We start from the raw sequence: 142861 nt of genomic DNA on the forward strand, positions 1-142861 counted from the left end.
TGGAAGTCAGTGGTGAAGCTGTGCGACGTTTCATGCAGGAGCCGTCGCTTGCGGCTGAGTTGGGTCAGTTGGGAAGCATTGGGTGGTGAGGCTGTTCTGAGCACAACCATCCTGCCCAGCCAAGGTGTCCTTTGCTTTGACTGTGCATCCTCACTGCGTGACTCAGCTGCAGTGCTCTAGGAAGGCTGTTCTGTCAGAACTGATTGAGGAAATGTCAGATAGACGTCAGTGCATCTGCGGGCAGTCTGTTAAAAAAATAAAATAAAATAAGTAAATAAATTTTACCTTTTAAAAACAAGTGACAGCTCATTTTTTACACAGAAAAAAAACACATTTAATAAACATCACCAGGTCTTTGCATGCTTCACGTTTCAGTGCATGTATCATTGGTGATCTTTATAATAAAATGCTTTTTTCTTTAGGAAATGGTGGATCAACACTTCATGTTCTTCAGTGCCTGGAAAATCTCTACGGTGATAAATGGACTTCTTTTATTGTGCTACTAATTCATTCTGGTAAGTTCTGTTTTACATTCCACGCTTTACAATGTCACCTTTGAAAAACAAACAAACAAAAAGCTGATGTTGATAGATAAAGAATTAGAAATACAGTTCTCTTAGAAGAGTAACCTCAAGTGTAGCTGAAGTGGTCATTTGAATTTCCACTGGAACTTCTGGAGTTGTTACTGTCACTTCAGCATTTCAGCACTTTGGTTCTTTGGTCAGTCAGAACATCAGAATTAAGCTGCTGCCTTGAAATGCCCACTTAAGCAGTCTCTTCCTCCCTGCAGGCTGCATAGGGACCTAGAGGTCTTGTAAATGCAGAACAAATGTTTGCTGCCTTACCCGATTTGTCAAAAGCCTTTCAAGATGTGTTAGGTGGAAAACTGTATCCACTTAGCAGAGAAGAAAGAAACCAGGTCAAAGAATCCTAGAATGTCTTAGGTTGGAAGAGACCTTACAGATCATCAGTTCCACTCTGCTGTGGGCAGGGTTGCCATCCACTAAATAAGAGGCCACCTTACCAAAGTGTTGCTTGTTTGACTCCTCTCTCACTTAAAATTGTTTTGGGATGTTTTTTCTTTCTCCTTTAGTTTTCAAGCGAACAGCTGGAGTAATTTACTTTCTGTATTTATAGACGAGTTGTTTGTACTCCAGCCCTGAATCAAAACTAAAGGTAATGAAATCAACCACAGATTTAATAAAAGCTGTTTGAGGCACACTGGATTTTGGACATTAGGTCAGATCTGTCTCAGGAAATATTTGAAGGCACATGATAACTTTTTAAAATCTGACTTTTTTGAGGAATGCTTGGCATAGGACCAACTGCACAGCCTGTGGTCTCCAAGGAAGTGTCCTCTGTCTTTTTCTTCAGGTGGTTACAGCCAGCGTTTACCGAATGCGAGTGCACTGGGCAAGATTTTCACAGCCTTGCCTTTCGGCGATCCTGTCTACCAAATGCTGGAGCTGAAGCTTGCCATGTACATCGATTTCCCTCGTCACATGAAACCAGGAATTCTCATTACTTGTTCAGATGACATAGAGCTTTACAGCACCGGCCCTACAGAAACGATCGCGTTTGATAAGCCTGGATTTACTGCTTTAGCTCACCCTTCAGATTTGGCAGTTGGGACCACTCATGGAGTGTTTGTTTTAGATCCATCCAGTCTCTCAGGAGAAGGAGGACTTGAATACACATCTTGCCATCGTTTCCTGCACAAACCAGATGTGGAGACCATGCGCCGGTGCGGCGCAGTCTGTGTAAGGAGGAATTCTTCTCAGCTGGATTCCTTTGCAGACCACAGTGACTCGGAAGTGGACTCGGAGTGCGTGTATACAGACAGTATATTTTACATTGATCACGGCACTGCAAAACAATTACTGGCATTCTATAAGCAAATTGATACTCTGTGCTGTGAAATAGATGCGTATGGTGACTTCCTGCAGGCCCTGGGACGTGGAACAACTCAAGATCACACGAAAAATACAAGTAAAGCCACAAAAGAGGAATCACAGTTAGCGGAAGTACGGCAGAAGCTCTGTTCTCTTCTGAAAGGAACTTCACTTAATGTCATAGTCTTAAACAACTCTAAGTTCTATCACATTGGAACTACTCAAGAGTATTTGTTTCATTTTACATCTGATAGCAAACTGAAATTTGAGCTTAACTTACTGCCTGAGGCTTTTAGCATCTCTTCTGACAAAGCTGAGACCTTGGGTGGATCAGCAAGTATCATTCAAAGCATACTTGAGCCTGGGTGTTTTGTAGGACCTGGATCCATTATTGAATACTCCAGGATTGGACCTGGAGTGTTGGTAGGGAAGAACTGCATTGTTAGTGGATCCTGCATCAATTTGGAAGTAGACATACCTTCCAACTGTTTTCTGAGTTCGTTAAGCGTGAAAATTGATGATCAGGTGAAGTATGTAAGTATGGTGTTTAGTGTAGAAGATGACCTGAAAAAGAATGTGGAATTGCTGTCGGATACAAACTCACTACGGTTTTTTGGAGTCAGCCTACGAGAATGCTTGGAGCTCTGGGGTGTGCAGGTTTCAGAGCAGCTCTTCTCTGGTGAGAACTCACGGTTTGGGTTGTGGACTGCCAGGATTTTTCCTGTTTGTTCTAGTTTAAGTGAGTCGGTTAGGATGTCACTGAACATGTTAAATTCTGTGCAGCGTGTGTCAGCTTTTACACTGAATGGCTTTAAGCTCCTGTCTGTTCAAGAAATGCTTGCCTACAAAGATGTAGAAGACATGCTGAAATTTAGAAATGAAATTCGTGATGAAATTTGTCTAAAAAGGCAAAAAGATAAATCTGATTTGTAGAAGGACTGGTGCTTGAACAAATGTCCTGTCTTTAATTTGTCTGCAATTTGTGGATGATTTACTTGCCAGTTTGTAGTGATTGTAAGCAAAATGTACAACGGATCTTCTCAGTGTTCCTTCTAAGCAAAAGCATAAAAAGGAGTGGAGCCCTGGTCAAAGTCTTAGACTGCCATGTCTGGCACGTGGGTCAGCAGGCCAGTGCTCCAACCAGCACGCAAGGAAGTGAAAATGTATTAGTGTATTTCTCTCTCAGAATTCCTTCTGTGGAGTGATGCTGTCCTGCTCAGGTGTGCTGGACCAACTGCAGGCTGGACAGGTAAGAGGTGGCTGCTTCTGCTCACACTCCTGCACCAAGTGTGCCTCTGACATGTGCTCACCATTATTCTCATAACGGAGGGGGTGTAAGTTTGATTTACTGGGTAAGAAACATTAAACTGCTGTAAGTTTTTATGCTACTCCATGTTTCCTTTCTACAATAAATATTCTTGTCTGGAATTCTAGAAATCGGGTTTTGATCAATGTTAGCCATCAGCAATGTCAGCAGTCTGAATGAATTTATTCCACAGATATCAAAATACCTGGATTTGTGTTGTCTGTCATTTTTAAAATCAGGGTTCATGCAGCATGTGTGGAAAACCTTAAAAACAACATTTTGATACAGAGCCCTGTCAACAAATTTATATGTTTTTATATGTGTCCATGTTCACATACATGTTCTGTAATTTCAGTCTTGGATTCTGCACTTATTCATAAGCACTTCTATGTGTAAGCTTCCACTCGTCTTCAGTGAGCCACAGAAACTGCGTGTGTTCCCATTAATTGTCTGATTACCCATAACCTTTTCTTACTACCAATAAAACAGTGGTAATTTGCAGACAGTAGTGGAAATGTTCTAACAAATAGAGAAAGTAGACTGTGCCATGAGAATGGCAGTGCGGGATAGGGCTCTCCTGACATACCCTGACAGTAAGAGGCAGAGCTCTGCATTCACCAGTCAGACCTTCTGCAGGCCAATTCTGCAGCTTGTTGATTTTGTTGGGCACTGGCTGAGCAGCTCAGCAGGCAGAGAAAGCATGGGAGCTGCAGAACACAAAAGGGTGTTCAGCCTACCAAGGATGTGATGTCATTTTTGAGTTAATCAGTATTCGTGTTGAGAGGAGATAACAGACAAGCCAGTGTTTCTGTCAATCCTTCATGACACATCTGAAAAATTATCTAGTGCATTTCTTTAGGCAGGAGATAATTGTTTGCTTTATGTGTTAGAGCTGCTTAACGAGCGTGCGTTTCTAGCTGTAACAAATTCTTGTCCTTAGGAAGGGCTGTCTTATAATGTAATGACATCTTATTAAAGGAATTCAATCAGTTTCAGGCACTAATAGTCAAAGTTGATGTACAGACTATTTTACTTAGATGGCATTTTACAAAGTTCAGCTTCTTTCTCACAGTTTAACTGCTAAAGCAAGTGAACTGTGTTCACTCTGTAGCATCTAAAGCATTCCTCCCATTCAACCAGCTGGAATTGTCCCAAGCAATTGAGAGACTTATCCAAGGCCACATAGTAACATTTAACAGTAAGGTAATTGCAGTTTTGGTGTTTGTGGCTTCCACTATTGGATTCTGAGAACAAGACGACCGTGGCACTTTGCTTGTGATCATCCTGTGGTCTGAGCAATGAAGGTGCAGTGCAGAAAGTGTCAGATAGGACTTCCTCAGAGCAGGAGGCATCTGTTGAAACTTGGAGCTTGATTTTGATTTGGACTCACTGAGTTCCCAGGCGGATGCAGAGTCTGTGTGGGCCTTTGGATCCTGCCTATCTCCATCCATCCTGAAGCTCAACTGGGACAGATGTGGTCTCGAGAAAAATGAGTGTTGAATGATTTTATTCATGTTGGCTTTCGTTATTTAATTAGTTTTGCTCTGTTGTAATACTGGGGCTCATAATGAACATGATCTTAATGGTTTCACAGGCTGCCTTGAGAGCATGTAATAATGGACAGAGATTTAGCCATACTGTATGTATTGCATTATGGAATTTGGGAGAAGAGAATTAGTTCAGTAACGTTTTGGGCAGGAAATTGAAATGTGAGCAATTGGGCACTTAGAAAAGAACACAGGGTGAGGCAGCTGAAATTAGTTTAAGGGAAAGAAGGAAAAAAAAAAAAAAAGGAGGAGGAGCTAAGAGATACCCGTGCCAGAAGGATTTGGGGAACCAAGGTAAGAAAGTTCCATCTTTTGCATCGCCTTGGCTTGGATGAGGAGTTTGTTCTGCTCAGCATTTCCACCTCATGTTCCTAAATCTGATGCGACAGATTCCTTTTTTCCCCTCTGTGCATGTGGAAGGTTAATCCCTGTGCAAATGCCACCACGGTGCTGCCGTCACCAAAATAGCAGCGCTGTGCTTCTGCACAGCCCTCCAATTCGCTGCCCCCCGGGAGGTGTGAGCGCCTGCTTTGTTACGTGGGCTATCGGCTCCCTCCTGCTTTAACGATGTATTTGAACGCCCTGCTCACGTGACGTACCTGAGCGTTACCAAAAATTGCACAGCTTAGTATTACATCTGCAATTACATCTGGATACTCACTGAGAAAACATTGCTCTTGACATTTCACTGCCGCTTGGACGTGTGTTAATTAGAAATAGGCTAACCCTGATGTCGGTGTAGTTCTCCCTCTGGTGTTTGTTTGTAAGCAGGCTCAGCTGTTATTAATTATTCCCCTGGATTCAGGTGTCCTCACACAGCCCCGGGCCAGCCTCCAAGCTCTTCCAGAGCTGTTCTGAGAGCACAGGTGATAAAGAACAGGCAGATCTGCCTTTTTTTAACAGCCAAAGGGGAAAACCCGAAGGGACGGATCACAGAATGCTCAGAAAGCTCCGTGTGTCACCAAGTTCCTAGCCCAGGCAGTGGTGGGAGGCACCTGGCCGAGCATCCTGCAGGCTCGTGGGCTGGGGGGTGGCCAGAAGTTTGTTCCTGGGCTGCACAGCCACGGCTGCCCTCAGGAGAGGGAAGAAAAGCTGCACTAAGGTAACAGAAGCAGTGGCAGAGCAGGTAACCATAGGGTGCTGTTTTTACAGCCCTCCTCGTTGCTTGGCAACTGGATGTGGAGGATCAGTTCAGAGGCTGGTGCGCTTTGCAAATATTTGGTCGCGTATCACAGGGCATCTTGTCTTCCAAAATACGTCCTTGGTTTTATGTGTAAATCAGTGCAAATACAAGGATGAGCTCACGGTGTGCCAGGAGCTATCATGGGAGTTCGAGTTTGTTTGTGGTGGGATGCAGCTTGCTAGAGATTTGATGTGTGTGTACTATATTTACATATCCTCTTGCCTGAAATCCTCAACTGAGAAGACTAAACAGAACAACTGTCAAGGTCAATCAGCAGGCTTTAAATATATTTGTGTGTGTGTGTGTATGTATCAGGATACAAACATAAAGTAAATTTTAAAAAGCAATCAAAGAAGAAGGAGATACAGAAAAGAGCAGAAATCGCAAAATGGGATGAGAAAATGAGTTTGAAGTCTTCCTGTTTGAAGGGAAATGGACATGAAAGGTGCAGACAGTAGATGAGCAGATCTGTGCTAACCAGATTAAAGGAGGTTTGGATCATGTGAGTGGATAGCAGCACTATTTTGCTGTTGACCAACTTTCTTGCATGGCTCTTAAGCAGAAGCCCTTAGAGGAATCATCTGTGCACACAGCATCAGTTCATTATGACATGGTTTCTTTGCTTGTATATGTAAGCACGAAGCCCAGTCTACCTGGACCATGGATTTTTTTAATGCATTTCTATGATGCTGGGTGCTGACTAAAATGCTAACAAGGAGGTCAGCATGATACATATCCATACAGGTCCTGGCCCTTTGCTGATTAGTGCACAGTCTGCTTGGAATGCGAGCAAAGCAGCTCAAACATCCTCTGTTCTGGGGAAAACTCCAGCGGGAGCAGGGCCAGAGCACAGCAAAGAGCCTCCCTCAGCAGTCAGTCTGCATGGCTGGTAGGCCTGCTTTCTCCAGGTCGTGTCCTTCGTTTGCAGCCTGACAGACATGCTGGCCTGTGGAGCTGCAGCTGTGTGGCTGTGAAGGGGCAGCTTTGCGGTGGTTCTCTGCCTAAGGACAGAAAAATGCAAAGTCAGTGTACTGAATTCCTGACAGCGAACTCAGCTCCTGTTTTACTTGGAGGGATGTCCTCAAAATGTAGCAACGTGTGCAGATGTTACCAAAGGGGAAGAAGTCAGTGTTCCCTGGTATGATACAACGTATACGTTACAATTAAAATACTCAGGTTCTCCAAAGCCATCCTGCGTGCAGCTGCTGTTAACGTTACCAGTTGAGATCTTCTCTGTTGTCTTCAAACCAAGGACCCTCAGCGCTCCTAGGGGATCCCAAAAGACTGTTTGGGATTCAACCTCATTAACGCCTTTCTCTGTACCACATTGGTAACCAGCTGCCAAATTGCCTCCTCTCCTCTGGTTTTATGTGTGCAACAGACGAGAGCAAACATTTCTACCGAAACGGGCAGTGGATTTTTAAAGAGGCTGATGAGGTACCTGCGCTATTTTGTCACACTTGGCAGCACGTGCTGCTGTGCTCTGTGCCATTGTTGCAGGACATTCCATTGGCACAGGGTTTATTTTTAGCCAGAGACCATCAGGGTGTTTTTCAGCAGGACCGCCGCTGCTCTTGAGCGAGGAATCGTATTACTGCAAGAACTCTGCTGAAACAAAGAAGATACATTGAACAAATGGGAAATTACAAATCCAGACCAACCCAAACTTGCACTGGTAATTAACACTGCTGTGATTTTGTTAAGCTGTAGTGTGCCTTACCTCCATCTGCAAATGGTGGAATATCATCGCAAATTTACCCTTGAGTTCAAGGGTAAGGTATTGTATTGTTCTTAGCTGACAGGAATAGCAGCTTAGTCCGTATCTGTCTGTTAAAGACAAAACAAAGTAAACTAAATCTGCTGCACTGTCGTGTAAGGTCGTATTAGTTCACATTATTGTGTTAGCTCATACTTCATTAGAAAAGCCTTAAAACTTTAATCTGTCTGTGCTGTGGATGTATGCTAAGATTTAGGAAATAAGAACTAACAAATGAAACCTGTGGTTGAAGTTTTGTCTTGTTCAGATTAAAAATACTCCTGACAAGGATTCGGATGTAGTAGCAATCTACGAAATCAGTCCATATGTGTCTGTGTTGGCTGCAGCAAGAATGGATTAATGGCTGTAACGTTTTAATTAAGCTTTCAAGCTTCGGTAGAGCAGCACAGGAATGGCGTGTAACTGTGTTTAGAAGTGCAGTGCTCTGTTGGTGGGACACTGCAGTCTGAGTCCCTGCCTTCTGTATGTTTTGAAGTGTTTCTCTTTCGTTGCTGACAGATGAATGGAAGAAGAAAGTCAGTGAATCGTATGCTATAATCATAGAGCGATTAGAAGATGACCTGCAAATCAAAGACAAGGAGCTGGCAGAACTGAAGCACGTTTTTAGGTAAAATACTCAGGAAATCTGCTCATGAATGCCTACTGAAGGAGTATTTGCTATTGAGCAGCATTTTCAGTTTCAATTGTTTTCTTACAAAAGGAATTTCACACCTACGGAATGCCTGTTCTGTAATGTCTATTTTTGGGGATATGTGGGTGAGAGTCACACAGTACCAACATTAGTGGCTATTAATTACTAATGCCAATATTTTAGAGCAAACAACTATATTCTTTAGCAAACAAATTTTCTTTAAAGGTACATCTGAGTTTATAACATGCTTAAGTTCTGCTGTGTGCTGCTTTAGACAGGAATTTTTCTGAAGTAATACGGTTTGAAAGAACACAAACGGTCATCTTTGAAAGTGAAACTCAAATCCCTGCCTGCAGCCGCCTTCTGGGACAGCAGGAACACTGACGCACTGACAGCCGTGCTCCTCAGCAGAGTGGTTCTCTCACATCATCACCATCCGAAAAGCTCATAGAGTCATAGCATTGCTCAGGTTGGAAAAGACCTTAAAGATCATCAAGTCCAACCACAGCCCAAGCGTACTGACCTAACTCTAGGGAAATGAGCAGTTAAATAATGTCAGGCATCAAGGCCACTTAAAAAAAAAGAAAGAAAAGAAAAGAAAAGAGTGCTTCTCAAAATAAACCATGAATTCACAACCTGAAATGACAATACATTCAATGCTAAACTGTCAAAGGCAACATACAGTCCTTAAGAAAGTTACAGCTACACATGTAAGGCTTAAAAAGGCAGCGACCAGCAGTGTTTGTGCTTGTCGGGTTCCCATGTCCGTGCACCAACGTAATGATTTTGTTGTGTTTCTTTGCATGTTTTCAGGAACACAGACGTTCTTTCTGAAGGCCTCCCAGGTGTTCTTTCGACTTACCTTAATTACCACCAGTTCTGTGCTTATGTCCTGTTCATCAGTGTAGAGTGAATACTTCTTTGTATTTTTTAATCTTTATTTTTAAATCAATGAACAAACTGTCCTCTTTTTTTCATTAATTATAAAAAAGAGTCTTATCTATAAGGAGAGCTTTCTGCCCTTTCTTTTCCTCTATTTTATCAGGGTTTAGAAGGAATGCACTGATTAGCAGGATGGTACTGGTAGCAGGGTGTTCAGGGAGCAATTCAAGTTAGGCTCAGGTTTGATTTGCTGAAAGATAAATCTGGATCCCCACTTGTTGTCATTAAAGCATTTCTAAGTTTACAGAGTGCAAAGGGAATCTAAATTTAGCCCTGTGTCTGCAAAAGCTTCAACTGAGATTTCTCTTTTAAACGTTTTCCAAATGAAATAAATTCTACCAAAGGATGAAAACAGTAATCCTCTGAAAAATCTTTCTTCAGCTCTGATGAAGCCTTCTGCAAAGTCAATTTAAATTACCGCACAGATAATGGGCTCTCTCTTCTTCACTTATGCTGCATATGTGAGGGTAGGTATTTTAAGCATCTTATTTACACGGTTGGTATTTGTCTCTAATGACTGTCACAAGGATTATTATATTTTCAATTTCTTGGGTTTGTCCTCACTGGCACTTGGATAATTACCTGTAAGCATTACCTTCAACCCTGTTTGCCAACAAGACCGAAGCAACTAATGCTGAACCACATTACGACTGATCCATTGGTCCAAGAGAAGTTGTGGATGATAATTTGTCGTCTCTTTATTACAAATGTTCAATTAATTCATCTTAATTGTTATACGCATTGGTTCATTACTCTTTACTCATTGTGTAGTACTTTTATACAATTATGTATTGTGTACTTGCTATAGATTTCAGGATATGGAGCTAGTTTGAATGTGTTTGCCATCCACAAAGCCTGCATTTTTCTAGTACAGTGGAAACACCTGCATTGTATATCACAGTAGTTAGAAGAGTAATTCAAGTGCTCTAGTCAGAAAATAGGGGTTGATAGGACTTTTGCAGACAACGAATCATAGTATGCAAGAAGAGAATGCAGGGTGACTTCTGGAATGTTCATAAAAACACACAAGTGGTGCAGTTTTCCACTCTGATCCACGCTGCTGCTTGGCCAGTCGTTAGTTCATACACACATGTGGCATCTGTTCCACTTGCTAAGAGAGACAAAGAGAATTTTGCCATAAGGTTTCAGCCCCACAAAGTACGCAACAACAATATTAGATCAAGGAGGACCTGATCTTGCGTTGCTGAACAGAAAAAGAATCTTTAAACTTGATTTCAGAGCGTGCAGGTTCATCTTGAAGACAACATCAGCATTTGGTAACATAACAGCAATCGATGGAGTTAGTGACAGGAAGTTAAAGAAAATACACAATATTGATTAATTAGGTGCAATATGTGAACACCTCAGGGTTGAAGAGAAGTTATTAGACTCAGCACTGCCCTCAAACATTGCCATGATTATTCAGAAGGAGGTATGTTTTTGAGACCATCACTACATCAGAAAGATAGGAATGAAGTTAGTTGCCCATGCTGATGGCCACCAGCATCCCTCAAAGCTGCTATCCTGCAGTAATTCATAGACAGAGGGAGAGCAGGGCTGCGTTTCTGAAAGGACAGAAGAACTCTGTGGCTGAGAAGCCAGTGCTCCAGGAAGCATTTGTTAATTTATGCAGTTCTTTGCAGCGTAGTCTGGATGCTAAAAGAGAATTCTGCTTCTTTAGAAGTTGGACCCTCCTTAACCAACCCTTGTTGAATTATGAACAGTAAAGCTGCGTGTGGCCAGGTCTGCTGCTGTCAGTGGGCAAGGAAATGGCACCTAATTTGATTCTGAGGGTGCAATATTTCATGAACCCGTTTCTCTCTGTTGTCAAACTCACGCTGACATTTATTCCTACGCGTGGCTTTTTGTTGTGGTGTGTGCGTAAATGACTCCGCTTTCCAACTTTCCTTTTAAAGGTAACAAATCACATATAAGAACTCTTATGCTAAAAGGACTGCGCCCATCCAGATTAACAAGAAATGGATTTACTGCTCTGCACTTGGCAGCTTATAAGGTAAATTATTTTGCATGAAGTGATGACAGGGAATCAGGAGGGATTAGCTTTAGTTTTCTGCCCTCTTCAGCTGAACTCTCCAGGTGCTACTTCTAGAGCAAATATCAATTTTACATTTACAGAGTGCAGGAAAGTTACCTACAGAGAGCACATGCATGGGAAATCAGCATATGCTTTTGCATTGTCATCATGAGGATATCATGTTGCTTTAGAAATGTTGATTAAATTCTGCACTGCATCTTAGGATAGAGGAGCATTCTTTCTTATTGCTATTGCTGTTATTGGTGCAAAGAAGGCTCTGAATTCCCAATGCAGCAATGTCTTACATATTGCCAAGAGCTTTAGGAATGGAAAGAAAGATGTGAGCAGCAGCATTTGGAATTCTGTCTGAATGTAGGAGGAAAGACAGTCTCGTATTTATTTTCAATATATGGAAGGGCCAGCTTTGTTTGCTACTGCAGAAATAAGATGCTTTATGTGCACACTCCATAGGACAACACAGAACTCATAACAGCACTGCTGCATGGCGGAGCTGACGTTCAGCAGGTTGGATATGGAGCTCTGACAGCCCTTCACATTGCCACCATAGCTGGGCATCACCAGGTGAGTTCCCCCTTTTCTCTGTGGGAAATGATCTGTGAGTGCAGCATCTCTGACTACCTGTAGCAGAAGCAACCCTGGGGGAGATCATTATGTTTCAAGAGGTCACTACCTGAATCTTTCCTTACGTGTTTCATCAGTGGCCTGCTTAACTGAATGGACCAGCTAAGGAAGATACAAAAGCTTATTGTGGTCTCACATCTGTCCTCATGCCTTGCACAATAGTGCGTATGTATTGGCAGTCACAAGGGAAGAAATGTATTTCGATTTAAACTGTGTAAAGAAATAATCCCTCAACGCTAATGTTGCTTAGTAACAGGCTCTAGCTGCCTGAGTTCTGGTGAATGACATGGATTTAACTGACTGGTTGAATTGCTGCAGGTATGAAATGAATCAATAGCCTTAAGTTAGACAGCAGTTGAGAGAACTGTGCATCATCATAGCTGGGATTAATTGGCGTCATCAGGGGAAATCTCAGTGGGAGGTACGGAGTGCAGAGCACAGCACCAAGATGGCTGTTTCCCCTTCTCTGTGACTTCTACAGATTGCCAGGAACTGCTTCCCTGCAGGTGACTCACAGCCCAAAGCTTTTCATCATCATTAGAAAACTTCAGGAAGTTTCATCAGAATGAAGTGCAGAACTGCCCACGTAACCCAGTTGCCAGCACTGAGCGTGCATGGGCTCCTTTGTGCTTCAAAGAAACAAAAAAAGATTGGCAGTTCTGCAGGCTTCAGAAAATAATCCAAAGCAGCTTCATTCAGGCTTGCATTCTGCAAGTTATTCAGATAGCCCATGTTTGGTGATTACTGGCTGTTAATGACAGCAATGGCCTCCTGGAAGTCCAAAACCAACTGCTGATTGGAAAGAAACACTTAGCTTTATTTATCGATGCCACAGGCCTATCAACTCCTAGAAGACATTTGTACACAATGAGGATTGGCCTAATTTAAAAGGATTTTGTATTTTGTTTTATTTACTTCTGAAAACTCTGATGAGTTTATGGCTCCTCGTTCAGGATGATTAAAAGAAAATAAAAGGACGGACTCATTTCTACGCCTCCTATTTTGTAAAACAGGCTTTTTACTTGCAAACACGTCTTCAGCCTGATTTGTAAAGCATCACTGACATTCAGTGCTCAGTTAATTTAAGTTTGTCACTCTTACATGTTGCACTCAGCTCTTCCCCTGTGTGGGCTTAGGGCTTTTTGTTTCTTTTAAACTGGCGATATCTCGAAATCCTGTTTTACTGCCTGACTCCATTTGTGTGCTGCTTCTAATAGGAATTTCTCTTTGTATTCTTCTAGGCTGTCGATATTCTTTTGCAGCATGGAGCTTATGTGAACGTTCAGGATGCAGTTTTCTTCACCCCATTGCACATTGCTGCTTATTATGGCCATGAACAGGTAACATGGGGCAGGGGGGAGATTTCAGTAAGATAGAAGGTGGAGCAGTCCAGGCAACTGGAGGTCTATTCTTACACATTTGCATTGCAATTCAGGGGGATCACTGTGAAAAGCTTTCATACACTTAAGTCAGTCTCTGGTTGCCCATGAGTCTGAATTTTAACAGGAAATATCTGCACTCAATCCTCTATGCTGGACCCTAGAACGAATTGGTGTCTTCCCTTCTAGGCCTCTTGAAACAAGTAATTTTCTAGCCAGAACTGATTATTTGCAAACAGGCTACCACTAAGAGATTTACTTCGTCTGTTGCTTTTTTTATCCCATATTCCAGAGACTGCACTGAGAGTAAACTGCCTTAAGGCTCTGCAAAGAGGTGCACATCACATGCCAGTAATAATTAAATGTAATTTCTGCCGTTTTCATTGGAATTCACAAATTAAGTTGTGGCCACTTGTATGTTCACAGAAAAAAATATGATTTGGAGAGCAGGATTTTCCTTGAGATGCTGTGCATACAACAAGTCCAGGTGCATTTGTTTCATTCACACAGGTCACAAATTCACTGAAACATAATCTCAAACCCTGACCCAAGCAGGCATTGAATCTTCTAATTCTTTTTTTTTTTTTTTTTTTTTTTTTTTTTTAATAGAAAAATCATGCATATAGTTAATTAGCAATCCTTTCAGTTGCCCTGAACAGTCCTTTTTTGTAGAATATAATAGTGGGTCTGTTCTGGCTTACGTAAGTATTTCTCTACACCTCTCTTTAGCTAAAATAATGTATTCTGGCCAGTTTTCATGTATCAAAGGATGAACTCTGGATAGAAAGTATTTTTCAGTTCAGTGTCATGTTTCTTGGAGCGCATTGGGACTTGGAGGAAAAGCTTTCAAAAGAACAGAGTTCAGATAGAGAGATGATGGAAAGGACTGCACTCCTGTGATCAAGTGACAGCAAGGCTGCGAACCAAAGAAGTGCTCCTGAGATCCTTCTTTCATATACAAGCACCTCACCACCCAGGCACATTAGGAAGCACCTTGTATGTTGGACCGAGAGATTAGTTTCCTTATCTGCCATAAAGCACTCAGAACGAGCCATTGCTGTCCTGTGAGGTGATGTGAGGAGAGCATCTGGTGCTTTTGTGGTCATAAAAGAAGCTTGAGAACAGTTCTGACCCGGGTGTGGACTTCAAGGGCTTTTACTTTAATATCTGGGTGGTCATTTAAACAAATGCAGGCCTGGTGTCCAGCTGTTCACCACACATCCCATCTTAGATAAGAAATATTTTTGTGAGCGTTTTAGTATTTCCGTAGACGTGTAACTCAAACGTAAGTTTTCTATTGGACCTCCTCTCCCCATTCCAACTTTAAAGAGGTGTGCACATAAAGTATTACCCAGTGCGTTGTTCTGATTGTGCCAAAAGACTGATTTTCATGTAATATTCTAATCAACGCTGATGAACTGCTTAGGTAACTCATCTCCTGCTGAAGTTTGGAGCTGATGTGAATGCAAGTGGGGAAGTTGGAGACAGGCCTCTTCATTTAGCTTCTGCCAAAGGCTTTCTCAATATCACAAAGCTCCTGATGGAGGAAGGAAGCAAAGCTGATGGTAAGAAAAATCGTTTTAAAAAATCAACTTTATCACTGTATTCTAATAGACAGAGCCAGGTCTTCAATATTGAGTTTTTCTTCCTAACAGTCTGTGTGTATTTGTTCTTCTGTTGTCTCTGGACAACTGAAACAAAAGAAAGAAAAAAAAAAAAGCAATTGAGGAGCTTTTCTTCACTTATTATGTGTGCTTGGTTTGAGCTGCCATCTCATTGCATTCTGTTTCCATGAATAACTCATAGGTGACAAACAACAGCAGAAAACAAAATTAAGATTTACATACAAGGCAACATTGCTGAGACAGTACTTCAGGGAAGACTTGGCTGTGTAATATATATCTCCAATCAAGTAACTTAAATGTAGTAAACTTCCAGTGAATGGGATACAGATGAAGGATTTTAAATCAATTCTTCAGAGCAGTTGACTTAAAATAATTCAGATAAGACACTGCAAATGGTTCACAAACAAAATAGGAACAGAGACTGAATCTTTTCAGCTCACCTTTCATTGTGCTACACAAGCTTCATATCCTTCATTGTGGAATTCTTACTTACAATAAGAGAAAGTGTGTGAGAGATGCACAGTGGGCTGAACTGTGACAGAAGTCCTCCTGTTTATTTATGTGTTCTATGAACGTTAGGTAGCAATTAAAACAAAATCCATCACCCGACGTTGAAGGTGTTTTCTTCACCTCTTGTAGGATATATAATTACAAGAACCTGACACCATTTCTAACTGCAAAGTGAAGGAGAAGATGCACAGTTCCTTCCTCTGCCCCCCTTACACCTTGTTGTGCTGTAGAAGCTCGTGACCCTGACACCCCTCGTGTCCTTCAGGCCATTCTCTGGGTACACGCTGTAAAGCACTGACATTTATTATTACAAAGCTTTGACATTTATTTCCTTCTTATTTATTGCACTTCAGAATGAATCTGTCTGGCACCACATCACAATAAAAAAAGAAAGCCTAACATGTCACATCAATCCATAAAGTGAAAAATAATCTTAGGATAGCAAAATAACACAATTTCCTTTTTTCACTCCCTTGTACATAAGGCTGCTAGAAAGGTTGGTGAAGGCAGTTAATGAAATTTGCAGACCATGAGCTTGGTAGGTTTTTTTGTTTGTTTATGTGGTCAATTTTTTTTAGTCTGGAGCATAATTCATCTTTGGAATTCTCTGTCAGAAGACGTTGGGAAGTCGTAAGTTCAGTTCAGCTTAAAGGACTGCCTGTTTCTGTGAGCATCCAGCGTTACTTCAGAAAAGTTTATGACAGCCTTTTATTCTAAGATTCATTTTTCCTTTTCATCACAGAAAATCATGGCAAGAAAGAACCTCAGAACGCATGCAGTGTGCCCTTTGTCCAGGGAAAGTCAGCTATAGGAAATATTTGTACCTAGCAGTTGTTAAAAACCTGCATATTGGAAGTCTGGACTCTCCTAATGGGCATATTGCTCCTCAGTAGTCTATTAATATCAAAGGTTTTTGAATTGAGAGCAAAATGTCAGACAAAGTGGACTGGATTTGTCAGCTCTTTCAATCATGACATCAATCAGTTATGCTGTTCTTTACCTAAATATAGGGAAAAAAGTACTAACAATCGCAGAAAATACATTCAACAAATAGGGATAAGTACAGCTCTGCTAACTGTAATATTCTATGTCTCTAATTTTGCCCATTCTAACATATAATTCCATGCTGTTTAAAAGAACACTCCCATCCTCTGAAATACGCCGTGAGGAATGTTAAGCACACGTATAATCATCCTCAGAGGGGAAAATAAATGTTGAACAGAATGGAAACTCTGGAATTCCAGAAATTTCAATAAATTCTCCCTTTCCTCTTTTACTTTTTATGTTTTATGCATTTATATTTTAATAGCATCCATGAAAAATACATTCTACTGTGTCTCCTGCCTTTGTTTAAATGCATTTTCTCACTGCGTAGCTGATTTTATTCAGCTGTTGATATTCTAAGAAGATAATATAGTGCTTAAAAACAATTACATTCGTACACGTATCCTGAGTTTGCTTAGCATTGTACCACACTGGCAGCTTTCTAAAGGGGACAGTAAGTCTTGTTCCACTCCTGAAAGTCTGCATGAAAACATTCCCTCCTGGAATAAAGCAGTTATGTACTCTAAGCCCAGAAAATTGTCTGGATGATGCACTGCAGCTGACCCTAAATAGTGCCATTCTGATGTGTAGCAGCTCGCAGAAATTTCAGTTTTAAAGAAAAAGAACCATTACTTTGAGAGGTTTCATAATATAGCTGCAACATACATAAAGCTTTATTAAATACTCAAAACAGCTTATGCTAAATACAAAATACTTCTTTGCTCTCTTTCCGGGTGCAATGACAGTGAATGCTCAGGACAACGAGGACCACGTTCCTCTGCACTTCTGCTGTCGATTTGGGCACCACGAGATTGTCAAGTTCTTACTGCATAGCAGCTTTGAAGTTCAGCCCCACGTGGTTAACATCTATGGGGACACACCGTTACACCTGTGAGTCGCGTGGGGAGCTCCGTTCTCACTGATAGGGCCTAACTGAAAAGTTGGCACCGTCAACAACCCTTTATCTCCAGTGCTTGTTACAGTGGGAAGTTTGACGTGGTCAAGGAAATGATTCAACTCTCAGGAACAGAAAGTCTCACTAAGGAGAACATCTTCAGTGAAACGGCTTTCCACAGGTGAGGGGCTTAAAACAGCCATTAGCAGCAGAATGACGTGAAGGTGCATGCAATGCAATGACCGAGAATCACAGAATGGCCTGGGTTGCAAAGGAGCACAACGCTCATCAGTTCCAACCCCCTGCTGTGTGCAGGTCGCCAACCAGCAGCCCAGGCTGCCCAGAGCCACATCCAGCCTGGCCTTCAATGCCTGCAGGGATGGGGCATCCACAGCCTCCTTGGGCAGCCTGTTCCAGTGCCTCACCACCCTCTGGCTGAAAAACTTCCTCCTCATATCCAACCTAAACCTCCCCTGTCTCACTTTAAAACCATCCCCCTTGTCCCATCACCATCCACCCTCACAAACAGCCGTTCCCCTCCTGTTTATATGCTCCCTTCAAGCACTGGAAGGCCACAGTGAGGTTTTCCTGGAGCCTTCTCTTTTCCAAGCTAAACAAGTCCAGATCCATCAACCTTTCTTCACAGAACCAAATGTTCAAGAACCAAATGTCTTTGCAACAACCAGATGAGTGAGGGATAAAGCAAGGAGCTCAGCATGGATAGGAAGTTCACAACTTGATATATGGGAGAGGACGAGAGTGAGGAGAGAGAGAAAGAAATGCAGGAAGGGCATCAGGTTCATCAGCACCTCTTTGGGTAATGGCTTCTCCTGCTGCCTGCTTTTGAACCTGGTGTTGGAGTTCTGCCCAGAAACCTCCTGGATTCCAGACATTCTGAGCTGGAAATGAGGTGGCGGAACAGTTTGATCACAGCACTGTGAGGCTGCAAAGTGCTGGTTAAGGCACATGCTGTAAGGCAGTGTATTAATTTTGTATACTGTGCAAAATTAATTTATACAAGAATAATTAGAATGCTTATGAGGCAAGAGAAATGAACATATTTGCTTTTGTGGATTAATCATGCATTTACACATCTCTAAAAGTCCTCTACTGCAATCTCTCTGTCACTCTCCTGAAGTCTTTGGCTACACAAAGTACTTACATCCCTGTGCTGCAACGTTCATTTTTCCTTCCATTTTTTGCAGTGCTTGCACCTATGGAAAGAACATAGAACTTGTAAAATTCCTTCTCGACCAGAATGTCATAAGCATCAATCACCAGGGAAGAGATGGACATACAGGTAACATCATCACCCTTATTGTGTGAATCATACACCAGCACCACAAAAATTGGAACCTATACACAGTCAGGATTTTCAAGGTAATTAACACAGTAAGTCAGTGATCAGCATCCAGTTACCACTCAAAGAGATCTCAATTTCTTTTTTTTTTCCAGTTGATTTAGCTAAAAGGCGCAGAAAAATACTAACAGCTCAGTGAGAACGAGTGGAGCTCATTAGCCTGTATACGAATGGTAAAACCTGATGTAAAGTGTTGCCCTGCAGCTGGGCTTCTAAGCAGCCTCAAGAATTGGTCCTCAGTGTTATTCTGCTAGGGAATGTGGGGTGCTGTGTCTGAAGGGCTGCCCCCCTCACACCCAGACAGCAGACGAAGATAAAAAGAGTGGTTTCTTTGTTTCTACTAGGTCTCCTTGCATACAGAGCTGTTCAGTGTGATTTGCAGGTGGGAGAGTAAACGCTGTCACGTTGTGCAGCAGGCAATGGATCGGTTCTTGCAGCGCAAACTTGTTTTCAGCTGTTGCCTCGGGTGTTTGTTTGATAATATATTCCTTTATCAGGTAAATCGGTCTGTGCTCCATCCGTGTTGACACAAGTTCTAAGGTCTGTTCTGACAGCTGTGCTTCCCACACGTCTCTGATGTTCTAGGACTGCACTGTGCTTGCTACCATGGCCATATTCGTCTGGTGCAGTTTTTGCTGGATAATGGAGCTGATATGAATCTGGTCGCTTGTGATCCCAGCAGGTCCAGTGGAGAAAAGGATGAGCAGACCTGCTTGATGTGGGCTTATGAGAAAGGTATTTCTGTTTTCTATGGAACTCTACAGAGGAACAGTACGGGCAGGGGATAGGAGTACAGAATTACCCCTCAGGCCCCATTGGCTGAGCGCTCAGCAACTGTTTTCCGCTTCCTGGCATGAAGGGTTGTAACAACAAGCCCTTGTGTTTATCTTCTCATATATCAGTTGTACATCAGTTTAATTCAACACAAACTCAAGGACAGCGGTATTTATGTGCTGCTAAAACAGCAATCATAGAGCCTGTTCAGAAAAGGCCTGTGGGATGTGCTTGAAGAGTTTTAATATTATTGCTGAAGGAGGCATTACAAGGGACAATGCATCAGGGCCAGCAATCTTCTTGTAAGGTCAGAGCAGGGAATCTCCCCTTGCTGTTAAGCTGTGCCACACGTTAGCTGCACATTGGGTTCTGGCAGCAGGACCATCTGCAGGAGGGGAGTCTGTGATAAGAGCCCAGGACTTGAAGGGGAATGGTTTTAAACTGAGGCAGGGGAGGTTTAGGTTGGATATGAGGAGGAAGTTTTTCAGCCAGAGGGTGGTGAGGCACTGGCACAGGTTGCCCAAGGAGGCTGTGGATGCCCCTGCAGGCATTGAAGGCCAGGCTGGATGTGGCTCTGGGCAGCCTGGGCTGCTGGTTGGCGACCTGCACACAGCAGTGGGTTGGAACTGATGAGCGTTGTGCTCCTTTGCAACCCAGGCCATTCTGTGATTCTATGACCTGCCCATGTTGAAGCAGAGCCAGTTCCTGTTGCTCCTGAAGGAACCCATTGCTATGGAGCTGAGCTGTGAGCAATGCTGGGTGCACCTCTGGAGGAGCAGAATGAGGGAAGAGGAAAAACCTGCACAGCAGCAGTGGGAAAAAGTGCAAGTTCAATTTCGACCTTCCAAAGCACTGCGATTCTGTCATAAGAATGACTGTAATTAGTAAAACAGACTTCAGGGCCCTTTTAAAAACATCACGTTGGTGAAATATTCTGCTCAAAACATACTGAGGGAAAATTCAGCTTTGAAATGTTTAGAAGAAACTTTTGAGCATTACCAAGCAGAACCTGGCACATCAGGCATTCAGAAGATGGAGGATCGTGCTCACACAGCTCTGCTCCTCCCCAGGCATCATAAGCACAGCAACTGTCTGCAGCAGTACAGGGTGCACGTCCTGTGCAGTTTGGGACGTAACACTGGAATGCTTTCAGGCACTGGTTTCCCTTGCATGGCTTATTGAAAGCTGTGATCCACCCCCATTTAAGGATTTCTGAAGCAGGTGGTTTTTCTATTGCCACATGTCATGTCACTGTTAGGCAGACTTATGAAAATAACTTTTTTACTTTTATTGGCTGATATTTTCCTGTATTTCTGTAATTAAGAACTATGTTAGGTTGTAGATGAGCACTGTTTTATCTTCATTTACATGTTTTAGATACACATAGTTCTGTTTTTATATGTAAAATCCATGGATTTTGTACAAATGTTTGAGTATTTTAGTGACAATTAGGCTTACCTGCAAGTCCTCGTACCTCCTTTCCCAGGTCACGATGCCATTGTGACCCTTCTGAAGCACTACAAAAGGCCTCAGGATGAATCACCCTGTAACGAATACTCCCAGCCTGGAGGAGGTATGGTCTGAGAGGTGGCTTTAATCCCAACTGAGTGCTCCCATCCAAAGATGAATCCCTGGGGTGTTCCGCTGATGTCAGGGAGCTTTGGATCGGTTCTATCTGGCACAAATCAAATCAGTGTCATGCAAATCACCATTTCCCATCTTACACATTGTCTATTTCTGCCCAAATTCTCCCTTTACCCTTAAATAAAATTATCACTTTGTATTGCTCAGTAGAAAGAGAAGCTAGAAGCTGACAGGTGGTAATTCCCCAGCAACTACTTACACCTTTCTACATCCCTAATACTTTGTTTAGCCTCTGATAGTTTTTTCATTGCCAGTACTACTGGATCTCCATACTTGGTCCCCTTCATATTTTTATATATTTGAATATCTAAGTCTCCCTTGGGAAGAATTTATTACCCTGCTTGCTACAAAGTTACTCATTTTTATTGGCTTTTAAGTGCCAATAACACAAGTAGGTAAACAAAACATTTTACAGTGAATTGAGAATGCTGTCTGCAGAGAAGATAAATATGTTACACACTGTGTGTTATCCAGGTCATTGCTTCTTCCTACCATGGAAATGGGAAAAGCCCTACAGCCAACAGCAGGCTCTGTCTCCTTCCTACATGTCCAGCTCTGCAGAGCTGTATCACCTCTTCCAGGTTTAGGTTTAGGGTACCTGGAATGCATGTAAGTCCACAGGAAACTGAATTTATGCATGCATTGGAAATCCATTTGGGTGTTAGCACAGCTGAATTTTTAATGCTGATTGTTAGAAATAATTCAGCTTCCATGTAAGTAGAAGAACAAGAAGTGATGGGTTTGGTACACAGACAAATCTGAGGTCTTCTGAAAAATCAAGTCAGGGAACTGAGCAGAGCCATTTGCTGGCAGCCCAATTATCAGAATTCCTTATCTGATCTGAGTGCCTTTACAAAGCCTGGCTGATGCAAAAGACCACAATTTTTGTGTTAGGTCTTCTTTACATTAGCAAAAGGTGGTATTGTTCAATGTTCAGTAAAGCTACAGACAAATTGCTTTCAAGAATTCAGCAGTGTAACAAGTCACAGTCCTACGTGTGTGTGTTTATATATGTTCCCATCTGGTGTTTTTGCTGTGGCTTTTCTCTAAGCAGTCACCTGCTTGTGGATCTATCAGTGTATTTGTCAGTATGCTTTGAATTCCACACAACTAATGCTGTTCTTTTATTTCAGATGGTTCCTATGTGTCAGTTCCGTCCCCCCTGGGAAAGATTAAAAGCATGACCAAAGGTATTCTCAATGACCAATGGGCAAAACTCAGAGCTTTGTATTCTTTTACCCAAGGTGCTGTTCAGCCTAAACATGCCAGGCCAGGCTCACAATTCCTGGGTTTCTTTTTCTTCACAAATGTGACACTGCGTGGCAGCAGCTGCATTTCCCTGGGACAGCTTTAGGAAACCGTTCAGATGTTTTCTTCTCATTGTCTGACGAGGTTTTCCACAGCACAATTCCTGTGTTTATCTCGTTTTAGCTTAATAAATACATGTTACCTTTTTAGTTGGTTCATTTATTTTGTTTTGGAGGAAAGGATGCTGCTGAAATCCCCTGTAAAATGCCTGGTTGATCTTTACAAGAAAAGTTACTTACAAAATATATTGTGTTATTCTGAAACAAATCAAGTTAAAATGTTCAGATGAATATTCATACTTCAAAATATATCACTTTCTATGGTCCTTCCAATTTTTCAAATATTCACTCTGTATCTAATCAAAACCTTATATCCTTTACATAGCAGCATTTACATGCTCCACTGAGAAATATTCTGATGAATTATGTAGCAATAAAGCAAATTGCCTTAACAGAGATGTTTGTTAACATTGCAAAATTCAGATTCCAAACGTCACTAAGAAGTAGATGTGGAATAACATACACTGCATTGGTGATGAGCATTAAGTATGGAGGGAGAGGAAATTGCTCTCCATGTAAAGGATTTTATGCAATCTTTATCCAGCATGGGCAGAATATGCTCATGGGACAGTGCTCATTGGTGGTAAGATTTAAACACAAGGAACAAGACAGCCATAAAGTTGCAGTCATTTCTTTGTTACTGGGGTTTACTGTGGTTACTGGAAGAAAAGGGGACAGGATTACCTGCCAACCAATTTGCAGGAGGAAGGGCAGCATTTACTGTGCAACGGCTTTGTGAAGTTAAATGCTGATATTCTGCACTGTAACCCTGCATTTTACCAATAGGCCGAGTGCTTTCTTTTGCAGAAAAGGCAGATGTGCTCCTCCTCCGTGCTGGTTTGCCATCACACTTCCATCTTCAGCTCTCTGAAATAGAGTTCCATGAGATCATTGGCTCAGGTACCAGGAATAAGAAAGCCTCCATTCTGAATGTTTCATGTTCAGAAGGAGCATCTTTACTCTCATTTATCTTAAAACATTTCAGGGTCCTTTGGAAAAGTATACAAGGGGCGATGCAGAAATAAAATCGTAGCAATTAAACGGTAAGCTTACCAGACTTCCTTTCTGTTTGGCTAATTATATTGTCTGAAATATTAAAAAATAATAATAATAATAAGGCTTTATGATATTCTTGTCTTACCGACTTCCTTCATGTCAATTCTAAGCTACCGAGCCAACACCTACTGCTCCAAGTCTGACGTGGACATGTTTTGCCGTGAAGTTTCCATTCTCTGTCGGCTGAATCATCCATGTGTCATCCAGTTTGTTGGGGCGTGTTTGGATGACCCGAGCCAGTTTGCCATTGTCACTCAGTACATTTCTGGAGGATCGCTCTTCTCCCTGCTGCATGAACAAAAGAGGTATTCCACCTGTTCTTTGCAGGGACTTGTACGGAATTTGGAAGACAAATACATGTGAACTGACATTAATCCTTTTCATTTTGGATGAAAGTAATAGTAAAAGGAACACAACTGGAAAAAAAAAATGGCTCTGATTCAGAGTATTGGGTGAACAAGGGAAATTAATAAGTCATCAAAAAATTTGATTTAGTCTATTATATGCATTTACAATAAATTATGTAACATTATTTTGTGTTTAAAATGTTGGCAGAGTTTCATAATTTCGAGATAAGAATGATTTGCATTTAGCTTTTGTCTGTTCATTAACTTTGAGTAATACCGTATTTTTTCTTAACATATAGAACTCTCGATCTGCAATCTAAGTTGATAATTGCTGTAGACGTTGCCAAAGGAATGGAGTACCTCCACAACCTCACACAACCTATCATACACCGTGATTTGAACAGGTAAATGTCTTTCTTTATTCTGAAAAGTCAGGGAATGTGAAACCTCAACACAACAGCAGTGGTCGGCAGCCTCACCTGCGTGGTGCCTCACTGAGATGGAGGAGCTCGAAGGAAGGAAGGTCTGCTCACATCAGTTGGACTTGATAGTTGGGCATGATAGTTCCACATTTGCTGGAGGCTTTAATAGACTGAAATTGAATGACAAACAGTTATCAACTTCTGTGATTCTGTGCAACTTCTCTTTATTTATTTGTTTATTCGTGTCACTGACAGATTTCTTATCGGGAGCTTGCAAAATATTTACACCCTATTTGCATGTATTGATCCTGCATATATTAATCCCACAAGATAAACAATATATGCAATGCACTGTATCCCCCCAGTAGAGCTTTTTTAATCCAAGGCATTAATTAATTATTTTCACCAGCTTCTGTTCCTCTGAAAATTAGGGACCTCGTTTAAAATAGCCACTTGACCCCCTAAGGTCAATAACAGACTCCCCTCCCATCTGTCTTACCTGCCTGTCCTGAAAGAGGAGAGACATCAGATGAGCCTGCACTTGTCCCAGGAGGGAGCACCAGCTGGTTTGATTAACTGCTGAAGGCTTATCGTAGTCACACATCAGGTAGATCTCAGCCCAAGAATCAGCTAACAGTGTCACTGACAAGGAGGAGAGAATCTCTATGGAGCCAGTTATCCACACTTCCCTCTGGAACTGAAACTGAATTGAAAAATAGCTTGTATGGGAACTTCCTCAGTCACACTTGGTGAACAGTAATTTTCAGTGAAGGACGAAAATGGTAGAAAATGGTGTTTTCTTACATTTGGCACACTGATGTTTAATGCTCGTTAGAAACAGGAAACGTCTTTACTCAGAGGATTTTTTGTGTCAGGTCTAAATCAGAAATCACTGCAGCGAGCCATTCTGTGCTAAATTCTGCTTTGGTAGTAGACTAACCTATAGGTATATACAGAGGAAAGCAACCAGACAAAGAGAGCTAGAGCTGAACTGCTGTTGCACATTTTAGCCATGCTGGATTGCTTGGAATCAGCTCCTTCACTTATGCATGTGATCGCTGTGACAAGAAAGCCTCTACTGAAAGAATTTTTAAAAGTAGGCTGAGTTACAAAGTGTGTTTTCTTCAGTGTCAGACAAACATCTTCATTCCCCTTTAGTTTTACTACTTGTTTTAAACAACATTTCACAAGTGTTTGTCTTGTTTATATCTCAAGTGACCAGTCCTGCAGAGTGGTGATGATAAAATAACTTCCCCACATCTTTGCTCCAAGTTTCCATTTCCTAGTGATACTGACAGATGCATTGAAGGATTACCTGTGAAACACTCATCCTTTTGGGAAAAGGAGATGATTTTTTCCCCTTGCTGAGTGAAGAAGTAAATTATTGGTGAGGCTGTGCCTAGTTCAGGGTTCTGCTATCAAGTTGTGTAGAAAAAAAAAAGAGTAAGAAATCCATTTTCTGGACATTGGCATCTTCAGGAGAACAGTGTGGCAGAGTTCCCTTTCTTGCTTCCAGTACAATGACAGCACTACAAGGGACACCTGTAAGTTAAGGGGTTTCAAATGTAACATCTGTCCTCTACAAATGAAAGCTTTCTTGAGATTTGAAGCTTAATATACAGTGAGCAGTGAGATGGGTAGATTCTGTGTAAGAACAGTCACAGAAGTGCAAGCCAAAGCCCATCTATCAGCGTTCAGCCTTTTGATGATGCCAACTGTTGCTCCTTCAGATCCTGTCTCCCCATCTCACTGCTTCTCCTCAATGCAGAGGAGAATATTGCCGTTTGCAGCTTGTCATTTTGGAGACTTGTTCTTAACAGTGGACTCCTGCATGCAATTCATTGTTTTCTTTTCTGGTCCATTAGATTTCCCACATAGACAAATACGTTTTATTCTGCTGTTCTGGAAAGATGGATGCAAATACTCCTTTAAGTCAGTTCGTTTATTTTGGTGTTTCATTTTAAGTTTTTAGTTGAGAGATTCTCTGTTTATTTACAGCTTAGCACTGTAATTTCAAAATAACATTTTGTCCTTTAATAACCTATTTTCCCTTCCTTTAATGGTTTTGTGTTTTTTGCATTTCTAAGAGCCAAGATCCAGACAGTGGCTGATACCTGAGTTCTTGGTGTATACAGAAAAAATCTGTTCTACATCTTATTGAAAATAGTCTCATGCTGTGCATGTTCCAGGGAAGATTAGTGAAATACCGGACAGTATCAAGTCATGAGGGTCTTACATACAAGTACACCCTCTTGGTGAAGATAAAACATACTTCCTAGTTCTGTAGGTCTTTAAATCAGAAATTCTGCATGGGAATTTTAGGGCTTTGCTGTTACACAGATCAGCTGTAGGCTGTTTGAACACTGTTTGAACTTTCTGCCTTTGATTATTATCGTTTTGCTTTTACAAGGCCTCCCGTGTAAGTCGTGAGCTTTAAGGTGGGCATTCAGTTCTTCAGTTCCAGCCCAAGTCACGAATGCTGGCAGCTTCTAACGTGCATCCTTTTGGCAATGACTCTTAGCCCGTCTCGCAGTACTGGGTCTGCATTAAGAGCAGACAGAAACTGCTGTTACTGAAAACCTGTTCAGTGAGGAAGAACTTGGCACTGGACAGAGATTTTTCTACCTTAACCTTTCCTCTTCAGAAGATATATATATATATACATACATATATATATATACATATTTTTTTTAATACATACATATGTATAGCTGTTAACAGCAGCATGGCTTCACCAATCCTAAATACACAAAAATGTTGGGGGAAAAAGCTGGTTTAGGCCACACCGAGTGTCCAGTTCTTAAAGCAAAAGACGGATTAACTAGAATTTGCTGTGCACAGAACAACCTGTCCATCAACCTGCAAAAATGACCAGCAAGAATGGCTACTTGCTACCCCATTTTAGTTTCCTTATATACCTATGTAATACAATAAACCTAGATTGTGCACTGCACATCATTAATGTCGACTACCTGTTGTCCTCCTCCTGACACTGAAGATTCCCCTTTCCTCCCCCCACCATCTCTGACTTCACACATCTCAAACTTTCCCATTGTGTCTCCTCCATAGACCCACACCCCTCCACCATTTACTTTCAGGCCCAAATGCTTTTATTTTGGAGCTGGAACTCTTTTCTCTGTCAGGGCTCAGGCCAAAAGCCCCACACCCAAACGCTGCAGTCTGGGTAGCTGTGCAAGGACAGCGAAGATCCAAACCATACGGCTCATCTTGGTGCCCTGTCACTGCTGTTGCCCAAATAGTTCTTCAACGAAGGATTTTTAAATAATATTTTCCACACCCAAAAGGGAGTCTCACTAAAGAGCCAAAAAGTGTATCACTGCCTCACAGAACTTATGTCAGATCACATTAGCAAGGGTCAGAAGATAAATTTGCTGCAAGGACATCAGCGTGGTTGATGTGTAGTGCTGATAGTAGCTTAACTTTTTAGTATGAGAGCAAAAGCCGTGTTTTCAGCATGAGTCCCAGTCAGCCCACAGACACAATTACTGTATGAAAATCTTCATCGTAATGGCAGAGAAAGACTGAGAATGAAATCCTGACCCTCTTGCGTTAAGTTCTGCCAGTAGCTTCACAGGAGTTGTATTTTTTTTTTAACCTTAGATTTAAGGTTATGACCTTCTTTGTGAGTTCTGAAATCTAATGCAGTGCACATAATGCATTAAATGAATCTGCAGCATGTCTTGACGGAACAGAGAAGAAAATGAATCTTTCATGTCTCTACCCTGGGAAAGGGGTTATCCTGCCGTTCGGAGAATAATTGGGAGCTCTATTTTGCTTTCCAGGCCTGGAAAAAGTTCTGACAGCTATCAGCAATGGTGGCTCGTATCAGCTTATTACTCCTTATATCGAGTCTTACAGTGGTGAGGGATTGTAGTCACAATGATTATAGCACTTTAACAAAGAAAGAGACTATTTTAGTATCAATTTAATTTAAGGCATCAGAGCAGAACACGGTTGGGCCCAGCCTTTGAGCGACTAACCCTCATTTGATGGCTGCAACTCTGTGAAAGTTTCTGAGATGGCTTAGTGAGGGAGATGAAAGGGCGGACGGAGGCCTGGCGGTAATGGGGATGGTGTCTGCAGCTGCTCTTTGTTATAAAGCCCCCTTAAAATCTTAAAATAGCAGTTGCCTTTCATTATACCAACAGTGTATTAAAGGTAGAAGGGTCTTTTCATGGCTGTGTTCTTTGGGAAAGGAGCATGCACTGAATAGGCTTTCTCTATCTTTTGCCTCGAAAGCAGGGAGTCGTTGTGTCTGCCAGGCTGCAGCACTGCTCGCTTTTGCAGCGTTGGGGCGATTACACGCTTTGATTCTTTCATCTTTCTTTCCTTCCACTGTTTCATGAAGAGATTGATGCTTGGTCTCACCATTTCTAACTGTGTGCGGCCTCAACAGAGGACAATTAATTTCTGATTCTGCTGAGATCATTATTAACCTTCTGTCAGCTCAGACCAGATTTATCTTCCCCTATTTCTCACAACAGAGGTTTAGTCTCTTTCTCACCATCTGTGGTTTTCAAATTTCCAAGTGCCATTGAGGTAATAACGGCATTTGTGAGTTGTATCTTCTATACACTGAGGGTATAGAATATGTATTTGCTTACATTACAAAAATTAGTAAGTGTAGTGCACATTGAAGGTAAGAGATTGACAAAACTGAGCCTGAGGTGCCTCCTGCTTCCAGGTACGTTCGTGCACTCAGCACTGAGGTGGGCTGTTCAGCACTTTCAGTTGGAAGCACTTACGTGAGCCATGTCTGGAAAGGGGGGGAGGGCTGTTTATTCCTCTGCTGGGCTTCTCCACAAAAACTGACTCCTAGGTTCTGACTAAGCTTATGAGGGCTGCATGTATTCAAGGCCTATACAAGCCTTGAGCAAATGGAAGTCGAGGCCAGGACTCAGCACATCTTCTTCCGACTGAGAAACTGTGATAATTTTTGTTGCTACTGACAGAAGCCAAATTTGAACTGCAGCCACATGAAAGTCAGCAGTTGTGTGTGATCCACGTGTCTGCATTCGACAGCCTCAGGTCAGCCGTACGTGTGATTGATGCCCTCTTGGGGGGATCTTAAAGCAACGTGTCGTACTCAAAACACTTAAATATTTCGATGGAAAATATATATATATATGAGAGCTAAAATCAAGATAAACAGAGTTGTGCCTACGTTATATGAACCCATTACATTTTTATGATTGCACTTATTTTCCTGCAGTTTGGGTTCAGGTGAAGCTTGGATTCATAGACAGTGATTTGTGGAAGTCCTGCCTGGGAGAGCTTAAATTTTATCTGCCCTAAAAACTGTAACATGCTGAAATTTATATTCTTCACTTGATTGTTCTTGCTCATATCTACATCTCTAACATGAGGAATTTATGCTTTTTGGTTGAGACCATCAATATTACTTTCGTTTTCCCTTCAGCATGTATGCTCTTGCCAACCTTTTCATTTCTTTTTTTCATAGGCTTTTCACTCTCTTGAATTTACTTGAATCAGCCAATGTTTTGATAAATATCATGTCAACACTGTTGTGTCTACATTCACTTGCTTTTATATTGCAATTTGCAATATAAAAAATATATAAATATAAAAAAGCACCGTACAGTGGCTGCTGTATGAAGATCTTGATCCTCAGAGTTACTGGGAGCTAAAGCACTCTGTGAATCTTTCCCCACATTTTCACTTCTTTGAAGATCTGTGTTTGCAATGCTAGTTCTTAAAGCCTTGCTCCTTATTGACAGCGTGCAATTGTTGTTCTGCTGCTTTATGTGTTCTTTGCTGAAAATTAAATCAATTGGAACAGCTTCCCTCACAGTAAGTCAATTTTCAATAGATTCTATATACATTTTTCTCACTAAGTAACATGCTACCAAAGGCAAAGGATATTTTGCCTTCACAGTCATGATCTACATTATCATACCACTTCTAAGTACGAGAGTGTATGCCCTTTGTTAGCAAATACTTAATTAGCAAACATTTATTTGGCAAGGATTGTGTTTTGCCCCTTTTCTTCATTCCCTCCAGATTCTCTTGAGATCAAATGGATTTGTGAGCATGGCCATCATTCACTTTCCCTGTTGATCTCGAAGGCTTCCTCTCTCATCAAGTGTCTGTACAAAGCACAATCTCCTTTTCTTATTTAGAAAGAAAAAAAAAAAAGAAAAAAAAAAGAAAGGAAAAAAAGCACAGGTGTACAAGCAAGATGTTATTCCACCTCTTCTCAGATTGCTAACATTTATGACAGCACTTGTCCCTGCTGCAACATACATTTGTGTTCTCTGACAGTATTGAAGTTGTCTGAAAAACAAGTGAATGTTTAGGATTCTGTTTTTCTGCTATAAAAAAAGTGATCTTTACCAAATTTCAGCCTATTTCTGAGCTACCTGTAAAAGTGCAGCTGCTCCCAAAGCTGCAGACCCATCAGGATGGGACTGGTGCAGTTCTGCAGGGTGAGAGCCCTCCCTGTGCAGGCTGACCCAGCCCAGGGCTGTGTGCAGAGCTTGGTTTGCATCTATGGCTCTCTCCTAAACCCCCACATGTAATGTCATTTCAGTTCCCCTTGGGCCTATGAACCCTTCCCTGCTGATGAGAAAAACACCTTCTCAATAGCCATAATTCATGCCACATATGAAACAACTACCTCGGTGTTTTTGGTTCTGCAACATCATGACATTCTTAAGTTGATCTTTCCAAATTGAGATGAGCGTAGTGTTTTGTTTGGGACATGCAGTGAGTCCCTTCTTCACTGGGCTGCTGGCAGCTCTTTGTCTTGATCGGGAGTAGAAACAAACAGAGCAACAATCGGAGCTTTGGTTTCAGCAATTCCTCCATTTGTTCTTCACAAGTTTGCCTTCTGCTTTCTGTTCTGTGTGCACATCACAAAGCCTCTCACAGAAAGCTGGGATCCATACGGCTTCTTTTCAAAGCTGGATGGAAATCTCAAATCTCCAGGCATCGTTCTGCCGTTGGCACACCAGTCTTATGGGGCTATAAGGTTTCTAAAAATGGCAGAGGCAGCAGGGTATCATGGCAAGGATTTGAACATTTTGAACTCTTAAGTTTGTATTTCTACACCTGAGCATACATCACACCTCCGAGAGGCACTGAAACCTCAGTTTGCAGGGAACTCATTGGAACTCCTGCTGCTGGCACCCATGTTTTATTTGGCCAGCTTTCTCTTCTGCATACAGGCTGGCAGCATGTAATTCAGAAACATTGTTCAGGAAATAGGAAGGCAGCAGAGAAATGTCTTTAATTGTTTTGAAAGCCTTGACTCGCTACTGTGAAGGCAGTTTTGCTCCTCTGTATGTGCTTTTGCACTGAAAAAGTCAATATTACAAGAAAAGTAATTTGGTCCCTGATGAAATCAATATGTATATGGCTCACATCAGATGACTGTACAGAGCAATATCCTCTGAAATCAATGCCTATGGCAGGATATGCCCATTTATAACTTCACACTCATATTACAGTGATCCACTTTGAGGATAAGAGTAAAAGATCTTAGAAGCTGTAAATACAGAGAAGTGAATCAGATCACCTTTTAGTCAACATGGATACCAGTGGTTATCCCTTATTTTTCACAGTGTATTGACCTCAGATTATGGTTTCCCAAACTATTGTATCTCACAGTCCAATTTCTTTTCCAAAAGACCCTCAATTGAGAGTGTCATATTGAACAAGACATGAATCTGAAATAATCCTGAAGCCTGGAAAAAAAAAAAAAACTGATTCAAACACAGGAGTGAAAGGAATTGTTTTTCTCAGCTGGGAGGTATTGTGAAACACCTTATCCAGCAGAGATGCTAAGTCATGGCCCGAAGAAATGATGGAGCACCTGGTGGGAAGGCAGGGCCAGCCCAGGGAAGCTCAGGTGCGTGTAATGCAATGCAATGCAATGCAATGCAGCTGAGTGACCAGGGCTGGAGCCAGGATCCACCCTTGCCCAGACCTCATTTAAGGACTGGCAGTGGAGGTGAGGGTATCCTGCTGGAGATCTTTGTGTACCTGAGGCTTTCTGAGGGTAAGGAGCTTCTTTTTCCTTCTTTCTGTATCCATGGCTGCTGTAGTGTTTGAGTATGTATAATGTAGGCTGTAAGTTTGGTTGAGCAATGCCTGTATTTCACCTGGAATATCACTGTATATTCTAGACTTTGAGGAACAGGTAATCAGTCTTTTCATAGCTTACCTTTGCTTAAATCTGTAAGTGCCCTACATCTATCAGCTGACCTCTTCCCCTGGATGACCACAGGGCTTTTATACTTCATGTTAGAAGAACGCACTTTCCAAAAAGGTTATTTAATGTTCTGTGTCTTTTTGATGAGCTTTTCCTTTTTCCTCCTAGTGTCTTTTTAGCCACTATGAACTCTGATTTCTGTTTGAAGTTACATGGTGTGGTGACTGTAACTGATGTTCCAAACTCCGTAGTCACCTCAAATTCTGGGTGTGAATCTTGCGTTTCACTTTCCAAATCATAAGCAACTCCATTAGACATGGCTGGCATGAGTCAAACCGGTTTTCCCAATGGAAGTTCTGTAGTCCAGGTGGAGGGCAATGTGAAAGTAGTGCGGACTTGAGCACGCAGTTGTCTCTTATTATTCCATAATTGTAGTTTTCTTATGTAGAATATCTGAAACAGTACTGCACTTTCTCTCTACCCAGTGCTTCTTACTGTTGACAAAGAAAACATAATTTGAATTCTCTGTACATCTAAGCTAAAATAGGTATTAACAAAGGCTGTACTTGGTCCGTACATGGAGATGCACAAGGAAAGGAAATTCGGAGGCAGAGATGTGCCTGCAAATGGTGCCCTGCATCTCCCTCTAGTGACCGCTCTGCACGCAAACCTCGGTCTGGCCGTCCTAACTCCCTCTGAGCTTCTTTCTTTCAAGAAGTTGAAAATATCTTCTTTATTTTCACTAATGCACCAAGTTTATTGAAACTACACCTGGGAATGGCTAGTTTTTTTTCCTTTTGATAGCTAAAGAATGCAGGCTTCTAGGACTTACAGTAGCTTATTACGTGGACCAGCAAAGAACAAATTTGGACTGGAATACTTCAATCAGATCATTTAGCTGTTTATGGGGGGGGCAGGAAATTGCATTTCTCATGCACACACACAAAGCAGGCATTTCATTCCATCGTGACTCAGAACAAAACCAAATGCCGAAGTCTTGAAATGTTCCCATCCTATCTGTCTTTGTTTTCCCAGCTGCCCACATAAATGAATTTCTTTTCAAGACCTCGAGCCTTAGTTTTCCCTGGGACATGAACCTGGCCTCTGCACACTATCAGTTTCCTGCAGGAATTGTTCTGTGGCTCACTATGAGTTACAAACTCAATGCATGTGTGAGGCACGTGTAACGGAGCAGGCTAACAGCCTTCCAGCAAGGTCTGTGCTTCAGCAATGTCGTCTGTGCTATAATCACACTGAAGGCTGTGCTGTGCTTGCTGCTTTTTGGCTGTCAGAGTGCCTGTCTCACCAGCAAGGATGCATCCAAAGCGGATGTTCAGCCACACTACTTAAGCTTATCAGTTCAGGGGAGCTGAATGTTCAGCGTTCTGTGGCAGGTTGTAGCGGTGCCTAAAGGCTTTAAGTTGTAAATCCAGATATTAGTAGCTATTGCAGGGCTGTTCTGTTTTCCTAAATCCTCCTTCAGCCCTGTTTTAAATGTTACACTGTAAATTGGCTTCTGTTGTTTCTCTTGAGGAGTTTGTTCTGCAAAACATCTTGAATCTGAGTAAATAATATGCTAGTTGCATGTAATTAATTGAAAAGATCTGTACTTCTGTTGCTCTGAAGTTATTTAGCAACACTGATGTGCCATTGATCTGATCAGCAGGTGGGGAAATCAGAAGTTGTAGGGTTTTTTTTCCAGTTTCTGTTGTTTGTGGATGGTTGTCAGCAAATCACAGCTCAGCCCAGATCTGAATTTGTTTCAGAGCTACAACCAACTGAAATAGTTACCAATGAGGTAAATGTCTCTTAACGCTTTTAGAACTGAAAGAAACTATCTGAGGCTTCCAAATAAAGTGAAGCTTTAGCTGTTGTGTGCTACATCAAACTGTTTCGCCAGAGAACCAGGCTGTAGCAGAAAAGACCCTTTAGGCTCATTTGGGAGAGCAGTTAATGGACTGCAATTTCCCTGTTAGTTCTGAGCTCAAAAATAAGCAGGAACGTTGGCAGGAGTTATCCTGCCCCATTCTGACCCTCAGAGGTGATAACGCTCCCTAAACCGACAGGCACACAGCTGGGGTGCAGCACTGCTTTGCTCAAAGGCAAGGCCTCGCTTCCAGACCTCATTGGTGCCTGGAGAGCAGAACTGAGTCCCCTTTTCCTATACACATGATTTTAAAAGATGCAGCAAGGAGCAGTGTGCCATCTGTTCTGTTACACAGCTGTAGAGAATCGTTATGTTAAAGTCTCACTTTTGCTTCTGTTTTTTTGGGGGGGTGTAGGGAGTTGTTGTAAAGGAAATAGCAAAATGATAGCTAAGAGCTGAGGCAGAGTTAGATGGCAAGTTTAACTTATTTTAAATCAATATGTGCTTTATTCAATAACTATTTGTTAGCTCTTAAACTGTGCGTATGGTAGAAACGGGAGGTTACAGCTATTCCACTTCCTTATATATATATTTTTTTTTTTTTTCTTTTTTATTACTTTTTTTTTTGTAATAATTAAGGAATGAAACATCTCACAGCAGGAATTTTACCTTACGCTTTCTGGATGGAAATAAGCTGAAGCTGCCCTGTAGTCCTAAACCTTTTCCTTTACAATATTCACTGGAATACACAGCCGAGAGCCTGGAAATACAGATACTGAAGGAAATGAGTGTTGATAGCTGCAGGGAGAAATGCAGTCCTTCTTTTAAGGTTAGACACCATCATGATCAAAAGAAAAGGGGGTGAAGTTCTGGGAGAACAGAGAGCTGGACAGGCAGAAAATAAAATTGTGTCCCCAGTGTATGTGTGGACCGTATGTATGGGCATCTTTACAACACTGCAACTTGAACACAGCTCAGCCTCTTAATGAGGATAGAATTCAGGCTTTGATTTTCCTCCTCTGATGGAGCTGCAGTTTGTACTGCCTGTTGGCATGCTTACTCCTGCTTTGTCCTTCTTCCAGACTTTTCCTCCTGCCTCCTTCCCTTGACAGAGGACTTGAAACCAGAACACCTTTTGCAGAATCATAGAATGGTTTGGATTGGAAGGGACCTTAAAGATCACCCTTGCTGTGAGCAGGGATGCCAACCACTAAACTGAGCATTAGAACAGCTTTGGTGGAGGATTTGCCACCAGCAAAGGCCATCCAACAGCCAGAGGATGCTGGAGAGGTAGGGCTTTTAAGCCAGGAGTTTCAATCAAGATGTAATAATTAGAGGAGCCATTGTTTCAAGCTCTATGTGTTTCTCTGAGGTTGAAATTCTCCTCTCCTCATAGAGAGGACAGGTACTTGTACTAGGTTGGTTACTTGTTTTAATGCCAGCCACCTGGAAGCACAGCTTGCTTATCCAATTTCCCACTGTACAGCTTAGAGTCACAGCTCTGTCTGCTGGTGTCCTCCAATTGTCAGTGTGTGATGACAGACAGAAAACAGACTGGTTCCAAATTCCCCAGTATAGTAATTCAAGTACAGTTGCAGTGGAAGTGCCAGATACGTATGGATGAATTTTTTTCCACTGTAAGTTCCTACAGAGTCAGAATTTCTTCATCAGTGCAGCTGCTTGTTAAGAATTCCTGACGCAGGTGGGCAGGTACAGCCACACAGACGTACTTGTGCTCCTTGCAAATGCCAATCCTGAGCTGAAAGCAGCACTGGTATTTGTCATGTTAGTGCATGGAGGCAAGGTACCCCTGCCTCTAGGGAAGGCTGATGAGTGCAGGCAGAGCAGCTCTCAGTGCAGAAGTGCTGCTTACAAGGCTGTGACTTCTGCCTGGCGCTGGGCTCTTTACAGAGTTGTGCAGCAGCTGTCCTTGGCTCTGGGTGGCCCTTCCATGCTTCTGCCATTGTATGGGAACTGCTGAGTCACGGCCTGAACCTCTGATTGATCACCTAAGGTGAGCACTGAGTCAGCCAGAGGAGCACAGGTGAAGGCAATTCATCTGTGCTGCCGGAAGGGATGGAGCCAGGCTCCCCCCCTCTTAGACCTATTTAAGAGCTGGCTGCCAGTGGGGAAGGATCTCTTCTGGAGATCACCTCTATTGGTGTTTCGTGGTGAGCCCAGCCGAAGGGTAAGCCTTCCATTTTATTCTCTTTTGTTATCATTGTCCACTTTGCCTAACTCTCTTGATTATATTGTGATTGTAACATCTTGATATCCATTGACCATACAGCCATTGTGTCCTTGAATCCAAGGAGCAGAGAGCTGTGGAAGTGCGATGTGTTGATGCACTCTAAGACTTGTTCCAGATAAGTCATAGCTCACTTCTCAGCTGCTTTTTATCATCCCAAGAGTTTTCAACCCTGAAATTGCCCTAAAATTTGCAAGTGCTATGATGCCTCAGTTGCAATGAGGCTGCTTACAAGCGGCCTTCCCTTCCATCCCACTCACTCACTGAGCATTCCCTGCTTAGTTCAATTAGCTGGGAAGAGGAAATAGCTCAAACAGCTCTAGTGCTGACCTTGTTTCAAACCATAAGCTAACACATGAGCAAGGTTAGTAATGTGCTGAAACTGCTACTGGTTTTTGTCTTTCGACAAATTACTCAACAAGTAGGATGCTTCATGCAGCATCTGCTCTGTTCCAGATCTGGTATTTCCAGACAAAGCTGAGAAGCTGAAACAAAAGGTAGCCTCAATCTTTGTCTGAATTCATGTTTGCCATGGGGAATGAAGATCCACATGACAGGTGCAGGCTGCACATCTAATAAATCTAAAATGAAGACATACTCCAAACAATACGATCTCACTCCTGGTTATTTGCATCTTTGCAGTCCACCAGTCCTTCATCGTCCTTTGATACTGACCTCCTTCACCGAACTGAAGATGAATGCCTTTAGGTAGCACAGAAATGTGAATTAGCAGATTCCCTATGAAATAGCTAACATGGACAATATCACTCATTTTAAAAAAAAAAAAAAAAAAAAAAAAAATCTGCTTCTCCCATCTGTATTTTCTAATCTTTTTTTGGGGCATTTTATCTAAGAACTTGCATTGAATAGAAAAAAAGAGAATTCATTCATTTCCAATTGTAATGTTCCTTTTTTTCCTCTTATTTTAAGCTAGCAAGGTGTAAAGGTATAGAAAATGTCCATTTGGTTCTACATAATTGGAGTACCTCTCTTTTCACAGTTTCAGTGGTAGAGTTGCTCTCTTACTCGGATCTGGTTTGCAGCTGTCCTGCCTAGCTGCTCACGAAATCACATTTGTGCAAAACTGTTAAATATTCATAGACTTTTGTAGAAATCTTTTTGTAGCTGTTTTTTTCATAGTTGTAAGCTTCTTTCTGGAAATCCTCTAATTGATAGGCTGTATACAATATGTGTTCCTTCCAGATATTATCCACATCATCACTGTATTTGAACAAATAACATGCAAATAAGAGCTGAATTTTCTTCAACATCAACAGATGGATTTAAGCCACCATGCATCTCCTGATTTATATCTTCAGCCCTGGTTTAGGCTTAGTTTAGTTTTAGGACAAATCCAGGGATTTAACTTTAAGCCTCCAAATATATCCCTGCCAACAGCCCTAGGCAGAGTGCTGGTTACCCAGTTCTTTACATTCACTGAGCCTTGTAGTTCCCATGGTTTTGAAGACTTCACTGAAATTAAAGCACCTCTCAGAGTCAGTGCAAGCAATTCTCTTGGGTAAATGATTTCTTTGATCTCAGGTGTCCTCACAGGTTGCCCCAAACAACTGCTGACTGAATGAGTCTTCCTGCATTTATTACCTCCTTCCTACTTCAAGAACTGGGGCAAAGATTAAGAACCTGCATAGAATAAAAACTTAGCATATAAGTCTAACACAAGTGTCATATTTTCCTGGAATTTCACTCTGTCTGCAGTTTGCTTTACTGAGGGGTGTCAGCTTCACCCAGGCTACACCTGAAATCCTTTCCATCTGCAGTGTGCAGGCAGCCCTGGTTGTGGTACATGGAGACAGAGCAAAGAGGTGCAGGGACAGAATGAGGTTAACTGTGCATTCCATACGCAGTAACTTGAGTTTTCAGGAAGCATTGGGCTCGGTGCATGAATTTTATATGGTATTTTTGTCTATGGAATTCTGCTTGGCCAAACCACAGCTCTGACCAGTGAGCACCTTCCATGAGATGCCAGATGTTACCTCAAATCCTCCCATGCTGCCATTCGTAGCTGCACCCTCCATGGAACCTAACTTTTATATGGAACAGCTCTCCAGGGAGCTTTGGAAGGGTATGCCAACGAAGGTCCCACCTCCACAGTCGAAATGCACTGCCAGTTATGAAAATGTGAGTTTTACTGATAAATAAGCATGTAAACTCAGGTGTGTGACCTTGACTCTCCTGTGGGTTTCTGTCTTCTGTATCAGAGCACAAGTAGTTACCATTAATCTGCTGAAGAACAGCTTCTGGGTCCCAGTTATTTATGTGATTCCACATCAAGCAGATGTTTGCAAACCAATGTTTCGAATGATGAGTTGAGGTTAAAAATTACAGCTAATTACCTGAGTTTATTTAACCCCTGGAATGCTCCCAGCATGCTTAGGGCAGTGCTTCTGTAGTCATCCAGGTTAACGAATTTCATTGTGCACTGCAAAATGTTCTCATACTTCACAAGTCTGGGTTGCTTTTCTGAGGCTGGTGGACAGGTGGTAAATCTCTTTTGAGCATAGTGCTGCCGGGAGTGATAGGAGTACATGAAGTTCAAGGATAACTTGTTGGTAACAGCAGGGTGATGTCAGAGCAGGCATCTTACAAAGAGAATGTTTTCCTTTGAACCTACGGACCTTGATTGTTATGTCCAGGGTTTCCCCAGGAAGCAGGTAAAAACAAAAAGCTTTTTTTGTTTGTGTAGTGTTCTTTGTTAATCTGGAATCTCAGATTATTGTCACTGATCAGCTGCCCTCACCTGTTTTGCTGTCTGAACTGCAGCCATCATGATAGCTGAACACAGAACCACATATAGTGAGCAGACAGTGTCCAATTTTTGCTGGACGTTGGCTTGAATGTACATTACCAGCTGTGCTCTGTTAGATCTCCAAATCAAAACAGAAAAGGAACATGAATGGAGGGCAGGGCTGAAATCTTACCAATCTCCATTAGTGTAAGCAGGAATGAGTTCCTTCCTAGATGCTGAGGAAGGCTGCAGGATGCATGATGTGCCTTCTCTTCATCAGCAGATGGAGACATTTTAAGATGTTCATTTTCTTAGGCAGGGGCTTTGAAGTTGTCGAGACTTCTGCGAAGCAAGAATTGTAAAATCATCACCACTTGTAAGACAAAATTAAACAATTATCTTTAATTTTTTTCTAGTCACAATATTCTGCTGTATGAGGATGGGCATGCAGTTGTTGCTGATTTTGGAGGTAATGATTTTATGATAGATCTATAAACTAACCTAAAACTGTTTAAAACTGAACGTGTTTATTGAGGAAATACTAAGAAAATTCTTCACTTTATTATGAGAAGAGTGGAAAAAGACTCTTAAGGATGAGAATACCTCTATTTGTGTCTCTAAGTTGTCTCGTGCTGCAGCTACTCTGTAATATGCATGAGAAGAAAGCCCAGATGACAGTGAGAACAGTCAAATCGTGGGGTGAAAGGACAGGCTTCTTTCCTTTTAGCTTAAAGGGCAGAATGAAGTTCTTTATTTCATTTATGGACCTTTCTTACTCTTTCTGTTCAACAGTAGGCCAGGCTGTACTCCATGAAACGTGCAGCTTGTGCACTGTCACAGTGTGCCTCAGTCAAACTCCTCGGCTGAGATCCTCAGCTCTATAAGCTGCTGCTGATGTTGGCAGACTGTGTGGATTTATACTGGTGCAGCATTTGGCACCCAGTCTTGAGAAGTCTCGCTGCCTGTGTGCACTCCTGTAATAGCAGCCATTGCAGGTTGTCTGGATTTTCCAGACCCTGGTGTTATTAAGAAATACCTTTTACAAGGACTTTTTTACAAGGCAGGTGCCTGCAGTGACTCGACAGTAAAACCAGCTCTGTTCTGTGTGTTTCAGAATCGAGATTTTTGCAATCCCTGGATGAAGACAACATGACCAAACAGCCTGGGGTTTGTTTTTTCTTTTGTTCCATGTAGTTAATGTAAAGCTTAAGGGCAAATCCAGGTTAGGAGAAAATAACCTTAAAAGTAGGTTTGATGGGATTGGTGAACTGGAATAGTGTGGGAGCTGTTTCAGTACTTTTCCTTCCTTTAGCCTTCTTTTACTAGCAGAGATCTGTGAATTAAAAAAAAATTAATCTGCAGTAGAAAATAACTTTTATACAGCTCTTCCTTCTGTAGACTTATCCGTCATCTTACGGAGCAATGGAGGTAAGGAAACAAAGAAAGAAGAACAACAGTGTAACTAAAGGAAAAAACACAGGAGGAAATAAACTCTGTTAATAAATATTTGATGTTCTTTGCATGCAGAACCTGCGCTGGATGGCTCCCGAGGTGTTCACCCAGTGCACGAGGTACACCATCAAAGCTGATGTGTTCAGCTACGCTCTGTGTCTCTGGGAGCTGCTAACGGGCGAAATTCCATTTGCTCACCTAAAGCCAGGTAAGATACGCAGTGAATTAATGCTTAAGGGGCTCTGAACCAGTTGCACAGTAAAGCATTAATTAGTATTTTACTAAGCATCGTCATTAGGTGGCAAGATTTGATGAAAGGCACAGATCTACCCCACTGTAATGCCATCTACCATTTATTTTTGTTACAGTAGAGGTTTTCAACCTCCCATGCCACTGAGAGCAGCCTTTGCGCTTTGTCCTCCTGTGTCTGCATCTTTGTGCAGCACTCTGCACTCAGGAGGCGGCTTGGTGGAACTGCACAGATGCATTTCACTCCAGTGTGAAAACTTGTGAAAAATTGTGGGATTCTTGTTTTGTTCTGAAGTGGGTTTGAGGTACAGAATAGAGCTGCTGGGGGCAGAGATGTGCAAGATTTCTCAGATGGCTGTCAGATAAATTTTTCTTTTATTTGGAGACAGCATTATATGTTTGGAGACAGCATTTTGATCTTGATGAAGGTGGCTTTCTTTCAGCTCATACAAATGGTTGTGCCCAAGCAGAATACAAATGGTGCTAATATTGCATAAATATATCGGTGCTCACTCATCTATTTTTCCACGTGCATCTGTATGTCTAATTCTGTTCCTCAGCAGTCTATCATTGTGCTATTCCCTGATCTGGTCAATTCCTTTACAAAGTACCCGAATACTAAATGAAATCCAACGTGTTCTTTAGTGCAGTCTCTCTGAAGTACTCCTAACTGATGTGCTTATTAGCTGAAAGAAAAGTCCTGCTAATAGAGAAAGGAGACAAAAAAAAAGTGGCAAATTAACTTTGTCAAGTATGATAGGTGTGTACACAGTGAAAACACACCTGTGTTTTCCCCTTCTCATTTTCTAATCCTGTGAAACTGATGGCAGAAATTGTTAATTTGGCACAAGAAGACTTGCCATCAGCTGATACATTGCAGTACCTTTGGTGGAAAGAGGGAGTGTTCCTCACTGCAATCTTAATGTACTTTGCATTTGCCTTCTCTTTTTGCATAGTGCCTGCTAGGCAAAGCATGATTCCAAAAGTACACTCACCAGAGTGCAGCCAACATCAGGCAAGCTGCGTTTGCCTCTTCTGTCCGCGTTTAGTCACAGTATCACAGGATTTATATGCTATTGGCATTCTGAAGCAAGTGTGCAGCCAAGAACTGCAGTAAGAATGAACCGTGGCTGAAATTATTCTTATGGCAAAGGCTGTGACAATAGTGGGATATAGTTAAAAAATTACAGTATTGTTGCTATTTTACAATTGGAGTTTCGTGGCTCCCTGCATATCCCACATACTCTGACCGCAGGTTATTTTCTTAGGGCTTAACCACAATTAGATTGTCCACATCCCCTCTCAGCCACAACCGCGGTGTCGTTCCATTCAGTGTCGCAGGGTGCCTTAGCTGTCTGTAGAAACAGTTTGGATTTGGAGCCTCTCTAAGCTACGAGGGGCCATGGGCCCGGTGGTTATGCGCCTTGCGCCCCGGCTGTGTGCCAGCAGATAGGCTGTGCTTTCCTAGGGGCTCCGCACCTCCTGGATGCTCACGTCTTTGTGCCGGGCTGTTCCCGCAGCGGCGGCGGCGGCAGACATGGCGTACCACCACATCCGCCCGCCCATCGGATACTCCATCCCCAAACCCATCTGCGCGCTGCTGATGCGGGGCTGGAACGCCTGCCCAGAGGTGAGTGCTGTCCCGTGCAGCCCCAGCCGCGGGCTCAGGTCTGGGTGCAGCTCCGCACGCCCCAGAAGCTCACTGAGATGAGTTCTGATGCAGAATGCAGTGGGACAGGCGGTGGCACGGGCTGAAGGCGCAGAGCAGTTGGAGGCTGAGGGGAAAGCAGCTGATCGGCAGCTGTTCATTGGAAACTTGAGCAACTGTGGTGCGAAAGTTCAGTTTTGACTTGCGATGAACAGAAAAGTACTTTTTGCTCTCAGACTTCTGTAGATGTTTTCAGTGAATTATTGATATTTTTCCACGTGAAAAATGAAATCTATATTATCAAAATAGTTGCTCTAAAAGTTGTGCTAAAAATTGTAAACCTATTTTTTACCGTGTCCTAAAGCCATTCTCTGATGCACTGAAAAGATATCAGCATGAGAGCTGAGCATAAGACAAGAGGGCCAGCAGGGCCCTCCTGAGCACCATCCCAGCTCCAGGAGCAGTTATGGGCAGGACACGGGCACAGGTTGCAATCTCTCCTCTTTCCAGGGCTGCTTTCTTCATGGCAGTCACTCTCAGCACGTAATGTGCAGAACTTCTGATTCTTTTGTGTTCTTTTTCTTCAATTGCTATTATGAATAACTCTGGATTCTACTTTCCTTCTCTCAAATGGAGGCTAGATGAAATTAATGAGGATACGTTGCCTAGTCCAAGATGCTGATCCCAGCAGGTTATGGCTTAGTGATATGCTCTCAGTCCCTATCCTGGTTCTGTCCCTCCCAGCTCCTTTGCTCCACAGCCCCTTCCTGGCAGGGCACTATGAGAATCTCTACCTCCTTGGTCTGTGCAGCACTGCTCAGCAACAATTAAAACATCGGTGTGTTGCCAACAGTGCTTTTCTCCTAACACCAAAGCATTGCATTGTATCAGACGCTGTGGAGAAAAGCAAAACTGTCCCAGCTGAAACTAAGACAGATCTGCACGTTTTGAAGTTGAATTAGGAATGTTTTGGATCTGTTCAGAACTGGCATGTAAAACCTTGGGATCCAACACCAGTCCTTGCTATGAGAGCATGCAGTGAGTTCTAAGATCTGCAGCCAGAGGCCTTCAGTGCAGCCTGCTGGGCAGGGAGTGCAAGGGAGACAGGGAGACAATGTCCTGGAGACTGGGCAGTCCTCAGCATCATAATGGGTATGGATGCTCTATAAAGGAAGAGAGCCATAAATCTTAGTGTGCTGCCTCAATTTAAGATAGAAATAGTTTTAAAAGTTTGAGCTTGTGTCAAAGTGAACTTCAGGAAGTCAAGCACAGTAATGCTTCAAGTACAGCAACTTGCACATTAAAGAGAGCAGACGTGGTTTTGAGCACTGTAAATATGATTTCTCACGCTGTGTGTTAGAGGTCATAAACACCACTCTCTGTTCTGGCCAGTTAACCTTCCTGTCTTATCTTTCTTTCAATTATATGCTGAGTTGTTCTGTTTGTCTCTAGCAGTACAGGATGTTTGCTGTCTGATTCTTCCCACCACCAATACCGTTATTCAATTAACTGAGTAAAATGTCCTCAGCTGAATTACTTTTCTTTTTTTTTTTCTGATGATTTAATCAAACACTTCTTTATGGCTTGTGAGTTGCTGAAAATTCTCACTGCAATAATGCTAACAACTTTCAGGAACACAGGGAGAGTTTTGTGGTATTGAAGAAAGAAAATTATTGCTGCACCTTTCTCATGCCACAGTCAGAACAGTTTTTTAAAGGGAGATTCAGCTGATTGTCCCAATTAACTCAATAGCACCAGCAATAAAGAAAATAGAATGTGACAGTGTTCTTCCCTTCTGAGATTCAGAAATGAGGGTTGAAGAAAGATAGAAACAGTTTGCAAAAGCTAATATAAAACTATTTCTGCACTAAAGGGAAAACCAACTAAACCAAAGCTGTAAAAATACCATCCCCAGACTGGCGGGGCCATCAGAGCCACTGCAGGATTTCGTGATGCTAAGACCATCCAAATACATTTACTAAACAGTCTTTAGATCGCCGTCCTTATAGTGAGCATCAGATCTTTCAAAGCAGATTGATACCGAGAACTCTTCCAGTTCTGCATCCCACCTGTATTTCCTAACTGGGTGGTTCGTGCACAGCTCTGTGTATTTGCACATGAAATTGCAACTGTGGGAGCGTGGGTGCCTGCTGGCACAGACCCATCAGAGCTGCCTTACTGATGGTGCTACTGCTCTGGCACTTGTTGAGCATCAGAAAGATGGGTTTGTTCACAGCATCTGAGTCCGACAGTGTCACTCAGCAATGGAGGATGGTGTGCATCAGCTGAGGTTATCTGCATATAGTTCTTCTCACAGAGGATTTTTTGCCAGGCAAGTGACCCTGTGGGCCCCATAGGGCCATCTCTGCACATGCTGCTGCTGCATGCACAGTTTGGCACGTGGCCCTCAGATGTCTGGAGAGGCAACAAACCTGCTCTAGAGCGGGTTAGCTGCACTAGGAAACACACTGCAGGAGAGGGCTTAGGATTTGTTATCACCATTCTATATGTTTGCTCTGCTGGTGCTGTGTTGGCATGCAGGGACCTCACTTAACAGTGGGAGTTCCAACACATGTTAATGGGAAGAGATTTTGGAGCTTGTGTAATTTTCTGGTGTTACAGAAGCCTTGTAGCATCTGCTGCTTCACATTACTGAACCAGGGACTCTGGCTTTGACTTTCGCCCTGGAAGCAGAGCCCTAGAGCCCCTCTTTCGGTTAGTCCAGCTAAGAAAGGCAGGTAATCATGTGCCTGAACCTGTCCTTGCTCTGGATACCTGAAAGCTCTCTTAAGTAAAGCACGTGTGTAGGTGCTGCAGCAGGACAGTGCGGAGGGAGGCCAGTGTGACTCTGGGCTCCCAGATAACTCTGGAGAGCTTTGTCCCCTTACTGTAGTCCATGCTGTAAGCTTATGTTTCAGCTTGAAAACTGCAGATAGAATGTGTTTGCTATGGAGGGTATGGTTAGCTGTTTTATTTTGGTGCTATTACTGTTTCCTGGATACTTGAATACACTTGTCTCCCATTTTATGAACTAATGTTCCATTACAGATGAGGGGGCAGTTTGTTTGTTTTATTCCATGTAACTATAAAGCAGCTGCTAATAACCATCAGCAAGTAGCTCCCACTCTGCTTAAAGTTATTAATAAGATGTTATACTAAATTGTTGACTTAAGTGAGCAGTATGTGACAGATAGAGTCACTATAACTTGTTAGCAGTTCACTGAGCACCAATAAAAATAAAACACCCTTTTGGAATTTTAATGCACTTTGCTGCTCATCAGCATCACTCCAACATCGTTTAATCTTCCTAATGCTTGAGAGCTGCACTGCAGAATTGGAAGGCAATTGATAGCTCAATCAGCCAGTGGGTGACTCAAATTCTGCACAAAATGTGGGGAAAAAAACTTACTGAAATGGATTCTTTTAAAGGCCTTTTCCTACAGGAAATGACTTTACACCCGTTTACAAAGACTTTGAATTATGTCTGAAGGCCTCAGGAAAGTTCCAGGAGGTCCAGGGAAGGAACAACGGGAGCCTTTAGTCCATGCAGACAGTGCCTGTCCTGAAACTGTCACTACAAATCCCAAATGCTGCTGTGGATTCACTGCACAGAATAAAAAGCACTTGTTTCAAAGTGTCTCAGTTACACCATGTATGTATCTAGCATGCATAATAATCTCTGATGCAGGGATGTCATTCCTCACAAGGGGAGAGACCCTGTGCTGTTAATTAATCATCATAGCAAGCAGAACAAACAATATAACTGAGCAGTGAAAAGCATCACCTTACTATTCTTTGTCCAACAGCATTCTTTGTGCAGCATTGCACTGAAGGTGCAAAGATATTATCTGTCTCTGCTTTTATGTGAGTGGAGTCACCTGGTAAGGGAAAATGGTGAACTAAATGGTGAACTTCAGGGCTCGGTGGGTGTTCACTGGTCAGAATTCTCCAGCAGGAACCATGCAAGCACACAGAAAGGGGAAGATAAGGGTTTCTGTAAGTGCAAGTATTTCTCAGGAGTTCATCCGCTGATCTTCACAGCTGTTGCTGTTAAAAACCTTATTTACAGGCAAAGAGCTTCCTCCTCATATATAAGCATAGTCAATCATCTACTATTATTTTTACAGAAATCTTATGGCCTGTTATTAGTTCAAATCTGATTGTTACGGAAAAATAATAATAATGTAGACAACGTTAAAACACACACCTCTTCAGAGCTTAGCACTGAACATGCAGTTCCCATCAGATTCTCAAGCAAACTGAAAGCAGTGTGGTGAAATTCAAAGGAGGGACATGGAGGGGATTTGTTACTCATCTGTCTGTGAGTCTGTTTAAGTATAGAAGTTGCTCCTTCTACTTAACACAGCTCTGTTTTGTCTGTTATGTTCACAGGGTAGACCAGAATTCTCGGAAGTGGTCACAAAGTTGGAAGAATGTCTGTGCAACATTGAGGTAAGAGCTTCATTTCTTCTGTGGAGCCTCCGTGTCTATGATGTGTGCTCAGGAGTACGAGCAGGTAATGAGGAAAGCAGTGGCTTTGGAGTCTGCAAGCTGCTCCATCCTGTTGCAAGCCAGAACATCACATTTTTAAGGCATATTTTCAATTCTGGGTTCATGGGTGCCAGAGGGAGGCTGTGGGAACCACGTATTGCTGTGTCAGCAGCTGCTCAGAGGGAGGAATGCTGAAGAACACACGAGCAGCAGGGCACTGCACTGCAGGCCTCAGCAGGCTTGTGCTCCACATCCAGCAAACCCAGGTCTGCTTCGTTTAAAAAAGTAGAAAAGAAAAACTGGCTGAGACCTCTGGGAGAAAAGTAGAAAGAGAAAACATAATAAGGATGAGCACAAAGGCAAATTCCTGTTCTGCGCAGCAGCTGTGGCACAGGCAGATGTGTCAGCATTCAGCTTTGTGAAACAGAAGTGACCAAGCAGAAACCAAACTTGATTCAGGGCTGCTGTTTCTGAAAACATATTTTCTGTGTGCTTGTATACATCTAAAAGAGTTAGATGAGGAAAAAAAATTCATTCCTCCTGAAACATGTCACTAGTCTTGATTTTAACAGTTAGAAAAGGCATTTGTACACCATTGCATTCCTCCATGCTCTGGCTGCAGCTGGAAGGTGTTTGCTCGATGTGAAGGTGGAAGCTTTTATGTGTCGAAAAAAAACACATAAGCACTGAATCATGAGGAAGTGTTCCATCTCATGGGGCAGCTGGCTTCTGTGATACATAGGCAGCAGTGTATGCGGGAAGAAATCTGGGGCCAAGAACTTAGGCAGAAAAAGAAGGGGGGGGAAGCTTTTTGTTTGTTTGTTTTTAAGCTGGAGAGTGAGATTTCAGCTCTGTTGTGTCCAGGGTAAAGCCTTTTCTGAGGGGAGGTCTAAGGAACAATATCTATAGTAAGTTAAATGCTGCAGCCAATGAAGGATGAGAACTTGCCTTCTAATTCCTCTTCTTTTTCTTCTCCTTGCTCAGCAAATCACTTCTGCTCTTTTAAATCTCTCTGAATCCAGGTGTGGTGAGGTCATCTTGCTCCAATGAGGCTGCGTCCGTGCTGCTGTGTGCATTTATACGTAATACCCTTATGTTCGCATGCTAGCTCCCTCTTTTACTGACCCCCAGGCACTCGGAGTCCTCCCACCACGCAGCTCTGCAGCCATTCAGCACAGAAGGCGGAGTCCCAGGCAGTGGCTCCATAGGGGATGCTGCAATGCCCCCTGGCTGCATAGGGAATACTCACGAGCCACATCACTCACGGCTGGGCTAAAGTGGGTCTTCCTGAAATCCTACAACCCCAGCTTGAAAACCCCAGGTGGTAATGAACCAACCGCTTGGTTTGGCAGACAGCATCCAATGTCCTCAGCTGCTGAAAGTCAAGAGGCACTGTTCTTTTCAGCCGAAATATAAAGGCAAAATGGGACGCTCAACTTGCAGGAGCGGAGGAAAAAAATAATATGCTGTGTGCATTAACAGTGCCTGTTATGTTTTTGTTCAAATGCAGTTGATCTCTCCAGCTTCCAGCAACAGCAGTGGCTCTCTGTCTCCCTCCTCATCCTCAGACTGTCTCGTTGCACGTGGAGGACCTGGCCGCAGTCACGTCGCAGCACTGCGCAGTCGCTTTGAGTTGGAATACGCTTTGAATGCAAGAGCTTACACTGTCTGGTCACAGAGGTACATACCTGCCATTGCAGGGAAAGAGGGCTCTTGCTCCTAAACAGCCATAGCTCTTCCCAGGGCTGCGTGGCTCGCCTGCCTTAAATGGGAGTTCCCTATAGCAGGGATTGCCCCTCACTGCCAGGTAAGGCCGTGCAAGAAGCAGAAATACCCTGGGTTATGCATCACACAGCAGATCCCCTTCCAGGTCTGACTGGAAGAGTGTTTTTGCAGTTCTGTCTTCTCCTGTAGCTGCTATAGCACTGTGCTCTGGGTTATCTGAATGCTGAGGAAGCTGTCCTGCTGTCAAAACAACATCTAAGCGTTTGCATTTTTCACACGAAATTAGTAGAAAATCAAGGGTGAGAAGGAATGGCTTCAAGTTGTGCAAGTGGAAATTCAGGTCAGATGTTGGGAAAATTTTGTTTCCTGGAAGGGGGGCCAGGTGCTGGAAGGGGCTGCCCAGGGAGGTGTTGATGAACCATTTAGGTGTTGTACTGAGGGATGTGTGTTAGTGGAAAATAGTGATGGTGGGTAGGTTGGACTGATGAGCTTGAAATTCTATTCTAACCTCTGTGGTTCTCTGATTGCATGATTAAGGTTGGAAAAGGCCACAGTCTGGGCTGTAGGTGAAAGTGTCCAGACTGAGGAGAAGACAGACAGCAGCTGGGCTGTCCCACACAGGGCAGTAAACACAAATGCAAAGTTTCTTCTCCTTTAGGGGAGCAAAGGGAACTCAGCCTCACCAAGCATTGCTGCTGATGTTCCCTGGGATCCTGGGATGCATCCTAAAAGTTACATTTTGGTCAATATATGCCCACAGGAGGATAAGAGTTCAGGCTAGGTTTTGTGACAAGGAGGCGAAGGGGTCCATGGACCTCTGCCCTGGGACAGTGGGGGAAAGGAGGGGAGATGGGCTGGATGAAGGATAATGGCAGCAATGAGCTAAGGAGAATCAAAGAAAAACCTTTTTACTAAATATGATAGCGGAATGTGAGATACCACAACATAATACAATATGATTGGAAACGAAGCCAATAAATAAAATGAGAGGAGTTGGGGTTCAGAAACTCGCTTACTGTAATGCTGTAGGTGAAGCAGTCAGGGAGCACTGAGGGCACAGAGGCAGCCTGGAGACCCCAGCTCTGCTTTCTTTCCCTCCAAATGAAAATCAGAAGCAGAGAAATGAAGTCTTTTGGGAGCTGTAGTTCATTCTTCCTTCCTGAACCTAAGATGCCAGAACTATCAGCAATCCACGGGACTGCAGCATTAACTCTTTAATTGCCAGCACAGTACATGATGTTATGATATATACTGATGAAAAGCCATCATCAAATGGTGACAGCTCTCAATATTTTCATGGCAAAGCAACATGTGGGTTCTGTGTGTTACTGTAACACTGAAGTTGAGGTCTGAGGCAAGTACCCCACTGCCTGGTTCTGAGGGCAAATGTAGCAATCTGCTTTCTCTGTCCCATGCAGACTGAGAGTAATGTGAAAATGGAACTGTGCTCTCAATCTCTGTCAGAAGAGCTGTGCTCTTAGTTTAAACTTTACCCTTTAGCACCACTTAGCAGTCACAAATTGTAATAGCAGAGCCCTCATTGCAGTTAACATGGGAAATGAGAAATACGGGCAGCTGAAATGAGGAGCTGCGTTGGAGGAGCAGGGCGGATCGGGCTTTTGCAGTTTGGGGGCTCAGATGGAGAGGCAGAAGGCAAACACGTGCAGGCAGTCACTGAGATCTTCCACTTAGAAAAACAAATGACACACAAAAAGTTCATCTGGTGACATAAGAGGTCCCTGGAATTGCTTTGCTGTACAGTCAGGACGTGGCAGTGGGGGCTGAGTCAGGATGGAGGAAATGTGAGCAGCCTTTTATTTTCTGTGAAGGGGCAGATGGCACTGCTGGGAGTCACGGATGTCCAGGGAAAGAATAAGAGAGTGATGCATTTAGATTTGAGTGTAGCTGCATCAGAGGGAAACAGGGAGCCTTGTATGTAACTCAGTGCTCTCCATAACATGCTGAGGTTTGTCAGCACACCAAAAGGAGATTTTCTGTGGTGCCAGCAGTTACTTAAAGTTGGGAGCTTTTGTTGCACGTCCTGCCATACCAACTAACAACAAATAGCACCCAGGAAGGAAGGCTTACCCAGGGGCACAGCACTCAGCACAAAAGGAATGGTTTCTTCAGTTTTTCAATTATGTGTTACACTGATGTGATCGATTAACAACCTCGCTTTCTGATTGCATTTGTTCCTTAGGGCTGCTTCTTCCTTTCCTTGTTTTGGAATTATGATTGTTTTCAGCAGGATTGGGCCACGTTCTGGGGTTTTTTCCTAGCTCCACTTCACCACAGAAACACTTCTGCTGGAAGCTCTGTGTACCATGGGCTGGAACAGCCCTGACACTGAACTTGTTTGTTTCCTGCCTTGTAACTTTGGCTGTGCTGAGCAAACACAAATCCTTCCTGCATGGTAACTGTTGCTATGTGCAAAATAATGAGAGGTGGGCTGCTGCAGCCTCGTGATGAGTTGGGTGTAATAGCAATGCGTTTTAATTGTCTGACAGGGCAGCTTAATGTCAACTCATCTCACTATTAGATGCTTAATGTTGATGTTTCACTTCTTTCTGTCTTCAGTATTCCCACAGAGCCTGACAACAGTGTCTGACAATGATTAATGGTCTCTTTTTTAAGTAGCTGGGGTATATCACATGGTGCCCATTCCTTCTGCATCTACAGGAAAAACTCTGTGACTCGTTTAATCTTGTGTAAACTGACAGCTTCTATCTGATTTGCAGCACTGGGCAGCACCCTTCTCAGGGTCTGTCTTTGGATGACATGAGGAGGAACTTCCAGTACCCTCCAATAGACAAAAATGGTGAGTTACTGCAGAATATTCCTCCTAGCATCTCAGTATGGTTAAACAATGCAGAGCTGCAGTTTTCTGGCAGCCTGATAAGAAAGCTGAGCTTCAGTGCACACTGCTAGTTACAGCGAGGTCTCGCCCCATTCTCCTGCGGCTCCTGGCCCCCTTTCCCTCTGCACCCTAGGCTTTTGTGCATGTGGATCTGTGAATAAGGAAAGAATGTGGCATTGTCTCCTCAAGGCTGCTCTTCTACTAAAAAAAAAAAAAAAAAAAAAAAAACATAAACAAAAGAAACCAAAGCACCTGGACCATCCTATTTCTGAAGTATCACAGCAGCAGGAAGCTGCACAACCTTTCCTTCTCAACATTCTCACTCCTCTCAGAAAAAATCCCATCGTTCTGCTCCCACCAGAGCAGAAGTTCTGGCAGCTCCTTCCTTTTGTCATCTTGGCTTTCCATCCCATCACACTTGAGCATATTTTTATGCACCATCAATGCAGCTTTCTGGTGCATCCTAGTCCCTGTAAAACTCTTGCTAGATAGCCGTTGTTCAGGTCTCAGTTTGCAAGCAGCAATTTGGAAGTCTGCTTCTTGCTCCTCCATTCCCCATTTCTGAATGGCTTGTGAAGTGAGCAGCTGCTTCTTTGCAGTTAGAATGTGTAACAACCTTTAAAGGGCATATGAACATGCAGATGGTAGAAGGGATGCAGACCTTACCTAAATCTTTGTTTCTTGGTGTAGAATCTAGAAGTTGAATGTTAATTTCACCTTCATGAGATTTTCATGCACCTGAGGCTCAGCTGAGCATCCAAGAAATGACTCCTGTGGTTAAAAGCAGCTTTGGCTGCGTGCAAGCTGTCAGGCAGTGCAGGGTTTGTGCTTAGCTGTGAAGCAACAGTAAATCCCTGTTCAGTAACTTCCTGTCCAGCACTGTAGAAGTGGGCATATCTATTGAGAACATGATTTTGGAAATGCTCCAGCTGCCATCTCACAATGCTGCTCATTCCACCAGCATGAGCTGCTCTGTTTGCCTGAACATCCTAAGATGCTTCAGGGACACGTTGACAGGATGTCACTTCCCTGTTTATGTGATGACACAGCCAGAGCTCATCCCCTGTGAACGCAACATTCAGTGAGCAGAGCTGAGCACAGCACGGTGCAGTTACCTTCACCTCATGACAGCACCACAGATGGTGCTTCTTGTGTTTGCCCAGAACTTCCCAGACAGTCTTGCTCTTCCCAGCCCCCCAGCCAGGCATGACATGCCAGGAAACCCTGCTTAGCATAGCAGGAAGGTATTTTCTGACATGATTGCTCATGGTTGGCAGTGGTGCCAGTATGCACAGCCTCACTTGATGTGAGGCAAAACTCCAATATACTCTTACCAAAGAGCCACAGATCAGTTAAAGACTGAGGCTTCAGCACTGCCTGTGTCAGCCATCTCTGTAGTGGGCAAAGGAGACAAACAAAAATGGTAGGAGTCATGAGCTGATGGTGGAGTACGGCAGCAACATCAGTGCTGAAGAGCAGAGCTGGACAGTGAAGGACAGCACAGACCTGTGAGGAATATTGAGGATGTGAGTGAAATCTCCTTTAAGCAATGCTTCATCGCCCAGCCCTCAAAGTACAGCATGCCCTGATTAGAAGATAAATCAAGGTTCTCTCTGGCTGACAATTTCTCCATGGCATGTTAGGTGGAAAAGCACATTGGAAATACAGCTCTCTTAAGAGCAGCTGCTGTTCATGTTGCCGCCAGAATGCAGGTTCTGAGCTCTCTGAAACCCTAATTGAAAGGGAAAAAATGAGGTATTTTCAATGTCAGATTCCCCTGTGCTATTAAAACAATGAGATTCATGGTTTTGTGCCACTCACCAAAGCTTCTTTGTGCCTATCACGATCTCTTCCCCTGACTGATCAGTCTGCCTACTTCCCATTTAGATTTTTCCTGTGTAGATGAGGTTGGAGACTTGCAGACAGCTAGAAGGCCTGTGCCCACATCCCAAAAGAGCATGCACATCATTTTGTTGTCACTGTCACTGCAGAGGAAGGCAGAAGTAGCACTTCTCCCCCATGTGAGGATGCACTGAGCTTTGCTCTGCACCTTGCAGGTTATGTGTCGGACCCCATGAGCACCATGAGGTTTCACTCCTGCAGCAGCAGCTTCGAGGAGAGCAGCTGACAGCACAGTGACTTCCTGCAGAGGGCTGCCAGGACCTGAGCAGCAGGAGTCAGACTGGGCAGCCCAGAACCGAACCACTTCATCTGCTGGTGGTGAGCATCCCCCTGATGAGCTTTGTGCCATCACCTGCTGCTGCTGACATGGAAGAGGCAGCTTCTTTCGGTGGTGTGTATCTGATTTTAACAAAGCTTTTACTAAAATCACATGCTTCAGTCTTTCAGTAACAAAAAGACTAAAACAGGCACTCCAAAACAAACCTTCAACCAGAAGGAAAACCTGCAATGAAGCCAGGTTAAGAAACAGAATACAGAGCAGGGAAGCGGACTGTACTTACATCCATACCAACATGCACCCACTTATGGCTGCTTTGTACCATCTCCTGGTAATACATCAACAGCAGACACTTGAAAATAACAGGAAAAGCTTTTATGGGCAGAAAAGTCTTTACCTGGCCAAGTGCTTGTAAACATCTTTACTGGTAATTAAAATAGCTGGCTCCTTGAAGAAAGCGGTTTTTGTTAATTGGTCTCTCTGAACAATGCACCAGGTTTCAGAGGAAAGCATGTTGTAGAGCAGTGATCATTTACCAATACAAATGAGAACTCTGCAAAATGTAAATTACTGAACAAAATCACACAGAATCACAGACTGTCAAAGAATAGAAGGGTCCTGAAACAATCACCCAGTCCCAGCCCTCTGGGAGAGCAGGACCAGCTAGATCAGGTCACACACGAATGCACCCAGGCAGGTTTTGAATGCCCCCCCAAGCTTTGTGGGCAGCCCAATCCAGTGTTGTGTTATTCTCACTGTGAAGAAGTTTTTTCTCACATTTACGTGGACCCTCCTATGGTCCAGTTTGCACCCACTGCCCCTTGTCATGTCATAGCACACCCTAAAAGTCATTTGCAGGAATGGAATTCATTCGTGCCATTCCCTGAGAAGTCAAAGAAACATGTTGAAATTCTCATACAGAACATGACAGTGAGGTTTCTTTTCCTACTTTTAAGGACAGCAGTGCCTGCAACCACAGCAATATTTCAGATTGTTACATTGAGACATACATACCAGGAATAGATGATCTACAGCAAAACAAACCATCACCCCAGCAAGTGAGCCATACCTCCCACCAGCACTCAGCCTGGTACCCACACCTGGCCTGTCCTGCTGGAGCCCAGGCACAGCAGGCAGAGCTGGGGCCAAGGGTGTGAGCCAAGGTGGGCTGCCATGGGCTGCAGGCAGCAAAGCAGCCATGATGCTCCCCTTGTGCAACTGTGCACACAAATCACTGAAAATCCCAACCCGTGAAACCCAGCTCATTGCATGAGCACTGGAAACATTTCTGCATGTGTGCACACACCAGTGAGGTCACAGTCCCACTTCACAGTGAGGCGCTTGTAGTTTAAAAAGCCAAATAACAGACAGACAAATGCACAGAGAGGAGATAAAGCCAAGCACGTTTACTGTCAAACACACATCCACAGGCCTGCAGTAGCACAGGGGGCAGGCAGCAGGGGACACTCAGTGCAATACTGCTCTGTGCTTCAGAGAATCCAAGAGTGGCAACTGCAGGACAGTGCTGGTAGTTATGGACTTACACACTGCAGAGCTGCCGTGGTGTGTGAGCGATGGCTGAGGTACTGTGAGTAATACAGAACATCCACAGGGCACAGATCAATGGTCGGTGTGAACGCTGTGGGAAGGAGCACTGAGTGACTGAAGAAAAGGCTCAGAGAATAGTTTCTTCCTTGTCCTGGGGTATGACAACAGCGTCCAGGTTTACATCCTAGCAACAAGATGATGTTTGGCTTCACTGAAAATGCCTTACACTGATGAACGAGTGCACTGCTGTCTGACATTCCCTCCCATTAGCTGCCAGAGTGACCTGGGAAGCAGTTTGCATGCTGACCCACAGCATGGGGCTCACAGGGATGGCTCTGCTCTATAGCAGCACAGGGCAGAACACAGCTGCCAGAGTGTGAGGGGACAGGCAGACACGAGCCCCAGCAGCACCGGGCAGAGTGTGCCCTGGGCACCAGCATACAGAAGCTGCTATGCAAAAGCATCTCTCACCCCCACACCCCAGCTACCACAGGCAGGTACTTAAGGGGAGTACAGCAAACAGGGCAGCAGCACAGCATGACATTCTGCTCCCACCAGCCCCAAGAGGAAGGTACCAGCAGGGCCCAGGCAGCACTCACCTCACTGTGGCCATGCTCCCTTGTTCAGGACTCCCAATCCTCTGTTCCTGTGCATCAGAGCAGCCCACAGTTCCTTCCAACACAGCCTCCATCTCTTTCCTCTGGGTACTTTCTCCAAGGCCCAGCTCTGGCAGCTTCCCTTCAATCTGCACTCCTGCTGGCACTGTGTCCTCTGGTGCTGCCCCCGATGCAGGCACTGCAGGCTGCTGCCCCCACAGTCCCAGGCAGCCTCTGCCCTGGGTTCCCTGTGCTGCCTCCAGGGCCTCGCACCCCATCACACCCTGGCCTGGAGGCCTCCCCTCTCCCAGCACTGCCTGCTCCCCACCTGTACCACACTCCAGCAGTCCCTGCCCCATGGCCACTTGCTCTTGTGGCCCTGCTGCTCCCCCTCTCACCTCTTCATCTTCTGACTCAGCTCTGGCTCTCTCTTCAGACACTCCCATCACCACCCGGTCAGATTTTTCTTCCATTGCTCTGTCTGTCTTTGCAGCACTGCCAAAAGGGAGGCTTCCACTCAAAAGTACTATTGCTGAGCCCTCCTCATCCCCTGCTGTTACTGTCTGCTCCAATGGAGTTGACCCTCCATTGGCTGAGTCCCTTCCAGCATCCTCCCCAACTTCTCGCCCAGGTACTGAGTGTAATGCAGGGTCCCTGCCTGAGTCCTCGGGCTCTTCCATGTCTTCTGCCCTTGGTTGAGAGCTGCCCTCCTCCTCTGGTGGTCTGTCAGGCTCAAATGTCGCTGTCCCAAGGGCATCCATTTCCACCTGCTCTTCCTCTGAGACTTGCAGCTGACAAAACTCATTTGGCTTTAGGATCTCTTCCTTTCCAGTACAAAATTCTGTATCCTCTGATGTTCCTGGGAGAGCCCCAGCTTCTTCCACAGTCTTCTGCCCTTCAAAAGCAGCTTTTTCTGTGGCCCACACTGCTGCAAGGTCACCCACCTCAGGAGTCCCTTCTGCCAGGTCTGCATCCTCTGCAGCTCCCCATCCCTCAGGCATCATCCCCCCTGAAACAGACACTGCTGTTCCCACCACCCTCTGCTCCTCAGAGGCCTCATCCACAGCCCTCTCTCCTCCAGTGATCCCCCTGGCCCCTCCCACACCCAACAGTGCCCCCATGCCCACCTGCTCCTCTCCCTCACCTGCTGGGTCCCTCCATGGCCCCATATTCTCCCCTGCACCTGTGGGAGCATCCTGATCCTCAACCTCCACACCTGGCTCTGTCCCCATCCCTGGTTCCCTCTCCTCAGCATCACCTTCTGTCATTGCACCCTTGGCAGGTGCCAACTCATCCACAAGCAAATGCCTCTCAGGGGCTACGGCTGCTTCCTCTCCCTCAGGCTGCAGCTCTCCTGCCCGTGCTGCTGTGTGCCCACCACAGTCAGTGCCAGCATGCCCTCCCTCCTCCCCATGGTCTTTCCCCACATGTGCCACTTCCACTGCTTCTGACTGCGTGCTGGGTGCTCCTGTTGTGTCTGCCAGGACAGCTCCACCAGCTGCTGCTGAAAGACAGAGCGTTTGTTTCATTGTGAGCTGTTAATGGCGAGGCTGTTTTACAGGTTTACTCTCAAATACATGATTTCTAACAAGCAGTGAGGGGGCAGCAGCACAGTGCCAAGGAGGCTGAGATGCTGCTTCTCCTCCTGCACCTGCGCTGTGACCAGGCTGCTGGTGCTGCCATGCAGGCATTGGGCACAATCAACGTAAGCAGAAACACTGATGCATCATGTCCTGCTCTGCCTGTTCTGCCCTTCCTGCCTCTCTCCCCACTCGCTGTCTGCAGGGATGTACACAACATACCTACAAGCATGACAGTAACATTCAGAAATTCACAAACAGGCAGTTAATTGTTCATGCAAAATATGCATAAATATGAAGGAAAATACTCAGGTGCTTGTGTGCAATGGGTAACTGCTTCCCACGGACTCCCTAATTACACTGGGGATAACCAAGGGCCTTCACTCATCTCTGGGAATCTAACGCAGTGCTCCCTCATTTCAGTGGTTCCAGGACCCATCCCTGAGTGATACACCAACTGTGTCACAGCCATGCTTTGCGCAAACACAGCATGCTCTGGTTCTTTAAAGAACTGAATGTTTTGTGCCACTGAAGGGAGCAGAAGCTCTGCCTCTCCTGTGCCACCCTTCCTCAAACCAGGAAAAGGCTGTCTTGTCCCACACCATCTCTCCCTGTCAGACTCACTTCACTTTCCTGCACTACTGCTGCACTCCACAATTGCTTTCTGCTCGGGCGATTGCACATGCCACAGAATCCCATCTTGGTCTCATGAGGTCAGGTCTGGAGTTCAGTCTCATTCCTATTCTGTTGTTCACAACCCATGTAAGCAGCCCTATGCCACCTGCCTTGACACCTGCCTTCTCCAGAAGGACCCATACCACTCGGAAGGAAGGGAAACTCACTAAGTGATCCCTGTCCCCCCTCAGCTGTTTTCACGAGGTGTTTACATGGCCTGGATTCCTTACCCTGGGTCACTGTAACTGCTAAGAGCACATCAGTTACACGTGGCTGCTGGAGCTGGCCGGTCACGCAAGCTGAAAAAGAAAAGAGCACAAAGGAGGACTTGAAAGCCCAGAAAGCAAAGTGAAAAGGCCAACAGTCTGTAGAAAGACTTCAGGTTAATAAGATTCCATCCATGCCCCTGACCTGCAGCCTCACCTTCACTGGGATCACTCTCTGCACTCGTTGCATTCTCTACTTCCTCATCCACACAAGAAACACTACATTCATGGTCAAAATTCACATGATGGTCATTTCCCATTGCCTCTGTTATCTCCTCCTGTGCTGATCTATCATCTTCAGAAACTAGCACAAAATCACAGAAGAAGCAAGGAAGAAAAACCATCAGAAAGCAGGAAGGACAAAGTCCTTCAGTTCTTGCAGCCTGACTGGAGGTATGCAGGGTTACTGCAGAGTGATTGGCACCAGGATCTTCTTTTTAGATTAACATCAAACAGAAACAACCATTAGAAAAAAGGGAGGGGTTGAGAGCAGGGGGAGAAATTCATGCAGGAGCACCTACTGAGACGTTAATCAGCCATCTTCCACACCACATTCACAGACCTGCAGGATGCTTCTGTGAGGATGGAGGGATTCAAAACAAGCAACAACACTGACTAAGGGACACAAAATTGTAGTTGTTCCATAACTGTTTTTCTTTAAAAAATGTGCTTCTCTATTTTAAGCTGCCAACTACATTTCTGATGATTCCTCACTTCCTCAAACTAAGACATGTGACTCAAGTCCTCTACTTATCTACAGGTAAGTTGGGAAGTTGCCCTCTGCCCTATACTTGCAGTGGCTGTGATGCTTCACAGTCAGCCCTTCACTGCAAGGGAGATGTAAAGGCCCTGGATGGTGCCCAAAGAGAGGCAAGGAAGCTGTGAAGGGATACATGGGTACCTTCTGGTTGTTTATCACGCAGAAATACAGTGTTGTAGCAGCTGGAAAACAGTCCAGCAACTGATTCTCCATGCTGACTATGACAGTGCTTGAGCATAACACACAGGCAAATACAGCAACACTCGCATGCACTGATCACAACACAGTTCTGCACAGGGACTGTACTCACCACCTCCTTCATCACTCTGAGGAGACTCTTCATTTCCATCCTTCACTTCCATCATATTTTTTTCCAAAGGCACTGAAACATTTTTCTCCCCACTGTCCCTTCTGTTGTTTGCTTTCTTCTCCTCTTCTCCCCTTATGCTACTTTCCATTGACCCAGCCTGTTTCATTTCCCCAGTAACATCAGGACTTTGATGCTGTATCTCCAGTATGTTTTCATGAAAAGCTTCAGTATTTTCCCTTGATGTCAGAGCTTCTGTTTTTGTCGTTTCTGCTTCATCCATTCCTTCCTCTTCCAAAGAGAAAGTTTTCTGACTGTCCTCTGTTCTGAACAGTTTATTTTCCCCACTCTCATTTCCATATAGTGCACATGCTGTGTTATCAGATGCTTCTTTGATATCACGCTCCTCTTTGCCTTTAACATTTTCCTTCATCTTCTCAGTATCAGACTCATCTTCACTGCTATACTGAGTGCTGGTGGATGACAGAGAGGGTGCAGAGCTCCTGTCTAGAAATAGCAAAACACAAATTTAGTATTTGTTACTAAAGACCATTTGCATTCACTGGGCACAGACTGACAAGTGTCTGATGTGAACCTCTGAATTAAGCCATCTCAGGATATAGAGACAAAATTCCAGTAACAGCAATAGAAGAGCACTGTCCAAATGTATTAGTGTTAAAATCAAAGCCATGCTACATCGTTCTCTTTCTGATAATGGAAATGAACATAGGTAGCAACATCAACCACACGGAAATACACTTCCAAAAACCCCTGTAAGTACAATTTTAAAAGATTTTAGAAAAGTTTCTTGAGTGCAGTTTGATAAAAGGTTTCAACAATTGCAACGGTCCTTCAGTGCAGTCACATACAGCACTCAAGTAGAATTGGAAATGAGGATCACTGCATCCCCTAATATACATGGAACACCATGTGAAATTCATAGATGTAATTGTTCAGGAAAACAAACACTGCTAATTACCCATTAACATTTAGCTGTACAGTAGAGCTTGTTGCTCTGTTGGGCATTGCCAGCGTCCAAAGTTCACACAGATTCAAGAAGCAATTAGTCAAACTCAAAGAAGAAAAAGCTTCTTAGGCTCACTAAGCAAAAGAGACCAGTTATTTGCAGTGGTAGGAAAATCCACTGGGGAAGCAGCACCGAATTCTTGTTCATTTCTTACTCCTTTATGCATCTGAGTTTATGTCGGGTATTAAACTTCATACAAAAAGACTGGATTTGTCTCCAACCTGCAACATCTTCCACGAGCACCTGCATCATTTTTATTTCATCTCAAAAACACAAAAGTGATATTTACATTTAACTTGAGAAAAGAGCTCGCACATTAGGACTGGCAAATGAAAGGAATATAGATGAATTAATGTTTTAAAAAAGCAGTAAACGGAGAAGTCACAGCGCACTATGACAAGCTAGAGGCACATAGATCAGCTCAGGATCACACAAAGCCATAGAGGAGAAATTGAGAGAAATAAACTGCCATGCCACAAGGAAGAGAAAGTTCACTTTTGCTTATTCACCATGTGGTGAATGGAATTCTTGTACTGTTTGTCTAATAAATGAGAAACTGCCAGAGAGTTTTGCTTCTCTGTGAAGATGCGCGGCCAGGAAAGATGAAGGCCAACAGGTAAAACATTAGACTTTACAGGGGCTGATTAAAAAAACTGAATAATAGAAAATGCTATTTACATATGTATGCTAATATATATATGCTAAAATATATAAATAAAATATAAAATATTTGCTAATGTAGATATATATACGCTAACTATATATTCTGGGATAACTTAGTCTTTCTGAATTAGTAATAATAATGTCTAGAACACCTCACTGCACACCTCTGTGCCTACACCTGGATCAAGAACCACAGCACATCACACCGACTCGCTCTTAGCCACTGCCAGACTTGAACTAGAGTGCTCTGGAGGTACCCGAGGCCATGGATGGGCCCTGGGCAGCCTGAGCTGGTGACAGCACCCAGCCCATGGCAGGGGTGAGCCGGGGGGGCCGTGAGAGTCCTTCCACCCCCACCATGCTGCCATTCTATAACCCTCAAACACACAGAGCCTAAGCTCTACCTGCAGCACAGAAAGCTGAGGTGATGGCGTTTCCCTCTCCAAAGCAGGATAGTGGCAATGATGTAGCAGGGTATAAAGCTGAGGTTCCAATTATTCAGTCATTGAAGAGAGCAGTTCTCAAATCTAAAAGGCGTTATTTCAGGCGTCCAGGTGACTTTTGAAAACATGCACTTTTCATCTTAGAAGGTGTAATGGTCACGGCTTCAGGGATGCCTGCAATCATTACGTGTTTGCCCACAACATTTAGGGCTAATCTGTTGACTGGCACCACCTCCACTTCCCCCACTAAACACTTCAGCAGTGTCTGCAGTGAGCTGGCACACACTCACAGCGCCACACAGATTTGGCTGCGGTTCAGTGACAGATGGTAGAATCAATAAGAACAGACAAGATAGACATCTTCTACCAGTTCAGTACCAACTCAGTTACATAATCTTTCCACACAGATTCAATATACATTGCTGAACGTACACAACATGTAAAACAAGCACAGGTCAATGTCTGTGAGCCTCATTACATAAAAAGCTGACCTGGTTTGCCATTCTCTGAGGTACTGTCAGAACTCCCATCACTCTCATCTTTCTCACTGTCAGAAGCCTGCAGTGCCTTCTGTGACGCGTCTTTACTCTCCTCTTCATAGTCTAAATTATGTTTTTCATCATCTGGGGATGACTTTGACATTCCATTCCTTTGATCACCAGTCTGTCCTTCTTCACTAACTTCATCTGCTTCAAAATCTTCATTATACTCTAAAATAAAAGAGCCACACTATGAAACAGCAGATGGAATTCACAACTCTTGAAGTTCTTTTTCAGCAGATGGAGGTTAACTACATTAATTTTCTTTTCCCTTTGAGCTTGCTTACTCCTTTTAGAAGACATGAGATAATCTAAGACCATAGACAGGAATTGCAAGAGTACAATATCATAGAAAAGCATGAAGTTCTTCATAGGTAGAGTAGTAAAAATGCAATAAAGCTACAGAATGATGTAACAAGTATAATCAATACACTAAAAACAAATTAAAAAAACATTAGCCACTGAGGAGACTAGAAGAGTTAGGCAAACTCAGAAATAAAATGCAAGACAGTCTCTTATTACAGGAGAAAACCTTGTTGCAATGAAAAAAATATAGAAGTAGCAGAGAAAGGTAATATACAGTAATTGGGAAATAAGATAAACGTGGATTGACATGGCTAATTAACAGAGAAGTGACTTACAAAGTGAATTAATTAAACCCAGCTAAAGGGTGCTGCAGAAGAACATCCTATTTTCACACTTCTCCAATATGTTCATTCAGTTCCCAGGTGAAAATCTTGGTGAAAAATGAAGCTTACGGCATAATTGCCATTTTTATATCAACAGGGTCTGGCCTTCATCCCAGACTGCTGGCCCAACAACTTGTAACATATGACAGATAACTCTGCTCAGATCTATAGGCAAGAATTCTCTTTATGCATACACATTAGAGCACCATTTCCTTTCCAGACAAGGCTGCACTACTTAACATCCCAGGCACTGGAATGCACAGCAAAGCCAGGATTACCACTGACAACTCAGCAGGTTTGCTGCCAGCACCAGCTCACGGCACAGCAGAGGCAACACATCTGCACTGTGTAGAAGAGCAGCCACTGCTGACACACCAGCTGCCCCTCAGGCCATCATTTCTCACCTTTCACCATAACTGCTCACTACTTTCTCTTTTCACCAGTACTTTTAAAGTCCTGAAGTGACTGGATACCAAAGACAGAGGTGAAGAATATCTGATGCAAAAGCAATTAAGCAGATAAACAATTATCCCGACAAAGAGGATTAAGGGAATAGGTAGATTAATTTTCTGTACTGTAAAATTGACAGATTCCAACAGCATTGCTAGAAGTAAGGCCTTTGGTACCTCAGGAAGGTGCCTAACAAAAGGAAACAGCCTGATTAACCACAAGAACATCCACCGGGAATAATGAGGATGCTGTGCAAAAATCATGAAAGCAAAAAAGGAATAGGAAGTAGGAATGAAAGCCTCTCTCCAAGTAAGACATTCTCCAAAAAAAGGCTTTATACTGAGGTGTAGTGAAAGAACAGGTGGAGATATCTGTCCCTTCCTTCCGAGGCAGCTGGGTACACCGCTGGTGTATGCCAACCAAAGACAAAGCAGACTGTGTAGTGGCACTGGTTTGTTCTCAGTATGAAGTCATTTTCATATTGCAGATGTCATCTTCGCCTGACATATGAAACGGCCCTTAGGGAGAATTACAGCAAGAGCAGATGCTCTCTGCTCCTTTCTTTTAAATTCCAATCAACAGAAACCAAGTGGAACTCGAACAGAAGGGGCACAATCAGGCAGCCACATCTGGTGGTGGGAGCGCTCGGGAAAGGACAACCATCCCAGTATCACAGACAGCCAGAAAGTGAGCTGGGGCAGGCACAGAATCACAGAGCAACCCAAGTTGGCAGGGACCCACAAAGATCATCAAGCCCAATTCCTGGCTCCACACAGCACCACACAGAATCCAAACCCTACACCTGGGAGCAGTGCCCAAACACTCTCTGAGCTCCAACATCTAGGCTACATGCCCACTGCCCTGGGGAAGCATAGTGGAGAAGAGACTGGAAAGGTGAACAAAGAGGTGAACAAAGCATCTCACTGCCACTGGCAACAGGTAAGAGAGCAGACCAAAGTATTTCACCAGGTTCTCAATCTTGCTGACATTTTGCTGCTGCACATCTCTCCCACCTCCCTCCCCACCACGTAGCATCAGGAGGCAGGCAGTCCTCCACCTCCCACCCCAGCTGTCACCATCTCTGCATTCATCTCACACTGATGTCCTGTTTCAGACCCACTGGATCCCTACTCCCACACAGCCTCATTTCTTCTTCCTGCTCTTCTCCACCTGCTGCCATTCTGTCTCCACTGCTGTCCCTTCACTGTGCCTCGCCCTCCTGCTCTTTTCCCCTCCACCTCATGCTCTTGTTTCAGCCTTGCTGAATTGCCTGACTTGCTTCCTTGGCTCTTGCAAAAGCCTCTCATTCCATTACTTGGATGAAAGGACCCCTGCTTAGTTTATTGCCCACATACAGTTATTGCCCACTGTCCCACCCCCAGCACATTCCTCACATGTGAGGTATGCTCTTCAGGTGAAGCTGGGGGCCCACAGTCCTATACTTTCTCCAGAATCAGCCTCTTCTAGATTTCATCTCACACTTGTGTTTTGGAATACTGTACCATTTTTACCAGTATCTTCCTGACTATCTTCAGCCTCACAATTGGGTAGTTTCGTCCCTTCTTCTCTTTCGTAATCCTGTCCAGTCTCCATTTTGTCCTCAACGGTTTCCACATCTGCTTCGTGACTTGGTAAGATGACTAGCACCGATTCTTTGCTTGATTTCTGATCAGTGCTGCTACCACTTGGCTCACTGTGAACTCCATCTTTCCAGGAACCCACTTGCTTTCCCTCACAGTCCTCCTCCATCTCCCTCTTGGGAGGGGACGGCTTTTTGTCCAGACCCATCGCAACAATGCATCTACAAAAACAAACAACAAAAAACAATACAAGGAATATTGGGAAATGTGACATTCTGTCAGTGCACAGTGCAAAAAGAGCAGACACTGGCCTATTCATCTCATTACTAGATGTGAAATCAGGTACATATCTGCCTCCACTTCACCTCTCAGACAAGGATACAGACAGCTCCGAGGAACACTCTGAAATCCTCAGATGCTCCACAGACACAGATCTGCCCTTCAAGGACAGTAAGGCCATCCCCACAGTTGAATTATAAACAAATCAAGATTATCAGAAGTGAACATCAGTCTAGCGGTTGGCAACCCTGCCCACAGCAGGGATGTTGAAATTATATGATCTTTAAGGTCCTTTCCAACCCTGGCCATTCTTGATTAATTCAAGTTGCACCAAGCATGATCTGCACAGATATAATTACTGAGACGGCAGAGAAGCTCCAAGTGTGTTGGATCCAGATTCTGCTTTAACACCAAATAACATGATAAACTGGCTTCTACAGTGATGACACTTTTTAATTTGTCTGCAGAGTGAAATAATTGTGGGCAAAGGAGACCCAATCTAGATTATTTTAAATATCTGTTCTGTTTTTCCTGTCTAACAGAAACCCAAAGTGCTAGAAAACAAAGCACTTGGAGCAACACATTAAGACTACTCTTCTAGCATAAAGAAAATGAACGGCAGACCCTCTATTTTATGGTTAGGAGGCTCATGAAAATAGTCAAAATTCATATTCAATACTCTTACATTCAGCAGCCAGTAGTATTTCAGCAGAATCCCACCTTCGAGGCAGCGTTGTTTAAAAATGAAACATACATTTTTTCCACTATCACAAAGAAAATCCCGAAAACTACAGTTTACTACACAGCACCAGATTATTCCCTACAGATACTATCAGAAACACACAGGTAGCACACTTATATTGCACCGCCACTGCTCCTCCTGGTGAATCACTGATGGCCCCCTGGCAAGCTGATAGATGAGTGCTACGATGCAAACGTCGCCCACTGCCATGAATACTTCACAGTGTATTTGAAGAGGCAGCAGAAAATCAGCAGATTTGGATGACAACTCTAATACTATAATGTGATAGAAAATACAGCAATAATAGCAGAGCAGCACAATCCTAGGCTGCAGCAAATGAGAACAAGCTCCAAAGCAGCCGTGGATACAGAAACAAAGGAAAAAAGCTGCTTACCATTGGAAGGCCTCAGGTAGGCAGGGATCTCCAGCAAGATACCCTCACCTCCACTGCCAACCCTTAAATGAGGTCTGGGAAGGGGTGGATCCTGGCTCCAGCCCTTCCAGCCACTCAGGTGCATTGCATTGCATTACATGCACCTGAGCCCCCCTGGGTTGGCCCTGCCTTCCCACCAGGTGCTCAATTATCATTTCAGGCTATGACTTATCATTTCCACTACAAAATCCCTGAATATAGGCCTTTGAAGGGTAAAAGCTCAGTTATGCACTTTCCTAGAGGTGTTCAGAAATCAACCAGGCTCTACAGAGCTGTGGTACACCAGGAAGATTAATAACAAGGAAACAACACTCTAAAAACTGAGATGGTAACACTTTATGAAAAAGGACATTTGTCTCCGCACCTATAGCAAGGAGATGCTCCCTCCACATTGAGAAATCCAAAGTATCCATGTCTGCCTCCAAGCCTGGAACGCTTCTGATGTCTGTACTCGCAGCAAGAGCTCAACCTGTCCACTTGCATCCCATTGAGAAAAAAGGTGAGACTGAATGGGAAACCACGGTGCCTCTTGGAGACGAACTGAAATGTCTCTGAAACCATGGAAAGGAGAGAGGTCAAAGAATAAGTTTGTGCTTTACTGTCAGCCCACTGCATTTGTTGGGCTCCATCTGCATCGTTGCCAGAGCAACCAGCTGTTCCAGGTCAAGTTCTTTCATTCCCAGCTTTATAAATTAATTGGTAAAACCCTACCCTCCTCTGAACACAGCAGTCTTATCTCTTTCCAACTCAGAACTATGAAGATGGACACAAACATAACAAGCTAAAACTTCATTGCAGTGTAGCTCCTTGTAGAGTGCAGTCCAGGTTCTAGGTCAGTACCACTGCAATATTAGTGGCTCCAGGCCTATAGTAACATGGTCTTACTGATAAGCAACACTAAGCAGCTGAAAGATATCATTTCTGGAGACTTTTCAGTCCACTCAGTAAGGGTACTGCTAGGCATCTAAATGGTAGGGGCACTGATGCTGCTGCTCAGTTCCATGCCAGGAGAGATTGGGCTGTACTGCCTTTAACCACAGCTCATAGCATCCTTTCAAAGCAAACTGAGCACACCTCAGTAGGGAGGAAGTCACACTGCTCTGTCAGGTTCCCCAAGAGGTGCAAATGTGTCTCAGAGCCACGAAAGCACACACAAAAGACACCTTTTGTATGGCTGGGACAAAGCTGCAACAAACATCTTTGGGCCAGATCTATGGGCACACTGCTGTGCATCCACAACCCCGGTGAACAGGCTGAAGTGCAGGGATCTCTGCACAATGTTCCCCTATTCAGTGAAAAGACAAATCCAGACATGGCCAGTTCTGCGAGCTAGAATGAGGCACAAAACTCTCTGCTTCACCAGTGGAAATCTCCCAGTCATTCCCTCTTCCTAACTTCCCAGAACAGAATATTGATGAGATCGACCAGTATGAGCAACTGTAAAGAAACTGATGGAGTTGCATTCACATAGAAGAGATGGGAACTGGGCTCTTTCTAGTTACTTTTCCTTCTGGAATAAACATGTACTGATGTATTGCAGCAAGTCAGAAAAAGATAACCTGGATTTAAGGACAGTTTACTGCTACAACTATTTTATTAACTATACATCTCCATACAAAATTAATCTAAGCTACAGCATTTTGTTAAATTAGCTCTTTAAACTCTTTACATCATAATTCTAAGACAATTTGAAAAAGGAATTGTAACCTCATCTTCAACTGAGAAGCAGAAGATCCAGTTTTAGTTCAGAGGCGGACAGAGCACAGTCCCTGGATGCATACATATCAAGACTGAGCTCAGCTGAAATCACTTCAATATCACATCATTGTTTTAGCCAAAAAGAAGATGTTGCCAGTATCAAAATGAACTCCTCCCATCTTTATCCTTACCTCCTTCCAACAGCTTGCCTTTGTAGACACAAAGGTTTTCTCCTCCACAATGCTGCTGATAGATTTTGATTTCATCTCTATAATCAGAATCATCGTGAGACAAATGCACACTTTTTCCCAGAAAGATCATGGTAACAAATGCATTGCTGTGTAATGAGGGCTTAAGGAATTCTCCAGAATTCTGCAGCAGAAAATACACAAAAATGTACTCAGTTTTCAACCATAATAAAGGTGAACACAAAGATCACATGCATGCCACCTGCATCTGAGACTTTCAACGTTTTAAGACAGGCCTTGAACTGCTCAAGATGAAAAGTGTTTTACAGTTCTATTGCAGAAAGGCAATAAAAGATTTTGGACTGAAAATCCTTTGTATTGAATTGTGTGAGATTGAAGGAACCAAATTTAATGATCCAATCCTGTATTCCCACAGCTTTACTTCCAGGAGCCAAAGCTGGCTGAAGATCCAATGTAAAATATGAAACCTTCATACACTCCTAAATTTTGCTTAAGCTCTGAGTATGTCAGCTAGGAAGGTAATATACTTGCCCATGAACACAAAAGTAGACTGAAATAACCTACCTTGGCTACAAGTTGCTCTAAGCCATTTGGTGCAGTGGTGGGACGAAATCGTCTCCTTCTGCAAGTCCCATTTCTCACTGCCTTTACACTCCTGTCTCTTTTTTGCAGGGTAGGAGGTGGCACTGGTATCAGATAGTTGTTAATGACAGGGAGTCGGTATGGGGATTTCCCAGACGCATATTCCACTGAGTTCATAAATCTTAGCCCACTTCTCTCTCTCTACAACAACAACAAAAAAAGTAACTGCTAAAAAGGCCATGCAAAAATAGCTACTGAGCATAACTGAACCAACCATGGTTTGACTGCTCTTTGCATTTAGTAACATACATACTTTTAGAATTTCAAGCATCAAGAAGTTCTGTGAGAACCTTTCTGTGCCAAACTCCTTCTTTTTCCATTTGAAAAGCAATAGGCACAAATGGAGAAACCAAGGTGAGTTGCTTGAAAACATCACACACAGATAAATGTCCTGAGCACAAGCAGAAAGAACTCTGCACAAACTGACTACTGGGGAGGGGGGTGAAAAAGGAGAGTTTGAGTCAAGGCTGTTGTTAACTGTTTGGCAGGCACGTCACCAGCAGTAAGTGTACAGCTCTGGGAACTACAGTACTGGGCAGTACTACAAAGCCGTGCCTAACAGGTATTGTTTTCCAAATAAAATAGGGTCTCACCCCACTAGCAAACTGCTGGTAATTTTCAAGCGTGCTGCACTTTTGTTTAGAGCCTGAACTCCTTGGAACAGCCCCTGCTGCAGCACAGCTGTGGAGCGGCTGAAGTCGAAGTGGGTACTGCATATTTCCTGGAGCTGTATTTGGTCGATGGGAAGAAGCCTAGAAGAGGAAAAAGAAAACAGCTAGAACATCTCAGGGCATAGCTTCCATACAGAACAGCAGCATACAGGAGAAAGATACAGTGCCAATGAAGGTAATCAGCATCAAAGAGTGGTGCTCAGATACCTTCAGGAAATTTAATTTTCTAGTACCTCTCGGTCTTGTAGAGCCAGACCCCTTTAGGAATCTCTAATTAAGAGTCCAAAAACTGTTCCTGTTCATTCACAGTACAGCCTTGAAACAAAGGCAGTGAACTCACAGGAGCTGCAGCAATATGCTCTGCTTTGGTGACTTGAACACACGAACGCTGAGAAAACGCACAATGAAAGCATGCTCATCTTTATTCAATTCTCAGCATTTCTCTGACATTTTTTCTTTCATCCAGAATATCAAGTAAAATGTTGACATCTAAGAAAATGTATTAAAAATTCACTTACTGTCTTTAAAAAGGCCAACTCCTTGGATCTGTGCTGATCAAAAGGATGTCCACCTCTATAATCAACTATAGGCCCAGGAGCTCTCTGTATGGGATGGGGAGGAGAAGGTTGTTCAGTTCTAAATATCACCAAATATCATTATTGAAACCAGTAAGAACTGGAGTGTATATTTGGCCTTTGATCTTAGATTCTGGGATCATTGCACTTCCTTAGTGCACTAACATTTCTTCTTTGCCTGTTAACAGAGTAGGAAGATTCTGAGCGGAGCTCCAAAGCGCAGCCTTCTGGAAGAGCGTTCTCTTATTCCACCTCTTCAGCTTCTTTTTCTAAAGGGCCTCCACTGATGTCAGGGCTTTACAACATACGTAGACTTTGCCTACAGCCATGTGATGATGATATTTAATGTACATATTTACATATTTAACTTTGGGCAACATGGCAGATAAAAAGGAAAGATTAAAACAGATTCATCACAAAGCAAATATATTTTTACATGTTTTAATGCGCCATTCCTGCAACATCAGCTTCTCCAGACTTCTCTTTAATGTAACATGAAGTCGGCCACAAATGAAGGATGAGGATCTTGTGTGCAACCATCAGGGCAGTCGATGGCATAGATTAAGCACAGAAGTTACAGGTATATGTGCACACTGGTTTGTTTGTGCTTGCATTACAGCATATGAAGTATTTGGTGGAACTCACCAATTGTGAACGAGCAGCTGGTTCTCCAGCCATTAAAGGATGGCGTCCGTAAGGATTTCTGGAGCCAAGCGGTGGGCGTGGGGAGTGCAGAGGGTTAGCATCTTCCACTGGTCTTCTGGGCCGCTCCATCTAGAAGAACAACAGTGCATGTCTCTGAGGTACTAACCAACAGCCACGTTTGAGCTCGCTTCTGTCTGTCTTTCACTGGATGGTGATGGCAGTCGGCTTGCCTAGGCCCAGTGGAAGATCTGCTAAGGAAAGAAATAAAATAAAGAGAAGGAGGGGAGAGCGAGAGAATAAGGGAAAAGATTTGTTCCCATCTCTATTTCATTTCTCTGCAGTGCTCTACAATTCACCAGCCTTTGTTTCTCTCCCAGCCTCGGCTTGGTTGAAGATCTCTTTCTTTTTTAACTTTGAGTGCTTCCACTACTTCCTTGCCCCACTGCCCCTCCCTACCTTTTCTTCTCCAAAGCACCACATTGGGCTGACCACCCTTCTGGAAATAGAGAGCTGTGTCTCTCACTCTCCCTTTCCCTGTCATCTGCCATTCCTTTCCTTTCAGACTGGTTACTCAGGCAATTCCAGTTGAGGTAAGAATTGAATTACTGCTGACTCCTACCAGGTCCTTGCGTACCAGTGTAGCACCACGGCAGAGCATTTACCCACAGGCATTTCCCTTACAATGCTCACTGAAAGTAGCTTTCATTTATGTTCCAAATGTACTCCAATCCAGAATCCCTTAACGGGATGTTTTCATCACACTTTTTCCCCAGTAGAATAATGCGGCTTCCATTTCTCTAGCAGCAGTTCAGGCAGTAAATTATGTTTTTGCAGTTACCAGAATAATGAATATTTTTCAAGTAAATTTCCTTTTTTTTTTCTTAATTACTCATAAATGCACTACTTTAATTCTAAGAGATTTGACATCATTTTTCCACTGCTCAAAGAAACAGCTATCTTCCCAATATATTCCTCTTAATGTATGCAGGCTCCTTATAAAGAAATCAGATGTTGAGGATATTTCAGCCAAAATGAGAAAAAAAATGTTCCCATATGCACCCAGGTGACTTCATGCAAAGAAGAACCATTGACTTCTGTGGGACTTGCCTGGCAGTCACAACCACAGAATCAAGCTTTACCTACATGACACCAAAGGGAAGACCTCAAACCTTTCTTCATTACTTACACGCTGGTTCTGGTAAACATCACGTGGAGAGGCCAACAGCTGATAACATGAGCTCAGTGCTCAGCAGCAATCAAATGCAGACAGAGTCTAGGATTACTAAGAGGGAAGAGCTGCATCACTTATCCTAAATTATTCATCCAGTTCTGGTTTGCCATTTCAAAACAGAAACAAAGAACTAGAAAAGGTTAAAAAAAATGTTAACAGTAATGAGAAGCCTCGTGTGTGAAAGACTCAATAGACTGAGGCTCTTCAGCTTGGAACGCTGAGAAGGAATATTAGAAAGGCATGCAAAGCCATGTCTTGGAAAAGTTGTTAACTTTGTCATACTGCAAACAGTGAAGCATTGGATAGAATAATCAGACAATAGGTAAATGAGTTACTGTGCAGAAATGCAAAGGAAGAAGTACTATTTCACACAGTTTGTTAAATTGCTCAACCAAGAATTTTGCAGAAGTACACTCAGAAGAAATCAGACACAAGCATGGAAGTTTCTGAATTGCAGAGTAGAAGACGTAACCCGGATCATCCCCTGCTTGCCTGTTTACTTATTCCATAAGCAACAGAGGCAGGACACCTGTTTCAATAAATCTCTGGCCTCACTCATTATGGCTGTTATTTAACGCAGCAAAACTGTCACATTCCACCAGCATTCAGTAGCACTCAAGTCTTACCTTGGTTTTCTGCACCCTCGCCTTCCTTACAGAACTTTCAAGTTTCCTTCTTACTTCCAGCTGATGATGACGCTATCAATGTAAGAGAAAGAGGAATCTCATTAAGAGACATAATGAGGTGTCAACACAAGAACACTTGTTTCTGTTCCGCTTATCACTTGCCCTCTCCCTCATCATTACCCTTGCTGAACCCTATTATTAAACCACTGGTGATTCAGTACATTTGCATTGCACCTCTGTATCTTAACACTGGTAAGGGAACAAATGAGCATTTTAAAGCTGCAGGGATCAGTTGTGTCCATGATACAGAGCAGGGATGTGCTCAAATTTCGTACTCAGATAAGACAAATAACTATATTTAAATTATTATGACTTGAAAAAAAAAAATTAGACAAACTCGTCCTGTAGATATTATCTTATAATCTATTAATTTTAACTAGTTTTGTCGTTGCATACAGGAAGAAATAGGAGGATTCAGGTGTATCACTAAAGCTATCTTTTCTACGCTTCTCCAGCTCCAGCCTTTGTGTTTGTTACATGGCACCTCTGTTCATCTCCATTCAAAATGGCAGGAGCTCTTTGGAGAAGTCACTTACCAGGGTGTGTTGTGTGGTCACCGTGTGCCTACGTCTTTGTAGGAAAAGGAGATGAGTAGATAAGGGCCTGAGTTACTCTGAGAGCTCCAGCTGCTTTCTCACCATCCTTTACTCCCAAAGGGAAGTGCTCCTGGATTACAGCAGCAGCACAGTACTTTCTCCTACAGATTGCTCATCCCCCACATTAAACAGAGCCATCTCAGACACCCTGCACCTATTTAACACCACAGGGTGTTAAAGCAGTGAGCCAATGCAGCAAGGCTGAGGCAGTGCACAGCATAAGAACTAAAGGCCAACGGAGGTTTCACGTGAGGTATGCCAAGCACAATAACTGCCCTTTTTCCAAGCAAAGGAGAGCCTTTCATGGGAGTGTGGGGGCACAGCTACAGAAAACAATCCAGTACGAGTTAACAGCCACCAGTGCCAGTAAAAAGTACCTGAGAAGGCTTGCCCACCAGCAGTGAATGCATACCTCCATGTCAAGGACCTTCAGAAATACGGCCCTCGTCAGGCACTCCTGAACGTATCTCTGGTGATCCCTCCTCAGAGCATTCAGTCGGTATTCTTTCTCTGGTATTATTCTTCCACTTTTTGAGATCTGCCATAAAAAATGTAAAACATAACTAAAAAGAAGAGGAGGACAAAATGAACTTTTCTAAACAGAGTGCAGCTTCCCAGGAGCACAACTTTCTCACCCATTAGCCATCACCTCTTGTTTCTGCCATGGTGCTGGGGCTCACCTTCCCAGCACAGGACTGCAGTTTCACCATGGACCCAATCAGCCAAAGGAAGAGAGCAGGAGAGAAGCAGTCACAGTTCCTAACAGCTGAGGCTCAGCCTTACTCTTCATGGGCTATCCCCCATAACTCAGCAGTGAGGGATTAAATACTTGCCTTCCCACTGTGTAAGGGTTGCATCTGCCTCTGCACAAAAATCCATTCAAGGATTTTTAAACATATTGAGCTCCTTTACCAAATCTTACAGTTTTCCCCTGAACACTTGAAGAACAGTTCTGATACTATTTAAACAAGGAGAGTCCAAGCATTTCCAGTGCCTTTCAACCTTTTGGCACATGGGGCTCAGCACGTAGCTCAGCTACGCCCAGATCCTTGCCGTTCTGTTTCCAGCCCCATACGCCACAGCCCCAGTCACGACCCCGTGGATCCTGCTGACCAACACTGGCTAACAGTGCAGTGGGAAATGCCTGAGTGAAACAATCCTGCCTGAGACAAAGCACAATCACAGGGCTTCAATCTGGCACAGCATCATTGTGGCTGTTTGGCACAGGTCAAATTCTTACCAAGGACAACTCATCCTTCTAAGAAGTAAATAAGAGAACATCAGTATTTTGACTGCTGCAACATTAAAATTAACAACGTAATTATTTTCTTTCACAGAAAAGGAAACTTTTCAGTCTCACCAGTCCTGATCTCTGAAGATGTCTCCTTATCCGGGCATTGCTGAAATATCCAGCCAGGTGTTTGTCTGTCAGGCTGTTGTAGGTTGCAAGGAACCTGAAATGAAATCAACACGGATGCCATGAAATCCCCTTGACAGAGTCACTTTTTGCTGGTTACAATTACCCAACAAAATGCTGCCCGATGATTCATGCCCACTATGCTGTCAGACAGCCCATTAGATTACGTAGAAGCAACACCTCGTGCCCCAAGAACACACCAGGAATGGGCTTCTGTAGGACACAGCAGCTGGGTGCCCAGCAGGGCGCCAGCACTGAGGCACAGGTTTCAGACAGCCCACGTCTGAAGGCCTCCCCAGCAACAATCCCACATCAGCTGCCTCCTCCGAGCACATCAGCCAGCCCCCCACCCTTATTCTGGTACATAGCACTAAATGCAAAGATCAGAGCTTCTAAGAACTGAACCTGATGTAGGAGAGTTGAACACAAAAATGGAAGGCTCCATAATTAGCCTGCTTTTAAATAGTTCTTAGCACAACCTTCCCTCATTTCAGCCCCTGCAAAGCAAGACAAATAACAGTGTGGCAGCAGGCTTCATTTTTTTAATATTCTAACTCCATTTACGTTGATAAAATTTATACATCAGATGTATATAATGCATTTATACTGACCTGTTATCTGTGTACACAGATGAAATACTGTTTTAATTACACAACAAGCTTTTTTTGGCTTTAAATTTAAATGCCCCCGTACCTCTAGTACTTATATTTCAATGGGATAATATAAAATAAATGTCCACTGCCAGGCTGTGTTACCATGCACAGAAATATTCACAAGAAAGGAAAGAGCAACAAGAGAACAGTCTGAGGGAGGTGATGGATTTACAGGGCATTCACCTGGGGTTTCACAGCAACCTCACCAACAGCCTACCAACAATACGCTGAACTTCATACCAACAGTGCTGTGCCCCCCTTTGTATGTTGACTAAACACCGGTGCTGTAGCAGGGGTGCTGCATCACTCTCTCCATTCACTGCTTGCATTTGCATTCAGAACTGCAGATCACACCAGTGTCACCAAGTGTTTGCCTGTGGCATCGCCTGCAGACAGCATATGGAGGCTGAGGAGAAACCCCCGTCCCGCTCCTTCCCAATCCACCTGGTTCCTTCCATCTAACGTTTCACAGGCTGCATTACAGTAAAAGGCACTTCCCCTCTGATCACAAAAAACTTTCTAAAGCAAAAACTGAACACACAAAAACTTCCTGCTTCCTCAAGGAGAGGGGAAGAGTCGGCAGGGACCTTTGGAGGTCACTGGACCGACCCAGAGCAAAGCCTGGCGCTCAGTGAGCACAGCCCTGCTCTCCCACTGCAGAGGCCAGCCCTGATCCCCTTCCTGGGCTGACAGCCCACCAGAAGAGACACGCTATCCGTGGGTGCCCAGAGGCCCTGGAGGAGCCGCGATGGAAGCAGCATGCACTGCACAGCCCCTCCTGGTCTGTGCCACAAGGCAGCTTTACTGCTGGCCAGTGGGGACTGGCAGCACCTCGGCTGCGCCCCTCATGGGCCCGTGTCACTGACACTGCCTTGGCAGCACCTCCACAACTCAGTCAGAGATATAAATTGCTGTCACTGGAGCCAATTCTTTTTTCCCCATTAATGAAAGCAACGTGTCCTTAAGGCAAGAACAAATATTCCAATTAACTGGCAGAACAGAGCCATAGACACCAGAAGAACCAAGGTTTATTTTGCCATTTAAAAAACGTACTGAGGTGCCAAAGTCCAACACACAGCAGTTGAACCTGCCCAGAGGGTTCACTGCAGCACACAGCTGTGCAGACCCACAGAGCACAAAACAGAACACGCAACGGATCATTGCAGCTCCCCCAGATCAAGGCCCCGTCTGCTCAGAATCCTATACCTACAGGATTTGCTTTGTCACTGCCACCGTTGTTTGATTAACAGCACCTGTTTTTTATCAGCTTACATAGCCCCATGCACCATGTTCAGAGCCTCTGCTGTGCAGCACAGTGACTTTGATGGCCATTCAGGGACAGCAGGACAAAATCTCAGTAGGCCTCCTGCACTGGACTTAGGTAGCAAAAATTCAGGGTTAATTATTTACAGTGCAAGTAAGTTAGTGGCTGCTTACCAAAGAAATAATCTAAGGTGGCATCAAAGCTTTAGTTATTGATTGGTAGAGTCATAGACAGCTCCTGTGCTGTATGTTACAGCTGCAGCTCACTGCCTCTCCAGTCCAACCAGCAGTTCTCACTCTGATGGAGATGCATTCCTAACTTTAATAAACTACTGCACTGCACACGGTTTCTGTTGAGGATATAGACAGAAAAACTTTCAGACAGAACAAATCCACAATGCAGAAGCACAGGCTGCCAGCCACAAGCAGCAAGTTCAGTGTCCCACAGCACAGGGAGAGGGTTTGTATGGGAGATGATTGCCTCAGCGCCCAGCCTGCCTGCCTTCCCTCCTAGTCCCAGAACAGGCCGTCAGCTTTGCAGAGAGCATTAAGTCCTGGGAGGACTTTGTGAATCCTCACTGGGACTGGCCTGACTGTCACTAAAGGGCACAAGCTCATCTCAAGGAACAGTTCTGCCAGCTGCAAGCCATACAGACATCCAGAACACAAACTGCTGCTTCCTACATGAATGCCTTGCTTTGGTGCCCCCAGGCTTAAGCTAAGTGAAGGGAATGCCAAAGGTAACCGGGGTGTGTTTGGATTCCTCTCTTTCAAAAAGGTGATGAAAAGCCAATAAAATGATCCTCCGCCTCCACACAAGGAGGTCTGTGCCTTGCTAGGATGCAGGTCATACCACCTGCAATCACCATAGTCACAGAATGGCCTGGGTTGCAAAGGAGCACAATGATCATCTCACTCCAACCCCTGCTGTGTGCAGGTCACCAACCAGCAGCCCAGGCTGCCCAGAGCCACATCCAGCCTGGCTTTGAATGCCTGCAGGGGTGGGGCATCCACAGCCTCCTTGGGCAACCTGTTCCAGTGCCTCACCACCCTCTGGGGGAAAAACTTCCTCCTAACATCCAACCTAAACCTCCCTTGTCACACTTTAAAACCATTCCCCTTCTCCTATCACTATTAATGCATGTAAACAGTCATTAATATGCTTGGGAGCCCTCCTTCAAAAGAGGGAAGCTGCACACCCAAGCAGTCACCAACCGACCTTGTGGGCACAAAGCCTTCAAACTGCAGCGCCAGGCACAGATGGGGCTGCTGCATTCATTTATGTCAGCTACTACTCATTCAATTATGAGAAACCATTCAAGAGTACAACTGCTGAACCAGAACTTACTGAGGTCAGCAGATAACTTGATGTTCTGATGGTGCTTTGGATTCTAACAATAATTAATTGCTTTATTTCAAGGCCACAAAATTGCAAGCATACAGTTTTATTCAGGTGACAGCTCGGTGCAGCAAGAGGGAGGACCTCTGGCACAGTGTGAGGCCATCACCTCCCATCCTGTCATTGTTCTCTGGGAGCAGAGGCTGACCCCCACCTCGCCCTGACCTCCTGCAGGAGCTGTGGGGAGCAACGAGGCGCCCCCTGAGCCTCCTCTGCTCCAAGCTGAATGACCCCAGTTCCCCAAAGTTCTGTGCTCCAGCTCCTTCACAGCTTCACTGTCCTCCAATGCACTCCAGCACCTCGATGTCTTTCTCATATTTTGGGGACCTCAACAGCCAGTGGAAGATGGCGGAGAGGAGCCAGGCTCTGTGCAGCCACGCATAGCGGCAGGGAGAGAGACGACACGGGCTGAAATAGGAGCAATCAGACAGCGCACCGACGGCTCAGCTGGTGCACAGCAGTGCTGCACAGAGCTGGGGGCAGCAGGAGCTGCTCCTCGGCCTAAGAGCTCTCACTTCTGTTTCTGTCCCCAGCCCACAGCGTGCAGCTGTGATGCGGAGCTGCTGGAAGGGTGCAGCACAGCAGGAAGAGACGCTTCACATGCCAGGGAGAGCTGCTATCGGCCCCAGCGCCGCACCGATTGCCCGCGGGTGCAGACAGCGACCCTGGGAGCGCTATGAGCACGCAATGTGCTCATTTCCCAGCAACCGAACCGACAGCAGACGCTGCCCGCAATGCACGACTGCCCTTTGCGGCAAGCAGCGCAGAAAAACCCTCCGGCATAAGGCGCTCGGTGTTTCAATTCGGAGCTCCGTGTGCTTCCTCACGGAAGAGATGCTGCGCCTGGAACACAGCCAGACCTGCAAACGCCGGGCCGACGTGCAGCCCGCGCTGCTCCCTTATCGCATCCTCACTCCGTTCTCCGCCGTACCGAACGCCCCCGGACCCCGCCGTGCGGGCGGCGCCGCGCAGAGCTCCGCAGCCGCGAGAGCGGAGGAACGGAGCCCGCCTCGGTCCGCGCCGTGCCGGACTAGGAGACGGGACACCGCCCGCCGCGTCCAGCCCCGCGCCGCCCCACTCACCCCGGCTGAGGGCCGCTCATGGCCGCGCCGGCTCCGGGGGCAGCGCTCGGTGCTGCTCGGTGCTGCCCGACGCCGCCGCTCGCGTCCCACGCCGTTGCCAGGACACGGGATTGCGGGGCGGGGCCAACGGCGGAGCAGCGCCGCCCCCCACAGCGCCCCCGTGCGGCCGGCAGGGCGCGGCCTCCCGTTTCTGGCAGCCGTTTCTCGCAGCGGGCGGCTGTCCGCGCCTCGGCAGCCCGAGGAAGGCGCTCCTTTTCTCTGCGCCTTCCCCTCAGCCCCTCCAAACCCACGCTGCAGATACGCCCTGCCCAGCGCTCGTTTCAGGTTGTTGCTGGTAGGCGTTGACCCGAAGTTCATACAATACCTGCGTTCATTGACACCTCCGTATCTGCGTGGCCTCCCACCAGCTTCCCACTGAGACTAAAACAAAGCGTTACGATCTGAGCAGGAGTCTTAAAGACACAGACGTGGGGTCCTCTTCTGCCTTAACACTTCTTCAGTAACGGATCGCAGATGCACAGAAGTCCGGACACTCCAAAAGATTTTGCCAACTACTTTCTCAGTTTAGATTAAACAAATAGCAGTAGAAATGAGTGCCCATTCAGAGAAATCACAGCTCAGAAAATGGTGTCACCCTGCACAGAGAACTGCACCGCTGTGTGCCGCAATGACACCAACAGAGTCCAAGCCAAATGCCACAAAGCAGGTAACCTTCATGGGCAAACAAGGCTCTGCTCAGGACAGGGTCATTTCTCCTCAGAGAAGCAGAAGAGCCCATCCTTAAAGATGAGGGCTATTCTCATTAGAGAACCATTCCACTGAAAGGTACACCGGACTGTAACACCATGCTGCATTCTGAATGCAAGAACAGGCAATGCTTCAAAGAAATTGGGTTTGGATTGCTGTATTTGGAACACGCCAACAATACATACAGATCCAGTCATGAAATAACACTGATTTCAGTTACCCATGAAAGCAGCACAGACCTGTTTCTCCTCATTACAAGCAGGGATTCATGTGACTTTAAAATTAATATGGGTCACAGGAAGACCTGCAATTGCTCCGACAGCCACCTACCATCAAGAAATCAACTGCTTCTGCCAGCATGATTGGTTGCAAAGCAGCAAATATGCTGCACGCACACAGCTCCAGCTACTCTTGGCATTAACTGGGGTGCTGTCAGCTAGGCTCTAAGTCAGGCACAGCAAAACAGAACTGCTTCTGCTTTCAAGTAATTCATATTTGAGAGATTCTTTGGCCATTTTTTGAGCTAGAAAGTGAACTATCCTGACAAAAAGAGCTTTGATTCCAAGCAAATTCTGTGACAGAAGATGAATGAAACAAGTTTTGTGGCTAATGAATTTACAGCCCTAGTTACACGTGTGTCATTGGTTTCATACCTTTGTCAATCTGCTCACAAAGCAGGCTTCATTCTGCACTGCTTACAGCTTCCCAATGCCCTCATTTCAAGTAGTGCTTTGTATCAGACTCCAGCTGAGATTCCCAATTTCCCATCACAGTGTCAAACCAGTGCAGTTATTATTTCCACATCAACCAAAAAAAGTTACACAAATTACCATAAATTTTGCCCAACATTGCTTATACAAAAAGAAAACACTGCTAATGAATCAGCATAACTAACTAATGTAATCTAGCACTTGTTCTTGTTCTTCTGAAATTTGATTAAAAATGCATTTCATTAAAAAAAATGTTCAATGAATCACGTAAGCAAAGGTGCAGATAGAACAGCTATAAAGTAGACGGAGAAATACTTTATGGCAGGAGTACCATCTTTCCTCGAGCACCACTGCTGTGAATAATGTCCTCATGAGCCTTAGCTGCTTCCTGCAGGGGGTACTCGGGGCCCACGACTGGCTTCAGCCAGCCAGACTCCACGCCATCAAGGACTGCCCTCGCACATTCAAGCCTCTCCTCCTACAGAAAATAAGAGGCAGCATTTACCACCATGAGGTCTCTGCATTTTAGAAAAGTACAGACTGTTTCTGCCAGCGTCAAATCGATGCTTGCAACCCAAAAGCATTTTATGGTGTTCTTAAGATTAAATCAAAACATAAAGGAGCTCACACACAGAGTCCTCGTAGTCAAATTATGCTTTCACTCCTGTTTTTAAACACAGACAACTGTTTCAACAGGAAAAGATCACCGAAGAAATCTCTAAAAAAAAAATGTTATTTTCATACCTCAGTTTCAAGAAACCGACCAACTCCAATGATGCTGGACTCTTTGTTCATGGTGTCTCTGGGGTTTATCTCAATGGAACCTCTGCAGCCCACAACCTGTTAGAGCCACATTACAAGAGAGTTTAAGTTCTCACTGTCAGATTGCACAGTTAAACATGCAAACCCAAGGGACAGAAAATACGTACCATCACCCTTCCTGCCTGGGACAGCAGATGTAAGTCAGCAGCCAGATTGACGTTGGAGAGCATTTCTACTATTATATTAACTCCTTGCATCTTGGTATATTCCTACCCAGAATATAATACACAGAAAGTTACTTCACTTAGTGTTTTGGTGCTGCTGTACATTTCATACACTACTGAAAGCACACCTTTGGCAGCTGATTGCTTTTTATATACTGACTTTGTGCCAAGGCTGATGGCCAATAGCAGATGTACAGGTGCTGACTTAGGAAAACTATCATACTGGGATTTTCCGAAATGCCACTGCATAAATTTGTTCTTAAAATTTTCCACAAGTGTTCACTATTTTTTTTTCTTTAAAGTTAATAGAGAGATGCTGCATGAGCTAGACCCAGTACGTACTTACCTTAATTTTGTCAAGATAATTAGCTTCTCTGTGATTAAATGCTTGGTGAGCACCGTTTCTCAGAATAATGTTCATACCCTCCTCAGTTCCTGCCGTGCCCAAAACCTTCAAGCCATAAGCTCTGGCAATCTGACATGCTGCTATTCCCACCTGGGAGGGAAAGAGGAGGAAATCAAAACAACAAAAACAACTCTCTGCATTTTAAATTTGACACATTTACCAGTTGGAACTTAACTATTTTTAAAGTTCGCCTGGTCATGTATTTCTTCAGCTACAGTAATTAATTTGGATCTTAAAGATACCCCAACAGTATTTAAAAAAGGAAAGGATGTTTCCACAGGCGTAGTGAAGCTCTGTGTCTTGTTGTGTTGTCTGTATGCTCGTTTAACAGCCCTCAGCATTTGCTCTGAATCCACATATCAAGTGGCTCATCTGTTAAAACCGGTCCAAATAACACTTGTCATACAGACAAAAAAACTCTCCACAGAATCACCAGCTCCTCATACCAGCACTGTAAGCTGCAAAGAAAACCTGCGGGCACAATCTTACCAGCACTACTTCTGCACCTCTCACAGACCTATCAGTGTCTTTAGACACGGAATTCTCAGGATCTTAAACAGCTTTGCCCTGTTTGGAGGTAAGGGATGCCTTCAGAAAAAGCTGGCTTTGGAGCCTATGAAACATAACAGAAATACTTCACAGCCAGACTGATCTTCAGATAAGTATTCAAAAGAACACACATTTTTAAGAATAATTCTGGAAAACAGCATGACTTAGAAGAAAAGATGCAACAAAGATCTTTTGGCTGCAGCAAGTGCTTCATCCCTGTACATCTATCTCACTGCTTCTGTAAATATTCCCGCAACAAAGGTCACAACACGTCGAAAAACAGATTTGCAGTATTTTCTTCAGCAAACCAAAGCCAGTACATCTTTTCAAGAAGCACATAAACTAAGCAACTGCAGAAACACTATGTTTATCCCATGGGGAAAAAAAAAAAGTTACTAAATTGATATTCAGTATTATAGCATCTTAGAATGAGGACGGTTTCCCACATGAGACTGTCATCATCAACTGTCTGACAAACAGTTCATAAAAGTTTGCCAGTTGATGGCAGCTGTTTGTGCATCAGCAGAAGTTGAAGATGCAGAGTACAAGAGATGAGAAATTTGAACTTCATCTGACAGAGATCTGAAGTTTCGCCACGTAACACCAAAGCAAACCAGGTGTGCAACTTCAAGGAGCGTTCAGCCATCAGCTGATATACTCCAGTATCTCTCCTTGAAAAGCTAGCTGTTAGGCAATAATACACAGCAACGCAAAGTTGCTACCTATCAGTGATTGCTTTTCAGAGAACTGAGAACATCTTGCACATAATCAAAAACCACAGCTTTTTGCTATCACCTTTAACATACAGCTTCTGGCTCACCTTCCAACTGCAGCAACGTATTTAACACAGAACCCTCTGCACGAGGGGCCTTACTGGATCCCTCATGTAGTTTCAGGGTTACTTGGGATAACAAGATTTCTGCTTTAGGAAAACAAGGTGTTCAAAGAAAGACTTATTTTTTTGTTAATCAATTTATTGGTATGGATGTAAGCAGAAATCATAGAACAGAGGGGAAGACAGATACAAGAACAGAAAACCCAATTTTTAATGACTTGCCTTTTCAGAATACTTACACCTCCACTTGCACCATGAATTAGTACGCTTTCCCCTGCTTTGGCATGCCCTCTGAACAAGAAAAGACATACAACATTGGCATGATGATTACAACACATGGCCACTACGTAGCACTGTACCAAATCTTATCTTACGCAGTATTATTCCCAATTCATGTTACGGCTAAGTAAGTACAATCATCCTCTTTGGAAAAACAGGAACACAAAACAAACCACATCATTTATGAATTTAAGTAACGCGCAGTTACATCAACACGCAACAAGCAGCAAGTCAACATCCTGGTATTCACCTCAATGCAAGGTCTCCCCCTGTAACAAACAGGTCTTGTTTATAATAAACTACACTAGTTTTAACCATCTCCTCCACCAAGCGAGACCAGACTTCCACATCTTACATCTCCTCCAGCTGATACACAACTGGCTCTTACTCCTTGTACAGTGCTGCAGCATTTATTACATGATGTGTACTAAGGAAGCCTTTGAAGTCTGTTCTCTTAATATTTCCCTTTCCAGGTAAATGCTGTCAGTAGCTTACAGGTTCTAGCAGCACAGTACATGTAGCTGAAGTTTCTCCACACAATGATGCCTCCACATTCCCTCATTTAACAGGACAATGAAAACATTGGCTTTAGTATTTTAAAAGTTCAATAGCAAAATGCACAAGCTTTAATTTGGCAGCTTACTTCAGGAAAAGAGCACGGTAAGCAGTGAAGTAGGGTATTGCAATCGCTGCTCCTTGACTGAAATTCAACTTATCCGACAAAGGAAAGACAGTATTGGCTTCAGCAACTGCATACTCTGCATATCCTCCAGAGAGCGTAGCAGAGGCAAAAACCCTGTCACCTCTCTAGAAAGCAGGGAAATAAAACAGAGAAATTAACAATTTCCCTTACTTCCTTCCTTAATATACATCAAGAACAAGTTTGCATTCTTCCCAGAAGCTTTCCTATTAAAAACCAACAACTATCTTTGCCACAGAGAAGATTTTTGTGTTATGCATACGATCAATGCCACCAACACAAACCATAGGATTTCACATACTTAGATTCAAGTTATGAGCACACAGCCTCCTCCTCACAGTGCGACACACAACCCTACTGCCCCATTAGTATTAACCTCAACAAATCTCAACATCAGAGAACGGCACCCAGATTCCAAACACAACAAAACCAAAAAATCATTTTTGTAGTGTGGAAAAAAGCCACGCTCTTACTATACCCTGAGCTAACCAAGCACCGTGTCTGTTTTTCAACGGCGATCACAGGGCAGAGGTCACAGCGGCGCTGAGCAAGCACACCTCGCCCTGCTGGGAGCCCGGGCACACAGCCAGCCCGCTCACAGAACGGCAGCGCCCGGCTCTGCAAACTACAAGGAGTTAAAGCCCCGTCAAGTACCTTGAACGCAGTCACGCCTTCCCCAACGCTCTCGACCACCCCAGCCACGTCGGAGCCGGGGGTGTAAGGCAAAGCCGGTAGTCTAGCGTAGTTCCCAGAGCGGATGTAAGTCTCCACAGGGTTTACCCCACAGGCGTGGACCTTAATTAACACCTGAAAAAAATTACATTTGTTAAGTAGCATTTTAAAAGGTTTAAATTTAGAATTGACAGCACGGCATCACGGCGTTTCAACTGAGCAGCAAAGCAGCGCTCAAGTGCTGAGATAAACAACCGGTGCTGCACTCCAGCCGTCACGGAATCCTTCACGCGCAACGTGCAGCCAACGCAACAGCGCAAAAACCCACACGTGTGTTAAATGCCACGTCCTGGGCTGCAAGCGGGCGGACGGCAGCTGCTGAGCCGGGAGGGGCAGAGCTGCTTCGCACGCGGCTGCGGCCGCAGGGCTGCCCGGGCTCAGAGCTCACCGACCTGCATGTCCTTCGGGGCGGGGATGGGAACATCAGCCTGCAGCCTCAGCACCTCGGGACCCCCGAACTCAAACACCCGGACCGCCCTCATCGCGCCCCTTGCGGCCGCCGCCGCCATCGGAACACCTGGAAATAAACGAAAATGTAACAACGATGCATCGACTTCATACTTTATTTTACACCGTCAAAGGAAAGAAACGAAACCACCTCTTCTCAAGCAGAAGATTGAACTCAGCCCCGCTCCCGTACACACACACAAACACACACAAAACGACCCACCCCAAAACGAACCAAGATTCCCCTGACTCCAAGGACCTCACAAGGTTGATGCAGTACGGGCAGAGGCGCTGCGAGAATGGCGTGCGCGGCGCTACCAAACGGACTCTGAGCGCGGTCACGCACTGCCGAGCGGTAACGAAACCCCGTGACGCCCCGCTTCCGCTCACTCTTAAAGCAACAGTCAGAAAACCAGCAGAAGCGCGCCGCGGCCAACCCCGCACCTCCAGACCCGCGGCCGGGGGCGGGATCAGCGCGGGGCGGGATTCGGCGGCACGCCGAGCCCTTCGCGTGCAGAGGTTTGTCCCTCTCGGGCGCCCGTCGGAGCGGCGCCGCGGCCGCCGTAGGCGCGGGGTTGGGCGCCACCCGATGGCGGCGTTCGGGCGCTGGAAGGCGCAGCGCTCAGCGCGCCAGGACTGCAGCCGGCGGGGCGCGCTGGACGAGCGCGCGGCGGGCGTGGTGCGGCTGCTGAACGAGCGCGCGCCGTTCTGCACCACCAGCTCCTGCTCGGGGCGCCTCGTGCTCGCGGAGGGCGGCGCCGCGCTGAGCGCCGGGATCCCGAAGCGGCGCTGCCGATGGCTGCTGGTGGCGCACGAGCCGTGCGGCCGCGCAGATGTGGTGAGGAGGGCGCGGGGCGGCGTGTGGGTCGGGCTGCGCTTCCCGAGCCTCGTGCGGAACGAATGGCACGACGGGCCGGAAGGGAGCGCCGCCGCGTCCCGAACCGTCTCCAGTGGGGAGCGGTGCGGCTGCCGTGGGAGCGCGGTGCCCCCCCGCTCTTAGCGGGGCGCGGAGCTGCCGAGCCGCGGCGGAATTTCGAGGGAAGGACGGCGGGAGCGGCGCGGAGCGGTGGAGCCGCGGGGATCCGCGCAGCGCCTCGGCGGTGCTGTGAGCCCGGGGATCCGGGGCGGGGAGCGGCGCTGGGGCCAAGCGATCCCACCGCAAAGTGCGGAGCAGCACTGCCAGTGGGGGAAGTAACGGCTGCCCTTCGGCTGTCTGTGAGGTCTCCGCGGCACGGCGGAGGGATGGCAGCGAGGTGCCCTGCTCGGAACCCAAAAAACGCCTCGCTGATGCCTGGCGGGGCGATGGCTTGGGGAAAATCCCTGGGTTTTACAGTGAAGGAGAGTTTCTTATAGAATTATGAGCATCTGTGGACTGTTTGTGTGTTATGAGCAATGAAAAATTGAAAGCGGCTGGAAGAACGATTTCACTTGTATCACGCTTGCTGCATTTCTAATGATCTTTTTACAGCTTTGGTAGTAACAGTACAAATTTTCAGTGTTAACTGAAACACTGTATGTTTTTCAGATGGCAGCACTGGAAAACGCCACCGGCAATGTCGTGTTCAAGTTTGAGCCATTTGTTCTCCATGTGCTGTGCCAGGAGCTGCAGGACGCACAGCTGCTGGTAAAATCACAGCAAGCACCACCTGACCTGGTTGTTCTGTGACATGTAGGAGTTCTGGCTCCTGCAGCAGCTCCGGCACTTGAAAGCTGCCCCAGATGTGTTTAATGGCTGAGGCAGTAAGAGCTGATGGAGCAAACACAGTGTTAAATTTACATTATGTACTTCTTTGATATACTTTTTAGAGAACAGCCTCCAGTGTAGCCTTCTCATTGAAGCAGGCTTTTAGCTGGTGAGTCTGGGTTTGATCCCGGTGGCTCAGAGATGGGTTTTCAGACGTTGCTGCTGGTCTGGCTCCAGCATTTCAACTCATGGAGCAGTGTCTCTGCCTTCTGCTGTTTCAGAATGACGCTGGAGAGCAATGCATGATTGTTTTCTTCCTGCATTCATGGAGAAGAGAGTTGGTTGGCTGCTCTTGCAGCACTGCTGAAGTTCTACCTATGAAAGTGTTGTGTGACTGTCCATGTGACTGCCAGCCCATCACAGTCAGGCAGTGCCAGGAGAGACAGGAGTGTCCTGTCTGGACTGATGGGTTGGGATCAGACAGGCCGTCGACTGCAGTTCTTTGAAAACCAACCAAAATTTGTGATATGATGTGGGTTTGTTCTCAAAACCATTTAAATGGTTGAACTGTTACTGCATTCATTAGGGGAAATTACTTCTTGCTATGAAAGTGTACGCAACTTGTTAAAGACATTTATTTGTTTTGCAGCATTCCGTGGCTATTGAGTCTGGGTTCAAGAACTCTGGCATTACAGTTGGCAGAGGAGGAAAAATTATGATGGTAAGTACTTGTCACTTACCTGTAAGGAATGTAAAAGAACGCTTCATTCCTGTTAGCCTCAAATATTTAAGAGCACCAGTCTGAATTGTAATGTGAAACACAGCTGTCATGAGGCATGCAATGCAGAGGAGTAATGTTCTGCTTCAGATGTCAGCCAGCCAAGCAATTGTGTGGGTGTCACTTTGATTATTTTATTTGTTTTTTTTTTCCCTCCAGTGAATTGCTCATATTACCTAAATAACCTTCAGAAGATTTAAAATAACAATAATCATTTTTTTTTTAACTTATTTTAGGGAAATCTTTGTGTTATTTTAGGCTGTCCGGAGCGCTCATTGCTTGGAAGTTCCATTGAGCCACATGGGGAAACTGATGGTCTCTGAAGAATATATTGAATTTCTTGTGCATGTGGCTAATGAGAAAATGGAAGAAAATGCAAGGAGGATTGACAGGTTTGTTAGCTAACACCAATCCTGTCTGTGACATCTAAATCTGAAAGTGAAAAATGCATAGTAAATGTTACGTAAAAATAAAAATAAATTAAAAGAACAAACCCCAGAAGTCCAAATTACGATTTCAATTAATTTTTTTTAATTCAGAAGGCTATAAACTATTGAAGCAGAAACCTGTAACCAACATGAGTTTGCAGGCTGTGTTTGCTGCTGAGTAGAATTTATCTGATGATAACAGCAGCATTTGCTGATCTAATTCAGGAACCGTTTCAGTATTCAGATTGCAGTGCATGCTTCAATCCACTGCATGCTTTGTGTAGTTTCCCAAAGTGAAATATTAGTGTGGAAACTGTAAAAGTACTATAATGTGGAAGGTTATACATTCCAGGAGTCTGTGGTTCTTTTCAGGCAAGGAACAAAATAGGCAGAAAAGCCAAAGAGCACAGAAGGTTCCAAGACCAACTTGCCCCTGATCACCAGTGCCATTGTGCAAATGTGAGATTAGCTGAGTCTCAATGGGATACGAGTATTTCTATCAACTGTTTGACTTCTAATCCACAAGCATTACCAAGAGAAGTGGCATGGTGTACACAAGGACACGTTTATACCTATTTCTAGTTTTCTTCCTGAACTGACTAGGCTGTTGCAACATTAGTCATGGTTTTCTTAATGTGGTTTGATTGTATCACAGAAGCATTCATTTCTCAGAGTAGTTTTTCAGATCCTGAGCAAGAACAAAAATAACTGCACTGCTCTTTCCTAGGTTCTACAAGCGCTTGGAGGCAGCCCTGGAAGCAGCGGGCGGTGTGAGCAGCTCGCCCTCCACAGGCACAGGGCAGGCTCACACTGTGTATGTCCGCAGAAGGAAGAGGAGGACTGGCAGAGTGCAGGATGTGCTCCCCTCTGCAGAGGGTCGTAACGAGGAGTTGGAGCCTGGGCATGACCCAGAAGGCAGCCTTGATATTTTTGCTGAAATCACGCTGTAGGCTCTGCCACTGAAAGGCAAATGGCAAACTGGACAATGTGCATGGTGCTCTTTATAAGAGATACAAATATTGCTCTGTTCTAAGTAGTAACACTGCTGGTTGCTACCAGGAGGAAAAAAAAATAAAAAAGAATGCAAGGTAATTGAACAGAATTGTGAACAGGCTTAAGGCCACAGAAGCACAAGAGAAGAGAACCTCAATGTTTGAGGTTGTTTTCTTTGTTTCTAACTGTGCTGTTGCATTGTCTTACTGCGTAGGTCAGCTATCATAGAGGCCACTGCTTTGCTGCAGTCTCTGGCCACGTTCTCTGTGAAGCATTCCCCTTTCATTGCTGGGGTGAGGCCTGCAGACAAGCCATAAAACTGAAGCTTTTAATTGCTGTCGGAGAGTTGTAGAACTATGTGCAGCAATGCAGAGGGCTTTTCAAAACAGCACGGAGCCACTGCGTCAGCAGAGGTACAGCATGGAGCTGGGGATGAGAACAGAAAACCACAGAAGTACCTGCGGCAGCTCTGGGCCCCTTCCTGACCCTGGCACTGGGCAGCAGGTCGTGCTGCTTTCCTGGCCTCACAGCTCAGGCTGCAGCCACACTGCCATGTGCACTTCCACGGCAGCAGATGCTGAATGGTGGTTTTCTTTGCAGCCAGCACCGTGCTGGTGGTTCATACCTCACAGAGGTGTTTCTGGGGGCTGGGCACAGCTCCAGTCCCAGCTGGGAGCAGGAGGTCACCCAGATGACACTAATGGGCTTCAGAAGGTGCTGTGGTTTGTATAGTCCTGTATTGTAGCACTGGAGAAGTCAGTGCATAATACAGTAGTTTATTGTGCAGAAAAAAAATGAGGAACTTGTAAATCTCAGCAGCACTGAGTTAGGAGCTGTATGGCTTGCAGCGCTGGGAGGGGGGAAGCAGCGTTTGGTGCAGTGATTCGTAGCTCACAAGGTGGGTCACGTACTTGTTTCTATTACATAAACCTGTGAGTTGGGAACATTTTAATTCCACTGTAAAAATTTGTCGTAGTATGTAGGAGCCGAAGGGAAAAGTAATTGAGGGCTTTGAACAGATCCTCAAAGCGCTGCGTCCAGCAGCGGCTTGCCAGAACCAACGGCCGTGTGCCGCGCGGTGCCGCTCCGCGCTCGGGGGCCGCGCTGGCGGTCGTGGAGCGGCGGGGCTCCGACCGCGGGCTGCACCTCGGGCAGCGGCACAGGCGGAGGTGCTGCCCGCGGCTGTCGGCTGCGCGCAGGAGATGAGCGATGGCAGCCGGGGCCGTGGTACGGCTTGTGTTCGGTGCCGAGGGGACGAAGCGCCGCTGTCCTGCAGGGATGATGAAAGCGAAGAAACGAGTGGATGTCGGCTCGGTCAGCTGCCAAGCCTGTGAGGTGTTGACGTACCGCGGGAGCCCCTCCACGCCGGGGCCGGGGCTGCTGCGCGTTCCCGTCAGCCCGCGTGCACGCGACGGCCTGATACCGGAGGTCGGCGAGGTTGGAAGGTCTGAGCAGCCGCCGCGGTAAGGCCCGGCGAGGCGAGGCGAGGCACGGCGCAGTTCGGCCCGGCCCCGCAGCTCCGCAGGGCCACGTTTGCGCAGAGCGGTGCAGGGCGGGCATCTCTGCGGGGGAGTTCGCGCGGAGCCCGCGGAGCGGATCCGATGCTAAGCGCCGGTTAACGAACGCGAACTGTTCCCAGCGTTCTGATGTGCCGCGTTCTCGAAAAGCGCGTTGAAAAATCTGAGCGAGCTCTGAGCGCTCTGCGGGGCACAGAACCGCACGGATGGGACACCGCCGCTGCTCGTCGCGCGGCACCGCTGCGGGCGCGGGGCCGGGGCTCGGAGACGCGGTGGAGTCCGGAGCGGTGTTCGGTGCCGTCCCGCATTCCCCCTGAAGCCGTCCCGAGTCCAGAGGGCGGTAGGGTCTCTTAACAGAGAAAGTGCGCCTTAATTACTGCTGTTAATTATTAGCGCCGGTTATTGGACGCTGTTAGGAACTTCATGAAATAACTAAGCAAATCGGTAATCCAAGGCCCTACAACAACGAAACCGAACAGTCGCGTGAATCTGAGTAGAGCGGGGAATCGTTTTAAACGCCTAAAGCTTTGACCGATGTGCACAAGGCTTTTCTGACTGCCGGCCTGCCCCAGACGCGCTCCGGCCCGCAGTGCCGCCCGCATCCCCGCCCGCGCAGCGCCGCGATCCCTCCGGCCCGGAGCTCCCCGCGCCCGCACTCCGCCCCGTTGCGGTGTAACGCAGCGCTCAGCGGCACCGCGCGGCCAGCCCGGGGAGCGGGCACCCAAAGAGCGGCACCGCCCGCACCGCCCGCGCGTGTAGGGATGGAATCACCGATAGGCAAAGAGGTTCCAACCGTCGGCAAATCCTTGCCGCGTGTAAGAGTGCGCGAGGCCTCTCTGCTAACGAAAAGGCATCTTCCGCCCAAGTTCCTCGTTTACTTCTCAAAACACCCGAACGTTCCTAAGGACGATGTAATTTGCCTCGCGTTGCGCTGTTTCTGGGCCAGCAGAGGCGTTCCTTCGCCCCATTCCTCACGCAGCCCCGGGCGCCGTGCCGCGGGGGGCGATGTGCGGTGAAACCCCGCGCTGCGGCACCGCACCGTTTGGCTCTTGGGCGCCGCTCCCGTGAGCTCTGCTTGGAGCTGCCCCGTGCTGTAAGCTTAACGACATGCGGCTACAAACGCGGTAGTCCCTTAGAAAAATACTATAATAACTTGTTCTAGTAAGTACACCGTGCTCTGGAACTGAGCAGGACATCAGCGCTTTCATTTTCTGGAAATACACAACGGCTTCACGATATCCCGGCAATTGGATTTGACAAAACGTGGTACTAAGGAGGAGGTTTAACTCCGCTCTACCGTCAGCTGAACGCAATGCACACAGTAACGCTGCAGCGTACGGTGCGTTAACAGCAACAGCAACAACTAAAAGCTCTGAAAGGGAATTTCTGAGTCTTCAGAAAACAGATAATAATGCAATAATCACGTGCACAATTCCTCTCAGCTGCCCGCTTAATTTGTTCCCACCAGCTCAAGCAAAGCCCTCTAGGAGTGCTGCCCGACTGCGGCAGCGGTGTGAGCAGGGACAGCCTGGGGACATCGGAACCAAATCGTCCTGGGCTCCGTTTTAAAACAGAGTAATATCCGAATTCCACACAGAAATTAGACATAAGCGTTTGTTCTTTTCTCTGGGTGCAGTGCATTTAGAGTAACCAAGCGAGTACAATACTTAATCAGTCTTACACCGAAAAAAAAATCTTTCTTTGTTTTCATTTTCTGCATAGCACCATGACAAATAAAAGCACATCTCTCTCAATTGCAGCGGAACCTTTCAGCGCACTGTGAGCACACTCCGCAGTTACAAAACGAGGTACTTCGGGGACCGGTCCCCCAAACCCGCCCCGTGGCGGTTCCGTTGTGACACCGCCGTGCCCCACACTGACACCTCCGCAGCGCTCCCATCGCGGACGATCCCGGCTGGGGAGCGCCTCGTCCCGAGCAGCCGAAAGGCGCCGGGCGGCGCCGAACGAGAGCCGCGCGCCATTCACAGACGGAGCCGTCCGTCCGTGTGACAGGACGGGCTTCTCCTTCTCTCTAATTCGGCACCTTTCACGTATAATTTCGCAGTATTTTAACACGGTGTGAGTCACTCAGCATCTATTCAGCGGATCTGACAGGTGTCCGTTTCGCTACTTTGTTCTCCGGGAGCTTTTCAGGGCACCGCTGGGCTGCGCTGGGCGCGGGGCTGCCCCGAGGGCTGCGGGCCCGCGAGCTGTCGCTCTGCACGGCGCGCTGCAGCGCAGCATCCGCGCGTGTCGGAGAAGTCCGAACACGATCCCCGCGTGCCGACGTTCCTCGGCCGCCCAGCGGCGGATTCCCGATAGCCGGAGCCGTAGGGCCGCAGGGCCGCGCTCAGCACGGAGCCGCGCTCGAGAGCCGCCCAGCGGTTCCCGGCCCTGCGCAGCCCCCCGCCAGCCGCCGCCTGGAGCCCGCGGCCGCTTTGCTGTCGGAGGCCGAGCCCCCTCCCAGGACGCTCAGAGTTCGGGGCTTCTGTTTATTTTCTCGCTAAGGCTGAACACGCGACTTTCCGTCCTTCATTAAGGCACAGACAGCTCTAGGAAAGATAACGCATCGTGCTTATGGAGACTGTAATTTTGATACTAGAAATGTATGCGGTCTGGTTCGCCATTAGTGTTATAAATGACACGGGAACTCTAAGCTGAGGCTCTCCGCAGCCGTAGCTCGCTAACATCTAAATGAACAGACGATGTTTCTACTCGGCGTACTTCTCTGCAGTCTCTTTATGCCCAGCGTTCGCTATGAACGAGGGATCCGCGCTCTCACCGCATCCCGGACAGCCCCGACCGCAGTCCGGCGCGCCGCGCTAACGGCCGGGGGAAAGAAGTGCCTCTCAACTTACGGGGGCTGTAAGGTCTCAAAGCAAATAAACGTTATTACATTTTCATTTAGGGTTTCCCATGAATACCAAAGGATGCGATATTTCACACGTCGTTTCAGTGGCGGGGCCGCCCTGTCGCCCCACGCCGTACTGCGGAGTATTTTTTACCTCACCACCACCTCAGAAAAGCCGTTTCCTGAGCTTTGTGCTGCGCATGCCGGCACTGCGAGTCCCTGAAACGCGCTGCTGCCACGCGGGGCTCAGCGAGGGGCAAACGGCGCAGCTCTGCGCCGAGCTCTGCTGTCCCCGAGCAGTTCAGCATCGGTGCGCGCTGACAGCAATGCTGCTCTATCATCTGCTGACTTAAATATATTTGCATAACACCGCTGACGAAAATCTAGGAATATTTACAAGCGAAATGCTCGTGGAGTTTAAGCATACAATCTATAATCCTTTCTCTTTTTTTTTTTTCTTTTTTTTTTTTTTTTCCTATTCTTTCAGACCTCAGCTCCACCGAGGCTGAACGAGGCTCTGTTTTCTCGCTGCAGGTACACTCGCTTCAAATACTGCAGACGTAGAGCAGCGAAGGCAAAGCAGGGGCAGCAAAACGGGCAGAGTGCCGTGCAGGATCTGTGTGTTTTCCCCGCACCTCCTTCACCGCAGAATGACAAAGGACCCAAGGACACACCACGCTGGGGAATCGCCTGGGGAATGCCGTGGTCGGTTCTGCAGGGGATCAGAATGTGCTCCGGATGGCTCAATCTCACAAACGGCCGTTCTCCTCTCGTTCTTATTGCCTAAGATATGAATGTTCAAATTCAAGAATGCGCTTTCAAATCCACAGCACTCCAGGGTAATATTAAATGAACTCTATTTAATAAAACACATTCCAAGTTGTTATTTTGATTGGAGCTGTATATTTCTGTCCTGCAATAAGTAGCTCGGATTTCACCGGGTCATTGGAAATTTTCGAATCGGTTTCTCCTCAAATCATGTAAAATACAGACAGATAACAACGGCGTCAGATGCCTCTACTGCACAGCCAGGGACCGGGGCACAGAGCCGCAGTCAGACCGCGCCTGTGTTTATCTCCTGAGCCGCTGAATGAAATTTTGCCATCCTTCAGGAAATAGCAATTGTCCTTGTCACAAAACATCTCACATCATTTCGTGGAGCTCATTCATCCGGAGAGATGATGACATTCCATTTTGCCCTCAGCTCACTAAAATAAGAGGTGTTTTGCTCACAAATGCCTGTTATTACCAAAACACTACCATGATTTCATCAGCACGAACCGATGCAGGTGACACCACACACACGTCCCCGTCTTTCTGTTCTGTGACATCTGTTTTTCTGCGCTTTGACCCTTAGAACAGAAGGCATCGGACGCGATCCTGTGCTCTGGCCAGGGGGCAATCGGGGCACTCCTGGGGCTGAGGGCTGGGAGATGCACGAGCTCAACCCTCCGACTCTGGATTTTTCCTAGAAAACACACCTAAGAGCCCTGGCCCCATGCGGGGCAGCACTGCGGGACCACGGGAGGGAGCCTTCCCCTTCCCTTCGTGTTCCCTTCCCGCAGCCCTGGGATCTGACACCGCTCCCAGCTTTTCTTATGTATTTCCACTGCACATTACTCTTCTTCTGGTGTGACATCAGTGAGAATCGCTGTGGTGGAAATGGTAGAGCGGCAGTGGGAAAAAAAACCTGACAAACAGCAACAGCTTCCCAACACCCCTTCAAAATAATAACGATTTACCAAATGGTTGGGAAGTTGTTATAATTCCTTTTCCAAATTATTGCTCACCCTTTAGATTAGAAATGAGGCCAGGGTTAGCAATCAGCCATAAATGGCAGGATTTCTGAAGTAGAAGCACTTCTCTGATTGTGAAGTGGAGGCCATTATTGCCTTGATTGGGTCTTTTTTTTTTTTTTTTTTTTTTTTAAGCTCGCTTGATTTGAGGCTGAGAGCACACATTCACTACTGTACTTGCAGCAATCAGAGCTTTCCATGCTCTTTTTTGCACAGCTATTTAGGGTCCACTACTTTGGCACAGCTGCCACCTTTTAGCCTCCATCAAGCAGTGATATTTTTAAGCGAGTAGCAGTTTGTGTTTGCCTTTTCCCCTTCCACGCCTTTCTTTTCTCTTCCAAGTCATTCTTTCTTAAATATATATATATATTTATTTATATATATATATAAAATGTGTGAACTTTAATTCGAAGTATGAAGTTGAACGAAGACAGCTGAAGCTAACTGGGCATCAGCTGGACTCCAAGACACGTAACAAACCAGCAGTTACGTGGGGGATTGGAGATCCGTGATCCTTGAGGTCCCTTCCAACCCTGGCCATTTTGTGATTCTGTGAGAAATGGAGAAGTGTGACAGGTTCCTACGACAGATGTCAACTAAACACATGGGTGGAACAGCTGCCCACCCAGGTGCTGTAGAATTTTGTTCAATTGAAAGCCAGTCTCTGGACAAGAACTGCATTTATATCTCCTTTTTTTTCTTTCTTTCCCCCCCGGAAGGCATCCATTCCAGTGGCTCACTGTGTTTCCTGGCTCCTCTCAGCTTTGCTCCAGAGATGTACGGTGAGGTGGATGCTGGGAGGGGACAAGGGAAGCAGAACAAATTTTTTCTTATGGAAGCAAATGACACTGGCACTGGTTGGTTCTCTGGTTGAACTGCAGGGCTTGTCATGGGGACTGGAGTGATCACAGGGCTGGTTGTGAGGGTTGTGACACCTTCCAGGCTCTTTGGGAGGGTCAGAGTAACCACAGGGTCTGTCCAAGAGGCTAGAGCAACTGCAAGACCATTGCAGGGCTTGGAGCAGCCACTGGGTTCGTCATGCGGGTTGGAACAACAAATACCAGTGTGTTATCAACACTGCTTTTCTCCTAGAACCAAAAACATAGCATCATACCAGGCACTCTCAAGAAATCAAATCCATCCCAGCTAATGCTGAGATACCGACTCTACTGCATGCCCACATCTGAGGGCCCTGAGCCCCAGGTGGCAGAGAGCCGAGCTGCATGGCAGCCCCAGGGGGGAGAGCCTCATCCCACACAGACAGCGGGGTGAGGAGCTGCTGCAGAGCGTCCAGGGAGGCTGGAGCCCATTCTTCACTGTGGTAAAGGCTTGGGAAATCGACAGCGAGCTCTACCCACTATTAGCAGTGTTATCAGCTGTGCTATTGCATCCATTACAATCGGGGCCATGCAAATAGAGAAAAACAAAGATAAAAAATAAAGCAGAACACAACCTAGAAAAACTGCCCTTCATCCATCTCTACCATCTAAGCTAACTAAAGATGCAAGTTTAGCATCACAGGAACAAAGCAACTGTGATCCAGAAGCAGAGGCCTGGAGGGGAAGAAGCCCCCAGCTCACAGACCCAGGTGGCTGTGGTGTGAGCATTGGGGGCCTTGGCTGCTCACTTATCTCCCAGCTGGCCTGGCTTGCTGTTCTCTTTGGCTGCAGAGCAAATCTATTTCATTTGCAAGTAACTCTTAAAGTCATTAATGAGTTATTTTGGCCATGTCAAGGAAGTACACTGACAAGTAACTGACCCTGCAAAGGCCACATGTTGCAGAAACCTTACTTCAGGTAACTTAGACCTTTGAAAGATGTGCTGAAGTGAGGTTTCTCTTTCTTATTGTCAGGGGCAAGTTCAGGTCCAAAAAGCCAGACAGAAAAAGAAAATGGAAAAAAAAAAAAAAAAAAAAGACCCAATCATGTGTTGTGTCGTAAGGGTTTTCCTCTTCCTCAGAACGTAACTTTCACTTACCTTCTTTTTTCCAGTGGTGCAAAGGCCACCGAGGGGGGATGAGATAATGGCTGGGAAGAGGCACAAGTTCTATAGCATGCACTGAGAATTGGCACAAGGCTGAGCTTCCCCCTTGCGGACCTCATGTGAGTGCAGTTTTAGAGAGATGTGAGTTCTGGGTGGAAGGGAAAACCAGGTTTGTGTTGCTGTTCTTAAAAAGTCAGCTTGAAGCTGCCGAGAGGAGAGCAGTGCTGCAGAAGCCGTGCAGGGAAGGCGGCGGGGCAGAGCAAGGCACAGTCACAGTGCTTGCTTCACATCCCAAAACGTGGCACATTACATTGGAAAGTGAAGAAGTGGAAAACGTTAAATTTTGAGCAATCATGTGGTTGACATTTCAGCTCAAATGAGATGTTGGAAGAAGCTGTGGTTACTTATCCGGTACCATCATCTACAATTGTTCTGGATACTTCTAAAAGAAGGCGCATCTCAGGAGAGCTTCAGCACTGAGAGGCGGCTCGGCCGCTCGGCGCTTTGCCCAGGAGTGCCCAGAGAGCTCTGCCTGGCCAGCAACACCAGGACATCGGGATCCACACGTTTCCCTTGTTGTCAGATAATCCTAACCATCGCAGGACGTGCCATGCAGGGGTTGTAGAAGGGAAACGATCCATTTCATACACATGAAGCCATTTTCCTCAAGTAGAACTCCCCTGACTTCCACAGGGCCCTTTGGCTCCAGTTATCACCACAGGCAGAGCCTGGGCAAGGCTCCCTTGATCAGCCACGAGCTCCCTCATGTTACAGAGGAATGCACGTCTTATTTCCTCCCTGAAGTCCCAAGCTGAGTGCATGCGACGGCGAGAGCTCAGAGCTGTCACTGAGTGTTATCAGCTACATCTGCTCTGCGCCCAAAGCCCACAGCCAGCCCCAGCAGCAGGGCAGCACTGCAGGGTGGCAGAGCAGATAACATCTCTGTGCAAACCGACCTCCGCACATCGATTACATCAGTGGGCAGGGGTGGTCCCTCCAAGTCTGCTCCTTTTGTCTCAGTTTTACAGTACAATTACCAGCAGCAGTTTACAATTAAGGGGAATAATAATAACTGCATATTCTTTCACCTGCACACTCGGTTACAGCAGACAGCACGCTTTAATGGGATTGTGAAAAATCTGCGTTTGACCCATGCAAAAAAGTAAACATTCTTGTTCTGGATACTATATCATTATCACAACAAAGGGAAACTCCTGAAATCTGATGATTTAAACATCTGGAGAATGTTAATCACTTCAAAATGACGGATGTTTTTTATTTTAGCTTTTGACAGACGCGCTCCTTTCATAGATAGATGATTATTTACATAAATTACATCATCAATGGAAAAAAAATCCAAAACAACTTCAAAGGGTAAAGAGCTTAATTAAAGGGAGACTTTTATTTTTCTTCTCCTGTAGAGCACAGAATAAACAGAAGAATTCACAAAGGGAAAAGGTAACTCCAGCACCTCAAATACGGGCTGGCTGTGCTTGGGAGGTGCACGTTAAAATAGAGCCATAGCCATAACTAAGAAGCAGTGCAGAGGGAAACAGGCCGGGTCCTGCCCCAACAGGCACAGCGTGCAGTGGGAAAGACACAGAGCCAAGTTTCAGCTTGACTCTTTAAGCATGGCTTCAAAATGCACAGGTTTGGTGCCGCTCCAGCCAGTGCCTGCAGATCTGGCTGCTCCCTCACAGTGAATTTCATACTACTAAAAGCCATCAGCTTCAGCAAATGTACTCTCAATCAATCATATTTACTTGTTACGTGCCAGGGCTGCTCTGAAAGTAACGCCTCCTATTACAATGGCCCTCAACATCAGAGATGGATGTTGGCAGTATGGTAGCAGCGGTTGAACCTTTGTGCCAACATCCTGTTACATTTTTTTGCTGCATGACAGATAGCAGCAGAGGGGCAGTCTGACCAAATGGCATCTGAAGCAAAGGTGTGCCACGGGATTCCTTCATGCAGAAACAGTTGGAACCCACTGACATTCATCAATGTGTGCTGAAAGTTGATGGACACCAAAGAGAGGATGTTGAGCACAGAGAGGCGGCAGTGGCAACAGGACATCAAGTCCTTTGGTGTAGACATTAAAGAGCGTGGCATGCAGGCTCTTGTTTGGCACTAGAAAAAAAATGCACATTTCACGGTGGAGACTGTGTTGAAAAACAGTGTTTTGTAGCTGAGGATTTGCTCTATCCAATAGTGTTGTTGTGCGCTTTGTATCTGCTGTGCCTTTTGTGGAAATAAATGGAAGGCATTACTTTCAGAGCAAGAAACCCATGTACACATTTGTGAACCAGCATCAAGTTCACCAAAAGCAGAACTGGGACCAGCAGCAGCCCTTGAATCTTTTCCCCCAGTCCTGAGCCACCAGCAGGAAACAACCCCCAGAGCACAGCCGCTGTGCAGCTGCAAGAGCAGAGTGGGCTGCAAGCTTTCAGCACCCAGCACTTCATATTCACTTACAAAGAAGGCTGCAGGAGGCAAAGAGAGGGAAAATTCAACTGTGCAACGCCTGCAGAGATAGCTGAGAGCTTTGGACACGGCCAGGTGATCGCTGGGTTAATAGAAGCAGACTGTGGAGCACTGAACGTTTCAGCATTGTGCTGGAAGGACAGCTCTGCTGACAACATTCACTGTCACCGGGCCGCTTACGTCTGTCGGACTTGAGAAAGGTCTGAGCTGGACCAAGCATGGGGAGAAGAAAAGGGAAAAAGACAGCTGAAAGCAGTGCACGGCAGGGCAGGGTCAGCGCTCCCACGGTGCGTGCTGCGGAGCAGCGGCGTGCTGCCTGCGCTGCGGGCACAGCCCTGCATTTAGCTGATCAGCTGCAATTTCCTCCTACGCTCTGAGCTGATCTGCAGGCTGACCTCAGACAATTTGTCTTCTTTCTTGGAGAAATGTCATCCAAAAGGAAGCTATTAAGTCAAGAAGGTAATGCTGCAGGAACAACCCACTGCATAAACAGAACTTGACCTAGGGTAATTTATTTCTAGTCCTTCACAAAGGAACTCCAGAGAGATGATCGATACATTTCAAGACCTAAATTTGTCAATAAAAATGTGAGTGGAAGAATTTTAGACAGTGTTTGTGAGAGGACGTCTGCGATAGTTGAAGCTGAGAAACTGAAGAGAACCCTAAAACAAAGCGCTCAAAAGTTGAGATTTTCTGTCCCTTTCGCAGGATAAACATCTGCGGATTGCAGAGCTCAGCCCGAAGCCGTGCTGAACAATGTCTGACATCTAATTCCCACCATAAATACATTAAACTGCTTTAATGCCCCTGACACTTAACACTACGACAAAGGTTGGCTACTTACAGCCTTAATTCTTCAGCAGCTTTTAGAGGCTACTAGAATTTGGAAATGATTAAATTAAAAAATAAAATAAAAATGGAGAGAGATACAAAGTACTGTAAGAAATATGAATTTCCATTTCACCGTGATGAAAGCAATGAACCTGGACTGCGGGAGGAAGCCAATCTCTGCCTGTCTTCATTATTATTGCTATGCTGACATTTTGGTTATCCCAGACCAAAGGCATTTCTTTATCCAAGACTGGTTCTCAACACTAACAACTGGATGAAACAGTTCGTTGCATTTATCTTGGTGTATGATTTCCGAAGCTATGAAAAGCAGCTCCCTTTCTTGCCTGGTGTTTGCACTTACATTATGTAGCGTACTTACAGAAGCATCAGCATTTGTAGTTGAAGGAACATAATATACGTTTCCTTACTGCACATCACAAAGCCTACTTGAAAGTAACTGACCAGAGTGAAAAACCAGCACGTTTGCCAGCTTGTGACCACCACACTGCTCCTGGGTGCCCCACCGCCAACTGGAAAGGCTTCCCTCTGTTCTATGCCAGAGGAGCAATTCTGTTTCTTGGCACTCTTTGTACCTTCTTCCCTCATCCGACATTTTCCACTTGAAATTGCAACTTTTTTTCCCCCCCAAGAGGGGTTCGCTTTGCTTACCTGAAGCCAAAAAATCTCTGTTTTCTGTCCAAGCTTTATTTCTGACATAGATCCCAAACTACCAAAGGCTCATTGCACTATTTCTGGCAGAATGACTCACACATGTAATTTTGTCATTGGAACAGAGTGCAAGCCTTCTTTAACAAACAATATATTGCTAGCACGATTTCCTGGACTTAGCCCAAGATAACTGCAAGCAAGGGACTGCAAGCTCTACCTTCTAGGCACTGCCCAAAGGAAAAAATAAACAAAAACATCGTTGCATCATCAGCCTGGCTGTAAGGCGACTCTTACACACTGTGCTGGGCAGCAGACTGGAGCAGTACGGGGCTCAGGGACAGACACCAGGGCTGCCCCTGCACTGCCGACTGCTCCTTCAAAGGACTAAGAGCCCATTCCCTCTCCCCACTGTGTAGCAACTCTGGGCCTCTCTCTGTACAACACACCCTCATAGCAAAGAAGTCCAAAAGCACCCTTAGTGCCAACAGGAAGGGCTCTGCCAACAGGAAATTATCCCTTCTCTACTCAGCACTGGTGGGATATACCTGGAGAGCCATTTCAAGCTCTGGGCTCCCCATCCAGGAAAGCTGTGAACATATCAGAGCAAGACAGGCACAGGGTCACAGGGTGAGCACCTTCCACAGGAGTAGAGGTCGAGTGAACCAGGGATGTTTTGTATCAAAGAGAGAAGGCACCAGGGGAACCTTAGGGGCGTGTTTGAATAACTGGTAGGGAAACTAAAGAAAAGGAGGACAGGCTGCACTCAGTGCCACCTAGGGACAGGACAAGATGCAGAAAAAAAACCTAAAGCACTGGATATTCTATTTAAATCAAATAGTTAACTTCCTTCTTTATTTTTTTCCCCACTTGAGTGCTATCAAGCACTAGCCTGGGTGTCAGAGGGCTTGTGGGCCCCCCATCCTCCAAGATACTCAAAGTCAGCTGGGCAAGGCCCTGCTGCAGGTGGCCCAGAGCAGCTGTGAGGCCGACAAGCTGCAGCTGCACTTTCCACTCTCACCATCTCCACGGCCCGTCAGTGCATCACATCTCCCTCACAGGAGCTCAGCTGACAAGGTCAGCGCTTGCTGGCTAAGGCCAGCTTTTGCCATTGCCGGGAGGTGTTGTGCAGAGAGCCTGGTGCAAGGGCCATACGGCAGCCAGACCTGTCCCTGGTCCCACAACTCTGCAGTGCAAATCTGAATCAGCCAGTCCTCCCAGCAGGGCGCCAGGCTGTCCTATCCCTGCAGGCGTGCTGGGGATGGGGGACATACCTGCACAGAGCTTCTCTAGCCTGATCTCAACCCAGGCTTGCACCTTGCTCCCCAGCTCCTGGTTGGCAAGGGCGCAGACATCACTGTGTACCATCTCACCATTGCCTGCTGCTCTCTGGCATCTCTATCCACAGAACCTGCCTGTGGAGCAACATACAGGTTTTAATTGCTGACTTCATCAGCTCTGTGCCATAGAAAGCTACACAATTTGCTTGTTTTCTTTGTGCTGCTAACCTCTCATCACAAACATTTATAGGGTCACGTTTTCCTTTGCACTAAATTGACATAGCTGTGATAAAATCACAGTGATTATACTGGCATACCACAGGAAATCTGGCCTTTTTCTTTAATCCCACAGCACTCACAGCAGATAGTAATAAAATCTCATTCAATAATTTCAATTTTACTTTTCCAGCTCATTCATCTTGAATGTGATTTACTGTTGCATTGACCCTATTTTTCCACTTTAGATAATTTTGAAGGGTCTGCAACATATCATTGCTGAGTTCTTCAGCTCTTTGCAGAGTTGACTAAAACCTTTTTCACGCAGAGTTGTTTAGGAATAGGATGTATAGCTACTTCATATCAAGAGCATTCAGACATGTATATAAGTGGCTTGCACTGTTTTAGAGCTGGAACCAATTAAAAAAACCTCAGGGTAAAAATTTCAGGCAATCTGTTCTTGTCCATCTACATATATATATATATATCTCAGCTAAGGTTATCATCCATTGAATTTAATTTAAAGAGTACAAGCAAGTAGATGAATAGGTGGACTATTTCTCCTGAACACTTCTCCTTTGCTGAATTTTAAGTTTAATTGAGGTCTGGTACAGTGCAGGCATTGAAAGGTTCTGGGATATCCATATCATCTCATTGTTCATTGCCTTTGAATCTAACTATCCCAGAAAAGAAGATAGAGCTTTTAGGCCCTCAACTCTGGAGCTATCTTCTACAAGTGACTGATGGAAAACCTGCTTTCTTGATTTTCAGGGCACACAGTAAAACCTATTATATATATATTATATATATATATATATATATATATTTTATATATATATATATATATAATTTATTTTTTTTTTTAAATGGAGAATATTTGTACTGAGTATGGGCTGTCAAACTCTCTAGCATGCATGTTTGCCATGATCAGTAAGTAGAGAGGTGGAAACACTAAAATAAAGAAAATCAGGAGACAAACGATAAACATAAATCAAAGGAGAGTACAGAGGTATAAAATGCATGGCCAAAGCTGAGTAAAAAAAGATAACAGCGTGCCACTTAAACACAGCAGTCAGTTCTGCCACAGCAAAGGAAAGGGACCTCAGCTCAAGCCTCAAATGCTTAGTTCCAACATAAACAAATTGTTGAGAAGAAAGAAAAATAGATTGGTGAATACTGTTATTTGCCCTGCAGCCTGTGTCATTTGGTTTTAATTAAAGGGCAAAGAAGCTGCGCGAGCATCCCCAGTTCATACATCTATGTCCACAGTGACTTCAGAAACGGGCTCACAGAAACATGGAACAACCAAGTTGGATTAATTGTCAAGAAAGGCATCACAGGAGATATCTGAACAAAAGCAAAGTATAATTTGGGTTCTGTTAACTATAATTCCTTCCACAGAAGCAAAGCAGCTGAGGCTGCTGACACTGCAATTCTGAGATGCAAGCACCAGAGTACACTGAGAATGCTGCCAGCTTTAAACAAGAAGTGAGATATCAACAGTCTGGTGTAGAACTGATGTCCAGGGTACCAGCAGCCGTGGCAGCAGCACAGGGCTGCGCCTCCAGAAGGCAGAACTCCTCTGCACTGAGCAGCAGCAGCAGCGGCAATGCCCTTCCATCGGGGCCTCCGCCTTCGTGCCAGCCGTCTGTGCCATGTCACAGGAACCAGCAGAAACTGTGACCTGGTCAAAACACTACCAAAAGTTCTGCTATTCAATGCTGTTTAAATGGAATGGGGCTTTCATCACAGCCTGAAGATCAATGTACTCCCACTTCAGCGTCCTGAATGAAGGAAGCTCCAATCAAGGACCTCATTGGTGAAATGGTGTAGTGAGTTTTCACCTTTCTCCCATTTGAGGTGAATGTACCTCTGTCCTCCACTGCCCAGTAAGGGAGCAAACAGAACGACAGGAAACCTCACAGTTCCTCTGGGATGGAGTGAAATAAGAATAGCAAAATGCCCGTCCTCTGCCGACTCAGACCTCCTCCTCTGGCCCTCCACTGGCAGCACTGCCAGGGTCTGCAACATGCAGGTGAAAAGCCAGTCCCTCACAGCATTAAACAGCAGAACTGAAGTGGTAAGGATGGGAGAAAAAAATTATTTCATTTTTTTTTTTCCACAAGTTCATTAAAAAACTATAAGTGTGTTAAAAAAAAAAATCAGAATTACAAAAAATTGAATATTGTTTCTAGCTCAAAAAGCTGAATCTAAAGCCAACTTATTTTTTTATTATTTTTAATTTTCTATATATAGAGAGAATTTTTAGTGAAATTTGACTATCAGATATGCCCCATTCTTCCTACAACTGCCAGAAGGCACTGGTGGGTCTTACTATCATAATTATTATTTGGCATTATCATTGCTATTGTCCGTGAGGATGATAGGAGATAGCAGAAATTAAATGAGAAATGCACAGAGAGGATCAGAAGAGCACAAGCAGAGCTTCCTCTCAGAAAGAGAGAATAGAAGCAGATTTGTTTCTTCATTGAAACGATGCTGCCTTGGGGAGCAATGTAAGACATGTCCAGGGAGATGCAATACCCTGAAAGGACTGCTTACAAAGCCTTAGCTGCAGTCTTGGTTCTATCCTGCTTGCAAGTGAGAAGTAACCACTGCCCACAGTAACTGCCATCCAGACTGCACGGGTCACAAAAGTCACAAATGGGTGACAGTGAGAGACTGAGCTTACATTTCACTGAGCCCCTCACAGGGAACAAATAATTTAGATGCTTATTACAGACTTAGAAAAGAGAAGTTATTGAAGATGGAAGGAGAGGAAAAGTCAGGAGGTGGTAAAGCGTGGAAATGCATGATTTCACCTCTGGCTCTGGGAAGGTTTCCTTTTTGGAAGCTGATGTGAGAAGGCCAGGTTCAGACAGGGACGTAGCCTGCCCCAAAGGGGTTACACAAGTGAACTCAAAGGAGAGCATACAAGAAAGGGTGGCTGGTGTCAGAGGGCATTGCAGAAGGGATGCTGCCATAAGTAAGCTCCATATGTGTCTGCACCAAGCGGTCATATGGTCCCTCCTGCTGTCACCCTACAGGGCAACTAGATCCAGGTCCACACCAGCTTTCCTGGTGCACGCTTCTTCAAGGAAGGTCACCAGCAGACTCAGAAAGAGCAGGCAATGTTGCCATGCTCCTGCCCTGAAAAACTGGGTGTCAAAAGGGGATCCTGGTGGGGAATGGATGGGGAAAATCACCTCCTCAGCACCAGGGAGTACAGGGAAGAGAAGATGAAAGGCTGTGTGCCAGCCTGAGCCACGGGGCACTGTGTTAGTGGCTGGAGTGGGCATCAGATGGGGCAGCCCATGGCCACCCAGGAGAAGATGGGGTGGTTTCATCCCCCTATAGGTGTTTGGTCTCTACAACATGTGGCACCACCTTTGCACCAGCAGCACCAAGCACCTGCTGAAACTGATAGGAAGCAGGGAATGGCCTGAGGCTTCTGCTACCTGTCCCAGAAAATACCAGCAAGAGTTACAGACATTTCTGAAAAAAATGTAACGGTAACTATCTGTGCTTTCACAGATAAATCTAACCAGGAAAGACCTGGCAGTCAGACAACGGTAAATGGCATCCTTTGAGCTGCAAAGAGTGACTGATACTCAAAGGTAACAAACCTAACAGTGCAATCCAGTACTACCAGCTGTTCAGTGTAGACATAAATAGTGTGAGCTTACACTTTTCACGCCATATTTTCACTCAATACCTGCCAAAGGTCTGAGCCAAAATACTGTCAAGACTCTGCTCTTTCCAGTTTTGTTTCTTTGAGAGAGAAAAAAAAAAAAAACACAAAGGGGACTCCTTTGAACAAACTAAAAAATATGCACTCTTCCAAATAAATGGAAGAGAAATAAACAGCGAAAGGAGCTGTCACCAAAATCCCAGAGTCCCAGCAGTCACAGTGATGTGAACAACCCTCCAGTAACCTTTTAGCTGTATCAAAAGGAAGCAAGTTGCTGGCAGCATCACTGAGATGATTACTCAGCTCTTCTTGGAAGCTGACATCCAATTCTTATCTCACATGCCCCATGCTTCATGTTCTGCAACAGTTTAAAGAAAACTCAGCCATATCTTCCCTTTATAATTAAGCTCTTTCAACCCATTCCTGGATGACTTTGTCAGATCAGGAGACAGAGCGAAGATAACAGATAAACGTGAGATTGAGAAAAACACAGTCGTTAACCTGAACCTTTCATCCACCCTCTGTGACTGAGCTCCCATCATCATTAGCCAAAGCAAAGTGCCCAGCACCTGGTGCTAGAGGTGCACTTGTGACCCCAAGTCTTGGGCAGTACTTCGCACTGCCATCGAGGCTGTGCAGCTCGCTGTATTTCGTACATCTTTCCTTCTAAAACCCTGAAGAGGTAACATTGCATGCCACTTTGCAGAATGTTAATCGAGGCATAGTGGGGGTCTGAATGATTTACCTGGGGCACAAAGGACGCCACATCACAGTGGGAAGTTGAACATTGATGTGCAGAGTCTTCGGCTTGTTCTCCAAACACATTTTCCACATCTAATGTGTGTTCAAAGGTATGTACAGTCCAGCAAGAAACAGCAGAAAGCAGAGGCGCAGAAGTGATTAAAAGACCCTTAGCTGTAACCATCAGTGCATCAGCTCAGATTACTCTGACACACAACTTGGCTTTGTCCTAGCCAAAAAACAGAGCTTCTTCTAAGGAAAGACTGAGAGGAAAGCAAAGAGGAATTCTGCCCATAGTCAGAATAGTCCAGAAGACTGATTATCACCCACACCACAGTACTCACTATGAAACCAAGTTCTCATAGCAGGTTGACAGTGGAGCATCCCAGGCCCCTCTCTCTCAGATAACAGAAGACAGCTCTCTGTTTCACCACTCAGACCAAAGCCCCTGGGTTCAGAGGTATTTAATCTCTTTGCAGCGTGCCTGAACTTTCTCTTTACCAATGATGACTGTTCAATAAAATGTTATAACTGTAACTTCACATCCACAAAATAAATCAATTCTGAACCACACAGCCTAAGTATGTGAGTCCTCTGACAATCAATTGAAAACAGATAGGTTCCTACTCCTCCTAGCTCCACAGCGGTGAACGTCCCGCAAACTGAGGAGGATATGTTCAGAAAGTAAAATCTCACACCAGTACTCATATGGAAATGATTTTTTCTAAACACTGTAGTATTGCAAAGCCATCCCAATAAACAGCGAGGTCACGATAGCAGTGTTAGTCATGGCATTCCCCATAAAATTCAATTTACTCAAAGTTCTTGGCTGCCAGGTCCCTGCTTGCCTTTCACTGTTAAAAGCATGAACAGCTCAACAAAAGTAGTCACCTGCAATCACCACAAATCATTTCTACTGGATCTGAAACCCAGGAATTGGGCTATAAACTCCTGAGCACTGCCACCCTATCTATCGAATAGCTGCCTACATACCAACACAGAACATTGAATACTTGATACTTTAAACATCAAAATAGAGGTATTTTATTAGTTATTACATCTGTAACAGATTTTTATACATGTATCTATTTCTCAGTGCAAACATAAATGCTTCGTTTTGCTATAGGACTCTATGAAGAGTAGCAGAATTAGCAGTAGGAAAGAAACTGACTTTGTGTGGTTTGATGTTTAATAATCACACATTACAAAATCTGCCTTTAAAAGGAGCTATTCACACCTGAGCCCTGCAGAGATGAGGACTCAGCACTCAGAGGACTATCCTGTCAGCCTTTTCTGTCTGAGACTACAGAGATCCCAGAGATCTGGTACATGATGCTTAGAAGATGACACCTCAACCCATGCAAGAAACATTCTACTGATGGGTACACAAGTACATGGCTTTTTTTGACTGTACTCCTGAAAAAGCAAGGTACCCTTGAGCAAGAGTAACACAGCGTCTTCATGGGAATTTCCTCCTTTTCTTGGCTCTGTTCAGACTCACTCACAGGAGAGCAATTTCTTTTCTAAGATTATCTGGAGACTGCATCATATCATTCGGAGAGGAACACAGCCAAGACAATAATGCTAACTCAGAGGCTCAGTATTTAAAGAAAACTTGGCTCCCCACCCATCATCTTTACAATTTCTCTTTAAGTGAAACTGATAAATGGCTCATTTTGAGCACGCAAAGTACATTAAAGAGGTTTCTTTATCTGACTCTGGTTCTTAAGATTCTAATGAAGTTGTGTTTAGGCAATGGCTTGCTGAAGTGATCTTCTGAGTTTTCCGGGTTATAGTCTTCCATCAAAATCAACACCTTCAGTAATACAATTTTGTTGAAATTATCCCTTAGAACTATTTTAAAAATGCACACCTTTGGATTTAGAAGGACATACAGTGATCTTTTTAAGAACCTGCTGGAGTTGCATGGGATCTTTCTACTACTAGAGACAAAGTTGTGATCAAACACAAAGGATTAACTTTAAATTCAGGACTAATAACACCAAAAAAAAAATATTCCTGAGTGAAAGCCAAACTCTGTACATATGGACACAACAAGTGTAATATTGGGATGAGCAAAAGTGACAAACCAAAAAAAAGACACTCCGATAAACTCACTTGTGGAACTCACTAACCATTCAGCCAGCATGGAGCAAGCTGGCTGAGCGTGCCTGAAGCCACCCAGTGGACAAGCAAGTTGGGAGGAAGCATTCTGCCCCTCCTGGCACGCCAGCTTTTTTGCACTGAGGGTTTTTTTCTTTAGCTGTTGCCACACCAGCCATCCTTTTAGTTTGCTCACCCTTACACAAGTTGCTATATCTATTCTCAGTGCCATAGGCACATGCCTAGCCTTACTCATATGTTCAAGTCTCACTGAAGCAAGAGGGAAGCATATGCTCTGGCTTGAGAATCACTGCCAAAGCAAGGAGACTGACTGCGATCTGAGACTCATGGTGCTGCCAGCCCTCCCTCCCTCACACAACCTGCACACAACGGCTGGCCGCCTGGCATCGTGGGCATAACACCAATGCTTTGTTTGGCACAGATTCCAGAGGCCCAGGAGGCCTGGAGGAGAGCTCAGAAATACCCTGGGACAAGGACTGCACACTGCTTGAACATTGGGACGGAATAAATAAATAAATAAATGAATAAATAAAAATAAAAAACACCTCTGTTTTTTCTATGTTTTTCTACAGTTTTTACTCAGCAAGAAACTTGCCTAATGAGGGGATGGGAGCACACTGGGAGAGGCAAAGGGAAGCGCCAGGAGCAAGAGAAGACACCTGTGTTCGGTGAGTGAGACACATCAGCTTTATCTGCAGCAAAAAGAAACTGACGCTGCTACCAAAACTTGTACGTGACTGAGCGAAGGGCAGAGGACTTCACAGACACCCAGGCCACCCAAGGCCACAGTGACAGGTCAGTCTTGCAGTGGCCTTGCGCAGAGCACCCGGCTCATCACACGAGCAGAACTTAGCTCCTTACAGCCCTGGTGCCAGTGGGGGTCCTTGACATGCCTTCTCTCCTCACATGCACCTCTACCATCTAATTGATTTGCACCTAATTAGCCTGGATTTTGGCAGGTTTTCACGTGTTGGCAGCCCTCTATTGTGAGCAGGGTTTTCTTACTGCTCAGTGCTCTCTTTGCTGCAAGATGTTGAGCCAAGTCATGGACAAAGATATGGAGTCCCTGAATTAATTCCTCACACCGGGAGCGGGCCAGGGCTTCAGCACACTCCAGGGACCCCTCCCCACAGACACTGATGGTGAGGAAACATCCAGCCCCTCCCCATACATTGTTGCAAATACGTTCCCACAAAAGGCTTTGCTCACTGATAAACACTGGATTGCCTCCACACGGCTGTTCTGGGGCTTAAATTTCCTGAAAAAAAATGCATATTAAAAAAAGATAATTGAGCGTTGTTCTCTTTTGGGTGAGTCACTGAGCTGCATCATGCACGGCGTTCACACTTTGGAAGATCAGTATCACGATACTGGAGAAATACAGTTATATTGATCACCACAAAAAGAGCAAGGGATGCAAGTTTCCATGTTATATTCTGGAATGAATATATTATTACTCCCACATTAACAATGCAGAGTTCCAAATACGTTCATTTGTTATGCAGGGCTCCTTGGGAATATTGCAATAAGCATGGCTACATCCCACTTTCAGCTTTAGAGCTTACCAGTTCAAGACAAATGCATACTGACTTCAAAAAACTATTAGGCCATTTTAGCCAACTGTCTCATGGCAGGAGGTAATCCTATGTGAACAGCAAGGATTAAACTTCATCCTCACTAAGGTCTAAGCTTTTTTAATGTACTTTTATGAGAAACACCACGTTGGAAAATAAAATCAGGATTCGTAAGCAGTCTTGTTTGCATAATATGAAAATAAAATACAAAAAGCTTTTACATTAGCAATATAAGCCTGTTGAAGACAACTTTGCTGCAGACTTCACTGCCATTTATTCAATGGAGCCAAAGCTTTGCCACCTGTTCAGCAATAAGGGAGGACAGTTCAGCTTCAGCCATGCAGAGGAAGGACACTGCACTAAGTCCACAGATACAGTGTGCATCTTAAATGCTTCTGGAACAGTGATACATGAACGTTATGCCAAAACAAAAGCATAGTTGGCTTTCATTTCAGTGAAGACAATCCTAATTCACTGGCAGACATAGGCAGCATGGCTTGCATATAGCCTAGAGTTCATTAAATCACAAACTATCCTCAGTTGGAAGGCACTCATAAGGATCATCAAGTTCACCTTTCTTGGCTCAAAATCCACACCAGAATCAATAAAATAAGCTAATTAACAGCATCTGAAGATCTGGCCTTCCGTTCTTCATTTTTGCCTTGAGTTCTACTTAGCTGAATGTCCATTCACAGAGATTTCATATGCTAAATCCAACACAACAAGGTATGACATGATTACAGCTGCATTCAGATTTCCTGACATTTCCATAGCCTGACCTCCAGTTGATAGAATAGGACTCCAACCACCTGTTTGAGAAGAACCTGTCCCATAAAATGAAAATTAACTTCAGTTCTGAAAAGAAGGAACCTCAAGACTGCAGTTCTATTTTGCAACACGAGCAGCAGCTCACAACTCGCAGCAGTACAAAACCTCTGAGCTCCAGCTGAAGGAACTGTTAGGAGGTTGTTATGGAAGGAAGATTCTTGATCTTTGTAACTTCACAATCTGTTGAACCAATTGACTGCTTCTTTTTCTTTAAGGTAGCTAGAGAATGCAAACTGGAAGAGTGAAGGACTTTTAATGAATATAATGGTAATTTTTATCACCACAAAAAAACCTAAGAATACAGAGGTAGGCTTCTTGTGGAAAATTATGAACCATCTCCAAAATTTAAGAAAATACAGAACATGCCTACGTTTGTGACAAAGCTTTCCAAATAAGCCTGGTTGATTTCTGCAAGTTGAAATCACAAGCATTTTTCAAGGGACTGGTTTCTGAAGGTAATTTTGATTCCTAATATTTACAATTAGTACTTTTGACAACTTTCTGTGTTCTGGACTGTCACAAGTTACCAGAACCTCTCTGCTGGGATAAAATACTTTAAAAGTTTATCATTCCTACAGAGTGCCTTGATTACTTTACTCAACTGAACATCAACGGGAAGAAAAATGAAAACAATTGCAAAGGAAATCACACTTGTGTGTTTTAAAGCCACATAACCTGGTTTCTTCTCTTGTCTTGAGTTAAAGCCATCCTCAGCAACTGAAAACAAACTCAAACTTCGATACATTTGGGTCAAATTTAACTCAGAATGCTGGCAGCATCACTGATAGGACATTCCCTACAGCCTTGTTGGGCTTTCACAGCTCCACAAGCAGTGCTAGCATCTTTGCATAGCCTAGAAATACTTGACTTCATACGAAAGACCAACACTAACCTTATCAAGCATGTCCTGAGACGGTCAGCACTTACACTGAAGCTCCAGCTGAAATGATGGAAAGTTATTCTGTGATGAAGGGAGGTGCAAAAAGAAAGGAGAGAAGGGCCATGCATTTCTAGGCACAGTGATGGATTTTTATTTATTTTTTTTTTTGAAGATGCAGCAGTATGCAAAGAACATTTATACGTTTAATATAACGTTAACGAGTTATAACATTTATAACTCTGCAAAAGCAGGTTTTTTACTGCTGCCTCATCTACGTGTGAGCTTTGCAGATCTACAATTTCTGTTACAGAGCATCTGCACCTTGAGAAAAGAAACAAATCCTCGCCACCACATTCATGTGATTTTCTCAGCACCTCTTTGCATCTGCTCACTTTCTCTGCTCTTGCACAGCAGACAGAGGTTACATGACTGCCTTGGCACCGCGTAGCGTTGTGTCAGTCGCACACAGCTGCAGTGAAAGAAGCATTTACTAATGGTTACCACACAGCAGTGTCCAAGGTAGTGGAAAACTCCTACAAACTGCAAGCAGGAAATGAGTTTTGAAGTGGTGGGATATCTCATGAAAGACATTCAGTGTTGCCAGCACTGGATACTCCATTGTATTCTCCAGACTTTGATAAGAGTTCCAATAGCTTCAGTGAAAATTTCCTGGAGTACATGTCTGAAGGGTTAGAAACCTAATTTTTATGTTGTTAACTGATAACATATCATCTATGAGAGAACTTGAGATTAAGTGATAGGGCACTCCATGCTAAATGAAAGCAAACTTCTGCCAGTAACCATAAAAACATGAATGTGTTAGGGTACAATACAGATCCCAGCAGCTGTAGAAGAAAAAACAGACTGTGATGCCATTGCAAAGACAGGGCGGAGGTAACCCACAGACCAGTGAGCAGAGTTGCTGCCTGGATGACCACCTGAGACCACATCCCATCACTGCAAACACAGCCACCACTATTCTGAGCACCTCCACGTTACATCCTGGTGCTGCAGACAGCAAACGCCATACATCTGCTCGCAGAAGTGCCTGGAACAGGCAACCAAATCCAAGACCGATCTTTAGCAGATGAAATACTGTAACATCCTCACAACAAACACATGCATCACGTCCTGCTCTGTGCAAGCCCCACACCACCCTCGGCAAGATGAGCTAGGCACAGCCCTACCCCCAGCTCCCACAGCACCAGCACCAACGCGGCCCCTTGCCACCAGGTTCAGGTGGCCCACAGCTCCCAGGGAGACCTGAGCCCCCACATCCTGTAGTTCCTTGCACTGTCTCATGTGGCACCTCTGCAGTTCACTTCCTGCACAAATGCCAGGCGACTTCACAGCAGCAGTCACCACAGCCACAGCAGTTCAATGCAAACACTAGGCAAGGTTCACAAGCCGCCCAACACCCGAACTTGCAGATGCAAAGCTCTTAATCCAGAATTCCAGTTTGAGTTTCTGTTGACTTGGCAAAACCACAATAGCATGCAATACACAAAGGCAGCCAAAATAAATATCTACAGAAGAGATTTGCAAAACAATTTTCAAACATGACAAAATGGAAGAAAATCCCAAGTCCCACCATACGTGTATAGAATGACCAGTTCCAGGAACAAATGACCATCTCTGCTTGCCTGCTCCGCTATGTTTACTTACACTGCCTGCCAAGGCATTTAGAGAAATGTTTATTTAATAAATATGCTGATTCATCAACACTGGGTTTTCTGTGTGGAGGGAAAAGGTCAGTTATGACAAACTGAGACCATCCAGTTTCAATATTCTAAATGAAAAATCCCTATTTGTGGTTCAAAACATTTTTTTGTTTTGTTTTGTTATTGGTTTTCACTATGTGAATACTGGGGGAAAAAAAAAAAAAAAAGAAAGCAAAACAAATTCAGAACAAAATATTTTATGATATCTTTAGCAAACGCTTACAACTGACCACCTCACTCTATCCCATCTCTCTGCCCCTGTTGCTTTTCACACGTTTCCTTCAACTATTCTGACCAGCACGACCAAAGTGCCTCCTCCTGCCCAGGTGACTCATCGCCTTTGCTCCTTCCAGCATTCTTCTAGGTACCATCAGCAGCCATCAAAGCCTTCCTGCTTTGCACAGTTCAGACTCCGGTGACCCCATCACCCCCCCCTTCAGCCCACTCACGATGCCCAGCCCCATCGGAGGACCCCAGCCCGCTGCCCTCAGAGCTCGGCTCCTCTCCCCACCCGTACAGGCAGGGCAGGGCTGCTCTCCCCTCCAGTGCAGACACTCGCATGCAACCGGGCGCTTCTGGCCCCGTGCTGACAGTGAAACAGGTTCCTTCGGGATGTTTCGAACACTGGGGCGACTGTGCGACGTGTTTGACATCTTTGTAAAGTTACACTGTGTTATTAAACACCACGAAGTGTGTTATCCCTGCGCACCAGCAGTGGCAGCCCAAGGACAGAAGCCCAGACAGACTGCAATTTGCCTCTATATTTTAATCAAGAGGCGAGACGTAATCAGCCGCTCTCGTAACTCCCCCTCTCGAAGAGGCTCCAAGAGCATTCTCCAAACTTTCTTTCTACTGCCTTGCTTTTATAAATCAAGCTAACAAAACACCACACCAAAGAAATGAGGTATGGGATAAGTGGATATGTTTGCACACCAATGTTTTCACGGTAATTAAACCCCTTTGTCATTAAAATCCCCACGTTTCTTTACTCAGCTGAGCCGGGAAGACCCTCTGCTCAGAAGAGCAACAGCAAGAACGATTTCTGTGTTCTGGCCGTCCCCGAGGCATCAACTGACAGAGCACCCCGACCTGCCCTCAGTGCTCACGGCTGGGGAAGGCTCTTCTGTACCACACACACTGAAACACGTACTGTGCTATCCAGAACCAAACGTGAGGAATTAAATTAGAAAAAGGCAGTAGTGCAGAAAGGGGTTCTAGCCCACAGGATAGACTTTCACACTCTAACAAACATTTTACTCGTTAAATACGGCAATCTGGAAATCACAGAACATTATATAAGGGACAGAGCCAGCAGAAGGATCATAAAGTTAAAGAAGTCTCTGCTAATCAATAACAAATTTAGTACTTGTTGCTACAATTACAAAGATAATAGATCCTTTATGTCAGTGCCTTTGGTTTCGCAGCTGTAAAATAGCTTTGAAATTCAGCATTTCAAGTAACAGAAATTAATAGGAGGTCATTTCTACCAGAGAAATTTTAGGGGCCCATCCTCTCTAATCATCATTAAAACTAAATCCACAGGAGAAGAGGCACTTTACTGATTGTCAAGTGGAAGCTATTATTCATTTGATGAAGCTCTTGGCACAGTGCCATTTATTCTGCTGTAGAGCCTGCTGGTTGCTCTACTTCATCTCATGCAATCAAGGTTGTTTCTGCCTGCCAAGAGTTATTTATAGAGTTGGGGGGGGGGGAGGGTTGGGGTAGAAAAAAGAAAAAAGAAAAAAAAAAAATACTCTCTTGCTTCAAAAACAACTTCCAAACTTTCCAACCGAACCACGGTTTCCCTGCTCCACAATGACATTCTGTTATTTTGAGATCCCCAAACGTATGAAAACAAAAGCACATTCCTGGATTTCACCTCACGTAAAACATGAGAACAATTCCAGTGCCACACACACGTTTGTTTTTCAGATCATCTGATTTCCTTGAAGTGAGGTGGTGACACAGACACGTACCTCTGGCAGCACGCAGCCAGTTTCCCTGGAGCTTGGTCCTCCTGGCTCCCAGAAAACTCTCAAACAGGAGGTGGGAAACAAATGCTTCCCTTGAGGATCACCGGTGCAACTCACCTGTATGCGAAGGGCACGGAAAAATCGTCAGTGCTGAGAGCACCACACCTGTCCTTCTGAGCTGCCAGGGCGAGGACGCAGGTGAGGTGTCCGGACTGAGGAAGGATGAATTCCTGTTCCAAACCTTGGTTCTACAGAGCCCAGAGCAGGTGAGACTTCCACTCCTCCACAGTCTCCACCTCGTTGTGGGAAAGCTTTCTGTCCCCTCTGATGCACAAAGGGCCAGAAAATCCTAAGCAACACTGTAAGGACTGTTTTAAAACAGGAATCCTGGCATTCTTGAACTGAACTATATGAAATCAGAAAGGCTTCCCAGCAAATGTAATAGAACATCACTGGTGTAAATTTGGTATGTGAGCCCAGATCCAGCCCTTCAGTGTCTCTGTAATTTCTAATAGCAGTCCCACCCCGCAGAAAGCTCAGCCTAAATGCCCTAATTAGAGGGAGTTAATTGTACACCCTGTCATAGTAGAAGCACCACAAACACTGAAGCATAGAACTGTCAGAACACAACTGAAGAACTTGTTAATTGAATTCTAGTTTATTCCATTCGAAGCAACAGAAAGCACGCCATGCCCATCTCACCCTGAGAATATTGCAAGGCCTCTATTTTCATAGCAATTACTAAATTTCTTTAAACAGGTGGGGGGGGGGGGGAGGGGGTTGTCCAAGTTTGCTCATTGCAGTCCTGGTGCCTTTACTCACACCAAATAGCACCTTAATCCATGGGTATTTTCCCCACTTTCATACAATTGCTCTTGATCTAACCATCCATCCGTTACTGATATGCCTTCCCTTCACCTCAGGGCTTCATACACCATAAACAAAGCACAGCCCCTGGCACAAATCTCCTTCACTGTTCTCTAATCTTCTGCACATAAATTCTCTCTCCAGCATTCGATTCATTTGTTTGAACGGATAATGGAGCAAAGACAAATGCAAGCAGTGATGAGACCAATGCAGGAGCTCCTCAGGTAATCCCATTGTAAAACCACATTTCTTTGGTTTTCCAAACTTCATGCAAAGGCGATTATACTGGTCCTGCTTCTAAACTTGTATTACTATTAAGCAACCTCATAGACAGGAAGCAGGGCACTGACTCCAGAACACCATTTGCTAAATAGAACACCAACCAAAAGCAGAAACATTGCATTTTAATGGATTCTGTTCCTTTCATTTCAACGGATACAAAATTTTATGTAGTTTAGCATATCTGTAATTAAGTAGAACTCAAAAAAGAGAGCTACAAATGAGCATTTGCCATTGGCAAGGCTACCAGGAAATCCCTTCAGTAAAGAAAACATTGAGCAATTATTAGCCAATTTCCTAAGGATTTTATACATAATAAGCAAAGTATATTAGGAGCTTTAGAATTAACCGAACACCCTGAATTATGCATTTGTGTAATGACAAGTACTGCAGGCAACGTTTACACAAATATGCAAATTTTATGTAGCATCTACTTTGCATATGGCAAAGCACCCATCCCCCACATAGGAGATAATTCCAGGGAATCATTTTCAGAGGGCACCATATTCTGCCCCACAGTGAACACCATGCAGTTGGATTGTAAAAACACGTTTCTAAAGCAATCAGCAAGCTACGCTTCCACCTGATATGGGGAAAAAGAGATGCATAAGTCACTGGAAAACCATATGTGGTTTGAGGATTACATCCCCAAGCTGGTTTCCCCATTGAATGGCATGCCAAATTCTGGACACCAAAGTTAGCTATGCTGAAGACCAAATACCCATCATTAACTTTCCTGTGGTTTAATAATTACACCTCTTCCTGAGTATGTGATTAAACCACACACAGCATTAGAAAAGAGAGAATTAAGTCAATATGCCTCAGAGCTGAAGAGCAAGTGAACGCGTATGGTGAAAAAAAGCTGTATCAGATGGCTGGATATGTATTTTCAAGGTCCGTACAACACACGAATGCAATAAGAATAACATCATTACCAGATGTAATTCGCCCCCTCCAGAAGGGAAATGCAGCATTGCATTACAGATAGGCACAGCGGCACCACGAGCAGCAGAGCCCCGGCCCCCCACCGAGAGCCCCTGGGTGGAAGAACTCCCTGCCCAGGCACTGCAGGTCGCTGCTCTGTCAGCACTGGTGCTATAGTTTTGTGTTCCTTCCTGGGACATTTCTGATAAATTTCGTGTTTAGACTGCAATATGTAATTATTTACGTGGCACTACGAGGTGAGTTCCAAGAAATGCCTTTTGAAGAACTGCATATGCAGAATCTCTCTCAGTTTCTCTGATTTTTAAACCAGAGTTAATCCAGAAAATTCACCGGGGTTACGTCTGGGGATACTGCAAAATGGGAAGGAAATCAACTTCTCCATTTCTCTCCCTTCCCGTAAAGGAAATTTAAACAGCACACTCTTAGTGGGATACTGATGCCAACCAAAATATCTTCAACATAAATAATAAATTGAAAGTGTTATACCAGCAGGAGAGCCTGCCACCCCCACTCTGACACTCTTCTAATCCCACCACGATTTTCCCACCCATGCACCTGCCTTTGAGACTGAAGATGAGTTCAGCGGCAGAGGAGCTGCAAACAGGAGGCCGACATACCCTCCTGTAGCACTGGGCTCAGGTTGGGCAGCTACACTCCATTTCTCCAAAGAACAGCTGGTCGTTATCCATCTGGATCTGAACTGGTGACCCAGAAAAAATGGATCTTGTCAGGTTATCACTTGCTGAGCCATCTATTGCTTCTTAACATGAGCAGTTTTGCTGCCAATTGCTTACAGATTTCAATGAGTGCAATCCTTAATTTTTTTTGAAGCACTGAAAAGGGAAATGTTTTAGCAGCTAATTTCCCTTTAAAAAATAGTAATGTGCAGCTTTCTCAAAGCATTGGTTTAATCTTCTCACTATAGTAACTCTCCCTTCTCTGGGGAAGAGAGCATTCATAACAGCTGACATTCTGACGCAATTAGAGCAGCACATTAAAACAGGCAAAATTCAGGTATTTGTCTCTACAAGCCACCCAGCTTTCTCAGAGCCACAGTTAAAACACAGTAGAAAGCATCTTCTAGCTGCATACTACCTCCTAGGCAGGAGTAGCTCTCTTCCTTATAAGAGGTCTTTGTCCTGCTGCTCTGAGTGCTCCTTGGGAGGGCACAGACTGATTATAAAACCATTGGTGAGCAACTGCAGCAAGCTCGAAGAGGTTTGGCAGAGTTTAGGAGGATGCTGGTACAGGAGGCCAAATCAATTGGCTCTCATGGAGCAACATCAGGGAGGAATTTAAGAATAAAGCATTTCAGTTTTTGAATCATTTAGGCTTCAATGCAACCATCTGGTTTTGGACATTCCTGTAACTACCACTCAAGGCAGTGCTTCTGGGAAGAGCGTGGCAGTGCTGTGGCAGAGCAGGCAGCAGCTGAGTCCTATGGCCAGCTAAGATTGCCTCCAGCTCCTGGGAAAAACAGGAACAAGTGACAAGTGAGTTTTCTTCCAATATTTTTCCTTGGTTTCTGGGTTTACTCTGAAATACTCAAAGAAAATACTCAAAGAAAAGGCATTCTGTCTATTTAGAAATCATTTTCCACTTACAAATAACGCTCCCACAGACACCCAGAACTCAACAGTAAGTGGTTATTCCCTCTGAAAACATATCCTTTAGCAGAGGAAAAATAGAGAAATTAAAGAAAGTTGTTCCTAGGCATCCCCCAGAAGCAACAACTTCAAACAAATAATTCCAAACAGCGTAACAACTTTTTTGCTCTGCTTTCATAAAAGTGCTCAGATACACAATGAGATACGAACTCAGAGTTGCCCAGCACTACTTGGAATCTAGAAAGGGCCATGGATGCCACACACCACAAGCACAGCTAAGATAAACTAACACAGCAGCCTGGTGTTCACTCAGTTGCTCCAGGGCTATCAGCTTAGTCACCAAAAACCCCTGGGACAGCAAGCACTCGTGTGAACCGACCTCTGTGCTGGAAGATCACCAACACAGGTGATAACCTGGAGTCAGCCTGCAGGATGCTGGCTGCCCCTTCCTGGTTACACAATACCATTGCAGCTCTGCATTTCCTGGAGGTCTCCTGGAGAACAACCACCTGTGGAAGAGGCCACCAAGGTCAGCACATGCAGCTTGGCGGCCATCTCTCCCCCTTAGTCTGGGCACACTCCTTCTCAGTCTCCTTGCAGACAGCTCTGTGGCCTAAGCCTTCCTTGGCCGTTCTGACACCTCTCACACACTGCGACAGCTCTGGTAGCAGTACTTTCTTACAGCCTGAACGGTTCTTTCTCCACTGGCACATACAGAGCACAGTCAGCCTGAGCTGTGTTTCTCACAACATTTTCCTGGTTGCCAAGCTGAACGCACCGGATGGTTCTGGCCTCCCTGTTACCCTATTTGTACCAGCGGTTTGATTCCAGCACTGCTTCAGCAAATCAGGCTGGTCAGAACAGGCCACTCCTTGAGCAGATCAGCACTGGTGACAACAGCCTTAGCATCTGCTGTCCCAGAAATGACCTCACCCCACACACTGTGCTTCTCGCTGCAGCTCACGAGTGGCTTATGGTCAGTCACGTTTCTCATCATTTTCACTGCTTCCGATTGCCGAACTCCCCACGTACCACAGAACAACTAGTTAACAGTCCAGAAATACAGGAATCTGTGCAATGAGAAGTTGCAAAAATTCTCATCACTCCACTCCAGAAAAATTGCTTTTTTTCCCTGTATGACATCGCCACCCTTCTCTGTTTTGGTACCATCTCCAGATTTTCCAGCACATTTCTGGTTTTTGCCAGCACCAATAACAGAGCAATTAGGTGACTGATCATATCAATAAAGATCCTTCCAAGGCTGCCACTGCTCAGAGCCTGTCTGCATGCAGACCTGTAAGCTGAGAGGTGGTGAGCAATTGCCTTTGCATCCCTTGGATGGTTGATTAGTTGGTTCTGTTTTCCTTCACTTACTAAACTGTCTTTATATCCAACCATTCATTCTTCCCACCTTCACCCTCCTGATCACCTTCTCTACTCCACTGGGAGTGGGAAGCAGCAAGCAAGAGGCTGCAGGATGCTCAGTTGTCAGCTTAGGTTAATCCAGCACAGACTGTCTCTAATTCAGGTCCTTTTCTCTATTCCCTTGACTCATTAGCCATCTAGCATCACTCATGGTGCTGAAATCACACTGATGGGAAGCTGGACAAAGCACTAGCTTATTTTCAGGATACATTGCATTTTAAAATACTTTTTTTTTTTTTTTTTTCCCCAGCCTCCATGCATATTTAGTTTGAAATATGAGAAATTCCAAAATAAAAACATCACACACATTGCCTTTGGAACAGCAAAGCAAAGTGAAGATTACTTCTCTTTAAGGCACAACATTTTGTGTTGGATTTCTTTTCACTGTATGTTCTTTAATTGTTCATAGCAACCTTTCAAGGCATTTATAGGTCTGGAGTCGTTCCTCACACATTTATTTCTGTCTGACCACAGAAATCCAGTAACTTCAATACTGGAGCTGTCTCTCTGGTCCAGTTGATGCTTCCCAACAGCTTGCACTGCAGCAGCAGTTCTGGCAATAGCATGACTTGGTAAAACTCAAGGCCAACATTTATGTGACACATAAGTAGGACTGAGATCTCGTCAATATCACGAAGCTGTTTCCCAGCTGGGCTGTTTCTATTTACAAAGTTCTCCTAGTAAGGAAAGACTTCATTGTACTGAAATGCATGCAGACACTCAGTAGTCGCAAAATGCAAAGTCATAACATGCAAATGGAAGAAAATACTGACAGTGACAGCACCACAGCAATGCATTGCTCCTTTGTCTGCAAATAAAAATATTTTGGACCAGATGCAACCGTTACAACTTTCATTTAAGCAGGGGTTCCACCAGTAGTGAAACGGATCACATTCCTAGCACCACTGATGTATATTTTACTTGTAATTATATGTAATTCTTTGCTTTCACAGCAGACATATGACAGAAAATTTTGCCCAAAAGGATGTATGAGTTTTCAGTGACTGAAAATTTTTTGTATATGCCTAGGGAAAGGCAGAAAACAGGGCTAAGGAAAGAAGCTTCCGTATGCAAATCACAACCAGAAAGCTGTCCTCAACAGCTAAGCACGGGGTGCTGGATGCCAATACTCTGCCCATTCCAGGGTACGTTGTAGACAGGTCCTCACAAATACTGAAGACCTCCATGGTACTGCAGGCAGGACTTCTTGATCACTACCTCCTTTGCTTAAAGGAAACAGTAACGCAGAATTTCACAAACACTGAGCTTTATGCCTTCTTTAAACGCTGAAGGTGTGACATTGTGTGGAAGAGCTCTCAATAAACCCTCACACCCCCAGTGCTTGCTGAAGCTAGCAAAGCTCATCTGGATGGGAAGGCTCTTTGTGCTTCAAACCAAATCCTGTCCTTATAACTCGCCTACAGGCTGATACTGATGTCAGCCATTGGATACAATTCCAACCATTGCTTTCCTTTCCAGCCCCAGAATAGAGTCATTTCTCATGAAATCCTTTAAAAAAAATATTAAAAAGTCATCTACCTCTCATCTGCTTTCTCTGTTTCTTCTGCTCCTCTGGTGAGTCATCTCAGCACTGCCTGCCAGGGCCTCCAGCAACCACAACACATACAAATAAAGATCACTTCCAACACAAAGGGAAGTCAGAGAGAGAGCTTGAAGCAATAGCATATTGCACTAGCAACTGATATTCACTTCATTATTAGCGACTCAGAATCACTTCTCAGCCCTACCAGAAACATAAAATACTAACAAGTGCAGAGGGCATTTGTAGGGCATTGCATCATAAAGCCAAAAGGAAGGTCAGACATAGAAAACTGAGCTCTTCTAGAAAAAGAGGAAAAGATAGCTTCAAGAACTCCCTCACGGTCTCTCTTGCTATGCACAGTAAGGTTTTGGAACAAGGAATTGTATATATATAAAATACATAGTCATTGAAGTGCATAGTGCAATAAGCCTTAGGACTTTTTTTTTTTTTTTTAATCTTTAATGGTACCAACCACAAGTCTCAGAAATAATAATCCTATGCTTGAGTGACTCTGAGAATGACATAGAGTCAAAAGAGCCATCCTCTGCTATAGTGCATTTGGAAACACAGGAATAATTCTGCTCTGACAGTGCAGAAATCTCTTGCATTGCTGCATTCAGCTGAAAATGAAGGGACTGGTGTCACCTTGCTCTGTAGCTCCTTAACAGCAAGCTGTGGATTTGAAGCTGGTCCCACAAGAAGTCAGGCTGCGCTCTCTGGAGCTGCATAGCAGAGCAGCACAGCACAGGCTGACATGCACAGAAGCAAGAGAGTTCTCCATGCAGAAGGAGAAGGAAAGCAGGAGATGGCCCCACAGCTCGACAGAATTAATCCCTTACCTTACAAATGAGACACTCAAAAATCAGTCTAGTAGATTTACTTGGCAGCAAGTAAGAGAGCAAGGTCTTACAAATGGGCAGCTTTAAACAGGTGAGTCGTTCCAGTTAGCAGAACTCTTACTACTCTTCAACCAGTTTTAGACCACTGCTCTGCTTGGACTCACTGCCTGTTAGTTGAACAGAGTAACAGCAAACCCTTGAGAAAACACCTGGTTGCTCCTCCCAGAAGTCTAATATGGTTCAAAACAGAAACAAACACAAAAGGAGTTGTCTGTTACAATTAGCACCTGAAAGAGTCAAAGGCCTTTGTACATACGCAGTATAGACTCAGTTAAGCTGCACCTCAATTTTTATATCCCACTTTCTACACTGTAGCACACAGTAGTCTAAGAGCTGAAACTGTCAAATCCCAGCTTTGCACTCCAGCTATACCGTGGTTCTCTGGCAATTGCTCTATTCCAGATTTTTATGCTTTTAATTTACGCTGCTGCTATTTTTACTGTCCTGCAATTATTTCTACACTATATCAGCTCCCATCAAACATGAGATTCAAGTATTTACCAGGGAATTAAACCAGATTTCATACAAAAGTTCTATTTCATGAACTACTCATAAATGTGATGAATAAAAAAAATTTCCAAACTATTTACTATTATGATAACCCTTACAGGCTATCATAGAGTCTTTCAGGGGATAGATTACCTGCAGTCTTCTGTGACTGTTTAACTGGTGTAACTGGAAGTTAAATGCTTAAACGTAAAGCATTTATCCTTTGGCGACATGTCAACAGCTAAACAGGCACAGGGTTTCTAGGAGAAGGCACAGGAAGTCTAGCATAACCATCAGCAGTCTTCTATTGCAGTGAGGCCGAAAGGCACCGCAGTGTGTATATGACAGAAACTAACGTGTAATTTTAATGAAAGTACAACTCTGAAATTCCTCTGACCACCGAAGCAAAAATGCCATTTATCCTATATTGAGAATCTAAGCAGGGGACCTCATCTTAAAAAAAAGTATGTCTGTATGTCATACATCTGATACAGCACAGGTAGTTCACATCTGTTTCTTTCAACACAGCCATTTTAAGAGCTATCCTTCAACTCTGGCACAGTAACCAGCTCTAACTCAGCCTGTGAGCAACAAGAAAGTAAGGAAATAAGTGGAAACTTCTGAAAGATCGTATTTCGGGGATTTCCCACCCCGATTTTCCTTCTATTCTGGTTTTAATAGAGCCAAGAGCCTGGCCCTGCAGGCAACAGATTTGCTGCCCCACAGGAGAATCGCTGCCTGTGAGCCAGCTGTGTTCCTGCCCCAGGGCTGGCTGCCCAGCCCCAGGAGCACTGCTGCCAGCGCCCTGCTGTGCTCCAGCAACGCCAAGCAGCCCAGGGCTCCAGAACCGGGGAAGGTTGGGCTGGTGATAACATTCAGGCGTCCTGACCATGAAAGGCACTTACACTGCACATATTTAATTCTTGTGAAAAGTTTCTAATTGTTCTTCTGCAGCATCGCAAAGTGATTCCTATTTTGCACACCATCTCAAATGGAAACACTGACTCTGCTTCTTGGAGTAAAAAAAAAAAAAAAAAAAAAGAAATTCAGGGTTCATGAAAAACAGTTTTTTGGGCTACTTCCATAGTTACACTTCACCACATGTATTGCACATATTCATTTTCTCCTGAGATTTAAGGAACTCTGCCCCTTGTCTGCATGGAATCTCTCACTGCGAGCAAAGCCATGCTGTTCATATAGATCTGCAACTGCAAAGCTTAAGTGATGAACTGCACTGAGTTCTGCAATGAATCCTAATAAAGCAGAACAGGATTTACTATGTATTCTCTACAAAAAGGGATTTATTTATTTATTTATTTAGCAAATTCTGGGATTAGCCTGGGGGAAGCGTGAGACAATAGATTTTAACATTTTAATAAATGCATGCAACTCCTTGGGGAAATTAAAAAGGAAAAAATACCAGATCGGTTGTTGCAGCCTGCATGCCAGATTGTTGGTTTTCTTTCTCAGCACTCCTGCATCCCACTGCTCTTGCAATGGTCACCAAGATGAACGTGCATCTCCTCTTGCAGCTCCCTGCATCTGTAGTGCCGTGGCTCCAGCTGACCTGAACAAATCCCTTCGGGGCAGCAGCCACCAGGGTAACCCAGGCAAACACACCAAGGTCTGCTCAGGGACAGCCACGTCCTAATGGGTTTCCTGACAACTCCCCACACCCTGCTCAGGAGATCTGAGGGCACAGCAGGGGGAGGTGGCACAGCCCTGCCCTGCACCTGTGCTGATTAAGCTGGCTGCAGCGCCAGCAGCACGGTCAGCCACGGCAGGCACCCTGTGCCCTGGCTGCTCCACACGTAGGCCTCATGGCCACGGGGCAGGGAAAGGACAGGCAGAGACCCAGAGCAAAAGCAGTGACATGTGCTCAGACAGCCCCTTCCCACCAGGAAGGGGGTTGGTAACCATGCTGCAGTCTATCCAGGTACAGCTACTGAGACAAAGAGCTGGAGCTGTGCTCCGTCCACCTGTGAAAGATGCTGTATTTAACTGCTCTCCATTTCATCCTGCTCTTTAGTTTGCTACAAATGCATGCTAGCTTGTTTAATTTAGAGTCAGCTATAGGTTCAAGGATTCTTCCTCTCTCCTATTAATACTCCCACAGCTATCTAGGAAGCTCAGCTACACAGATATTGACAGAGAGCAATAAATAATAAAGATACTTGTCATTTTTGTTCCCGCAGGCACTGGGACTTCACTTCATGGCATAAGGTGCCTGTTTCAGTGAAAGTGTTCATTAGTGGACAAAACAAACAGGATTAGAAGATGTTTCTAAACAGTCCTTATCTAAAAGTAGTCCTCCACCCTGTGCAGATAGCTACGCGTAAGAAGTCAACTGCAAGGAATAAGACATCTGCACAGGGAGAGTCTGAATCCCTGCTCCCCGGCACCTCTGCCTTCTGTGCAGGGAGTCCTGACCTCCTTTCATCAAATAGGACTCAAGGAGAGCACTTGTCAGGGTAGGAGAAAGGTAATAAACACTTCTGTCAATATCCCGTTCTATGCCTGAATCAAAAGCATTCTTCCTGCCCTGTGCTGCCTAGGGGGCTGTACACGGATCAAAGTTTGTGTAAGCATTAAAGTACAGACAAGGAGTCTCAGGGTAACACTACAGAAGCAGCATAGCCATTTCTAGTCAGAGGAAGCCTGTCTGCTGGTAACTGCTCACACAGCGCACACAGCACACCCAGCTCAGAGTGACCGAGTCACACAGAGCCCTGAGCAGGGCACCAGCCTCCCCTGTAACAGGCTGCAGGGAGCAAGCACACTCAAAACAGCTTTAATCTCCAGTACCTGCTGTTACACCACATCAGGATAGCACCTCTCATCATCAGGAGTGTAAAGAGTTCCAAGTGCTGAGACAGACTGAGGTGTCCAGTTCTTAATCCAAAACAGCAGCACAGCTTTCTGAGTTGGTTTTGTACGATATGCCATAGGAAAAAGGGAAGCGTACCGTATTTAGGTGAGGTGGCTCGATTCATACATCATCTAGGCAAAACAGGAGCCTATGTTATTTCTGTCATTAGTTATAATTAGAGAACTCTAATCAACCCCCTGCCTGCCCCAGTACTCAAAAGTCTTTGAATCTGCAATTTTACCTGTATTCTTCATTAAAGAGGTAAAAAGGAAGAGAAAGTCATTCATGAAATTCCCATCCGCATCAAGGATTTTTATTTCCAGAGGATTTTTATTTTCGAGGTTTTACATTCAACACATGCATCTTTAGTCTTTTTAAGTAGGAATACGGTACTCCACCATTACCACCTCCAATAATATTTCACACTATACATGCATTTATGTAATGCCTAATAAAGATTAGATATTTCTCAGTCTTCTTCAACAGTTATTATAAGACTCTCGTGCAGAGAGAGAAATACAGATCTTTATCTTCTCTCAGGAAGACAACTGCAGGGGGTATTCATTGCATACAGTTGCTGGTGCAAGTGAATTACTCAATAAGCTTCAGCATTTTGAGTCTCAACTATTTCCAACAGATGGTGCTGATGACATAATTGCTAACGACTAAATTTCAACTTGTTAGTGAAGGATTTTTAAAGACACAGGTAAGTAGAGTCGAGTCCAGACTGAGCTCTTCAACAGGGCCACCTTGACACCAATTTCACTTCCATCCATTCCACAGTTTGCTTTCTGCATTTGCAGTAGGTTTCCTACAGATACTGGAAAATACCCTGTTCCCATTCTCACTGCTGAAGCCTGAAGTGTTTCCTTGCAGGGATTATGGATTTCACAAGATGCTGCATTTAACAGGGTCATAGAGACAGGGGGATGATTACCCATACTCTTCCGTTGTCATGTCACCACTCAAAACCTCATCAGTCATAGATGCAATGACATGAAGAAAGACTTATTTTAAGCCAAACGTTTCACTCACAGTCAAGCACGTCTGCCATTACAGAGAATCAAGGAGATCATGCTGCCCCTGCCTCAAACTTCCACAACTTGCAGGAAATCAATTTAAGAGCCTTACACAGCTGATCTCAGAAGCCAATCTGCATACCAGGGGATGTGGAAAAAAAAAAAAAAAAAAAGGAGAGGAGAAAGGTTGGGGGAAGAAGTCCTTCTTTGAGAAGGACAGCACAGATCTGCTTGTTGCTAAGGTCACAAGTTTGCAGTAGAAACTCCTAGTGAACAATCTGACAGAAACATCTTTGTTTTCTACAGAAGCTCAGCACTACTTGCCAGATTTGTTCCCTTTTTCCCCCAGATATAGCTAATTACCTATAAGCTTTAAAGAACCAGTGAAGCTTAATTAAAGTTTCGTGGAGGCAAGTCTCTACGAACCTAGCATGTAATATGCAGAAGCCCCAAAGCAGAAAGCATTTGACTTTCTTGATATATAATCACCTGTCAAACACATGGTCCAATTGCCAGCTCTAAAATACCCCAAGCATGCACTGAGCTCAAGTAGCAATCAGGCCAGGATGTAATGGGTGCTCAAATCCCAGCAGTTTCCATTTAACTGCTGGATGCATGCAAGAGCCTTTATGAACTTGAATCAGAAAGCATCATGTCTATTGACCTAGACGAACCCGCCTCAATCTCATCAGATTTCCAGCATCCTGTCTCTAGAAAGGAACTATGAGATAGCATAACAGCAGGCAGCACCTGTGCCATTCCCACCGAGCAGCTATGGAGTAAAAGGAGCAATAAAGGTAGGAATTGGTTGCAAGCTGTTTGCTCAGCTGATCTGGAACGAGGTGTTTGGTGACTCTCACAGATCCATGCTTTCTGAAACATAATTATCCCAGAACTCAGTTACTGTTGTTGATACAAGCCGAATCAGTGATCTAGGCAAACAAAGCAACAGCTTCTGGAGGTGCAGTGACACCAACTTGCTTACAAGCCCATTACTCAAGTAGCTGAGAATCAAGGAAGTTCGCAGCCTGACCTTCCACTGATCAGCCAGCTCTCCTGCACAGCTGGGTCCCAGGCACTGAGCAACGCAGCTCCAGAGAGGAATTGGCAAAGCAGCTGGAAAATTGTTCAAGGTCTTCTTAAGCACCACAACTATTTGGCACTATTAAAAAGGACACCAGCTCCAAACGCAGCCAAATCAGTTTTTTTAAACTAACAGTCACCTTTGTTCAGACCAGCATACTAAAAGATGCATCGGCGCTGGTACTTCCAGAACTGACATCAGAAGAGGGAAACAAGCACTGCATACATAGGATTTCGTTCTTTTTTGAATGAATAGATCAGGTTCAAAACTGGTAAAGGATTGAGTTTAAAATAGTTCTTCCCTTTTTTTTTCCTTTCTTCTAGTAGCCCATGCAAACAGACCCACACCACAGCACATGGATTCTGACCTCCTGGGCAGTTCACAACCAGCTCTTCATGCATAAGAAATCCCTTCTCAGAGTGCAAAGTCCTTCTGCCTCTCCAGGTGGGACCAGTTTGTATGGAGGGAACCAGAGCTTCAGAGCACAGGGACAGGTTTTCCAGTATCATGCCTGTCCGTCACCACCCACCCCTGCCAGTTCTCTGCAAACAGCATGCTTCATACCTAATAGCTGTAACCATCTGCAGAGACTGACAGGTTTAATACAGCTGCTCAAGTAATCAACTCATAAGCCAGAAGACTCTTACATTCAGTGTTTCAGTTCTAAATAGTTTAGAGAGCCTACCACGAGCAAAAAAAAAAAAAAAAAAAAGTTATTAGTTAATTCACACTAGTTTTCTATGCCAGCATTTCCTAGAAAAATTGATAACTTAATTGATAATTAAGAATTAAAACAGTTAACAACCATTCATCATGACAGAATTTCAAGAACATATGATCTACCTAAAAATTAAAACAAAGAGCAGAGTTACAAGAACCACTGCTGCACAAGTACACTTCTCACTGCAGCACAATCAAACACATTCGTGCTGGCTGTGGCAACACTCTTGGGCACTTTCTCTTAGCACTAAGACTACAACTAATTCAGACACAGTAGCACACTCCAGCAGCTTCTCAAGCACTTCACTGAGTAAGGAGTGCTTCACACAGTGGTTCTCACAGCAGCTAGACCAGAGACAACAGCATTCTGTAGTTTTCATTGTGCCCCTTAGTGTCTCTTTCACTGACACCGTACATCAGCAACAAGCTCACTCTCTCATACTCTGCTCATATCTACCCCAGGTCTGCAATTTCACTCACGCAGAACTGCCTGCTATTTGTTCAGCTTTAGCCTGAGCTCCGGTGCTTTCTCAACATCATCAAAAATCTTCTCTGTTTTATGGGGAAATGTCTCAGGTGCCAATCACAAACAGCCATGTGTAGAAATTGCCTCCCAGTGGAACCACTGAGCACACACAAACGTGTGACCAGTTTTTCTAACAGCTTCTGGCAGGACCTGAAACGCCAGATAGAGAGAAAAACATTTTTTTTGTATCATCACCCATCTCTCTCCAGCATCTCCCACAGGAAACGGAAAACATTCCCTCTGCAAAGTTGCACAGAAGAATGGACAGACAAACAAACACAAAACAAACAAACAGACCAAGCATTAAGCAGAGCTACATGCATCCATATCTTTACAATCTCTCACTTCACACTTCACCACCTTGTAACCCCTCACCAATTTTAGTTGGTTTTGGCAGAGGAATAAAAATCCACCTCCTAAACTCTTAATAGAATCAGCTTATCAAACAGCATCCTACTGATGGAGGAAGCTTAGAAAAAAAGAAAAAGAAAAAGCTTACCTGCAGTATTTGAAGGTTCAAATGAGGTAGAAATTACAGAAGCATTGGTGAAAACACGCAACCAACTGAGGCATAAGACAGCACCAAGCTCAGGAAAGGTTTTATTGCCATAGAAATCCCCTGGGACCTATGAAGTTCTTTCTGTAACTGTACTAGTTACATCAAAAACCTGCTCAAACACATATTACTATGCACTACAAACAGATCAGAAATGAGGATTTAGAAAAAATGCCTGGACTTTTCCCTAGGACAACTCCTGCTGCTGCTGTAGTTCTGATCACCAGCTGACCCACATCCAATCAGGCAAAGTTGCTTCAGCTGTGGGCTCTGCCTTCGGTTGAGGCAACTTTAAGGAGTATGACTCTGTCCTGCTCCATGCCAGAAAGTTGCATTCTGAAACTGCTGCCTTTTCACTGGATGTATCCCATGCAAAGGACTGAGCTCATAATCAGCAGCGGGTACCTGTTACAAATGTCATTTTTTGTGAGCCAGAACAGGAGATCTCAGCGCTGTGAGCGCTGCACTGCAGCTGCCCTCCTGCACCTGGAAAAACAGCCAGGCCTGTGGCAGCCTGCAGCCCACACCAGGACCAACCGCCTCCGGCTCAGCGGTCTTCTTGTCTGCTCCTTCTCTCATCCCCTCCACCTGTGTCATGCTCTCTCCTCAGCACCTACACCTAGTCCTGCCTAGACATAACCTGCAGCTGTTTGCAGATGACAGACGTTGCCTTTGGCTTTGTTATTTTCCACAGGGTGTGTCATTCTTGGCGCTGTTTCCTGAGATGGCAGCTTTGAACTCCACATTGCTCAGCCTCTCCTCCGCACATAAGAGCAAGGAGTACAGAAGAGTACACAGCTCATCATGTTCAGCCTCACCAAGCCCAGGTCTCCCATAGTTACTTGTTCTCTTTGTATTTTGTCCTCAGATCTGGCCGCAGCAGCCCTCACTGCCCCTGCATCAGGAAAAGCTGTGCTGGGACAGGGCTGCAGGGAGCAGCAATCACATACCAGAAATGAGCTGAGGGTGATACTGGTGCAACCTCATGGCACACGAAGAGAGCCAGGGGCTGGTAACTGCATCTACTGACAGCCCCAGACAAGGCATGGAGATTAATCGGGTCCAACATCCAGCCAGGGAATTCAATCAGGATCAAAAGGAGATGGACCCAGAGACAGGACTGGAAACAAGCGTACCATGTGAGCTCAAGCCTGCCCAGGAGACAGAGCCAAAGACAGGATTGGAGATAAGCTTCAGCTTACATTTGAGATCTGATCAGGTAACAAGCTACCTGCAGCACGGCCTGAAGGTCTACCCAGCAGAAAAGCACCACTGCAATATCATTCAGGCAAAGACTGAAGAACAGGGCCCGAGTTTAAGTGGGACTCCTGGTCCCATGGGCAGGAGGGTGGTTGTGAGCCCTGAACAAGGCAGGTTAGGGCCGTCATGGCCTGTTAGTGCTCACATTTGGCTGAGTATTGGCCTCTCTCCTGTGCTGACAGTAATGCTGCTTCCCCGTGTTTTCTACCTGGACAATGCATGCAGCTATCTGCACTGCCAAGGGCCATCTTGCCCAACCACATGGAGACAACAAGCAACCTGGAAGGGTATCTGGCTCTGCAGCAGCATCTAGCAATGCTGCTATCCTGGTCTGCTGAGTCAGGACCGTGTTTCCCTAGCCTGCTCCCCTTCTGCAAAGCCCTCTCCTGGTACCCTGCCTCCTTGGAGTGGGTGCCTGGCTCATGTCTATAATGGGGCAGTTACATTTTGTTTTCAATGTGAAAATTAAGCCTGAAGAAGAAACCAACTCATTACATAGAAATCAACCCCAAAGCCCTTATACAGTCCCAAGGTTTCTACCTGCATGCCTCAGATAAAAGCCATTTACATAGTTTTGTGTTCTGGTAGGCTAGAGATCTCAAACATGACCTCTGCTTTTGTACTAAAAACTAAGGGAAGACCAGGGCCAGCAACAAAAGAACCTTGTGAAAAAGGCCCCTGGGAATCTTTGTGCCTGCAGAGGAAGGCACCAAGATTTTACAGTGCAAAGGTTTGGGGATCAGGGCTTGGAATCAGAGTAACAGCTCAGCCTCTCCTAGCAAGACTAAGGTTTCTGGGGCAGACCTAGGAGAGCTCTCTGGAAGTGATCAGCATACAAGTAGGCAATTACTTGAGGAGAACATGAGTTCCTTGGGGGAAAGTCTATGGCTTGAACTCCTGAGACTTCAGCAGAAGGCTTCATAGCATAGAATGAAACCAGCAACAGAAGGAAATTATTTTGGAAATGGATGAAAAGTAGAGAGAAACTGTTTGAGGAGTATTAACAGAATAACTGTAGTTTTTCTAGAAACACTGCACACTGGATTACTCTGGAAAGAAGTTAATTTTACCCCACACATGTCATGTGATAATACTTCATGGTGCACCATGTCTGAGGTGTATCAATCAGTGAAAGGGAGAAGCAACAGAAACGGCGATCATAGCCTAAGCTGAGGTTCTTATTTATGCTAACTGTACTTGTTTCAATCTTTTTAAAGCAGATTTCGAATTGTGTCCCCACCTGCATCATAGCCAGGTTTGTGAGAGGGGCTGTAAGGGTAACACCCGCAAATCAAGACCCACTTCCAGTGAAGGAGCCACTTTGCACTTCCTGTCAAGGAATCGTCTGACATGGCTCCACAACGATTGCCACAAGGCCTAGGGGCAGTTCTTGCAGAGCTTCCCCAGTTACCTGCCAGGAGCTGTCAGAGGCAGAACAGTGCAAGACAGAAAGAATCGTAACAATGACTCTGGTGTATCTTCTAAATATAATGAAAATGTTTGTGAACATTTTTCAAAGCACACGAAGTGACAACTCACTGCCAGAGTTACAGGACTGTTCCATTTACAGCAAATTGAACGCCATTAATTTCCATTAGATAATTCTTGCTGGGGAAACCAGTTTGTGACCAGCGTGCTGGCTCCCTTTTGCACAGAAAAGTGAATTAAAAAATGGATTGAGAGGATTCCCTCCTAACCCACCCCTGTGACAACTACTGCTTCAATGTTTATTGAAGGGGGGAAATGATCTGTTATCTATTCTGTAATAAGATGACAATAAACTGAATGCTTTGAAGTTTGGCAGTGCACCATCATTTGCTGTTGGTAATGTTAGCCTTACATTCATAGGACACTGTTCTTGCTTATGGATTAAAGAAAAATGAAAATGACATCGCTTCCAGCTGAACATCCTGGTCTTAGGCTGCAAATACAGCAGAGAAAGCTACAAGTAAATGGGAACTTCCCCTTAAAAGCTGTGTAAAAGAGGTTGTAGGTTTTTTATTTTTTCACTGACAGGCAAATCTGAAAGTTTTAAGGTTGAATATTTCCCTTTATTAAACGTACAGAAAAAGAGATGTTGAGGAATACCACCAAGGTCAGGAATGCAGACAGGATAAGAACACAATTATTTAAGCTGTAAGCAGAAAGCTTACAGAAAATCCATCACAGATATTAGATTTTAAACTTCCACAAATTGCAGAAAAAAATACTCTGTGCTACACTTGTCTAAGTAAAAGTTCACAGTCAAATTTGTCGTGATGGAATAAGGGAATGGTAGCTTGGGAAAAAAGTTAACGAGGAACTGGCTGGTTATAAATGCAGCTAATGCAGACAGTATGCTGGGGAAGAGCAGAGGAAAATAGGTGTTTCAGTGGCAATACACTTTGACTGTAAAATGGCTGATTGCAGCAAACAAACTTAACCTGATTCGGTCACCTACCCTGGGGGGAGAAAAAAGTTGACTTTTCAGGAAATCCTAAGCATTACTGAATGACTGAAAGTTGACAAAAGACCGATTATGAATTGTTTGTATGAAGACTCTTAGTGCGAGATTCAGCAGAGCTCGTGCCCAGCAGTCCTATAGCAAGCCTAAGAGGCTGCCTTCGATTTCTTCAATCTTGTAGAATTTATCATGTTTTTAAATGCACACTAACAAAAAGAACATTTTCCTATGTAAATAGATTTTGAAAGACCGCAGAAAACTGCTAAACATAGACTTTGCTAGGACTGGACTTAAGGTTGAAGACCAAAAATGCATTCAGGAAAAAAAAGTTTTAGTTCAATGCAGCCATGGTGTATGAAAATACAAACCAATAGTCTGAACAACAACAGCAATATTAATAGGAATGAAAGAGAGTGGTATGTTTGAAGGCTGTGGAAATACACACCAGAGGGAAGAAACACGTCACCTTATGGAACTGTTCTTTCCCTGAGGCATTCCTTCAATTGGAGTTTTCCTTTGTTTTTCCCGGGGTCTCTTTCATCCAAGAAAGGCACATGAGCTAACCAAGTGCCAGAGCCAGCAGTGCTGAACAGCCCTCCTGAGCTCACGGCAGGACCTGGGCAAGCCTGCACAGGGAGGGGAGGTGAAGAGCAGGGAATTTCAGGTAAAAATGCTGGAGGGCAGCATGGTGGCACATGCTTTTCCTGCACTTTTCCACTTACTTCAAAGTTCTCCCTGGAATGCTACTTGCAACAATTTCTCTTAGGAGCCATTTTTCTGTGCCAAGGAAATACCACTGACCATTACTCATTTTAGGAAAAATAATTTGCTTTTTCTTTTTTTTTTTTTTTTAACAGAGGAACTAAAAAAATAAGTACGGTTAAAAGAAAAAATAAGCAATTGTGGATCGTGTGTGACACAGAGCCCTGATTCCTCACAGTCACCTGATTTGTCAGCTGTCTCCTGCTCCCAGCTGCTTCTCACCGTGATCTCTGCCTCTCAGCTGGTGGAGCCACACCATCCCCAGCGGTGCCCCAGTGCCAGGGCATGCTCCAAGCACGGCACAGTAACTGCGCTGCTCCTCTGCTGCCTTGGCACAGCATCCTGGCTGCGGCACAGCTTCTGCAGACAGCTGGCTCTGCACGGAGCTTACAGAGGGCTGTGTGCATCTCCTCACGCGTGGGCAGAGCTTGCTGCGAAGGAGGGCCGGGGCCCCACAGCGTGTGGGCAGGCAGCACTGCGCCGCTGCTGAGCTCAGCGTGGACGTGGGCCTAGGAAGGGACACTTCCTATGTTTGTGTCGGGATTAGGGGAGACCTTTGCCACACCGGTTAGCCCCACGCTCCCAGTTGCTCTTGCATTAGTGTTGGGGCTGCCTGGCTAATTGTGGCATGCGAGCGGCAGGCTGCGCAGATGTCAGATGTCACGCTCTATCTGATGAAGAGGTCCCTGCCTCGGGCTGTTTATATATGACCTACCAGAATTTCCTGCTGCATGATGAAATAATTAGGGGGCCCTCATGCAGGGAATAACGTTGCGAGTAGGTTGCAAAGGCATTACACATACAAAAAGAAAATCCTAAGCGTTTTCCTTATCTGTGATACAATCTTCCAAGTCTCCATATGTACGTTCAACTTGTTTGTATTTTTTCTTTTAAAGTTCTACATGCAGATGCTAAATGAAGGCTTCAGAAAGTTTAGCAGCATGCTTTCCTTTATGCTCAGATTACATAGTGGGAATAGTGGCATAAGCAAACAGGAAAAAGGGGAGATTTATTTGTTTGTTTTAAATCAAGATTGCCATTTGCCTCTTTAAGGCAGCAAGCTCTCAACTGTGGATGGTTTAATGGAAGTCGATCCTGTCATCAAAAAGAATCTCATTTTTGTGTCACTTCTTTTTTTCCAATCAGTTTTAAGTTTCAACTGTTTTTATACATAATAACACTGTCCATGTGTCCAGGTTGCTCCGTATTCTGACCGATCTCACCCCTCCGCTATCACTGCTCACTGCACTGAAAAACCAAGTGAAGCACGCCCTTGCTTTCAGCCTGGAACAGTTGACCCATGCCTATCAAAAGCGTAACATTCTGACCTGACGTGTCCCAAATATGCCCAAAGCAGCTGAACCGGGCTGAGCTGAGCTTCTCCTGTCTGGCAGCAGTGGAGAAGCTGGTTCAGGCAGGAGCGCTGAGGGGAGCACTGTCCAGAAGCAGCCTCCAAGAGGAGACCCACTGAGCTGCTGGCTCGTGCCGGGGCTGTGCCCAGACAAGGACAGCGTGCCAGGAGGGCTGCAGGCAGCAAGTGTGGCTCCTGAGGACACTGAGCCCTCTGAGAAATTCCTCTGTGTTTCACAGAGTTTCATCAAGTCTACAAGTCTGAGATAAGATGGAAATCTTGCAGGAACAAGCTTGTTGCATCTTTCTGCCCTGGGGAGCTGCTTTCCTGGGCTGGGCAATAAGCAGAGTTTGAGATATGGGGCTCTTCTGTCTCAGGGAGGAAATGTTCAGGACAGGCTTACTGTGTGTATGAATACAGCACAAGAGGCAATAGGCACAAACTGAAACACGGGAGGCTCCTTCTGAACATAAGGAAACAATTTTTCGCTGTGAGGGTGGTTGAACACTGACAGAGGTTACCCAGAGAGCTTGTGAAGTCTCCATCTGTGGAGATACAACTCAACTGGACACGGTCCTGGGCAGCCTGTTCTCTCTGCCCCTGCCTGAGCAGGAGGGTCATGCTGGGCAATATCTGGCAGAGGTCCCAGTCAGCCACAGGTATTCTGCAATCCTAGCTATGATTCTGTGGAAATAGTGGTAAGGTCATCTGTAAGCTTGGAAAAAAAAAAAAAAAAAGACTGTAATGAGCTGAGAAAGTCTTCCTGGAAGCATATTTAATTTGCACTTAGTCTGTTAGCTACTTACAGTGCAGTGAAAAATGTTGTGATAAATTCTTTCAATTCAGAGACAAAGTGACAGTTCTTACCCTTCCCTGCCATTCTTACTGCCCACATGACTACACTGACTTCTGTCGGCCTCAGGACATCCCCTGTCTTTGTCAGAGCTGTTGCCTGCCTGGATAGATATTTTATTTAGGATTGTAAATATTTTCTTTTCACTTTTCCTGTTTTCAAAGGATACTGTTATTATTCTACCAAGGAAAGCTTAGAAACAGCATTCATATTGTTTGTAAGAAGACAGAAGTGTTAGATAAATCCTGCAGCTTAGATTAAGAAAATCAAGGAAAATGTTTATTTGTTTGTTTGTTTGTTTGTATAACACATGGATTTTGACCAATTAATCACCTGTACAAAGGGAGCACAAATTGCTCATAAATGTATCAGTAAAAAATCAGAAATCTTGTGAAGCCGTTTCTCAAAATGGGACATTCTCACAGAAAAGCAGCAGTAGCAGAGGATAAATGAATAAGCCAAACTTTTTCTTTTTTTTTTTCTAAAATGCTGTTATCATGAATCATAAAATAATTTTGGTTGGAAGAAACCGTGGAAGGCAATCTGGCAACCCCTGCTCAAAGTGAGGGAACTCTGACAATAGATCAGGTTTCAGCGTCTCCAAGGATGGCAGCAGATGAAGTCTGCCAACCCCCACAGCATTTACCTTCGCTTGTTTCCAACAAAGCTGCCATATGAACCCCTGTAGCCTACATTTATTCAGAATGTCAGTAACAACAGCAATAAAGAGGTAAATGCACCTTCTCATTATTAACTGTATTAGCTGCTAACCGATGTATTTGAGTGAAGCTGTGGGTGTGAATCCAAGAACACTGCAGGCTCTCAGCAAGGAGCAGCTGGCAGCTTGGGATCAGAACGCTACACATCTTCTTTTTCTGGCAACTTTTCCCACTGATTCTTCAACATGACACACTGCAGTGTGGAACAGGCTGAATTGCACCACACTAATTTATTTGCTTCTTACACAGACTCAAATGATGCACAGAGACACACTAAAACACATTTCAAAGGCTGACCTCTGCAGATCTGCTGAATTATTGTGTTGTCAGTGTGATGGCCGTAGATATTTTCACAGTTAGGAAAGCATGACATAGAGTTCCACATTTCCCAAATATAAAAAAGTAAATATGTCACTGCTCTACAGATGCAGAATTTCTTTGCTGTGAGAGCAGTGAGGTGCTGGAACAGCTGCCCAGAGAGGCTGTGATGCCCTGTCCATCCCTGGAGGTGTTCAAGGCCAGGTTGGATGGGGCCCTGGGCAGCCTGGGCTGCTGTGAAATGTGGAGGTTGGTGGCCCTGCCTGCGGGGGGGTTGGAGCTTCATCATCTTTGAGGTCCCTTCCAACCCAGGCCATTCTGTGATTCTGAACACAAATCCATTTCTAAGTCATCACTGCTGTGTTTTCCAGCAGTCTTTCTCAGGATTTCTGAATTATCTCAGCAGCCTTTCCTTCTATTTCTAAGTGGATCCTGACCTTCACTAACTAAAAGTTGAAGAACAATACACCGATATTTCTTCTAGCACATGCTGTACCCACAAGATTCAGTTCAAATTAGCATTTCCTAAGTTAGGTTTGTATGTAACACTGTATTCATTACTACTAAGGAAGTCAGTCTAAAGGTCTGGAAAAAAACCGAACACGTTTCCCTGATCATAGTCCTCCATTTGGCTCACTATTTAAGTTTCTATAACTATTTTAAAAAGGTACAGACTCATTTGCTCACCACCATATTCAAGTATTCAGCACCAATGAAGTCTTTGGGTGGAGAGAACAAGTGGCGCAATAGAGTGCATCTGACACTAAAGCAGCAGCATTCTACTCTCCTGAGTAAAACAGAGCTGTATTGCAGTGTTCTGATATCACAAGGAAACTGCTACCAGCTCAATTTAAGCTCCTTATTCTGTGTGTACCAGTGCACCTTTGAGAAAGAAAGTAAGAGGGGAAAAAAAGACCACAGAACAGGACAAGACAAGAAAATTTCACTCACTGTGTACTGGAAGACTACAACCATCACAGATATCAAGTCACATATCTTCAAGGCCAGTCCTCCCTTGACAGCAGCCACTGCTTTCTGCAAGGGAAAATCAGCATGTTATGTGATGAGGAAAGGCACTGCCTTCCTCAAGGACCAATTTGGCACAGCGGGGAAGGTAGCTAAGGCAATATGCATCTCAAAGCGGGGGAAAAATTAAAGGCAGGAAGAGCACCAGTGGATTTGGAAGGGAATGCAGGAAAGGAAAGTAGCACTAGTAACCAGAGGAGGATAACAACAATAAGGACTGCAAATAAGGAAGAGCAAGTGGATTTGAGGGGAAAAAATAAAAAATAATTAAAAAAAAAAAAAAACGGGGAGAAAAAGCACCATAACAGAAAAGCTAAGGACATCATTACATTATTAGATGGACATCAACTAAGTAGCAAGGGAAAGTCAGCTTGTCTGCATACACTGACTGAAGTTTTTTCAACAATGCAAGTAAAAGAAAATTTCTATTCTTCCCACTGATCACAGGTCAGAACCCCAGCCTCCTCACACATCGCATCAGAGTTCAGTCTGCTCCTCCCCAGCTCAGTGCCAAGGCCATGCAGCTCTGCAGGCTCTGTGCTACTATGAAGGAGCCCAGCCAGGCTCACTCGCCAGCCCAGGGGGTGCACCTGACTTACAGTGATAGAATGCTGCCTCCAGTGTTGCTCCTCTCTGGCCCAACAAATACCCATGCTTGCTGTTACTGCTCATGTGAATAGGGCTTCAGGAGCTGCAGTCCCACCAGCATGGGAACATCACTGCTCATCCTCCTTCGCAGAGAGATTAAATGAAAGTCGCTGAAAAATTCATTCAGCCTTCCCTCCTTTCCTCCCTGGTGCCCCAGGATACCAATCTCACAAACAATCATCTTCTTCAGGCAACTCCTCTGGGGCTGGGAGAAGGCAGAACGGCGTTTCCCTACTGGCTTTTCCAAGGACAGCATCAACACTGGGAGAAGCCCAGGAGACAGCTGAGCCCTTCTTCCATAGCAGTGATAGTATACATTAACTGGACAGCAAGTGGTCTCTCATCCTGTGGAATTACTGCTTCTTCGTACAACGCTGTTGTATCAAGAGGTGACACGCATGTAGAGAAGCTTACACCTGCACATCAGGTACGTGCAGGAGGATTACAGTGCTCCTGCTCTTACGGAGGGCCCAGACTTCATCGCTCACCTCTGACCTCTGCGCAAGGGTGAATAAAAGAAACTGCTTCTGCACCAGCATGCCCGTTCTCTCAGTGCAACCCCACCAAGAAATGGAAGGATGGGTTCATGCCTTCCTGACCCAGGGCTCAACACAGCCATCTGCACAGGGGCGCTCACACAGTGTGCAGCGATCCGAGCAGGCAGGGCAGCGCACTGCGCTACGCCAGAGCAGCCCTGCAGCAGGGCACAGCACAGCCATACAGCGGCATGGTGAGACCTCTGCCAGCCATCCGTCTGCCTCTGCAGCTATTCAATTTTACTGACTGACCTCACATAGCTGAGAACAAAAACGACTAAACTAAGAACACATCAAAAGCTGTGGGAAATTCCCTTCACAGCTGGCTGCTGACAGAGCTGCAGAACTGTCCCCAGAAAGGTTCGCAGGCTTGAGGAGAGGCTAATGTGTGCATAAAGTATCTGTTGAACCATCCTTTTCTTCTTGGCCTATTGTTTTTCCACAACACCAACTCGCAATCCCTGTCTAAGTGTGCATTTAATCCAAAACCCAGTAGTCAAAACATAAATAAACAACCCCTTACGTAAACCAAATAAAACCGCTGAAAGTTGATGCACGAATTACAATTTTTTTCTTCTGTCTTGATTACTCCTTCAAACCAAAACTCCCATTAACTCCCAGGACCTTCTCTCAGCGGTTCCAGGTGTGAGAGGTGCACCTCAGGACATCCCTCTCTGATCCCTGCCCTGTGCAGCACTGCTGGGGCAGCCCTTTGTTCTCTCCTTGCCTGCATCTCAGCCTCCCCTCTCACTGCAGAACACATAATCGTAACAGACACCATATCACTAATAACGGATACTGCATATAAAGAGACACAAAGTGGAGGTAATCATGGTTTTACAGGTTCACTAGGATTTTTGTCTTGGTGGTCCACTCGATCACACATCTTTGAAGGATAACAATAAAGGGCCTTGAGTGTGAAAAGGACTCCAGTCGAGGGGAAACCCGAGCCCCCTTGCTGCCTGCCCTGTGATTTCTGTGATTGATTATACATATCCTCCTCTCAGTTTTAAGCTATTCTTCGTTTATTTCATTTGCAACCTTTCTAAGCCTTTTCCTGATAATCATTTTATTCCTTGGTCTTCCTTTCATTTGGTGACAGCTGACCTGGCAGCAAGCCCAAAACATGGTAAATGACAAATCACTACCAGATGAAGCTCTGAGCTTTACATAGAGTATTTCCCCCGGCCACAGAAAACTTTGAGGCCTAATAAAATTACAAAAGAGACTGAGAATTACACCAAGATCAAGCTTTATATGAAATCTTCAGTTACAGGAAAGTATACTAATTCTCCAAGTTCTGAACCAA

The 142861-nt window shown here is 44.9% G+C and overlaps 5 protein-coding genes and 1 long non-coding RNA gene across 12 annotated transcripts in view; 3 read left to right on the forward strand and 3 right to left on the reverse strand.

Annotated features, from left to right (window-relative positions):
• FPGT (fucose-1-phosphate guanylyltransferase) overlaps positions 1-3400 on the forward strand; it is a 5171-nt gene extending 1771 nt beyond the window's left edge. The window contains exons 4-5 of the mRNA XM_042820072.1: positions 423-515; positions 1375-3400. Coding sequence (XP_042676006.1) covers positions 423-515; positions 1375-2825 — 1544 coding nt within the window. The 3' untranslated portion in view covers positions 2826-3400. The remainder of the gene's footprint in view (positions 1-422; positions 516-1374) is intronic.
• A 4163-nt stretch (positions 3401-7563) lies between these two features.
• Positions 7564-54372, forward strand: LOC122160993 (serine/threonine-protein kinase TNNI3K). The gene is made up of 25 exons (XM_042820042.1): positions 7564-7603; positions 8204-8312; positions 9660-9745; positions 11195-11292; positions 11785-11895; positions 13197-13295; positions 14761-14899; positions 17260-17404; positions 17485-17589; positions 18614-18708; positions 19354-19503; positions 21029-21115; positions 22320-22376; positions 23361-23453; positions 23539-23596; positions 23720-23914; positions 24256-24360; positions 39850-39902; positions 40548-40600; positions 40961-41093; positions 42655-42764; positions 47175-47234; positions 48784-48953; positions 51737-51816; positions 53913-54372. The coding sequence occupies exons 1-25, from the start codon at positions 7564-7566 to the stop codon at positions 53981-53983; spliced, it is 2502 nt and encodes an 833-aa protein (XP_042675976.1). The 3' UTR covers positions 53984-54372.
• A 1053-nt stretch (positions 54373-55425) lies between these two features.
• Positions 55426-80485, reverse strand: ERICH3 (glutamate rich 3). The gene is given in 21 exon segments (XM_042820073.1): positions 55426-55766; positions 56182-56199; positions 56202-57682; positions 58664-58732; positions 58857-59003; positions 59770-60277; positions 61997-62184; positions 62391-62609; positions 65080-65378; positions 66976-67162; positions 68501-68681; positions 69083-69301; positions 69754-69912; positions 70350-70433; positions 71052-71180; positions 72909-72980; positions 73977-74102; positions 74925-75018; positions 79379-79669; positions 79743-79798; positions 80456-80485. Coding segments are annotated over 21 exon segments (4614 nt in total). The 3' UTR covers positions 55426-55709.
• On the reverse strand, positions 80267-86131 carry CRYZ (crystallin zeta). Of its 5 annotated transcripts, none has more exons than XM_042820083.1 (9): positions 86029-86131; positions 85715-85839; positions 85245-85397; positions 84534-84697; positions 83851-83902; positions 82168-82317; positions 81765-81866; positions 81580-81675; positions 80267-81313 (listed from the first exon to the last, which is right to left on the reverse strand). In XM_042820083.1, the coding sequence occupies exons 2-9, from the start codon at positions 85829-85831 to the stop codon at positions 81152-81154; spliced, it is 996 nt and encodes a 331-aa protein (XP_042676017.1). In that variant the 5' UTR covers positions 85832-85839; positions 86029-86131; the 3' UTR covers positions 80267-81151. The 5 variants fall into 5 exon arrangements, with proteins under 5 accessions (XP_042676017.1, XP_042676018.1, XP_042676016.1 ...); XM_042820084.1 differs by having other exon boundaries at positions 86034-86119; XM_042820082.1 differs by having other exon boundaries at positions 85993-86116.
• A 227-nt stretch (positions 86132-86358) lies between these two features.
• Positions 86359-89751, forward strand: TYW3 (tRNA-yW synthesizing protein 3 homolog). Its single transcript, XM_042820179.1, has 5 exons — positions 86359-86607; positions 87295-87393; positions 88103-88174; positions 88490-88623; positions 89387-89751. Exons 1-5 carry the CDS (start codon positions 86359-86361, stop codon positions 89607-89609), a joined length of 777 nt encoding a protein of 258 aa, XP_042676113.1. The 3' UTR covers positions 89610-89751.
• Positions 89752-91446: 1695 nt separating this feature from the next.
• The window catches only part of LOC122160526, a 63365-nt gene continuing 11950 nt past the window's right edge, over positions 91447-142861 (reverse strand). The window contains exons 3-4 of one of the 3 annotated variants that reach the window (XR_006168852.1): positions 140294-140377; positions 91447-91518 (exon numbers count right to left, since the gene is read on the reverse strand). This is a non-coding gene — a long non-coding RNA (uncharacterized LOC122160526). Of the gene's footprint in view, positions 91519-128061; positions 131231-134553; positions 138168-140293; positions 140378-142861 lie in introns of those variants that run through there. The other 2 variants (XR_006168853.1, XR_006168851.1) reach the window with 2 other exon arrangements.

The sequence above is a fragment of the Centrocercus urophasianus genome, unplaced genomic scaffold (genome assembly GCF_019232065.1).
Source record: "Centrocercus urophasianus isolate 14NV4802_14NV808 unplaced genomic scaffold, USGS_Curo_1.0 seq_18, whole genome shotgun sequence".
NCBI lineage: Eukaryota > Metazoa > Chordata > Aves > Galliformes > Phasianidae > Centrocercus > Centrocercus urophasianus.

Bases quoted from the DNA above. Each gene is read 5' to 3' on its own strand.
- LOC122160993 (XM_042820042.1), top strand. From the start codon at position 7,564: ATGGGAAATTACAAATCCAGACCAACCCAAACTTGCACTG. The intron at 13,296-14,760 runs GTAACATGGGGC...TGAACTGCTTAG, and splicing joins CTTATTATGGCCATGAACAG to GTAACTCATCTCCTGCTGAA. The intron at 17,405-17,484 runs GTGAGTCGCGTG...CTTTATCTCCAG, and splicing joins GGGGACACACCGTTACACCT to TGCTTGTTACAGTGGGAAGT.
- CRYZ (XM_042820083.1), bottom strand. From the start codon at position 85,831: ATGGCGGCGGCGGCCGCAAGGGGCGCGATGAGGGCGGTCCGGGTGTTT. The intron at 85,398-85,714 runs GTCGGTGAGCTC...AATTTTTTTCAG, and splicing joins CCGCCCCGAAGGACATGCAG to GTGTTAATTAAGGTCCACGC. The intron at 81,314-81,579 runs GTATGAAAATAA...TATTTTCTGTAG, and splicing joins GTCGGTTTCTTGAAACTGAG to GAGGAGAGGCTTGAATGTGC.
- TYW3 (XM_042820179.1), top strand. From the start codon at position 86,359: ATGGCGGCGTTCGGGCGCTGGAAGGCGCAGCGCTCAGCGCGCCAGGAC. The intron at 86,608-87,294 runs GTGAGGAGGGCG...TATGTTTTTCAG, and splicing joins CGTGCGGCCGCGCAGATGTG to ATGGCAGCACTGGAAAACGC. The intron at 87,394-88,102 runs GTAAAATCACAG...TTTGTTTTGCAG, and splicing joins TGCAGGACGCACAGCTGCTG to CATTCCGTGGCTATTGAGTC.